We start from the raw sequence: 138,684 nt of genomic DNA, 5'->3' as shown, positions 1-138,684 counted from the left end.
GTGCATGTGAGTGGTGGGTATGGGTAGTATCCTATGAGAATGAGTTGTCTCCCATCATTTTGCTCTGTTTTTTTTTGCCCTTTTTTTTTTGTCTTAACTTTTATTTTGTACCCCATTTTTGTATTTCTGATTATTTATTTCTTCTCATGTATGTGACGTATACAAAGCTGAGAAATGAAAGCAAGATTCGTTAATGGAAGGGCCAGCACACCTCTCTTTTAAAATTATAAAGAGGATTGAAATTGAGAAGCTCGTGGGCCCATCCTCCTACCATTCTATTTCTATGTTCTGGCAGTATACCAAACCCTATCATTCGGATTATGCAGGCTGCTGCTTAATTGAACCTATTTAGTAGAGAGTGTATTGTAGAAGACAACGGATAATTATCGACGACAAATTGTTCATGTGACCGTAGGTAATCGACTATCCAAATATAATTGAAATCGCGTTAAGTGGTCTTTTTTTTTTAATAAGTGGTCTTGATTTATATTTTCAATTACCAAAATCTGTACAAGAAAAGCTCTTTATTTTTTAGGTAGAATTTCTATTTCTTCACAAAAGTCCTTATATTTCAAATCACTTGCCAACGCAATCACCATCCCACCTCTTGAAATTCAATTCATGATAGAAAACAATCCCGTATTGATGCAACAACTAAACGCTTGATGTTTGCCATAAGTACACGTCATTGATCTATATTTTGTGATCGTGCCCCAAAACTATGAGCCACAAATGAATCTGCATAGTAGTCTGCCCATTCTATTAGTTCGAACAACGTTAACGCCAGCAAGTATCGATCTACAATAGTCCAAAATGTTATTATTTCAGAACAAACATTGGTCGGATATTATTTTGAACCCACCCATTATGGAGAAAGGCCACATATAATTTTGTCGCGGAATATTTTGTGACGTTATTTCTTCTTCTTTTTTTTTTCGATAAGTAAATTGTGAGAGATAATTGCTCTCACAATTATAAAGATAGAGTATTAAAGGTTACTTTTCACCCCAACAAGTGTGTCTCTTAAGATTCAAATTCGGATTCTCCTTTAAGGGGTTGAGGTTGCTTAGCTCGTGTTTGGTTTTCAAATTGGATAATAATCAAATTCAACTTGATTTTGTGTAATAATTGTAAATGTTGATGAATATATTAGTGTATGAGAATATATATATATATATGTATAGAGAAAGTATATGAAAAAATTATTATTAAAAAATTGATATGTATATATAAATGTGAAAGTAAATGAGAAATTTATTAAAAATAGTACAAAAATATATGAAAGAATTTAATATTAAATTAAAGAAAAAAATAAAAAATTAATGATAGTGTTATTTAATTTTTCGATGTACCCTGATATTCAGAAGTTCAATGAGTTCTGACTAATACAGTCGGGAGATCGAGTATTAAATGTTATTATCCCTTTTAACAAGTGTATTTTTTGAGATTCGAACTTGTGTTATTCTCCTTATGGGAATGAGTTATTTATCACTCAACCAACATTTTTATTGGTAGTGTTGTTTAATTTTATGAAGAATAAAATTGAGTTTGATTGAGTAAAATTACGATCTTAAAATCAAATCAAGTCTTACCATTTTAATGGACAGCTTATTGGTTTCTTTTTCTAAATAGATTTTTTTAATGAAAATCTAGACGTTGGAATTTGGGACCCAGGAGCTGTCAGTACCGTGAGGTCGTTGGGGACCGTAAGGTGATCTTACGAAAGTCGCCATGTGCTTAATGAAACGGTGTCGCTTTCACGAACGGGCATAAAAAAACGGCCGGTTTGCCTTCACAGCTTCACGCATTTTTTTAATGTCCATTTGTTTTTGTGGCTGTGATTCTTCCATTCATTCACTGTTGACAAAGGCAATAATGAATCTTCTCGATAATCATTTTTGCCATTCATGAAAGAAATTGTATTTCGTTCATTTTTTTAATAGTATATTTCGTTAATTTTTAACTTTTAGTAAATTACTAATTACAACTTGCTTTCAGCAATATGATTGAAGTTGATATACTGTTGCTCCATCCATCCCACACATATTAGAAGTGTTTCGTAGCCAAGCAAAAGTTGAACGAAGTTATACTCAGCCTAAAACACCTCGTGGGCTAAATTTTTTTTATCAAGTTATTTTTGAAAATAAGAGTTTTTCTAACATGACTCGAAGTCACAATAACACGTATTAGTACTTTTAATTTAAGTATTTCAACAAGTATCTAGCACTTTCTGCACTCGTGATTAGTACAAATGTTTATTGCTTTTATTAGTATTTTAATTCAATTATCTAGTATTTAGTATAGTTCGTCACAAATAATAACAATACTACATACTTTAACCGAAATACCAAATATTTAAATTGATATACTAAATATGTTATCATGACTCAAAATCATATTAAAACTTTCCTTAAAATAAATATAAGAAAAGCCACACATTGATTCAACTAAATGTTTATTATTTCTCTGTTATTAAAAAAAAAAGATTTTTAATGAAAAGTATAATATGAGACAAATATAAAAATAAAAAAAATTAAATGACAACTCTGGAGAGGATAAGAACAAACAACAATACCTGTCAACATCCCTCTGCTCTTTCCAGAACTGTCCCTCGTTTACCTTTTCTTTTTCTTTTTCCTGCCCCAAGAAATTCTTTCACAATACCGTTACTACTAATTATTATTATTTTATTTATTTATTATTGTCTAATCTAAACCTAAACCCTTTAAATAATTAATCAACTGCAATTTATGGTAAAGCTCCCTCATTTTCTTTTCTTTATAATTGGATAAAAATAATTAAAACAATTTTTTTAAAAAAGGATTCTATAATTCGCAAGGTCGACCCATTTGTCTGATGTGCAGAATTATTACCCTCGAGACTCGCCCTATCTCCCCGTCCCCCCAGCTATATAACCAGCCTTATCTTCTCCACTCTTCTTTCAACTGAGTCTCTGTTTCTCTGTGAAAGTTCAGTCCTTTCGAGAAAGTAGAAGAAGAAGAAGAGGAGAGAAGAGCTAGCATCAATGGAGGGCAAGGAAGAGGATGTTAAGCTCGGAGCAAACAAGTTCCCGGAGAGGCAGCCCATCGGTACGTCCGCCCAGACAGACAAGGACTACAAGGAGCCGCCGCCGGCCCCTCTGTTCGAGCCCGGGGAGCTCAAGTCCTGGTCCTTCTACAGGGCGGGCATCGCCGAGTTTGTCGCCACCTTCTTGTTCCTCTACATCACCGTGTTGACGGTCATGGGGGTGAGCAGCGCCAAGACCAAGTGCACCACCGTGGGCATTCAGGGCATCGCCTGGGCCTTCGGTGGCATGATCTTCGCCCTCGTCTACTGTACCGCCGGCATCTCCGGTAACACTCGCTCTGATACCCTTCGGCTCCCTTATGTGAACTTGTCCTGCCCGTTGTACTGAGTGTTAATTTGTTTGTTTGGGGCAGGTGGGCACATCAACCCGGCGGTGACCTTCGGGCTGTTCTTGGCGAGGAAGCTGTCCCTCACGAGGGCCATCTTCTACATCGTCATGCAGTGCCTGGGAGCGATCTGTGGAGCCGGAGTCGTGAAGGGCTTCCAGGGGAACGGCAGGTACGAGATGTTGGGCGGTGGGGCCAACGTGGTGGCTCAAGGCTACACCAAGGGAGACGGCCTGGGAGCCGAGATCATCGGCACCTTCGTGCTCGTCTACACCGTCTTCTCTGCCACCGATGCCAAGAGGAACGCCCGTGACTCCCACGTCCCCGTAAGTAAAATTGGTTACCATAACACTATCAATCAATCTATGTGTGAAATATTAATCTGTGGAATTGATTTTACTTTGGTGGTTATATGTGTATCATCTATAATAATGATTGGTCTGGTTAAATTGCTGGGCAGATCTTGGCTCCTCTCCCTATCGGGTTCGCCGTGTTCCTGGTCCACTTGGCCACCATCCCGATCACCGGAACCGGCATTAACCCGGCTAGGAGTCTCGGAGCTGCCATCGTCTTCAACAAGCAACACGCATGGGATGACATGGTAATTAAGAATCCATACCCTGATGATTGACAATCTCTCAATTGATGGTTAATCCTTCCATTGACAGTAATCTGTTAATAATTGAACTAAATCTCGGATTTTTTTTTCCTTAAATCGGTGCAGTGGATCTTCTGGGTCGGGCCTTTCATCGGAGCTGCCCTTGCAGCAGTCTACCACCAGATAGTCATCAGGGCCATCCCCTTCAAGGCCAGGCCATGAGCCAACTGTGAAGCCAAATCTTTTCCACTTTTATCTCTTCCCCGTCATGTTTTCTTTTTCAACTTTTGCCTACTTGTTTTTTAATCTGGGGTTGTCAAGAATGGTGAATGATGAACATGTGGTGTAAATTATTATTAAGCTTACTAGTGATGTTGATGATGGATGATGAGTAGTACATTGCATTTCTTGGTAGATCTTGAGTGGACGGCTCCTCTCTCTTCTCTCTCTTCTATAAGTGTCTTTCTCTTTACACTTTACAGTGCTCTGCCCTCCCCTTTTCTCAAAGCTATCTTACCTTACGGTCGCTTCTGCTTTTAATTCTTGTCTGCGAGCGGCAAGACATGTGAGGTCACTATAAAAGAGGTTAGGTACATGTTCCTGTTGGTGCATTTCGCCACCTCAACTGACAGTCAATTGGATTAACTGAAAGTGATCCAAGTTCATCACTCGATCAGATGATTCCCGGACTTAATCGCAATCACTCGAGTTCTCTTGCCGTGTTCCGATCAAGTTCAAATTAGGCAGAGACAAATTCTCCTATCGACGCGGTTTAAGAGCACGAACTACTGTGGACTAGTTCAAGACTCATGGTGCATTTTGGGCTCTGTGGATCATAAGTACCCACTAATGGTTACTTATGGTTTGTTTGATTTTAGAGTTAAAAAGTAGGGTTGAGTTTTGATTTTAATTGAATTATAATGATTGTGTGGTTGAATTATGAGAAAAAAGTATGAAAAAAGTAATTAATAGTTAAGAGAAAGTAATGATTGTGTCATGATTGTGTTGTCAAATTGTTAAAAAAATAATGAATAGTTGAGAGAATTTAATATTAAAAATTGAATTGAGTATAATGGAGTTGTATATGAGTTTATATATGAGCTGACATTTTTGAATTTGAAGAGTTAATTTTTATTGTGTAGTGAGTAGACTTAAAGTTAAAGTTAAAGTAAAAATTTTAAAATCAGATTGTAAAATTAAACGGGGTATCAATCAAGTTTTAGCTGTGGTTATGGACGTTTAACGTTTGAACTCAGGCACCATCACGGTGATGGTTTGGTAACTCCAAGCTCACTCCTATGTAATTTGGAGGCTCTCGAGTCTTGAATATGAATCCCCTAGAGGCATATGTTAGGGGTGAGTTCTTTGGTTTGGGCTTGGAGTCATTTTCGATTTTTGTGAACTTGATTCCTGATGGTGTTATGCTAACAGAGTCAGTGCTTGCGCTGATTGTTTAGTTGGTGTTACGCTGACGGGGGCTAGTTTGCGCTGGTTGTTCAGTTCATTTGATAACGGTTGAACACAATAGTCCGATTATTGTGTAGCGATGGGCGATAATGTTATTATTATTATTGCTGCCCACAATTTTATTCAGCAAAAAAAAAAGAAGAAAAAAACGTTTGAGCTTGGGCAGGATACCCGCACTTTATCTTCGGCCTTACTAGGGCCAGTTAAGAAAAGGTTAATACAAGACCTGCTTAAACAAATTGAATTGATTGTTAAAGATACTGTACAAACGGAATGGTTCTTATAATCATCTATTAGCATGCAGCAAAAGACCCCCTGTTACTAATGTGAGTTCGAGTTCGTCCATGTGGAATGGTGTTTGTTTTCCTTAATTAATATTTCAAATTCGAGTATGGGGAAGATTTACGCTAATTGAAAGAACTTTATTCTTTAATGAGTTCAGTGAGCTCGAACTTAATTTGTCGAAATTAATTATAGTTTTGGAGATGGGGATGCATGCCGAAAAAGATGCTCTTGCTCTTGCAAATCTGCGATAACGCACCTATTAAAACTGAGAGCCTGGTAATGGTAGACCTCCTCTAGGAAACACGAGGGTCGAATAGGTAAATAATGGGCAATGGTGGGCTTCTGAGGCCCAAAACAAATCTCATGGACCGGTCCACACTACAACCTCTCCGGTCCGGTCCATCTCGTTGGTTGCTGTCGGCCGGTGGAGGCAGTGGAGTCCCCCGTGGAATCCATGTCGCCGACCGGATGACAACACCGAAAACAAGCAAACAACGATAGAACCAATCGATCATCGGCTGTTTTCTTCGTTGAGCTCTCCATCAGTCGTCACTGAAGAGTCAAAAGTGATCGGGGATGTGGTTATTCGGGTGGAAGGGGCCGTCCGGGTTCTCCGCTCGCTCGACCGCCGAGGAAGTTACCCATGGAATCGATGCCTCTGGTCTCACCGCCATCGTCACAGGTCCGGAAATTCCTCCCTGGGTCTCTCTGTTTGAGTTACTTTCAATACCGTTAGACTGGAGTCGCTTGCTGTGACCGGAGTCGACTGTCTCCATTGATTGATATTTATCCTTAGGCTGATGGATGGATGTTTGGAAATGGAAGCTAATATTAATCATTAGGTTGTTTAGGCAGCACTGTGACGTGACGAAACTTTCCTGATCATCTCCTTGGTTAGACTTAGAGTAAATTCGTGGAAGTAATCAATAGAAAGAGAATATGTTTTGTTAATGAATGGCATGTCTCCCTTGGAAATGTTACGCTTGTGGTTGATAATCATGGGGAGCTAATTAGGAGTTCACTTAGTAACGTATCTCGGTTTGGAACATTTCGGAAAATGGATATATTTAAATCCCATCAGGCATTGCCCGGTCGCAAATGGGAAACATAAAATATTCAGGAAGTTTCTGTCCATGCATAAGTCTGTGTATTGTTCTTATGTGGAGAATTGCTTCTGGAGAGCGGCCTTTCAGTTGGAGAAAAGTTTAAGGAGCTCAAGAGCTGTTAGTTGCAGTTGTTTGTCCCTTAATAAATATCTTTTTCATCTATTATTTGCTTGTAACATCAGGTGCATCAAGCGGTATTGGGGTGGAGACAACACGGGTTCTCGCGCTACGTGGCGCCCACGTTGTCATGGCTGTGAGGAATATGGAAACTGGTCGGGAAGTCAAGGAGGCTATTTTGAAGGAACTTCCATCAGCTAAACTTGATACTATGCAGTTGGATCTCAGCTCAATGGCATCTGTTAGGAAATTTGCGTCGGATTATGTCTCCTCGGGCCTTGCCCTGAATCTGCTCATGTAAGAAACTCCACTCAACAGATGGCAGACCCTGCTGCTATGCCATGTCAGGTTCTAAGTAGAGGGAAGGAAACATAATGGGATTCTCACAAAAAATTTGGATGATTTCGTATAACGACTCCATGCTGTTTCATTACCGTTCTGTTTTCCTGCTGCGGCTAACATGGTCTTGCAGTTTTTGTTGGCTTGGCTTGAAAATTATTCTTGCTGCAAACGTTTTGCTTGCGAGTACATTGATATTCATCACTTTTGGGTTCTAACATTCGTTCTATTGAAGATCGACAGTAAACTTTTTGTTTTTGCTCTATCTCTTTGTTTTTTTTGGAAGAAATAATGCAGGGGTAATGGCAACTCCATTCATGCTTTCTCAAGACAACATCGAACTACAGTTTGCAACCAACCATTTGGGTATGTTTTTGTCGGGCACATTTATTACCATAATGGATGAGTCCTTTTGCAATTTTTCCTTAGTTACCGCTCATCTTCGCAATATTTATCTTCTGAAAATATGACCTCCAGGTCATTTTCTTCTAACGAATCTTCTGCTGGAGACAATGAGGAAGACATCAGTAGAAAGCAACAGAGAAGGGAGGATTGTTAATTTGTCATCAGAGGCTCACCGTTTTACATATCGTGAAGGCATCCGTTTTGATAAGATCAACAGTGAACCAGAGTAAATATGTAGAGCTTTAATATTTTCTTACGATGGGGATTACTTTACAGCCTTGGGTTAATTTTGATCTATGTTGCTGGAGTTACATGTTAAATGTGTTTTCTCAAGTTTTCCTGTACGTAATTACAGATACAACAGCATACAAGCCTATGGGCAATCAAAGCTTGCAAACATACTGCACGCTAAAGAGCTAGCAAAGCAACTTAAGGTACTCAACATTTATAGCCTCAGAAAATAGCTCCTTTCACTTTCCCTTTTGAATTCTTTAGAATTATTATTATTTTCTGTCTTTTAAATAGGAGGAAGGTGGCCACGTAACTGCCAATTCACTTCATCCTGGATCTATAGCAACCAATCTTCTACGTTACCACAGTTTTATCAATGGTTACCCCTAACCTAACTGCAACATATATGACTTTGTTTCATGCACGTTTTGTTGCCTACATGAAGAGGAACTACACAGAAAAAGAAATTTTTTTTCTACACTAATTTCTTTTTCCACTACTAATGCAGCTCTTGCTAGCTCTATCGGTAAATATGTGCTGAAAAACGTCCCACAGGTAATTTTCTTTTGCTCAGCTTTGGAGAATTTTTTTTTTTGCAATTCTGTCTCGACGTGCAGTGTAAGAGAGAGACCAATAATTTTTTGCCTTTTCCCCTTTGCCTAATATTCAGGAAGTACAGGCTGACTCTCTATGTTTTTACTTTCACCAAGATGTGTATGGGCTCATTTATATCAATTTCGATATGCTTTGTGAATCAGGGAGCAGCAACCACATGCTATGTGGCTCTACATCCGCAAGTTGCAGGGGTAAGTGGCGAGTACTTTTCGGACAGTAATATAGCAAAACCGAGTGCTCTTGCACAGGATTCTGATTTGGCAAAGAAGTTGTGGGATTTCAGCATAAACTTGACCGAGCTCAAGTAGATTGGACTTTTTGCAGTTGTGTTTCGCAGTCTTGCTCTATCTAGAGATTGTGAGGTTACAGAGAAGTGGCAAGAAATTAGAAACACGGTAAAGTGTCAAGCTTGTACTGACTGTGGCTTGTATGGTAAAAGATTTTCGTTGCAGCTGTGGGGAGTTGTGAGAAATGGAAAGGAATGTTGGAGGAAAAAATTGCTAGTCATGATCTCGGCTAAGGGTTTGGTTAATTTGTAGCGCGTGCTTGCACTGGACAACCCTGATTGACACAAAAAATGATCTATCTATCTATCTATCTATCTATCTATTTTTTTGTGCTGAATTTTTCTCATTGCTTTTCTCACCAAAATAGTAAAATTCGACATGTATGTTTCTTTACCACATGTGCTCCTTCCCATTGCGGTTGGGGTTTCAATTTCGGAAGTGATCTTTACCAAATCCCCTAGAAAATCAATCGTTCTTTATGGCTACAAATGGTTCGGCAAATTATCTTAGATCCGTATCACTAAAAAGTTGATGTGATAATGTACGGTCCAATATATATATGTATATATATATTAATTAATTTACCTCAATTGGGAATTTGGGATTACGTGCAAGGAGGTGTTACCACTTACCACCCAACATTCTCTTTTTCTCCGGTTGACTCCATTCCTTTGGCTGCCGCTGACCGTGGTGGGGTCGGTCAAGTCCACCGGCAGAATCATTTTCGATTGCCGAGGACAAACCGAAGTCAAACAAACATAGGGCGGTGTCGGTTATTGTCGGGAGAGTGAAAGGAGAAAGCTTCTCTCAAATCCACTGTGCATTATAGAAAACACGGGAGATGTGGATATTCGGGTGGAAGGGGCAGTCTGGGTTCTCTGCTCGATCAACCGCCGAGGCAGTCACCCGTGGAATCGATGCCTCTGGTCTCACTGCCGTCGTCACAGGTCCGACGATTCCCATCTGGGTGGCTCGGTCTGTTTCAGTTACTCTGATTATTGGTGGACTAGAGTGGCTTGGCGTGATCGGAGTCGACTGTCTCTAATTTCTTTTTAGCTAGTTTTCGGTGGAGCTTAATGGATGTTTGCAAATGGAGGTTGAGATTCATGTGACGGGATGCATCATTTCCAGTCATCTAATCACTTGAATGAGAGTCATGCCAAACCACAATCTCTATGCATCCTCGAACGTTATCTTATGCCATAGTTGCCCCACAGGAATCGGAAGGAAATCCCGTTTTAAGTTACATCCCAAGCTGGTTCTTTTCTTCGTACCGAACATCGCATGAGTGATCCGGTGAAGGGGATGATGATACGATATTTTTGCACACTCAACTGTACGATTTTCTTTTCATGATAAACCTGTTGTGTGCTTAATGAGTTCACTGCACTGAGACTAGTTGAGCCCATTCTTAGCAGCTAACTGAATGTTTATGCCAGATGTAACACAGCTTTCTCTGACTATCGAGGAAAAATGATGTTTTGAATTAGAGGTAGTGACCTTTTCTGTTTATCGGGTAACATTGATGTGTTTTCGTTAACGTCTCCCTGGGATAGTGTAGTGGAGCATGTCCGTTGTGGTTGGTTATCAAGGTGATTAAGTAGGTCTCTTAGCAACCTATTTCAGCTTGGAATTTTCAAAAGATGGATATATTCAAATTTGCATCAGGCATTGCCCCGTTGCAAATGTGAAACAAAGATTTTCTGGTATATGGATTGTCGCAGTTTCTGTCCAAGCTAGCCCATGTGTATAGTTTTCCTGTGGCAAATTGAGCAGCTTTTCAGTTAGACAAAAATTTAAGGAGCTCAATCAAGGTGAGTTGCAATTGTTGATCCCTTATTAAATATCTTATTTATCTGGACAAATTGTTTGTAACTTCTGTTGAGGAGTAAAAATGGGATAAATCCCACATCGGAAAAGAAAAAGAATATCCATGGGTTTATATGGTACTTGGGTACCACCACTTATCAGCTTGAGCTTTTAAGTGGATATGGGCCCGAGCCCGTATAAGCCCAATGGAAATTTAATATGGTATCAGAGACCAGGTTACGCGTAGCGCGCCCACGGGCGTGTGCGCACCCACACCGCGTCAGGCCCAATATGTCCGAGTGCAGCCAAAGTGTGCGCCTTGTGTTAGTCCCCCCTTGCCCGAGCACGGAAGAAGAGCCCGGCTCGAGGTCAATTGTTGAGGGCGGGTGTTTAAGGGCACGTGACAACGTGTAGGCAGAAATAGACCACACGTTGCACGTGAGGGCGGGTGTTGAGGAGTAAAAATGGGATAAATCCCACATCGGAAAAGAAAAAGAATATCCATCCATGGGTTTATATGGTATTGGGTACCACCACTTATCAGCTTGAGCTTTTAAGTGGATATGAGACCGAGCCCGTATAAGCCTAATGGAAATTTAATAACTTCAGGTGCATCAATTTTACGTGGGGCACATGTTGTTATGGCCGTGAGGAATATGGAAGCTGGTCGGGAAGTCGAGAAGGCTATATAGAGGGAACTTCCACCAGCTAAAGTTGATAGTTGATACCATGGAGTTGGTTCTGAGCTCGATGGCATCCGTGAGGAAATTTGCGTCAAATTATGTCTCCTCGGGCCTTCCTCTGAATCTGCTTATGTAAGAAATTCCATTCATGCTTCTATGTCATAGTGGGTTAAAAGGAACTAGTAATAAATCCGTGCTTCCCAGCGAACCATACAATCTTTTCCTAACTCAAATTTTTTGGTGAATTTTACTCAAAATTTTACTTGATATATTTCATAATTTAATTTTTGCTAGAAATATTTCATAATCTCATAATATATATTTAATAATCATATGCGATATTTTAGAATAATCATATATTACAATAAAATGATGACATCACCATTATATCATGTCATGTATTAACTATTATCAAGTATATATACTTGCTAAAAGGTAGTAAATCATTGTTTTGACTAAATTTAAATTCTTTGGAAAATTATTGCGATTTAATAATTTAATTGCACCATTAAAACTTATGGCTTTATTAGATAAATAATTATATTAAGTTTGATTTAAATGTTTATGTGAGAAAATCATATCATAGATAATCTATATATTAATTTGACTTTCTTGAAATTATATATTCTCTACCGTCACTTTTTAATTACATTATTTATTTTTTATCATTTTCTTAAAGTTCCATAAGTGGATTTGATGATAATGTACTGTAAATACTTTATCTTTCATACTTGGAACTCAATAAAAAAATGAGAAAATAAAAAAAAAAGATATCATGAATTTGAAAGGAGTAGGTAGGAGGATTTGATGGGACTCCTTGGTGCTGAAAGGTAAATAGGACAATTTTATTAATACTATAGATAGATTTTTATAGTAAATTATTGAGAGTTATACTTTTACCACCTAGATAAAAAATAAAAAATATTTTTTTAATATTCTCATAGATGATGTGGCTCAATAAGAGAGCTCCTTAGAACTCTCCTTTAGTATAAAGTATAGATAGATGGGAAGGGAGCATAATGGAATAATCACTAAAAATTGGATGGTTCCGTTTATGATTCCATTCCATGTTCTTTCCACTGTTGCCACACATGGACTTGCCCTTTTGTTGCTAGAACTAGAGATCATTCTTGCTGCAGCCTTTTCGTTTGCATTCCATTCTTTTTGACATCGATAACTGTCAATTTTGGGTCTTAACACTTATTTTATTGAAGACCCACGCAGTGAGTTTTTTGTTTTTGCTTTATCTCCTTGATTTCTTTGGAAGAAATAATGCTGGGATAATGGCAACTCCTTTCATGCTTTCTCAAGACGGCATTGAGCTACAGTTTGCAACCAACCATTTGGGTATGTAGTAAGAGCGACACGTTTAACTCATTAGTTTTTTTTTTTTCTTCTTCTTTTGGAGGTTTGGGTATGTTTTCATTTTCCAGGTCATTTTCTTCTAACAAATCTTATGCTGGAGACGATGAAGAAGACATCAAGTGAAAGCAATAGAGAAGGGAGGATTGTTAATTTGTCCTCAGACGGTCACCGTTTTGCATACCGTGAAGGCATCCGTTTTGATAAGGTCAATGATGAATCAGTGTAAGATATGTAACTTCCTCTGATATCCTCTAGCGATGGAGATTATATTACAGCATTGGGTTTCTTGTGATCGATGCATTGGAATTTAAATGTAAATACTGTTTTATCAAGGTTTCCTATGCATTATTACAGATACAACAGCATACAAGCCTATGGGCAATCAAAGCTTGCGAACATCCTTCCTGCTAATGAGCTAGCAAGGCGCCTGAAGGTATTCGACAGTTTTATAGCCACAAAAAACAGTTTCTTTGACTTGCCCTCTGGACTATTATTCGGTTTCTTAAGTTATTGTATTGTTGTTCTTCCATGACTGGAGCTTCAGAAACCTTTATCTTGTTTTGTTTTGTTACTTAAACAGGAGGAAGGAGTCCAAATAACTGCTAATTCAGCTCATCCTGGAGCTATAGCAACCAATCTTTTGCGTTACCATGGTTTTTTGAATGGTTACTCCTATTCTAACCACAAAGTCTTTAGATATATAACTTTGTTTCATGTACTTTTATTCCTTTGCTATACCTGATGAAGAAAGTATTTGTTCGATCCTAATTGTTGTTCCTATTCTAACTTTTCCCTATTAATGCAGCTATTACTAGTTCGCTCGGTAAATATTTTCTCAAAAACATCCCACAGGTAATTTTCTTTTGCTCTCATCTCTAGAGGGATTATTTTGCAATTCTATCTTTGCCATGTTCTGTGATGTAGAACCAATAGACTGCCTTAAAGTAAATTTTTGATGACTTCGTCCACTCCACCGCATTTTCGATGTTTGAATTGTGTATTTCTCTTTGTATTTTCTCGTTTCACCATGCATATTCTAAGTTATTGCTATTTATTCTTGGTATGTTCTAAATATGTACCAGGGAGCATCAACTACGTGCTATGTTGCTTTCCATCCACAAGTCATGGGGGTGAGTGGCAAGTATTTCTTGGACAGCAACATAGTGAAGCCGAGTAGTCCCGCCCAGGATGCTGATTTGCCAAAGAAGCTGTGGGATTTCAGCGAAAACTTGACCGAACTCAAGTAGGTCGAACTTTGGAGTGATGATATATGGTCTTGCTTTATCCGGAGTACGTTCGGGTGATACTGCAAGAAGTGGCGAGAAATTTGAAAGTAAATAACGCGCTTGAAGCTTTTTACTGATTGTGGCTTGCAAATGTAAATGTTATCAATGTTGGGTAGGGAGTCTATCTCAAGAATCCGACTGTTTTTATATTGTGGGGAATAGAAATTCTAAATAAATAATAATGTAGGGATAGTCCCACAACGAGTATCGAATATGAAACATTTTTGTTACGTGGCAAAAAAAGTGTCATTGTGCTACACCCTTTAGATTAACTAGAAAGTAATTTTTTGTTTAAATAGTTAATGAACTATCTCTATTTTTCAGACAAGATATGGATACCAACATAGGATCTGGTATATTATTTTGTCTTTTTCTTTTTGTATTGGATAAATGAAATAAAATATTTTGATTGAGTGATTTTTTTGAATCGGAGAGAATTAATATATCTTCTTGTTATTAGAGTAGATTGAGTACCGAGATGGCGGGAGATTGCATCCGTCAACTGCTATAAATATGTATAAGAATAAATAAAACTTATTATTTTAGAGGTCATAATGAAAATTTATAATTAGTAATTTATATAAATATTAAAAGTCAGGCGACGTACCGAGAAATGTCACGTATAACGCAGCAAGCTTTTCCTTGCGTAACTTTTCGTATGAACACCAATAGCAATGTGGTAAGTGGTACAATTTTGTGATCCCAACTTGAAACCGAAATGACTTTCAATGGAAGACTAAAAGACTAACTTATAATGAATCAATTAAATTGTTACATTAAGTTTATGAGGATCCAAAATTTTGGAATGAAGATCGACTGCATGCATTCATATAAGAAACCATATTTCTTAGGGGGTAAACAACATTTTACAGTCATTGGACACATGAAGTTTCGATTAAACTGTCTCGAACCCTGCCATTTGAGGACTCCAAAGATAGTTTAACATGCAAAATTTAGAAGAAGTCAACATATTATATAATTTCGCAACTTCATTTAGAAAAATAGCTTACTGTTAGTACTTATCACAAAATATGTTATAGAATTATAGTAAAATAAAATAAAATAAAATAAAAATATCCCATCTTAAGAGAAAGAAGCAATAACGAAGTAGATGAAGAGAAAATGCTTGACTTGGAGTATCTAAGGACCAAGGATATACTTGGGCGGATTTTTTTTTTAATGTCCTAACATATTATAACAAATAAAATAGATAAAACTTTAGTTGTTTCGGGAAGACAAGACCTCTATGCACAATAGCAATAAAAAATATTATAGGAAGATATATTAGGTACATAAATCTATTTTTTTAGATATTATACAACAGAAAAAACCTTATTTTTTAGATGTTATTTTTATAACTTATTGCCTATCTAATAAAACATCTCATTATTTTTAGCCCATGTGGCCTTTCGCTAGTTTTGTAAATTATCGCACAATTATGCTCTGACACGTTGGTTTAGTAAATTATAAACAAGAGGAACAACAACCAATTAAACAGAATAATCATCATCACAATACTTTGTTTTTCAAATCAAAATTTTATTCCAGATATCTTTACTCTATTTTTTTCTCAATTCAATAACACAATCATCACTATTTTATTTTTTTTCCAATTAATAATAAATTTTTTCACATACTTTTCTTAATCATTATTACAATTAACTTTTTAATATTAAATTCTCCCAATAATTCATTACTTTTTTTTTATCTTTTTCTCTAATTTTATAATAAATTCTCTAGTATTTTTTCAATAATTATTATAAATAATTTTTTAATAATAAAAAATTTCAATTATTTTATTTTCATTTTTTTAAAAGTGAAATAGAATTAAGTAAAATAATAACTTTATCTGAAACCAAACGCAAACTAGGTAATTAGCTTTGAAATTTGCTTTGTCAGTCTAGTCAAAGGCAAACACATACCCATAATGGTGGGTCCCACGTGAGGGCCGATTTGTATAGATGCTCGCTCAGATCGTGACGTTACTTATGGACTGAAGGCAAAATGATCTGAGCCACTGCTAGCGGATCCAAAATGAGCTGAGCCACTGCCAGAGGAAATCCGGGGCTTGCAGATGCTGGTGGAGTTATACATGGGGAGGATGGGCAATGGATTGGAGGTTTTGCGCACAATGTCGGATTCGCGACTTCAATCATGGCCGAATTATGGGGGGCTCTCATAGGCCTTCAATACGCTTGGGATCTAGGACTTCGGCAGATTATATTGGAGGTGGATTCGGAGGTCGTGAAGCTGATGATCACTCGCCCTTCCCCGACTGTGGCTTCTATCGAGCTCTTAGTGGATGACATTTGGGAGTTACTTGTACGGGATTGGCAAGTGCAAATCTGTCATACATATAGGGAGGGTAATGCGTGTGCGGATTGAATGGGCCGGTCGGCGACTTGTCTCTCACCGGGATCTCATTTCTATGCCCACCCACCAAGTAGCGTTCTGTCGCTCATTCTGGGCGATCTCTCTGGGGCCTCCTTACCCCGTTTATATTTCATGTAATTTTTATTTTCTTATTGGCCGATGACCCCTATTCTACCGAAAAAAAAAAAACCTCACCTTCCATTTGGATTTAGAGAAACGGAAGAGAAGAAAACAAAAGGAAGGCATAAATTTTCCTTCCTTTATTATTATTATTATTTTTTATTCCGTTTCCCTTAATTCAAACCGAAGATCAACGGTCCGGTCTGCACGACAAATTTTCCCAGCCCGGTCAAATCTTTTGGTTGCCGTGGTGGGGCCAGCAGATCCACCAGACCACACCTACTGATGATTGACGACAAACCCAAAGTCAACAACGCGAGACAAGACAGAAGCTGATGATCGTTTGAGCTCTGTTTCGGGTCATAACTGGAGAGTTAAGACACCGAAGTGCTGGGAAGAGTGGTGGAACTCGAAGATGTGGATATTTGGTTGGAAGGGGCCGTCTGGGTTCTCCGCTCGGTCGACCGCCGAGGAAGTCACCCATGGAATCGATGCCTCTGGTATCACCGCTATCGTCACAGGTCCAACAATTCCTTCCCGGGTCTTTTATGATCACAACGCGTTTCGGTCCGTGGATGTGTGGTGTCTGAGTAGACCTACTTGTTTGTGTCCATTGATTGCTAATTTTACGTAAGAGGTAAAAGATCTTTGTCGAGGATGATCCTCGGGTTGTTTTCGCGGCTCCGGAATGCGATGCCTTTGTTTCCCTCATTTCCTTGGTTAGAGCTATGCAACTGGCTTGTCATCTCATGCCAAATGCAGTTTTCACGTGCCGAAGATATATCGGAAAGTGAATGCGATTTTACGTTATATCTGGTGCTATTTCTGTTCATACTAGATGTAGTGACGATACTGCAGTCCCCCACCTTTGATCGCTGCTGTGCCCTCATATCCTTGCAATAAGGAATTGCCATGGTCGGGATGGCAACACGGGTTTAGCAGACCCGACTATAAGAGCAGTGAACCCTAAGGAGGTCCCCATCTTGGCAGAAGTCTCAGTTTTTTGTTAAATTTGATGAGCCTTTGACTGTCATGAGACAATGATGTTTCTGTAGTCAATGGCCCGTCTCAGCTGGAGATTGTACAGGAGGCGTTTTAGTTGGGGTAGAAAGCAGACTCGGAGGGCACTTTCTAATAATTTCGGTAACTCGATATATACAAATGTCATCAATAATTTATCCAAGCGTATTATATATAAAAGAAATCTGCTGCTCTATCCAGTCAGGAGGTTCCTGTCCATGCATTAGCCCCGTGTGTAGTTTTTGTGTGGAAAATTGCTTGTTTATAGCATCCCTTTTATCGAGATAAGTTGCTCGTAATTTCAGGTGCATCAAGTGGTATCGGGATTGAGACAACACGAGTTCTCGCACTACGTGGGGCACACGTCATTATGGCCATGAGGAATATGGGAGCTGGTCGGGAAGTCAAGGAGGCCATAATGAAGGAACTTCCATCTGCTCAAATCGATACTATGGAGTTGGATCTCAGCTCGATGGCATCCGTCAGGAAATTTGCATCAGATTATGTTTCCTCGGGCCTTCCCCTGAATCTCCTTGTGTAAGTATCTCATTCGTTTCATCCAAACAAATAAGAAATCGTTATCTCACTGAACTGACAGCAGATCATGCTGCAATGTATGTCATTTTTGGTTCAAAATAATGGCGAGGAAGCCTGATGAAATAATCACCAAGAATCGGATGATCTCATATTGTGATCCCATTCCATTTCATTTTCTTTCCTCTGTTGCCAACCCAGCTGGCCTTCCATTCTTTTCTTGAAAATCCAGAGTTGATGTTTTTTTCCCACCTATTCTCCGTTTGTTATCTTCGGAAGAAATAATGCAGGGATATTCGGAACTCCTTTCATGCTTTCTCAAGAAGGCATCGAGCTACATATAGCGACAAACCACTCGGGTATGTTTTAAGATTGAGGCATTTAATCCTGCAGGGGTATCGGGAACTCTGGCAAAACTTTTGCATATTTTCCTTAGATGTTGTTCGCTTTCACACTGCAGGTCATTTTCTTCTAACGAATCTTCTGTTGGAGACAATGAAGAGGACATCAAGTCGAAGCAACAAAGAAGGGAGGATTGTTAATTTGACATCGGAGGCCCACCGTTTGGTGTACCATGACGGGATCCGTTTTGATAAGATCAACGATGAATCGGGGTGAAATATATAGCTTCCTTCAATACTCTCTATGGAGATTGATCTTTTGAGTTTGATGAATCCATTTTCTCAAGGTTTCGTCGTCTCACGTTATTGCAGATACAACTTTGTACTGGCCTACGGGCAATCAAAGCTTGCTAACATACTCCACGCTAAGGGGCTAGCGAGGCTCCTGAAGGTACTCAAAACACATTCTTAAACAGCTTCTTTCGCATGCCCTTTTCGTTATTCTTTCATGAGTGGCACTTTCTTATCATAAAATTTGTTCATTCTTTTTGTCAATTAAATAGGAGGAAGAAGTCCAAATAACTGCAAATTCAGTTCATCTGGGAGCTATATCTACCAATATTTTTCGTCATCACAAACTTATCAACGGTGACTCCAATAATAATTTCTAAGCACAAAAATTTTGAATATATAACTTTGTTTCTTGTACTTTTGCTTTTGCGATATAGTAAGTAAGAGAAAATATGCTAGAAAAAAAATATAATTTTTCAACACTAATATTTATTTTCGTTATTTTTTTTTTCCTGTTAATGCAGCTATTGTGTGCTCGATCATTAAATATGTGTTAAAAAAATATTCCGCAGGTAATTTATTTTTTGCTCATAGCTCTAGAGGAAATTTCTCATGATTTTATCTCGTCACGTGATGAAAGGTAAAATCAGTAGGACTACATCACATGACAAGTGATTTATCTTAAGTTTTGAATGCACGCAAGTACGACTTATATATATATGTATATATATATATTTTCTACTTCCGACATGACGTTACTCTTTTACTTTTCACCAAAACATATATGGTCTCATTTGTGTCGATTCTCTATATCTTTTATGGATCAGGGAGCAGCAACTACATGCTATGTGGCTTTACACCCGCGGGTTGCAGGGGTCAGCGGCGAGTATTTTGCGGACAGTAATATCGGGAAGCCGAGTAATCTTGCGCGGGATGCTAATTTGGCAAAGAAGTTGTGGAATTTCAGCATAAACTTGACCGGAATTCAAGTAGATCAGACTCCGGATTTAGGATGACGAGAGAAGTGGCAGAATATTAGGGTTAGGGAGTCGGTAACGTACCTAAAGCTTTGTATTGATTGAAAAGGTGAAACATTTCCAATGTTCACTTTGCACGCACAGATGGTTTCTTCGATCGTTGCAGATAATAAGCCGAAATGTTTTTGGAAATTGCTCAGTATTGCGCAAAAAGCTTGATCACGGGAAAGGTGTTACAGTTTCAAAATCACGGGTGCAGAATATACATTCCTAGAGTACATATGCACTTGTATGTATGGAGATATCAATTCATTACTTCGTCAAATATAGTCCGACTTATTTGCCGATAAAAACATAATATATCTATAAGACGTTTCTAGCGTTACTAGAAAAAGAATCACGTTCATGTGAAGCTGAAGCATAATCATATAATTATACGCAATGAACATTCTTATAAGGTGACGTTGGGACTTTGTTGATTGTTAGATTACATGAAAATTTAGATTACTGGGAAAGTAAGTTCGGAATAGATTACATGGAATGTTATATTATCGTATTTGGTAAGTGTAATATATTTTTGAAAATGTAAAGGGTAATTCTAGATTTTGTGTTTGGAAAGTGAACAGATCATGGAAAATATGTATAATTTTATAAAAATATCCCTATATAATTTGATTACTTATGGAAAAATTCAAGTTTGTTTTAATATTATATTTATTTAGTAACGTAATACACGCAACATATTCGTCCTATTATATAAACTAAAAAAAAGCGAAATTAATTTTTTTTTTTAAAGTTTTGATCTTCCCTGCGTGAGAGAATTGTGGGGAATTATCTTAGTAAATTAAACTATGAGAAAATTTGTCAACAAATTAAAAGAAAGAAAGATGGTGTAGCGCAACTATCTTTATCTACTCCTAGTAACTTAGGGGCTGTTTGAATTCAGAGTTAAAGTTACTTTGATTTTGATTTTGATTTTGATTGTAGAAAATGACAAATGAGATGTGATTATAAATTTCACTTGGGAAACGTGTGTTTTTGTTGTGTAATATGTTGAGTTAAAGTTAAAGTTAAAATTTTTGAATTGAGAAATGTGTATTTTTTTATGTAGTGTGTTTGTTGAGTTAAAATTAAAGTTAAAATTAATTGTTTTTGAATCCAAACGGGGCCTTAAAGATTTTAGATTCGATACTCATGAACTATTATGCTCTTTGATAATTGCACTAAATTCATGAACATCTTGTAACTGAAAAGAAAGAAGGAATTTCCTTATTAAATTATGTGAAAATCTGTCGACAAACTAAAAGAAAGAAAGCAAAAAAAATAAAAATAAAAGTTACCCCTTTCGAGAGGTTAATCTCAGAATGCCACCTTTAACGATGCTGTTCTTAGATTACCCCGTGAAAGTTCGAAAATCTCAAAAGTGAGATTCCCGAGAATTTTCCCATATTAAATCCATGCAAACTGCCTCTAATAGAGAAAATAAATTTATGAATAAAAAAAATTAATTACGTCAAAAATCACCAACATTGCATTTCATTCCTTTATCTTACAGATTTATACATGTGTGTACGAAACATACTAATATATTTCCTATTTTGACTAACCAATATAATCACATGAGAGAATAAAATATAGATAAAAGTAGTCTTCAAAAATTTGGGAGAATCGCGGCAGTTCGTGCATCCTTATCCAGTGGGTTGCGCTTTGTTATGTCAACACTCCCCCGCAAACAAGCCATCGGTAGAGACCAAGGACCGAGTTTGGTACAAATTCCCGAAAATGAATCACGAATTGCAAAGACGATGGAATATATCGCGTGGTAATGGCACCCCAAGCAACCTTCTCTCGAACAAAATGACGGCCGATCTCGACATATGTTCCGTGCAAGCATGGAGGACAGGGGTTCAGAGCCAAGAAAAGAGATGATATATTATCTTAGAAAACAAGTGAAGAGCAAGGCTGAGAAACACCAATATCTTGTAAAATAAAGGAAATGGAAGTGAGTTCTGCCGCCGCCAGAGCTTGAAATTCCGCTTCAGCAGTCGTACGAGCAATTGTAGGCTACTTCTTTGTGCATCAAGAAATACAATATGACCCGAGAAAAGTGCAGGAGCCAGTCGTACTATTGAGCTTGCAACACATCAACATATGCATACAGATGGAGAGAATTTTGAGGCCAGAATATGCAGTCCCAAGTTTAGAGTGCCTTGAACATATCAAAGTATGCGTTTGACTATCTGATAACGTGCATTTGTGGGAGGACGCATATGTTGGCATACAACATTCATAACAAGAGAGATATCGAGCCGACTTATTAGCGTAAGATATCGAGCTGATTTATTAGCATAAGATATTGAAGAGCGCCAACGATACTAGAAAATTATAAAAGAAGAGGCATCTGAATGAAATTATTTTTAGAGTCCTGAATCTCTATTGGGCCGCCCCTACTAGTATGAGGTCCATATGGCAGAACCAAAAACATCAAGAAAAGACACAGTTGACAAGTTTTCGAGAGAATTTCCTGCCTTGCATTTACACTATGTTTGATTAGAAAAAAAATTTTAAGAAAAGAAAGAGGAATGACAGCGAGGGGAAAGGGAGCAAATTTCCTTGTTTGGATAGGCTAATTTAAAGAAAAGGGAGGGAGATACAAAGAAACATAAAGGCTTGTTTACTTTTAGAAAAGTCATTTTTTATTTTTTTTCTCCCTTTTTAAATCTATTTTTCTAAAAAAAATTGAAAAATCATATTTACAAACTCAAAATTTAGAATTTTCAACATTATATTCAATATCTAATAACCATTGGAAACTTTCCAATTAAAAGTTAAAGACATAATTAAAAAGGAAAAGAATAATTGATAAAGAACCTTCTAATTGAAGGGAAGAAAATTGAAAAACCATTAAAAATACTTCTCTAAATTGCTTTGAATTTGAGGAATTAGACAATCTATTTTCCTAAAAAAATTTCATCATTTTAAGTAAGTAAAAACATATTTTATGATTTTCCATTTTTTATGATTTTTTTCTAAAAAGTTGGAAAATTTTCTCAAAATAAACCGGACCTAATCCATTCATTTTCCTTTCCTTTTTAAGTTTTGAATTCCCCAAATTGGGAGGATTTGGAAGGAAATGAAACAACTAAAACATTATGAACTTATAAAAAAAAATGTAACCCAGTGTCGCACGTCTTCGTCTGGTAACCAAACGGTTTCAAGTTCGATACTTAACGCGACTACCCGTGACCCTTTATTAGTTATTATAGAATTTCTATTTTATTGTATTAGGCCCACGGGCCTCCCTTATAACCAAAAAAAAATATTAAAAACTTGAAAAGACTATTTTACCCTCTTTTAATATAAAAAACCTAAGTTAAAAAGGGGCATATTAGTCCATTTATCCAATTAAATTTTCCTTCCCCTTCGTTTCCCTCCTTTATTAGTCTGTCCAAACAACTCCATTAACCTCCCATTCCCTCCCTTCCCTTTCCCTTATAAAGTGACATCCAAACAAAGTCCTCATTCCTTCATTTTATAGAAATATAGAAGCGTGTAAGCGAGAGAATAAGGGTGTGTTTGCTTTCGAAAAAATATTCGACTCAACTCAACTCAACTCTACTTATCCTCAATTCAACATCACAATCATTATTTTTTTTATTTTTAAAATTTTTTTAACCATTCAATTCAATTTTTAATATTAAATTCTCTCAACTATTCATTACTTTTTCACAATTCAACAACACAATAATTACTTAATCATTATTTTCTCTCAATTATTTATTACTTTTTCACACTTTTTCTCATAATTCAACAATACAATCATTACAAACCAATTAAAACCAAAACTCAACTCAACTCAACTCTCAATCCAAACGCACTCTAATATTTCCTATTTTGACTAACACAATCACATGGGAGAATAAATTATACATAAAAGTGATCTTCAAAGATTTGGGAGAATCCTAGTGGCCCCGATTTGTTACATCAATAAGTTGAATATCCATTTATTCTTACTTATAAACATTCTGATTGATTATTATTCATTCAACATTCAATCAATATTTTTTCCTTTCACTTGCCAACCTCAAGGATTGGCCTAACGGTAATGAGGAAGAGCTTCAGTATCCATCTGATTTCATGTTCGAATCATTGAGGCCATTTGCCATGATTTAACGCCTTGTATACCCCATACATAAGGGGTGCTCGGAACTCAGTAGATTAGTAAGACGAATCCTGGACACCTTCAGTCGTTTAAAAAAAAAAAAATTTTCACTTGTACTTTAGAGTTAGTATAGTTTTTTAAGTTTTTTTTATTAGTTTTTTTAATAAGTAAACAGAAAAGAATGGGGTATAGTTGCTTAAGTTATCGCATCATTATTTCCTCCATGATTGGAGATTTAGGAATTTGGTTCAAGAAACTGCCAATTCAGTTCATCCCGGAATTAAAGCGACCAATCTTTTGCTATACCACAGTTTTGGAAATGGTTACTCCTACTCTAATTTAAACATAGTTAGATATGTAACTTTGCTTCATAAACTGTTGATTTGCTATAGCTGAAGAAGAACTTCAAAGACGTGGACATTCGGATGGAAGGGCCTGTTCGGGTTCTCTGCTCGCTCAACTGCCGAGGAAGTCACTGAATGCCTCTGGTCTTACCGCCATCGTCACAGGTTGGAGAGTTCCCTCATTTCCTTAGAGCAATGCAACTCAGCTTTTCACTTGAACGAGAAATACATTCTCTGTACATCCTTGCAAACACCTTAAGCCCATATGCAATTACCACATGCCACACATGCCACATTTGGTAGAGATGAATCGGAAGTGAGTAGCGATATTATGTTATTCCTCGTGATGTTTCTATTCCTGTCCTAGACGTAGCGTTACTGCACTCCCACCTTCAATCACTGGTGGGCCATCGTATCATGGTATGCGTATGTTTTTCAGGGGCATCAAGCGGTATCGGGGTTGAGACGGCACGAGTTCTTACCCTACGTGGGGCCCATGTTATTATGGCCGTGAGGAATACGAAAACTGATCAGGATGTCAAGGAAGCTATATTGAAGGAACTTCCATCTGCTGAAATCAATACGATGGAGTTGGATCTCAGCTCAATGACATCCGTGAGGAAGTTTGCCTCAGATTACGTTTCATTGGGCCTTCCCCTGAATATCCTCATGTACGAAATTCCATTCAACTGAAGTGATAAGCATGAAGGAATCATCACAAAGAATTGGATGATTTCATATTATGATTCCATTCCATTTCGCTCTCTTCCCTCGGCTGCTCAAACATGGCCTTAAAGTTTCTCATTTCTGTTTTTGTTCCAGTCCTAACATTATTTTATTGAAGATGGATGATGAAACTTGAGATTTTGTAAGCGTGAATACTTCTTGCTAGATGATGCTCACTTTACTCGCCCATGAGATGAAAAGTACATGCTATACCCAAATTCTATTAGGAAAAAGCAATGGCATACCTGAATAGATGCACTCTGAGGTAGATGTTTGTCGTCAGCCCCGATTCTGGATCAAAGCCAACAGTACAAATTACATCAGGCACTATTCGCCAAAACATACGAATAGAATACTCAATTATGATGTCTATATCAAACACAGAGGCATTGAACTGTCTTGGTGTAAGACAAGACCGACCTTTGCAAGGAGAGATCGACTGAAAGTTTTGCTGTCCGCATATTGAGCATCGCATAGACAAAATGGGTGGCCAGTTGCTAATTCTCTCTCAGGCAACCTATCAGATCAATAGACTTTGTTAGGACCTGAAAACAATTTGTCACTCCTAAACTCTGAAGAATCAAAAGTTGTTCCCATTACTGATTAAAAGCTACTGTTTCCAATTTCCATGTCCTGCAAGAGGAAAAAAGATGGATAACAGGAAATATTTTTCAGTGTTTTTCATAACCACAAGCAGCCACACTTCCACACACATGGCAAATATGAAATTCAGAAGATTCCAGCAGCTGAGAATGGACGAGAAATTCGACCAAGGTCAGCTTAGAATCAGAATAAAAGGAAGATGAGAAATGGAAGCAAATGTAGGAATCCTTACCTTTGGCCAATGTTGAAGTGGAAGGACATGCAAGAATACTATCCCAAATTATTCAAAATATCTCCCTCTACTTTGCTTCTCTAAACATGCTTGGGATCCACACAATACATTAGAAAAACCAAACATGGGGCAAGTAGGCTGATCAAACATGGCCTACGCCTTCAAATCTGCAGCTTGGGACCTCTCGAATCTATAACATGGTGCGCATATGAATGAGAATTAAATTAAAAACATACTAAAACTAACCAAGACTCAATAAACTAGCTCTAATCATACCCGTAAAATGTTATTGAATAAACCTATTTTCATAGAGTTAACGTTGATCTGACGGTCGGTCCTTGATGAAAAACTATGATATAGTAAGGTTGAGACAAAACTGGTCCCGTGGTTTTTCCCCATGTTGGGGTTTCCATATTAAAAATCCCGGTGTCTCTTGATCTTTTTGAAGAATTTCCCAGATACGAAGAATCCAAACGTTTAGCTCATCATCCTCATTCGAATAATTCTTTGAGGTGCCCTCAAGAAATCAAGCGTTTCGTCAGCGATTGCGATCTCTACAAGTCCAGCGAAGATTTCAATTCCGGCAATCAAATGTTGGCTTTTTTTTTTTTCAAGGATATGGTCCAACATATATACTAATTGTTACATTTTACATGTTATCTTTGTTGTTGGCCCAATTAAGTCATCTACTAAAGTTTAAAATGATGGCCCTTAACTATATCCCGATAAAGTATGGATCGAATATACAAATACTATAAGGTAATTTCTGATTTGATAATGAGCAAAATTAAAAATTGTAGTAACCTCAAGCACTTAAATATAATTGGGGGTTATAGTTCCGAGTCATACGTTAAATAGACGCTCTTCTGAAAGCCTTATTACTCAGACAGAGAAACAACCTACGTCATAACATACTGACTTGGAAGACCACAAAACTGACCTCTTGTTCATCTCTTGCTACCACAATTAATTCAGGGGCGCTTTCAATTATTCAATTGATTCGATGAATTCAAAATGTGAGATTTTTGGGTTTCAGGATTGTAAGATTTCTAACAAGTTAGTGAATGGAGGAAGTAACGAATAATCGATATCGTATAAGTTCATTTAACTAAAAATGAAATGTCAAGTCACGTAGAGCTGACAATTATCAAATGGAGTAATTCGAACAATCGATGATATCTTACAAGGAGTTGAGGATTCTCAAATGTAGCTCTCACGATTCCGATTTTCCACTTTATATGTTACGTATAGATTCATCTTCAAAATTCAACTTGGTAGAGTATTATAAAGAAAAGGTAAAATCCCAAACAAAAAATAAATACATAATATATTAATATTTTTAATGTAATTTTCATATTTTCGACTTGCAGATTCGCTTCCTTAATCTTCTATTTGCGATCTGTTTTCAAATTTCGACTTGGTGAAATATTATTAAAAATAAGGTAAAATCTTTTTGAAATAAGTAAATACATAACATATCAATGTCGGAAAATCATAATACACAAAAAAAAGTACGATAGCTCAATCTTAGTTTACAGGAATAATCTTTTCATTGGACCCAGGAAGTAGATTTATGTAGTTATAAAATTTTACGAATTATAGCTAATGTTTCCGAAGTTAACATATAAACTTTTTTCACCACCGATACTTATAAACTTGACTTCCTCCATAATAAATAGGAATAAAATAATAATTGTTTTACTAATTTACATGTTAATATTCTATAAAAAATTAAATGATTATAGTTTTTATTATAATTAATAAAAATATATAAATATAAAGATAATTTTCATAGAAATAAAGAAAAATATTTAAATCACTCATTGTCATTTTGTTAGTAATAAATAAATTCATAATTTTAAAAAAATTAAGAATTATTCACAATTATATATACCTAAACTTCAGTTAATTAATAAATATTAAGTATTATTGGTAATCTCATAAGAACTCAATTAAGTAAATCTCTAATAAAAGTGATTTGGGTTCAAGGAATTCGAAAGTATTCAAACTTACGAAACTTAAAATGTTATAATAAGCTACAAGTTTATACTAAAGTCAAAAACTTTATAGGCTCTAAATTGATAAATGAAACTATATATATGAATTCCTTAAGAGCTGTTGCTAAATATTCTTTTATCCCTGGTCTGAATTTACTGTATTAAAAAGCTTATATAGAATAAAAAATAATTTTTTTGCATTTAGTGAGTATAAATTTGTTCAATTATTATTTTTATTGAAATTTGATTTGATAGTTGTTGTTTAATAAATTTCATGTAACGCATGGGTCTAATAAACGGATCAAAAGAGTCCTGCTAGCTGTTGGATCAACCCTTGACTCCACGTTGATCCATTGGCCAAGAGAGTCTCATGAACTGCTTATCATTTATGAGTGGTAGAAGAATGAGCTGAACTGATGCGACTGCACGCAAAACAAATATTATGATGAGGTTCAAGTGCAATCTTTCCGGTCCGGTCCGGCTGGCCCCTTCCTCTGGCTGCCATGGCGGGTGTCTTGCTACGCTCACATGTTCGGTCTGTGGCGTGTTTGAAAATTTATCTTTTTAGCTATTCCCATTGGAAATGATTCTTGAAATGGTGAAATTAACTATTTTGATCGCCAATGGAGTCGGCAGAGTATTGCTTGTATGCATCGATTGTTAATTCTTTAATGTTTTCATCCTTACGTAATTGCATATATGACTTTATACAAACTTACGGGCTATCAAAGATTGCAAGCATACTTTCACCCCACAAAGCTAGCCAGGTGGCTTAAGGTATTTGAAAATAATGAGCAGCTTCTTTCACTTTACCTTTCGAGTCAATATCGCGTTTCTTTAAGTTATATCATCATCATTTCTTCCATGACTGGAACTTGAGAAATTTCGTTCATCTTTATTATTTAATTAGGAGGAAGGAGTCCAAGTATCTGCCAATTAATTTCATCCCGGAGCTATACCTCTAACCAAATTTTTCGCGTTATCAAGTTCTTTTAAATGGTTACTCCTACTCGAAGCACGACATAGTTGGATATGTAATTTTGTTTCATGTACTGTCTTTTGCAATACCTGAAAAAGGGAGTCGAAGATGTGGATATTCAAATGGAAGAGCCCGTCCGGGTTCTCTGCTCGCTCAACCGCCGAGGAAGTCACCCATGGAATCGATGCCTCTGGTCTCACCGCCATCGTCACAGGTCTGACAATTCCCTTGTTTCCTATGACAGAGTAAGACAACTGAAATTATCACTTGAACGAAAGAAATACATTCTCTAAACATCCTTGCAATCATCTTAGGCCCATATTCAGTTATCGCTTGCCATATTTCGTGCGGAAGATGAATCAGAAGTGAAAGCAATTTTATATTTTCTTTCCTCAGTTAACTCCAATCCCGACCTTGATTGCTGCTGGTCCTCATCCCCTTATAGTATAATTTTATTTGGCGAATTGCTTTCTATATAGCAGCTCTTTTCAGTTAAATATATATTTTGAACTGAATAGCTGTGAATTGAAATTTCATTCATCCCCAAATACAATGTTTTTTATCCGGAAAAAGCCACTCGTAATTTCAGGTGCATCGAGTGGTATTGGGGTTGAGACGGCACGGGTTCTCGCGCTGCGTGGGGCCCACGTCATTATGGCCGTGAGGAATATGGAAGCTGGTCGGCAAGTCAAGGAGGCTATACTGAAGGAACTTCCATCTGCTAAAATCGATACTATGGAGCTGGATCTCAGCTCGATGGCATCGGTGAGGAAGTTTTCGTCACATTATGTTTCCTCTGGTCTTCCCCTGAATGTCCTCATGTAAGAAATTCCATTCAATCGAACTGATAGCCTGCTATATGTATTTCACCATTTGGTTCAGTTAACATTCCTTAATTGAAGATCCAGGCTGATTTTCCTAGCTATTTTCACCGTTTGGTTTCTTCGGAAGAAATAATGCAGGGATAGCAGGAACTCCTTTCACGCTTTCTGGAGACGGCATCGAGCTACAGTTTGCAACCAACCATTTGGGTATGTCTTGAGATGGACAACTTTTACTCCATGATCATGGGCAAGCTTCTCTGCAAATTTTCCTTGGTTGTTAATTTTCATTTTCACCCTGCAGGTCATTTTCTTCTAACAAATCTTCTGCTGGAGACAATGAAGACGACATCAAGGCAAAGCAATAGAGAAGGGAGGATTATTAATGTGTCATCTTTGGGTCACCGTTTTGCTTACAGTGAACTCACCCGTTTTGACAGGATCAACGATAAATCCAAGTAAAATATATAACTTATGATTTTATACTGTATTACAGCGTAGACTGTGAAATATATAATTTTCTTACTCAATTACAGATACAACGCCGGACTAGCCTATGTGCGATCAAAGCTTGCAAACACACTTCATGCTAATGAGCTAGCAAGGCGCCTGAAGGTCCCGAACATTTTTATAGCCGTTGAAAACAGCTTCTTTCACTTGCCCTTTAGAGTTAGTGTTTGTTAGTTCTTTTGTCATTTAAACAGGAGGAAGGAGTCCAAATAACTGCCAATTCAGTTCATCCCGGAGTTATAGCAACCAATATTGCGCGTCACAGCAAAATTTTCAATGGTGTGCCTTTTCTAATTTCCCACCAAAAAAAAAAAAGTTGAATGTATAACTTTGTTCATATACTATGCTCTTGCTATATATTCAGAGGAGTGTTTAATACTATTTATTTTCTTTTTCCCCACATTTCCCTCTTAATGCAGCCATTCTTCACTGGATCCTTAAGTATGTGTTCAAAAGCGTCCCACAGGTAGTTTTCTTTTACCCTTATCTCAACAGTAAAATTTTCACGATTCCATCTCGCGCTGTTGGTAAAAGGGACAATCAATAGGGCTAATATAGGAAATTGCATTTCGCCTTAAAGTTTTGCCGGAATGCAAGTATGAGAATTCTTTTTCCCTATTTTAAGATCACCAGTAGTGTCGATTGAAATACCAAACAGGACAATTGTTGAATTGCCACTAATTTAAAAAGTGGTAATCTATCTTGTGGCAATGTGGATTACGAGCAATTTAATCACAAGCAATTACCAAACGCCGCCTTAATATCTTTTATGGATCAGGGAGCAGCAACTACGTGCTACGTGGCTTTACATCCACAGGTGACGGGGGTCAGCGGCGAGTATTTCGCAGATAGTAATACAGCGAAGATGGGTAATCTTGCCCGGGATGCTGATTTGGCAAAGAAGTTGTGGGATTTCAGCATAAACTTGACGACCGAACTCAAGTAGATCAGACTTCAGAGTTGGGATCTCTGGTCTTGCCTTAATTAGCGTTTGTGATATGATAATGCCATAAATAGCAAGAAATCAGGAAGTCAGCAACGTGCGTGAAGCTTTTACTGATTGTGGCTTTGCAAAATGTAATCGTTTTCGATGCGGGAAATCTTTATCTTAAGATGTTCATCCCGCCCTGAAGGAGTTGTTTCTTTATCTGTTACGACCAATCCAGTCATGTTTTGTATTGTGTGAAATAAAGTGAAAAGAAATATTATAACCGAAAGAAAAAATGAAAATTTATTGAGATGCTCTAATCCTTCCCTGTAAAATTCGATCACAGAAAAGGCGCTCGTTACTGTTTCATTTTCACAGGTATCTACGTCTAGCCCATGAAGACTAGGCGCATTGAGCCTATATTTCAAGACGAGAGGGCCCTGCTAGCCATTAGATCAACACTTTTGACTCGACCGTCGAAATAATATTTCATGAACCGCTCATGACATGAACAACAGAATCATGAGTTGAACCGCTATGGGTTGCCCAAAGCGAATCTCGTGGACTGGTCGACCCAATGGTCCTTTCGGTCGGGCCGGCCCATACGTCTGGCTGCCGGTGGTGGCCCCAGCGGATCAACCAGACAAGGGACTCCTTGTCTCTGTCCCCCGAGAAGAGTGATGACAAAAGCAGAAGTGGACGCAAGACAGAAGAGACAAAACTGCTGGCTCCTCTGGTAATTGTTGAGCTCTCGGTTGGGTCATATCCCTGAAGAGTGAAGAGTCAAGAATCGCTCGGGAGAGTAAAGGGAGGAAGCTTCTCTCAAATCCACTGTGCATGAGAAAACTCGGGAGATGTGGATATTCTGGTGGAAGGGGCCATCTGGGTTCTGTGCTCGCTCAAATGCCGAGGAGTCACCCATGGAATCGATGCCTCCGGTCTCACTACCATCGTCACAGGTTTGAAGATCCATGCCTGGGTCTCTCTCTTTTGCAGCTATGATCACACGTTCCCTCGTGTTCCCGTAGATATCTGATGTTTGAATAGATTCTTGAAATAATGCCACTGGAGTAGACAAGATTATAGATATTTCGGACATGGAAGTCGAGGATAGAGTCCTCTGGATCTTTTCAAGCCATCGTGATGTGACCCTTCCCTCATTTCGTTGGTTAGAGCTAAGCAACTGAACTTATCTCCCTGAGCGAAAATGCAATACGTACTCTGTTGTCTAAACATCCCTGCAATCATCTTAGGCCAAATGCAGTTATCATAGCCACATGGGGCACAAACGATTTGGAAGTGACTGTGAATTTATGTTATATACAGTGATGTTTCTATTGCTTTGTACTATACGTAGTGTTACTGCGATCCTGACTTTGATTGCTGGTGGACCTTTATATCCTTGTCTGACTGTTATTGGTAGTTGAATAATGATAAGATATAAACTTGTAGAATTCATTTTTATATTTTCGATGTGAAACTTATTTCATCCTTAATTCTCAACACCCACCCCTCACGTGGCATCGTGTAGTCCATCACGTGCCACGTACCTCTAAATATCCACATTCAATAACTGACCACGAACTGGACATCATCTTCCGTGCTCGAGCGAGAGGAGACAAACCAAACTAACCACGAGTTCCACACTCGGGCTTGACTTAATATAAGGCGCATTCTTGGCTGCCTCGAAACTGGACTTAGCCACACTTGGGCCAACACGGACGCATTTTCGGCTACCCTCACAAATAGACCTTAAACTTGGCGTGGTGTAAGTCCACACATATGCGCTTGGAAGCATAACCTGCTTTGATATCATGTAAAATATTCAACTTGGGCCTACATGGACTTGAGCTCATATGCAACCTAAAAGTCTAAGTTAATAGGTTGCAGGACCCAAGCCTTATATAAGATTGTGGTTTCTTTCTCAATTTTTCTGTGTAGGACAACATATCTCAACACCCTCCCTCGCGTGGCAACGTGTGGACCAGTATGAACCACATGCCCTTAAACACTCGTCTTCAACAACTGACCACAGGTCGGACATCATCTTTCATGCTCTGGCGGGGAGGACAAATACCAAACTAACCTTAAGCTCCACACTTGGGCCTAACTAGAGGTGCACTTTTATCTATTTTGGAACTGGATTGGGCCACCTTCGGGCCTAACTAACATGAGGCGCAATTTTGGCTGCCTCGAAACTGAATTTGGCGTGGTGTGAGCCCACACGTGCGCGTGAAAGTGTAATCCGCTTTGATACCATATAAAAATTCCACTTGTCTTATAAGCTATGGGTTGGAAATGGGTTCGATAGCTTATAGGCTCAGTGAAATTTTACATAGTATCAGAGCAGGTTATACTTCTGCGGGCCCAGGTGGGCTTACACCATGTCAGGTCTAATGTCTCTTTGTGCTTGGTCTGTGTGTGGCTAGATCTAGTTTTGAGGTAGTCTAAAGTGCGCGTTATGTTAGTCAGGCCTGAGTGTGGAATGCGTGGTAATTAGTTTGGTTTGTCCCCCCTCACCCGAGCACAAAAGAGAATATTTGGCTCATGATCAGTTGTTGAGAGAGGGTGTTTAGTTGTACGTAGCATGTGTTGGACCACACGTTGCCACGTGATGGCGGATGTTGAGAGTGATTGTCCCAAGCGGAAAAATTAAAGAGAAATCAATGGGATTATATAGGAGATTGGATACCACAACCTATCAGTTTGAACTTTTGGGTTGAAAATGGGCCCAATCGCTTATAAACTTGTAGAATTCCTCTCATACAAGATGATTCAGTGCACTTGACTATAAGATTAATGAGTTCATTATATATATGCTAATGAGAGTTGAATCTTAGCAAAAAATACGACGTATTTGTCAAATGTACGGAGGCTTTGTTGACTGTCATCAGAAACCGATGTTTTGGTAATCAATGGCACGCCCTCTCATAAGAGTTGAGACTGAATGCTCATAGAGCTTTCATTTGACTGCAAGAACAATTACATTTTGGCATGCTAGGGCAAGTTAATGGAAACTACTCTAAGCTATGAAACTTTGCTAAACTAAGAGAGAAATCGGTAAAATTCCTTGCCTGACTATTGTACAATAAATATACAATAACTACAATCGAAGTTAATTCCCGGTATCTCGTAATACTCCCCCTCAAGTTGAAGCATGAGAATCTAGAATACCCAACTTGCCAAGGATAAAACGAAACTGGTCTCGTCCCAATGCCTTGATGAAGATGTCCGCAAGCTGCAGATTAGTCGAAACATGCGAAGTGGCAATAGTGTGGGACTTAATGTGTTCGCGAACAAAATTACAGTCTATCTCAATGTGTTCTATGTGTTCGTGAAACACTGAATTAGCCGCAATGTGAAATGCAGCCTGATTATCACAGAAGATCAGGGTAGGTTGGGTAAACTTCACTCCAAGACAGGCAAGAAGACCATGTAGCCAAATAATCTCAATCACAACAGCAGCCATTGCCTTATATTCAGCTTCAGCAGAAGATCGAGAAACAATAGTCTGCTTCTTCATTTTTTAAGAAATCGAACCGCCGCCCAATGTAATAAAGTATCCAGTGACAGAATGACGAGTTATCAGGCAGCTTGCCCAATCAGAATTGGAATAAGCAACAAGATCCAAATTATCCGGCTGAAGAAAGATACCCTAACCTGGAGATTGTTTTAGGAATCGAAGCACTCGCACGGTAGCATCCCAATGAGGCTGACGAGCATGTTGCATGAACTGAGTCAATATGTTGACAGAATAACTAATCTCCAGTCTAGTAATGGTGAGGAAGATTAGACGGCCCACTAAACGACTATATCTGCTTGGATCCTCAAGAGGGTCACCTGAGTCTGAAGAGAGACCGTGATTATGTTCCATCGGGAATGGAGAAGGCCGCAATCCAAGCATCCCAAACTCAGTGAGAATATCCAATACATACCTCAGTTGATTAAGAAATAGCCCAGAGCCTATCCAAGCAACCTCTATGCTCAGGAAGTAACGAAGTGGTCCTAGATCTTTAATGCGGAAGCACTAATCAAGATATCGCTTGAAGGATGCACACTGCGCAGAATTGTTTCCATCAACTAAGAGATCATTCACATAAACAAGAACTGCCAAAATATCACTACCGCGTGCAAATGTGAACGAGGAATGGTCTACATTGGACTATCGAAATCCATATATGCATAAAGCAAATACCAATTTTGTGAATGATGAAGGCCATGGAGGGACTTGCGAAGCCGGCAAACGGGCCTAGTTAGCTTAGAAGAAAAACCCAGTGGCAGCTTTATGTAAATTTCTTCGTCTAAATCACCATGCAAGAACGCATTTTGAATGTCCATGTAATGAATTTCCCAGCCTCTTGCCGTAACAACAGTCAGTAAACAATGCACGTTGACGAGTTTTGCTACTAGAGCAAAAGTTTCATGGAAATCAATACCTTCAACCTGTGTAAAACGCTTTGCAACAAGACGAGCCTTATACCTGTCGACACTGCCATCAGCTTTCCTCTTGATCTTGTACACCCGCTTATAGTCAATTGAGTGCTTCCCTGGAGGTAAAGACTCAAGGGTCCAGGGGTGATTAAGTTCCGGGGCTCGAATATCCTCGGCCATGGCCTCACTCTATTTGGGATCATGAACCGCCTTCCTGTAAGAACGAGGCTCCACTCTTGAATCCAATGCAGCTACATATGACAAAAATTGATCAGAAGCACCAGTATAATTGATAAATTGCTCAATAGGATACCGCATACTTGAGGAGTCCGTGGAGATAGGTGGAGTAAAAGAGGGGATAAACTGCAGTATGTGAGACAACAAAATCCTTGAAGTGATGAGGCATTTTCGTTTGACGATCTGAACGTCGTGGAATAAAATTCGTAGTCTGATCATGATTCCTCGAAGTGGACGGTGGCTGTGATGTAGCGCGTCGACGATAAACCTTATCAAATCGAGCACCAGATGTCGGCCTCGGGTCTGTGGTCTCAAGTGGGTCAGACCCGATCTGATGCCCCACGGTGGGTGCCAAGTCTGTAGTCTCGGGCTGAGACAACGTGGGTTGATCCATGTCGGGCTGACGTACTTCGGGAACAGAATTTGGCTCCTCTTCATTATTCGAATTTGGCTGTAAATTCAAGGGCCTGGAAAACTCCCCTTGAGGCTGTTTTATCTGTGCCTCCCAAAGTAGTCATCAGTTTCAAATTAATTAGATATATGGCTATTGGCACGCATTCTCCCTAGAATCTAACCGGAAGTGAAGCCTGAAACATTTAGAGCATGAGCAATATTGAGGATGTGCATGTGTTTGAGCTCAACCCGCCCATTCTGTTGCAGCATACCAGTACACAAAGTTTGATGGATTATTCCGTTTTGGAAGAAATAATTGTGCAAGTCTCGAGACAAGAACTCAAGTCCAGTGTCACTTCGTATTACTTTGATCGTGCGATTAAACTGATTCTTTATTAGAGCGCAAAATCCTTTTATATGACGTTGTGCCTCCGATTTCTCCTTTAACATGTAAGTCCATATAGCTCATCAACAATCGTCAAAAAATAGTGAGCACCCGAAAGAGACTTGATCTTGTATGCTCCACACAAGTCACAGTGAATTAAGTCAAACGGCAAAGCGGTTTTATTCAGACTTAGCGTGAAACGCAAGCGCGTCTGCTTAGCCCGAAGATATACATCGCATTCTTTATTGTCCTTAACATCAAGACCAAAAATAATACCATTATATTTAATACGACATGCAGGGTGCCCAAATCGCCTATGCCAGATGTCTGCTAAATCGGTAAAAATTGCTGGACAAGCCAACACCTAGGACGCCACTCGCCGCAAATAGTAGACCCTCCCTTGGAGCTCACCCACTCCAAGCGTTCTCCTCGTAGTCCGATCCTGGATCAAGCAAATATCTGATGAGAAAATCACATTGCAATCCATATCGGCCGATAATTGAGCTACCGAAATTAGATTGCAGGTAAACTCGAGCACTAGTAGAACTCAAGAAAGAACGAATGAATTCCCAATTTTGACTTTTCCCTATCGGTCAGCCCGTGATATTTTTCCATCTGCAGCAAAAATTGGAAATTTCCCAATCAGAGGCCGAGAGTCAACGAAGAATTCGGAATTCCCAGTCTATGTGTCGCGACGCTCCTGTGTCGATAATCCACTCATCACATGCATCCATATCAATTAGATCATTACCATTTAGAGGATCGATTGCACCTTCATCCTTTGCCACCACACTCAGCAATTTCTCGAACTGATCAGTGAGTCGTTGGAGCTGTCCACTCCTATTAGACGGTCCCTCATGAGCAACAAAATCACCATTAATCGAAATTATTAATTTCCTAAGGCATATCCTTTTCATGTGCCTAATTACTCGTAATTTCAGCTGCATCAAGGGTATAGGAGTTGAGACAGCACGAGTCCTCGCACTACGCAGGGCCCACGTCATTATGGCTATGAGGAATGTGGAAGCCGGTCAGGAAGTCAAGAAGGCTCTACTGAAGGAGCTTCCATCTGCTAAAATTGATACTATGGAATCGGACCTCAGCTCAATGGCATCTGTCAGGAAATTTGCCTCGGGTTAGGTTTCCTCAGGCCTTCCCCTCAACATCCTTATGGAAGGAACTCCATTCAACTGATACCAGATCATGCTGTATGTCACTTTTGTTGCAAAGGAATGGGAGGATCATCATGTTTTCCCATTGTGATTCCATTCCATTTCGTTTTCTTCCTCTGTTGTCAAACATGCCATATCTTCTTCACCGGCTGGCGACGAAGTTTTATGAATGGTTACCGCAGGAATAGTTTGACGGATTACTTTGTTTCACGTGGTTTTCTTTTGCTACTCCTGCAAGAGAGAGTATTTCTTCAATACTAACTCTTGTTCTTCTTTTCTTAACATTGCCCTATTAATGCAGCTCTTACTGTCTGGCTCGGAGAGCACGTGCTAAAAGGCATCCCGCGTGTAAGTTTCTTTTGCTGTCATGTCTAGATTAGAGAGATTATCTCGCAATTCTATCTTGCCATGTTGTGCAGGATAGAACCGACTGGACTGTGCCTGTGATTTGCCTTGAGTTTTGCCTTAAAGCAAAGTTCTGATTGGTTCTTCCACTCGTTCGCCTTTTTTCGGGAAGTGAATGTTTGAATTATGTAGTTTTATTTTTTTTTTATTTTTTTTCGGTTCACCACGACATATTCAAAGTTCTTGACATTGATTCCTGGTATGCTTTTATATATCAGGGAGCAGCAACCACTTGCTATGTGGCTTTACATCCTCAAGTCACTGGGGTTATTTGCGAGTTTTTCTCGGGCAGTAACGTAGCAAAGTCGAATACTCTTGCACAAGATGGAGATTTGGCAAAGAAGTCGTGAAATTTCAGCATAAACTTGACCGAACTCAGCTCAGGTATATCGGACTTTGGAGTCGGGATCTATTGGTCTTGCTTTAACCCGATACTGCGAGAGGTTGCAAGAAGTTGCTAACCCTTCCGTGTAAAGCCGATCACGGGGAAGGTGTCATGGTTTCGCTGTCACATTAATTATATCCATTCCTAGCATAATATAAGCTTTGCACTTGGCAAGGAGTGGATTGGAACAAATTGATTTAAATCATAGCATATTTAAAAATTCACAATTTCTTTATTTCTTACTTGTCAAGGCAATAAAATATTTGAACTGGTAACCTGATATATGATACATATTATATTGATGACGTGGAGACATTTGTGACTTAAGAGCTCACCAGTATTTGAATATTAGCCAAATTTTCCACGTCAATTTAGTTAAGGAGATGGAAATTTAAGCAAAAATAGTGGGTCTCACATGGAAATTCCACGGTCCATGTAGTGGAACGGTTCATGAAACCTCTATGATCATAGGACTAGTGTGGCGTCCGCTCCTAGACGCAAATTCAATTGTCATGAGTGCCTCATAAGGGCCTGTTTGGAAAATGAAAGTTATTCAACTCTGTTGACTATCCGACAACTGAAGGGGGAATTTTCCCTTTCTGTGGAACCCAACTGCAGCATATGGGCACGGTCAAATCCGGTTAAACTTTATTTCAGCAAACACACCCATGCGGGACTAGTAACGACTAGTCAAACACACCCATGCGGGACTCATTACTCTTCAAATGTTGCGGCCAGTTTTGTCTTATAGCAAGTTGAACAGAGTAGAGTTAAACATTTTTCATTTTCCAAACACAATCGCTAGTGAGTGGGCCCAAAACAAATCTCACGGTCCGGTTCAGACGACAATCTTTTCGGTCCGGCCGGTCCATTCGCCTGGTTACTGATTTTGCTGCGGTTGGCCATCGTGAAAGCTGAGTGATGATAACAAAACACAGGACCAGAAGAGAGAGACAGTTTGTGTTTGTCCGATGATCGTTGAGCTCCCACTGTCGTCGGTCGTTCCAGTGAAGTGCCGGAGGTGCTTGAAGCTCTCTCTCCAGTCCACTGAGAGATGTGGCTATTGGGGTGGAAGGGGCCGTCCGGGTTCTCCGCTCGGTCAACCGCCGAGGAAGTCACCCATGGAATCGATGCCTCTGGTCTCACCGCCATTGTCACTGGTCTCTCTCTCTCTCTCTCTCTCTCTCTCTCTCTCTCTCTCTCTCTCTCCTCTGCTCGTATGTTCGGTTTGCCGATGTCTGGTGTTTGAATAACATCCTTTTAGCCATTGGGAATTAGAACAGAACATTATTGCTATCCTCCTAGGCCAAATGCAGTTGTCATAGCCCACATTTGGTACAGATGAACTGGAAGCGATTTGCCATCTTCTATTCCTTTGTACTAGACGGGGCGTTCCGGCAATCCGTCCCTCATATCCTTGTCTTAAGGATTACCGATAATTGGATTTGGTATGATAAGATGGTTTAGCAGTTCCAACTATAAGATTAATGAATTCACTGTTCTTATGCTAATGAGGGCCGGATCTTAGCAAAAACCCCAATGTTTTTGTCGAATGTAATGAGCCTTTGTGTGACGTTATTGTGATCAATGGCCCGTTTCCGTCAGAAATTGTACCAGAGGCATTTTGGTTGTGGTTAAAAAGCAAATTCGGAGGTCACTTTGCAACAAATTTTGGGTTGGAAATTCTGGAAAATCGATATATCTAGCCTCATCGGGAATTCTTCGATTGCACATTGGGGTATATAAGATCTTCTGGTCTATAAATTCAGGAGGCTTCTGTCCATGGATAAGCCCATGTATAGAATTTGCCTGAGTTCGATGTATTGAAGGAACTCAATGACCGTGAATTGTAATTCTTAATTCCCTAATACAGATCATTTTCATCCGGACAAATCACTCATAATTTCAGGTGCATCAAGCGGCATCGGGGCCGAGACGGCCCGAGTTCTCGCATTACATGGGACCCATGTCATTATGGCCGTCAGGAATATGGAAGCTGGTTGGGAAGTCAAGGAGGCTATACTGAAGGAACTTCCATCTGCTAAAATTGATACTATGGAGTTGGATCTCAGCTCGATGGCATCCGTCAGGCAATTTGCATCAGAATATGTATCCTTGGGCCTTCCCTTGAGTATCCTTATGTAAGAAATTCCATTCAACTGATAGCAGATCATGCTGCTTAAATATGTCACTTTTGCTTCAAAGGAATGCGAAGGATGGATATATGGAATCATCACAAAAAATTGGATGATTTCGAATTATGAGTTCATTCCATTTTGTTTTCTTCTGTTGCCAAACATGGCCTTACAGTTTTTCTTTCCCATGTTAGGATTGAAGATTATTCTTGCAGCAAATTTTATTGAAGATCCAGAGTGATTTTTACCCCCTGTTTTACCATTTATTTTCCCTGGAAGAAATAATGCAGGGATGTGGGGAACTCCTTTCATGCTTTCTCAAGACGGTATCGAGCTACTGTTTGCAACCAACCATTTGGGTATGTTTAAAGAGAGTAACGATCATGGGCAAGTTTGTTTGCAAACTTTCCTTGGTTATCGTTAATTTTCACACTGACGATCTTCTTGAAAATATGAACTGCAGGTCATTTTCTTCTCACGGATCTTCTGCTGGAGACAATGAAGAACACATCAAGAGAAAGCAATAGAGAAGGGAGGATTGTTAATTTGTCATCGGTGGGTCACCGTCTCGCTTATCGTGAAGGCATCCGTTTTGATAAGATCAACAATGAATCAGAGTAAGATATACAACTTCATTCAAAATTACCGGCCCAGGTTTCTTATGATCAGATCATCTATATTTTTCGAGTTAAATGTGAAATTATTTTTCTCAAGGTTTCGTCTTTCATGATCACAGATACAACATCATGCTAGCCTATGCACAATCAAAGCTTGCGAACATACTTCACAGTAATGAGCTATCAAGGCGCCTAAAGGTACCCGACATTTACAAACAGCTTCTTTCACTTGCCTCTCTGAGTTAGTATTCGGTTCTTAAGTGATCGTATCATTACCCATTCTTCCATGATTGGAGCTTCAAAAATTTCATATCTTTTTTGTCATTTAAACAGGAGGAAGGGGTCCAAATAACTGCCAATTCAGTTCATCCCGGAATTATAATTACCAATATTGGGCGTTATCGCGTTTCCTTTGTTTCATGTAATTTACTTTTTCTGTATATGAAGAGGAACTATGCCAGAAAAAAAAATACATATATTAAAAAAAAAAAATATATATATATATATATATATATATATATATATGTTCAATACTAATTCTTTTCTTTTTCTTTTTCCTTTTCCTTTTTCCTATTAATGCAGCTATTGTTAGCTCGATCCTTAAATATGTACTCAAAAACATCCAGCAGGTAATTTTCTTTTGCTCTCAGCTCTTCCGTGGTTCTGTCTCGCTGTCTGGTTTAAGGAAGAACCAATAGAATTGCATCAGACGAAGATATGACTTGTGCTTTGCCTTAAGTTTCGCTTGATTATTCTTGAATGCGAGTGCAAGTTAGGAAGTACGAATTAAATTTTTATTTTCTGCTTTCAACATGACATATATAGTTTATCCTCTTTTCCTTTTCACCAAGACATATGCGGGGCTCACTTATAACGATCCCGTGATATTCTTTTATTTACTGATCAGGGAGCAGCAACTACGTGTTATGTGGCTTTACATCCTCAAGTCACAGGGGTGACCGGAGAGTATTTTGCAGACAGTAATATAGTGAAACCGAGTAATCTTGCCCGAAATGCTGATATGGCAAAGAAGTTGTGGGATTTCAGCACAAACTTGATCGAACCCAAGTAAATCGGGCTTCTTGACCTAGGATCTATGGCCTTGCTGCAACCAGAGTTGCTGAGATAACGAGAGATGTGGCAAGAAATTGGGAAGTCGGTAACCTACCTAAAACTTGTATTGATCGTGGCAATGTAGAGTTGAATGTTTTCAATGTCGAGGAGTCTTTATCGTAAGTTGTTCATGTCGCCTGGACAATCGTTTCTTTAACCATTGCGACCAAGCTGAAATATTGTCAGAAATCGCTAATCCTTACCACGAAAAGCTTTATCACGGAGAAGGCATCATGATTTCACGGGTACAGTGTATTCATTTCAATCATATTTGTACACATGTATATATATGGAGATTTATATTCAATACTATAATTATATGCTGACTTATTTGCCCATAACAACTTATATGATGGAACTATAGTACAACTAGACAGATGATTCATCTTATGCCTATATTGACAAAATTAGACAAAAGCCAAACTTTCCCTCCCATGTTGGATTAAGGAAAAAGAAGTCAATTAAGCAAATCCGTTAACCACTTCAACCACCGGACTATGGTTCCCGTTGACGACGCCATTTTTAACGTGCGACTGATCCTTCTGTAAGCTTGCTACAATAGACCTCAAGTCCCTCGGGTGCACGTGAACCCTGAGACCATACTTCATGAACAGTGTCAGTGACATCTTCTGCTCCACCCGGTGCCCCGGTGCAACCATGAGCCGGTGCTGCAGCAGTACTGCCGCCGCCACGGACTTCATCTGCAGGTACGCCAAGTCCTTCCCCAGGCATATCCTTGGTCCCGCATTGAATGCAAGGAACCGGTAGGAGTCCTTCACCTCATACTTCATGCAGTCGGGGGAGAGCCACCGCTCAGGCTTGAACTCGAGGCAGTCATCCCCCCAGATGAATGGCATGCGGCCGACAGAGTAGATGGAATAGGTGATATTTGAGCCAGCGGACACGAAGTCCCCGCTCGGTAGGACATCATCTGCGATCACGTGCTTCGAGTCCTGGGGCACTGATGGATACAGCCTCAGCGTCTCGGACAGTGCCGCTTTGAGGTAGTTCAGCCGGTCGACTTCTTCGAACACCAGCGGGTCCTCCACCCACTTGGTGGTGTCACTGCCACGTGTCTGCATTAGGACGGCACCGATCTCGAGGAGGATCTTCTCTTCCACTCGGGGGTTTTGGCTGACTAACCAGAAAAACCAGCTCATCGCGACGGATGACGTGTCGCGTCCTGCTAGGATGAAATTGAGTGCAACATGCTGGAGGAATCTGTCTGAGTAGGACTCCTTTTTCTTCATGAATCTCGACAACAGGTCATCGTGGAGGTTGCCACCCTGCTGACTCAGCAGCTCTTGCTTTCGCGTATTGATGATGTCGGACAAGTAGCTGTCAATGTGGTTGAGGCTTCGGCTCAGGCTGACCTCCATCCCAAGCCTCAGCCATTTCTTTAGCTTCCATATGATCTCCGGCAAGATGAACCGCTGCAATGTGGCCTCCGTGGCTCGGTCGAATGCTGTGGCGAAGCCGTTCTCAGGGAGCCCCTGGGACAACGTCTGCGGGTCCCTACCAAAAGCCAGCCCACATATGTTATCGAATGTCAGCCGAAGCAATAGGTCCTGGAGGTCCACGGTCGTGCCCTCAAGCTGAGCTATCTTGAGGATCGGACAGAACCGGTTCTTAATGGCCCGACTCACCCACCTAGCCATGGCCTGGCGGAGAGTCCTGGTGGTGAATTCCAACGCGGCAGTCTTGCGTTGGAACACCCAAGTCTCGCCATCCGAGTTGAAGATCCCATCCCCAAGCAGGTCATGGAACACCCCCTGCCACGTTGGCCCCTTTGGGTAGTTATCGAACCGGGCCTTCAGAATATGTTCCAGGTTCTTCGGGTCACAAGTGACCGTCACAAGCCCCTGCTTCCGGGCGAGGAAAGGGATCGGGGAGATGCAGGTCTGGTAGGTGCCGCCGCACGCGCGGAGGTTCTCTGCGATCCACTCATGCATGCGGTTCGAGTTCCTGATGAGCCCGGGCAGGCTGCCGACTAAGGGCCATACACGGGGACCGCTCAGCGACCTAGTGATGAACTTGAACCAGAGCAAGTAGGCCGCAGCGGCCGATAGGAGCATAAAGGCGGTCGATAGCTCCATGTGATTGGTGGGTCCCACGGTCTTTCAATGCGCCGTGTCACACAGGATAATAAGCAACCAACTTACTTCCTTGCTGTACTGGTGTTTGTCGGGAAAAACAGCAATATTGATCGACCGAAAACAATGACAACAACAATGTAGAGGTCCGTTGTCGTTCGAATGAAGCCGTAAACCGGAGATGAACAATTCACGGGCACAAAAATGAGACAAAACCGAATTGGATGTGATCTTGGATGAGAAAAAAAGCAACTGGGAGTTATAATCTCGGAGGTCTAATGGGAAAGAAAACTCGTAAGCGCCCGGGCAACGTGAAGAAGAAGAAGAAGATGATGATGATGATGATGAAGAAGAGGAAGAAGGTAGAGGAAGGAGGGGGGAAGGAGAAGGTTGTGACTGAGAGGAGAAGATAAGCAAGTGGAAGAGATTTATAGAGAGAAGAAGGGCAATGACTTGGTAAAATTATTTGATGCATTCAAGGAAACAGTAATCCAGTACAATATTCAGAGAACATGTTCATATATATATGGGTGTATGTTGCACTTTCGGTACGTGTTTTATGCAGTGTGAGGTTGTACCGGAGCTAATCGAGATAACTTTATTGAATAAGTCAAAATCTTCTTCTTCTTTTTTTTACCCTTTTTTTTCCCTGTAAAACGTATCACCAATTTATCCGTTGAAACTTATTTTTGCTGGAGTATCGATATGTTTTGGCATGGTAAAACTTTCGATGAAGTTTTAAACCCTTACAACTGCTTGTAAAATTCACTCATTAATGGCTCATGCAGTTTGTCCAGTGCCTTAAGTTTCGGGATTGAATAACTCGAGCCTTTCGTTATCCCAATTGTCAAAAGTTTGCTTTTTCCGGTGTGAGGACTTATTAGAGAGGAGGGCAGCTTACAAAAACGGCAGACTTAAATGCCAACAATGGTCGTTGAGAGCATTAAGGTTGGAAGAAGATGTAAAGGAAGAAAACCCCCAACAACAAAAGATTGCCGGGTCTGCAACCCAATTAAGGATTGATGTAATAGTGATAATGGAGTTAATTAAAGCTTCTCTCTTTCGTGTGTGTGGTGTGTCTGAACTGAATGAATTTTGAGTCAATTTCCCTCCAAATTAGATCATGAAGAAGAATATCTAAGAAGAAGAAGAAGTAGTCTTCTTATGATTCCATGGAGGAAAGGTTTTAGCTCTCACCTATATTTGCGGGAAAGTGCTACCCTCACCTTAAATTCTCAGCATTTAATGATGAACAAGAAAGTAACTGGGATTAGTTGAGGATTATATATGCGGCTATGTGCTACTTAATTCATGTCTTTGAGTACATGACCAAGAATAATGTTTAGGAAAAAGAAAATTATGGTGGTGAGAAATAATTCAATCTTCCTTTTGACAAATTTCAAATAATAATGTAAAGGACGAGATATATATATATATATACATAGAGAGAAATAATACATGTAGGTGCTAATAAGGCATTTCATATGCAGCTTGGCTTTATTTGATTTTCAAATAAAAAATTTTGTTCTATCAAACTCAATTCTATTTTTTCCTCAACACTGCAATTATTATTATTTTATATTTTTATCCATTTAATAATAATATTTCACTCATACTTTTTCTAATCATTTTTATAATCAATCTTTTAATAATAAATTTTCCATCTACTTTTATATATATATATATATATATATATATATATATTTTACACATTCATATATTTATCAACACTTACAATCATTACACAAAATCAAGTTAATCTTCTTTGTGATTGTGTAGTATTAGGTATTACTCTCTCGCATGGTCTGGATACTTAAAAATACTTTCTTATTGACTCGAGCGGCTGAAAGGAATATATATGGTGAGTAAGGTACGAGTGTATTTAATAGCTCAAACAGTTTTGATAATCAAGCTACTTGTATATATAGTTTAAATGGGGGGAGATAAAATCAGGAAACAATAATATCATTTAGGAACATCTTATATTTAATCTAATATTACCATATGTATATTTTTTTTTAAAATAAAAGCATTTTATGGTAATATAGAATGATGAGTGACTCATAAAAAAGCGCACAATATATATAGCTAGTGATCTTGACAAAGAGAGAACGGTCTCGTCTCATGGCTTAGAGTCGAAGATTTATGGTGCGTTTGGTTTTAAAGTTAAAGTAACTTTGATTTTGATTGTGAAAAAAGACAAAATGTTGTGAGTGTGTCGAGTTAAAGTTAAAGTTAAAGTTTTCGACTTGAAAAATGCGTATTTTTTGTTGTGTAGTGGGTTAAGTTAAAGTTAAAGTTAAAATTTTTGTTATTTTATTCCTGAAAACAAACGGGCTTTAACATCCCTATAGGCCCTTCCATATATAACTAACTGGATGTTACGTTGCAGTCGTAATTTGTCATCGGAGAGCACATTTATTGTTGACGGCACCCCATTGTCCAGAACGGCGTTTGTTTTTGTCAATTTTTTCCTTCATGTGACTGGTTACCTCTTTGGTTCGGATCACCACTTAGTCGGCCTTTTTATATATATATATATATGTACCATTTCCACATTCCCGTCTTAACAAGTTAACTTTTTTTTTTTCGCTGAATTTCTTAACAAGTTAACTTACCAATCCAATTGCAGATTAGGATTTAACCCCATATATATATATATTGAAGACCTGATAATCAATAGAACTGAAAGCAGATAAAGAGCTCAATTTAGTATAAGCTTTTAATAGCAATGGAGAAATTTCACTTTTCATGAGTAGTGATAATTTATGAGACGATGTAATGGATCCGGTATCTGCATAAGGTTTTGTGCAATGTACTGTAATGTCGGGTCGAGTTTTTGCCGTAATACCGGTCTTTCTCATGCTAGTGGAGTTGGGAGTGAATTGAAGCCCTATCTTCAGGTTGCGCGGAAGAAAGGAAACGATTGATGCGATCTTGACCTCCTTTCGAAGATGCAATCACTCGGGCAAAAGGATAGATTTTCATTTTGAAAATAAAATCATAAAATATGAAGAATGATAATTATTGAGTACGGACCACATGGGGAAAAAATGAAAACCGGGGTAAAATTGAATCATTTATTGGCCTAAAAAAATAGATGACGGCTCCATTGTCAAATTTCCATCCGCCTCACAAATAGTTGCGTTTACGTTCATATCTAATATCCATTAGAGAGTTCCAGCCAAAGGTCCCTTAGATAGTCACATTCATATTCAATCCAAAAATTTAAATTATTTCACCAAAAAAAAAAAAGCTTCAATTGATATATAGTAGAACTTAATTTATAGAGGTAATTACCCAAAAACAAATCGAAATTCTTCAATTTTAGATTGTCCAATTTACGATCACAAAGATCCGTTGTAGTCTAGTTGGTTAGGATACTCGGCTCTCACCCGAGAGACCCGGGTTCAAGTCCCGGCAACGGAAATTTATTTTTTCGCATTTTTGTTTTTAGAAATAACATGTACTTTGTCCTCCTAATTATAATTTATAAATCCAACTCAACCTGCACATATAACATACATTTGCTAAATTTGTAGGTTTATAGGACCATCCTATGAAATATATATCATATTTGCAGACGTATGCATAAACTAGTTGCAGAATACAATTACCATACGGAGAAGATTATGAAACATCACGAGGTGTTCGGATAAATAGTTAATGCGTCTCGATCTAACTTTTAATACATTTGAATCGACGATCTATTAGACTATTTACCTAGGAAAAAAAAGAAGAAGAAAAATCACATTGATTACGCAAGTTTCTGGTAAAAAGATGTAAAAAATTAAGCTCTTTCATTTATTAATAATCCAGTCACCCCATTCGCTTGATAAAGATATATGTTATTGATATGGAAAGCCCTTACAAGATAATGACTAGACATAGGCAGGATCGTGAGAAATCAGCACCTACCAGCATAGGAGCTTTTCATGGCATGGTCCGAGAATATCCAAGAGATGCAATGGAGTTAGTCGTCTAGGATAACGCCTCCACGGGCAAGATTTGGTTCATTATTGTTATTGCTATCCAAGAAGCATCAAAATGACAATTAACAAAACTGAACATCAACATCTTAACTATAAATAAATAATAAATAATAAATAATGTCCATATAGGTAAACATTAAAAGGGTCCACCTAATACGAATTGATTAAATATAAGTCCCAACAGTTTGGTGGGTTTATTTATATCACAACCAAGAAAAACATGCCATGGATCAATAATGCACAGTGCTGCCCTGCCCCAGTGCAATTTCTACCCTAAATTAATATGCTTTTGCTTGCCTTGTTGCTGTGTATGTGTGTCTCTTGTTCGTCCAGTTCATTCTCCGTTGAAAATAGCTGGACTACCACCATGTCACACATGCATTTGTTCCACGATGTCCGGATTTTATTAATTCTTTCTCATCCAAATCATGTTATTCGATGCAAATATTGGTCGTACCATGCAACTCCTACCGACTTGAACTCTCAGTAGATCAATTCGGCTTTCCGTGCTACTGTCATTAAACTCTAGGCAGATTAGTATGACATTCTGTGCTACTATCGATACTATTGCAGGAGAATCATCACAAACCATGCAAGAATCGTAGAACATTGACTTCAAATTACAACTATTGGTTTTACAATCTGCTCTTGGACTAGGATTTGCATTTCATGGTCCAAATTGGTCTTGTTTTGAACTTTCGAGTCCCTGCTATGAGGGATCCCCATATAAATCACCCGCGAAACCGATCGAACCCATAAACAGCAAACTTCAACCTGAAGATGATTTCAAATGTCGTGACATTCTGAAAACCAAACGAGGAGTTGCAGATCTTCTTACCTTCTTTTATTCTGATCGCCTCTCAAAGCTTTCCATAGTAATAAACAGATGTAATAGTTTAACAAATCGCCAATAACGTTCGCGTCAAATAACAAACTAATCCTTTGCAAACAGCTTATGTACAAGAATCAACCCGTGTTTCTTTCTCACCGGGTTGAAGCAGGTTGCAATCTCCTGCTATCTCGTACAATGACACTCGAGACCTAGTAAAAACAATGAATTCTACTTCTTTATCGACCGAAAAGAGTACCCTATGTTGCCTCAAGCAAATGTGAGCGGAAATCATTATCTACTAACAGTACTCTCCCAGACCTCGACGAACTGCAAGTCTTTCCGGGTAACAAACATCTTGTTCCCGAAAGCTAAGCTTGTAATCTTAGCACCTCCCATGTCCTTCGCTCTTCCCACCAAGTTCTTCCTAAACACTCTGCCCTGCAACCCGTTTTCGCTCCTATCCGAAGAAGACCCCATCACGGCCACCTCCGACCACAGCTCTATGTCCCCTCCTCTACTGCAAAAGACTTGACTCCCGTGGCCCTCGATTCTACACCCCAAGCCTTCCTTCTTCCCGCTCGCTGATCTCTTCCCTTCCCCAAGACATACCCATGAGCTCTCAGTCCCCAGGCTCCTCAAGTCCATGTATGAGACTTCACCTGAGTCCACGCCCACCTTGAAGATCGCAGAGAGGCGGTCCGAGAAGGTCACGTCCGAGAAGCAATCGGCTCTCTCTTTCACCTCCCAAACTGCACTCCCTGACCTTACATCCCACAGTCTGATGTTGCCCGTCATCCCCAAGGGCCCACGGTGAGACCCGGAAGCCATTAACAGGTTCACACCCGGAACCCACCTCAGCTTCGTGGCTGGGACAGCTGACTCGATCTCGGCACCGTAAATCTCAAAGTGGGCAATCTCAGTAACTGGCCTCAAGCTCTGCTGATCATATACCATTATGCAATTCGAGTTTCGCCTACTCGACTCGAAGCTAGTGAACAAGTGATCACCAGACGAGCCAATCGCCTGAACCGTTGAGGCGGACTTCGTCGCGTTTTCCCAGTTCAGGGAAGCTCTCACAGCCCCCTTCTGGAGCTCGAGAATCTGCAGCCCCGGAAAATCGGTCGCACCAGCAGCGACTATTCTCGGGGAGATCTCCAGCAGTGAATCGATGGCCGGGAATTGGGTCAAGATAGTCGACTTCTTCCTCAATGACCAATCGAAAGAGGTGATTTTGCTGCCGTGCACAACGTGAAGGGACCCGGATGGAGCGGCAGCGATCGTGGAGGGAAGATCCCGGCCGTTCAGCTCCAAAATCCGCGACTTCTCGAGGTTGAAGGCATCGAACTGGGAGGGATTGGAGAGGGAATTGACCAGGAAGGACTCGACCCCATAGAACTCGGACTCGGAGATCAGGTCCCGGAGGTCAAAGCTCTTGGCTTTGGAGGGCAAGTTGCCGGTCCTGAGGAGGGAGAGGAGGACGGAGAACAGCTCGGGGTCCCGGTCGATGAAACGGTGGGCGAGCTGAGATGGGTCTGAGCCGGCGAGCTCGGAGAGGAGGGAATCGGGGCCGGCGAGGGCCAAGGTTTGCTTGGTCGTCTGGAACATCTGGCCGCCGACGTCGATAGTGACGATGTTTGACTCCGTCTTCGACCGCTGAAACCTAGTTGAACCACCCGACATGGCTGGAGCAGGAACAGAGCTTGCGAGAGACGGCATAACTTCGATCTCAGACGAATCGACAGCCCGAAGAAACGGAACTTGCAGGGGATTAAGGGGTGGGAAGGAGATGATAAAGGAGGTTCCTTTGAAGAAGGGGAAGGTGGGGGGGAGAGCTCTGGTTCTGTGGTCAACCCAGCAAGAGAAATTGTTTGACCACAGTTTTAGGTAGGAAGGAAGGAAGAAGAGAGTGGAAAGACGGTCAAACTCGGTCGGCCAAAGATGGGTGAAGCCGGCCAAATTCCACCGGAATTTTGTGGGCGTTTAGTCCCCCTTCTTCTTCTTCTGGATGATTTCTGATTGTAAATTAGGGTTTTTTATTTATAATTTGATAATTTGTCGTTTGATCTGACACCACAATTTCGATTTGTTAACGGCAAATTGGCATGTAATCAATTTGTTAGCTTTCTAGAAACAGGCTATAATTAGATTAACCACTTCGTTTCTAGAAGCTTGACAGCCAAAAGTGCAAAAACGCAAAGCCCTTCTCTTTTTTTTTTTTTTTTTGGATTTCATGTTTAAATCTAATTTAATCAAGATTAATTTCAGTTCAGATTGATCAATTTAAGGGCACCTCTATATTATTAAGAACGTTTTACATTATCATCTCCTCAACTGGCTCATGCATCTATACTACATGTCGAGGACAAAAAGACAACACTGAATATACACAGCAGGAGATACTACAAAAGGCTTCCATATTTCACAAAACTTGCCGGGATGTAGGCAGACGTCGGTGGTCGGGCTCCGGTTCCTCCTCCATCAATGGATTTTCTTTTCCTGACCCAGCAGACATATTGCTGCCGGCTGATTTAGTTGGGCAGTAACTGCTGCAATTGATCAGTGACTGCCTCTTTGGGTTGCTGAGAGAGCCGGAAAGTGTGTGACACATCACAGCTCAGTCGCGAGAGCTGCTCCCCGTGTAATACTGCTCCTTCGCTGGTTTTGTTCGTCTTAGTCCATCTCTTTCCATTAATGACTCTCAGGTAGCCTGCAACAAGATCACACGAAAATTAGAACCAGAAGACCAAAATCAGCGTACCGACTCCTGATATCATGGGCAGAGATCATTTATCTTCCGCTTTTATCGAAAGCCAGAAAATTGTTAGATGGAGGCCTTCAGGCATACTGATTAAACCAACTGGAAGTTGGTCCATATATGCTGCCCGCCTGATGGTTGATAGTTGATTTCATATCAACCTCAGAAATCATATACTCGTATGAAACAAACGTGATTAAAAAAAAAAAAAAAGCCTTCACAAAGAATAGCAAGATTTTCATAAGCAAATGTACTGACCTCCATGGAAATTCGCTCGTGTCTATTCCAGCTTGATGCAGCTCATCCACATACTGCAGAGCTTCTCGACATTCTTCTCTATCATCAAAAAACTCATTTTTGTCACCCTCAATCTGATAAGTTTCATGGCCTTTCCCAGCAACCACCTATAAGTAAATAAGCACCAAGCACAGGAGTTACTGATGGTTCTTGAAGAAATATATTCAGGTTATAAACAAAGATCGCGTATCTCCTCATGTCATGTATGAGCACACTGAATATCAAAGGGTAAAATCATTGGAAGGGTTCGAGAAACTTACGACCATATCGCCTTCCTCACCCATAGCAACAGCACAACGGACAGCTACTCGCCTGATGTCATGCAGAAAGAGCCTATGACCATTTGGAAGTGGAGGGTAGTAATCGTTCTCTCCATATTTCAAGTAATCCTGCATCGTCCATCCTACTCCAGCAAGCATGTCGTCGAGAATGTCCACTGGCAACAAATTAAACACCTCATAGTTAGCGCTGAGTTCCAATATCTATATAGGGTAAATTATTGTTTGCGCTAAGACCACAAACTTGTCCGCATTCAGATCCAACAGAAACTTGACATGCATGGCTCTTTTGCAACTTAACATTGCACCGGACCATGATGTCACGTTTCTATTGGATCTGAGCACCTATTCATTCTCCAAACAGAAACCAGTAATTTCGCAGCAGCAGCACAGATTGGAGATGAGCATACGCACATGGATCTTCACTCTTCGGGTTGTCAGATGTCAAAATCGTCACATCGCTCTTATCAGTTGCAATCTTCGTCATCATAGGTCTTTTCCCTCTGTCGCTCTCACCAGCACAACCCACAACTTTCACAATGCACAAGAGAGAGATGGCAACATGAGCAAGAAGCAAACAAAGATCATTTCCCATTAGAAGCACAAGGTAGTAGGAAAACAAGCAAGCCAAAGCTACTTGGGAGCAGTGGTGGACAGGGTACCCAGGTTCAAAGAGATAGTTGCCCTCCCAAATCAGAATATTTCTATGTACTAGCTTATATTTGTTGTAAATTCTCCATTCTTTCCTCCTAATCTCAAGAATTCAATTCCCCATGAGACATTTGTGCTCGATAGATCACTACTTCACACATTGTAACTCAACTTTCTGAGCTCATGTGAGCTATTTAGTTGAGCAAATCAGAGCTCGAGATCAGTAATGCTCAACCCGAGAATCTCCCAAGCCTACTCGATCTTCTCCATTATTATTCAATAGATTTAAGCCCTAATATGTTCCGAAAGTGCAAGGTTTTTAACGCTCATAATTGAGCTCAGCCACATTATGTAAACATCAAGTTAAAAATAAAAATCAATTAAACCAAAGGCTTGACTTTATGGATAATCACTTCACGCTCAAGTCTATTGACTATGACTTCAAGCCAGTCAAGCTCAAGTCTATTGACTATGACTTCAAGCCAAGCCAAGCTCAAGTCTATTGACTATGACTTCAAGCCAAGTCCAGCTCAAGTCTATTCTATTGACTAGGGGTTTGAGCCAAACTCGAACATTAAAATGGTAATTGTACTCAACCCATGCTTTCAGCATAAACTTTGTAATTCAAGCCAAGTCCAGCTTGAGCGTCAAACAACACAGCTTAGGTCATTTGGATTGCAAACCAGATTGGAAGTAGATGTAAGAGCAGTATGCAAGACAAGCATACATACCAGTGATAATCCTCCTCGCGCCAAGTTCTCTCACAGAATCTAGGAGTCTAGACAGGGCATCAGGAGTGTGAGCATAATCTACAATTACTCCGAAAGCCTGTTCCTCATCTATCAACTCACACCTCCCAGGAACAGCATCCACTTCCTCAATACCTCGTACAATGTCCTCTAAGGGGGCCCCAACTGCAATCCCAACAGCAACAGCTGCAAGAATGTTATATATGTTATGCCTGCCGAGCAACCCTGATGAGATCTCCAAGATACCCTGGGGCGTGTGAACCAAAACCTGAGTCTCGAACAGGGAGAGTTCAAACTTCAAAGGATAAACATCAGCATTCTTATTCTCCATCCCAAAGGTGACAACAGGCACGTCTGAGTTCCCCTGCGCAATGAAGAAAGGAGCATTTGGGTCATCTATGTTCACAATCTTCCGGTGCCGCTCAGGGTCCACCATCCTTGAGAACAATTTGGCCTTGGCCTCCTTGTACTCCTCCTCAGATCCGTGAAAGTCCAAGTGGTCCCGTGTCAAGTTCGTAAAGACTGCAATATCAAAATCGACCTCGTCACACCTCCCCAGGGCCAGTCCATGGGAAGAAGCCTCCATAACCACTGCTTCGGTACCATTATGAAGCATCTTGGCCATCAAATTCTGGACCAGAACAGCATCAGGGGTTGTGTTCGGGGACTCCAATTTATTATCCCCGTGAACATAATAAGCTACCGTGCTTAACATCCCCGTCCTCAGTCCCATTGCTTCGTACATCCCTTTAACCAAGTAAGCAGTTGTAGTTTTCCCATTAGTCCCTGTTATCCCAATTACAGACATATTCCTCGATGGTTGCCTATAAAAGGAAGCGGCCAAGGAGGCTAACACGGCACTTGTGTCTTCTACGATCACAAGTGCCTTACAACCCAAAGTCTCCTCTATGTCAATCTCCTTACTCGCCACAACGGCTACAGCTCCTCTCTTATCAGCCTCACTCAAGAACAAGTGCCCATCTGTTTTCCTCCCTACACAGCAAACAAATAGATCCCCCGAACTGACTAGTCGTGAGTCGTGCTGAATCCCCGTGATCTCAACCTCTAAATTGCCGAAAACAGAGATGGGGACAACCTTGCTCTCGTCTAGCAGCTCAGCCAGGGTCATTTTAAACTTGGGTTCTACTATTCTAGCCCGCGCTTTCCCATAAATGTCAAAGTCTAAATCGAAGGAAGGATCCGAGACAGACCCACGGTTGGCCTTGCCCGAATCACTCACCTCGTCATCAAATGTTCTTGAACCATCGTCCTCCTCGCCTTCACCAGCAGAGACGACTCTTAGACCCTGCAGTTCTTGAATCTCCTCCAAGTCGACTACCTCTTCCGGCTCCAATTCTTCAACACATTCAAAAATGCAAAATTCAACGTACTGTTAGACTAATTTCTCCTTCAAAATGCAAATTCAACAAAATAATGAGCATTATAGTAAATCCACCTTCCGCGTCCAGCACTTTCTCTTTCTTGGTGTTGGGCGCCAAGAGCCCCTGCTTCACGAACTCCCTCCTCTTCAAGGCAATGGCTTTGTCAATTTCCCCGAACAGGTCGTCGCCGGAGTCATCCTGAGCGGCAGCTCCTTGGCTATCGGGGGCGTCCTCCACGTCGGCAATGGCGGAGAGGAACGTGGACTGGTGCTTCTTGAAGTCCTCCTCCTGGAGCTTGCGGGCGCGGGCGGCCTGGCGGTGGATCTGCTGGAACTTGGAGACCCCGTGGACGGAGTCCTCCGGGGCCTCCGGCGGGTCGTCCTCCGCGGGGCTCGGGTAGGACTGGGCAGCTGCTGTCGTGACGGGACGGAGGGACAGGGGCGGAGGAGAGAGAAGCGGGTGAGGCTTGGCAGAGAGATGCTGCTGAGATCTTAGTGAGAGAAAGCTTCCCGTTCGGAAGTTGGGTAGAGAGAGAGATAAGAGTGACATCTCTGCACATCGAGAGAGAGAGAGAGAGAGAGGGTTTAGAGAGGTTGAAGGGATAGGGGTTTGGAAGTTGGAGGGAGAAGGAGAAGCCCCGGTTTTCGGGTTAGGATCCGGATATGCATCGGGTCGACCCGGTAACGTTCAGGTTTTGCAAATTCCCCCCTGTACTCTGAGTCATTCAAAAATAGGTCTTATTACTTTGATCTTTTGCGAGTACACCCGCCATCTCACCGGATGTGAGAGATTGACCCCATCCAAGGTCCAGTCCTAGAAAGTAGAAATTCTTCACAAGATACGTTATTATGTTAGTGCCCGGAAGATCTACAACATACACCCGGGAGGTTACCACAGAATTTTCGACGGTACCCACGTTAACTCAATGAAAAGGTTCAAAACATGTCGCGATCAATGTGCTCTATGAATAATAGTTTAATAAGGGACAATAATTCGCATGCAAGTTCGTACGGTCGCAATAATATTGAAAAGAGTGAGAGTAGCTGGACCCAATATGGGACATGTTCTCTCAGCAGTGTTCTGATTTTTCATATATGATGGGACCTTATCAAGAAGATGTTGGAATCCAATCATCATCAATAGATTAAAAGTTATTGATCATTGATCAGACAAAACATTGAAAAGTTGCCTTTATTAATATGAATTATTTGACTGAATCTTTGGTTTGAAGAGCAGTTGAGTTTCTTCTATTTGATGAATCAGTCTCATGAATTAGGTGAGGTGAGGTGAGGTGACAAAGTTCCATAATGTAGAAAACAAAACGAGCTTGAATTTAATCCTGAGGTGCAAGACAGCCTCAAATGAATTTTTAGGTAATGCCATTTCAATTAAACTGATGTGAAAAATCACTGATAAAAATTACAAAAAACAAAGATATGACCCACTAAAAAAAAAAAAGTGGTTCGCGGGTCTTTATTTTGCTTTAAGTGCAAATTAAAATTTCTTCATCGTATCATCGTGAAAAAGGAATTTTAAAATTTTATCCGAGCTTCGAAATTATTCACGGCTGAACAAAAGTGCAGTATATGTATGCAAGAACGCATCTATTTCCAAGTAGTTTTTCGCACTTTCTTCGGATATTCTATACAATATTAAGCTACATTTTCTCAACGGCAAAAGAAAGTTGCTAAATTCTCAGTTAGGTACAAAAGCATTATGCCTTGATAATTTAAGAATCCAGTGCAGTGATGTTACAATTCAGAACATTGCACTGCGGTCTCAATTCGGATCTTAGCTTATCAGAGGAACACGCGGTGCTGTTCATTACATCGAATGGCCGGTCTCAAATACACCAGGAAATCCAGCTACCCCTGCATACGTGGAAATCTCAACGTTGTCTCCAAGCAAATCTCTGCAGTGCTTGCCTGATTGTTTGAGCCGATGGACTAGCTGATCCCACAAACTGCCATCAGTTCATAAGAACAAATGATCAAATTCTGTTGCACCAGAACTCATCATAGATTTTCACAGATTTTCATTTATTTTGCTTTTCTCGGACTTCTTACCTTAGACCTCATTGCTAGCGAGAGAATCCCATCAGCAGTGGAAGTCTGAACCGAGTGAGAATCTAAACGAAGATTGCTTGCTGCATTTATAACCTCAAGTAGGAGCCCTTCCCTCCATTTGCACTTCATCTCGATCACAACTTCCTTATCCTCGACAGTTACAATCAAGTTCTCGGTGCAATTGATCTCAGTTCCAGTCTCATCCATCTCCTGAGCCTTCCTCTTGCTTACCGATGGCCTCTTACTTACTGAATGCCTCTTACCGATCCCGAGCTTGTTCTCACCGTAATTATCACATGTCCTCTCACTCGTGTCTTGGGGTAGTTTTCTTCTGTGGTTCTCTTCTGATACTGTGCACTCCAGTTCTTCGACCCTCCTCACGAGTTGCTTCAAGTACTCAATCGTGTCATCTAGGACAGATACCTTATCGAACTGCAGAAAAAGCCAATAGTTACATGGGGCGCATCCAGTTCTTGGAAACTGAGAGGTCTTTCAGTTTTCAAGTGTTTTGGTTCTTGAAAAATGAGGAAGGCGAGAGCTATGTTAGGATTATAAACCAAGTTGTAAAATGCAAATACTTCTTTTCCTATATATGCAATACAACTAACAAAAAAATCACCGGAAAACTAAGAAGAAAGCTCAAGAACCAAGGGAGCAGCATCCATTAAATATTGAATGCCGCAAGCGGATCTATCTCAAGAAGTTAAATTGTGTTCAAGAAATCAATAACATTCTACTACCATCAAGCTTTCAAGCAGTTGACATGCAATGCTGCAATTACAGCAGACAGAATTTCTTATGGAGTACCTTGTTAACGGAAGGGACTATCGATTTTAGAGTCCCAAACTGCTCATGTATCCTTTCCCTTCGTCTTCTCTCAGCTAAGACATGGTTTTGGCCTATTTCATCAGCTTCAGGTCTACAAACTCCATTCTTCATGCAGCTACTTTCCATTTGATATTCGCGTAAGCCCTCATCATGCATATGAGGAACTTCGAAAAGAATACTTTTCAACAGTCTCTGGTTAGTTCCAGAGCTCAGTTTGCCGGAATTTGCAGATCCTCCTTTCTTCCATGTCCGAAAACTCGATTCCCTCTTACCCTTTGGTAAACTGGGCCCAAAGATAAGTTCCTTGGAAGTTTTCAGGAGACTCGAGAGAATGCTTTGATAGTGGAAATCATCATCTCGAACGTCCACACCCAGCCGATCATGATTACCCCCCTTTCTCTCATCCTCTTGGAGCGGATATTCAATTACATTTCCTGGATCGATGAGACTTTGCGATACACAATCGCTGGAATTTACAGAGTGTTGCAAACAGTTACTGAAATCATCATCCATGAACTGCCAACTATGTACTTGAGAAGCTGCCCCATTTATCCCTTCGACCATTTGTGATTCATCGGGGAGTTGATGAGCCTCAAACGCATTTGAACTCGAGGTTGGAGATACCATTTCGAGCTCTCCAGCAATCGGAATCATTCTGGTCTCAAAATTATCATGATGGAATTTCATGGAATATTTCCAATGTGGAGTCTCCAATAAGGAAGCCTTGACATGTTGAATGGGAGCAGGGTTCTCAGGAACCTTCAAAAGAAATCAAGCCGCACATAATTGATTGATAATGTTCCCAAGATACTCATCAAAGATTAGGAAACGTTGCAATGAAGGAACATACCATGTCGGTCACTCCCAACTCAACCACACCACCGAAAAATGGGAAGCACACCACAGTCTGAATTTTTAAGGAAGCAAAATTAGTAAATCATAAAGACGTAGGAGTTTAACTAATTCGAGGAGATGCACAGTGAGACTTGAGACTTTGTAAGCGGGAATACTTCTTGCTAGACAACGCTAACTTTACTTGCATGTGAGATGAAAAGTACATGATATACCAAAGCAATGGCATACCTGAATAGATGCACTCTGAGGTAGATGTTCATCGTCATCCCGATTATGGATCAAAGCCAACAGTACAAATTACATTAGGCAATAAACTCGCCAAAACAAACGAATCCAAAACTTAATTATGATCTGCATTTTAAACACAGAAAGCTTCGAACTGTATTAGTGTAAGACAAGATTGACCTTTGCAAGGAGAGATCGACTGAAAGTTTTGCTGTCCGCGTATGGAGCATCGCATAGCCAAATGGGTTGGCCAGTTGCTAATGTTCTCCCAGGCAACCTGTCAGATCAATAGACTTTGTAAGGAGCTGAAAATAATTTCACTCCTAAACTCATAAAAATCAAAAGCTGTTCTCTACTATTGATTAAGTACTTCTGTTTCTGATTTCTATATCTTACAAGAAGAAAAAGAACGGATAACAGGAAAATTGTTTCCGAGTTTTTCATAACCACAAACTTGGCAAAAAATTTCAGAAGAGTCAGTTGCTGAGAATGGACGAGAAAATCAATCAAGGTCTGCGAGAATCACAATAAACTGAAAATAGAAATGGAAGCAAATGTAGAAATCCTTACCCTTGGCCAATGTCGAAATGGAAGGACATGCAGACTAAGTAATACCACTCGGTATCAGTAAGATCTTCGGGGGAAAGCGCTGCTGAAGGCCTTCTGATCTGGCCACTCGACTCACCAGCAGATAGTGATTCGTAGAGTTCTCTTAGCTGCTCACTCCTCTGTAGTCCCAACTCGTCCGCGTTAAATTCCACTGCTTGGACTGTTTTTCGAGTTTTAATGTCCCCATTGTAGTATCCATCGCCCCATTCCAACATCCTACAGTTTGCATCAGCAGAATAATACATGTCAATTAGAACACTTGACTCACATTTAGTACTGAAAAAACATAAGTTTTATCGTGTGGAGAGGTTGCATTTTCTGTCAGATTATATCAACAAATCATTTTATTTTCCAGCTCATGTTTACAAGAATATGCATTTGCCATTTTCTTCTAAGTTTCATTACTTTGCACATTCCGACTAATCCTTGGTGAAAAACCTGGAGAAAACGATGGATTGTTCATAGAAATTTATTTCTGTTGTTTGGAAATCAACGACAAAACAATAAAACCAGATCACAGGAAAATGACACTGTAGATGTGGGCCAGACAAGTTTTGTTCCTTTTGTCTAGTTTTATCTCGAATCCAAAGAAAAAATTTACGGAAATATCAAATGCTAGAGCGAATTTCATCTTTTTACTCGGAAAACTTCCTCTCAGAAAGCTGAATTTATTGCTGATAAGAGACGCTAAATGCTAAAAAACGACAAAAAGGCCAAAACCAAAGATGCCCAAGAAAATAAAAACCTACAAAAGTTACAGCCCGTATGATTTTTGTTGCCATCTTCATTCTACTGGTATGGGTGAAAATGTCACAGAAACACACAAGACGGGATGCATCAATGTCAACCTAAACTGCAGAAGCAGCAGAATGAACCAGAAGAAACCAAGAGAGAGATGTTAATGGGGTATATATTTAATGAAGCTTTCTGATTCTATCCTGAACACGTGCTAAGTCATGAAGCTCTTAATTACATTATTATTCCACAGAAACACAAGCAGGCTTAGTTGCTAAAACTAAGGACAAAAGACAAAAGGGTGTTCCCAATTTATGGTATCTTTATGTTTGTACGTTTTTGCAAGAACATCACATCTCACCAATTTGATTATACAATTCTAAAAATCTGAGAGAGAGAGAGAGAGAGAGAGAGAGGTGGTTACCCAGGTTGTGAGGGTGAAATTGACCAGAAGATACCATAGCTCCATTGGATGCTCCTCACTGCAATAGCAAGCTGCTGTTTCAGGTTCTCTGGCACTCCATTTCCACGGTTCGCGGTTCCACTCTCCATTAGAGAAGTGCCAACTAAGTCTCCTTTTTCCTGTTGAAGAACCTCTACACCAATCAACAAGCAGAACAGAGCAGAGGATTATGTAAGCTTTCCTCTTTTCTCCAGCTGCTGTCTGATCCAATATCGCATATTTCACGGGAAGAGAAAAGGTGCAAACTTGCAGTAGGAAATCATGACAACCCACAAAACTATTGCAATGGAGTCTCGACTTTTGGGTAGTGGGTAAAAGGCCAGACAAGTAGAAGTGGAGCTTGGAATCACACTGTGCTCATCAATTTCAGAGCAAGAAGGAAAAGGTAGGATCTTTTGGATTTGTTGAAAGTAATGACAACACACTCCTTCCGTATGATGGCCAGATAAGAGCAGCACTAAACTACACTAGCTAAGCTAGCTGTTCCTCCAGCTTTTGGAGCTCTCTTAAACCTGGAAGATGAACCAAAGCTTAAGTCCGAATCAAAGATCTGTCTTTTCTCTACCCCAGAGAACTTTAGACAGTCGGCCCTACAGGAATAAGACCAAAAGGAAGACACCCACTTTAGCTATGTTCCATCATTTCGCAGTCTAACCCAATCCCCTCCCCATATAAACAAAGATTAAAGAAAGTGATAATTCAGCTCAAAGATCAGCTCCTTAATGCAAAAGCAGAGGCTCAGTGGAATGAAGTCGGTTGTGACCACTCCAAGGAGGAGGCTTTTTCAGTAATGGCGGCTCATAGCTCCACGACGCTCAAGGTCTGATCGCAAGAACCAACCGGACACGGCCAGCGATGAAAAGGTTAAATGATTAAAAGGGTAGTGAGAAAGAAGTCTCGTTTCTTCCTCCTCAGCGTGCTTGCTCTGCAGTGTTCATGGCGATTTGAGTTGAGAAAGACGAGAGAGAGAGAGAGAGAGAGAGAGAGAGAGAGGACGAGGTACAAAGGGAACAGTTGGTCACATGACAATATAAAGAGATAAAGAGAGAGAGAGTGCGAAGGAATGGCACGGTCATCTGTTATTGGCACGGTGGGATTTGGTAAGGAAGCAGAAATTTAATAAAGAAGAAGAAGCCAAGAACAATAATTTCATGACTATTGATATCGATCAGTACTATTTTGTTATACTTTTTTTTTCTTTTTTTCAATTAAAGTCTTTTGCATTGTTCAATCGCATGGCTCTGCATGTCCCCTTGACCATATCAGCACTGTATTTTCACACAGTGCATGAGAATTGAGGGAACACTGCTCATCGAGTCCACTCCCACGTCTGCTATCAACATTCCAGCCCAGCCGACTATCAGTATCACTTCCCGATCCCGTCTCTCGTGTGTACGTCTTGTATTCGTATGGCTATGCACTCATAAACCTGACTCAATTCATAACAGTGGCAGCGCCGCTTTCTTATGAACTTTGTACGGTATAGTCATGAAATTATTGTTCTTGGCTTCTTATTGATCGTTGGATAATAAATAGATTATCAATAATTTCAATCAAATGTTCGAAAAAGTGACTGCACTATAAAATTTTTCATTGAGATTTCATATATCAAAGTGATGTGAACTAAAAAAAAAAATGTATATATCATCCTACTCTCTCTCTCTACGAAGTCTCTCTCCTTATGCGCCTCTAAAGGAAAATCCTAACCAAAACCCCTTCACCGGCGCGTCCGGCTTCAGCCAGGCATGTCGGGTGTCACCTCCACCGAAATTGGAAAGCTGGGATCCCATTTTATCTTCCGATTATCTCCGTTCCTAGTGGTCCTTCTTTTTTCTCCCTTTCCTCTATTCTTTCTCTTCTATCGGAGGGGCATGGGGCTGCTTAGTGCCGCCTAGGTTCCTCTTCGATTGGTCCGCGAGTCACGACCCTCTATCGTTCAGCAAACACGGTGTGTATCAAGGTCACGATCCTCGGTGTCATATCTTGCACGGCGTGAGTCACGACGCCCCTTAAACAGTGTGGGCCTCAATCTCCACTCGTGGGTCTCGATAGTGGCTCATTATTCCCGATGACCTCCATCCCGATCTTTAGGCGGTGGCTGTGCTGGTAGACAGCTCATAGGTCGTAGCGGCCCTACTCCTCCTCTTTTTCGTTTCTAGCTCCCCAAAGGCGGTACGTCGAGGTGTCTCCCGATGGAGCAGCCTCTCCGCTCCTTGCCGTGGTCACGCCTCCTCCACCACCGCTCTAGATCTGGAAGCGAGCAGGCTAACCAACCCTGAATCATCATGTTGAAGCAACCTTTCTAGATTAGACATGCCCAACCCAATCTGATTTTTTAGCACCCGACCCGACTGTCATATGCTTTGTCTAGACTTGGAATATATTCCCGACCTGACTGCTATTTCCTCGACCCACCTATCATAATCTCCCCTAGATGGCGGCTTCTATTTTGCGGACTATCGCCATCCCGTGATGGAGTCCTCGCCCTCCACTACAAATGATCATACTCCCCGCTCAATTGATCTTGCCAAACCGCCTGCAATTGGCCTTTCGTGGCTTCAATCTTTTTTTGTCGACTCTACAAGTTTCGGCTCCCCGACAACAATCAATAGTATGAACCGATCAAGGAAGCTTGGTACTTTGGTTTGATAGTCTAGCTAATTTTGATTAGTTAGATCGTCACTAGTTTGAACCGATTAAAAAAACCTCACTAAATTGGTTTGAATGTTTAAGAATTAGGCTGCTTAGGAATTGGTTGATAGAATTGATCTGGGAGTTTAATCTGTGAAGGGTTCCTGTGCCCGGTACTGGTCTAAGACTCTTCTTAGCTCTGCTTCTCTATATAGTAGTTTCTACACGGACTGCGACATTCTCTATTTTTTTATTTTCATTGGTGTTTATATAGAATTTATGGAGGTTGTGAATATTTGCAGCATTTGGATGGATTTCTGCAATTATATCTAGATTCAATTGTTATACTTTATTTGCATATTATATTTATTTGCAGTAATTTAGATGGACTTGTTGTATTTACTATCTCCGTAATGTATCTTCTTAGATATTTTCTCATTGTACCTATTTTTGTGATCAATAGACATTTATTGACTCTTCGAGAAGAAAAAATATGCATATATCTGCGCACACGTTTCTACAACTCTATGTGAACATAGGGACTATACGTATGGATTTCACAAAGCAGTGGAAACATTCATATCATAACCAAAACACGGCCCAAAAACACGCTAAAATGAGCACTTCCCTTACTTTAATTTACGCACGCGCCTTAAAAAATCATTAGGCCCCACTTTCAATTCCCACCTAGAGCTCAAGGACCGTTCGAATCAGCTCCCTTCGGCTGGTTTTGACTTCGAGGACCGTTCTCTTCTCTCCTGTAATCGTATTTCAATCCCCATTCCCATCCGAAGAATTTGAAAAGGGGGATCGTACCTCTGGTATTATATATCTTAAACACGGGATACCAGATAACTAATAGAAGACAAATAACATGATTCTTCCCCATATCTTACCAATTAAAATTTAGTTTTATCAATCAAAAAGGGTGTAGCGCAGTGACCAAGCATTTATCTTGTAATTCAAAGGTCCCAAATTTGATATTAAGGTGGAACTACCATTGCCACTTTATTAAATATTTAGGATTTCTATTTTATTATATTAGAATTATAGACCTCCATTGTAACAAAAAATTTAGTTTTATTAATTATAAAAACAATATAAAATCATATATATATATATAGAAATTTTTTTTGGTGTGTATCCTGGTATTTAGAAGCTCATTCAGCCCTGACTAATTTAATTCGAGCCGAATCGCTTCACTAAGAGGTAAAGCTATCTCGGTGTGGATTTTTTTCGTTCACAATACTCGAATTCGAGAACCTAGTTAACGAGAATAAACGCTGAACCATTTCGACCAACTCATATTGGTAAATGATTTATGAATTTTAGTGCATGTATATCTATTATCTATTAATCATAGTAAACACGAGACAAAAGCTTCTTCCGGTAGCTAGTGTCCTGTACAATTGGCATAAAAAATAACTGGAAATCCTGCATTTTTTTTTCGCCCAGGTAGAGGTAGCTTAGCTGCTTTTTATATTAATGTAGTTTTTAGGATTTAATTTATTCCAATTCACAAAAATAAAAAATAAAATGCGTGAACATATCATTTTATATGTGAACCAAGGGATCGATGGATTAGACACGGATCTCTTACGCAATCTTGCATATATTTTTCTTTTTTATTAGCAAATTTTTCTTCATAATTTCTCTTGACTTTACTGATTCATCATCTCATTATCCACTACGCAAATATATCACGCGGTCTTTCTCGAAATCCTTGATCCAGTCCATAGTGTGAACTTCATCAAGTAATGGTTAGACCACTAACCAATTTCCTTTTCCAGGAAGATGGAGAAAGGGAATGAGAACTTGAAATCGGGATAGTTTGGGGCATTTAATGCTTGAAAATGGGATAGCTCAAGTGAAGCCAATCGTGGAGAGGTGTGTTGTGATCCTCGAAAATTAGGGCAGGGTGGTCCTCGAGAAGGAAGAAGGAATAATGTGGAGTGGTCCTTAATAAATGACAAAATAGTTACAATTGGCAAGACAAATTAAAAAAGTTTCTATATTTATATAGTAAAACACATATCGCTACATAAAACAAAAGTTCAAAAATATATCAAGTTGCTTGCATGTTAATGCACTTGAATGTCAGTACTACCAGTGCCGGTCCAAGCTATAGGCGGGTAAAGCCTGTGCTTGAGACCCCCGGTCTACCAAACCCTTTATATCAGTCTGTTTATAGCTTCAATTTTTTGCCCAGGCCTATATACATATGACTCATGGTCTCAAATATATTTGATAAAAGGGTTTCTCTATTCTATGCCCTTAATATTACCAAATTAAAACAGTATCTCATTAATGCAACGATTGTTATTTATTAGTGTCTAATATAACCTTAAAATTCTCTTACCTAATAAATCACGTATAATATTAAACTCATACCTTTTACTAAATAAGAATCATTGCATTAATGAGATAGGATTTTAGGGTTTAACGTTTAGGGTGTTGGGTTTAGGATTTAAAGGTTTAGCGTTTCAAGGTTTTAGGGTTTACGGTTTCAGGATTTAGGGTTTCGGGGTTTAGTGTTTTAGGGTTTAGGATTTTAGGGTTTAGGGTTTTAGGGTTTCGGGTTTTAGTGTTTTAGGGTTTAAAGTTTTAGGGTTATATGGTTTTGCAATCGTAATTTGTTATTTTACCATCGGATTTATTTGATAGGAGATGTGAATTTAATGTTATGAGATTTATTTGGTAAGATAGGATTAAGGGCATATTAGGTGCTATAAAATTAAAATAATTGCATTGATGAGATACTGTTTTAATATGGTAATATTGATTGGCTTATCATGTGCCCTTAGGGCATAGAGTAGACAAATCCTTGATAAAATATGACATTCATAGTTCACACGACGCATATAATAAATCAAACCCCTATTAATTAGCTAACAACACAATTTATCTCACACTTTTCAATAACTGCTTATTTATTTCCTTAATCTCTCTCAATTACTTCCTAATGACTCTTCTAACTTACATATTGGTGTTTTAGAAAGATTACACAATTAGTTGTTTTCCAAATAAATAATCAATCCAACAATGGTCAAGTTAATAAATATTAACAGTAAACTAAACTTATTCATTTTGTACGTCCAAATTAATTTACTCAATTCTAATTGGTCCAGATTTTCAATTTTTCATTCAATTAATTCGTCCAATGTCCATACTATTTTTCAATAACTCTCCAAAATCCAACGACTACTTTAATATCATTGGAAAAACAAATTTTGTTCCTTTATTTTTACTCTAATTTTCTGAATTGTTATGGGCATAAAAAGGTTAGAAGAAATTGATTATAAAAATTTAATTAGTAATTTTGCATCTGAATTGGAGAAAAAGTAATTTTGGATCTCAAAAAGTTCAAATAATATTTTTTTTTCATAAAAGCTTATATTAATTTCATTAAATAAATAAAAGGCTCCTTCCTATGGTTACTGTTTAGGTCCCAATTTCTCTTGGGCCGCAATTACCATCCCTGCCACCGTGTCTATTCAGCTGAAAAGTTCGGTAGAAACGATCGGCAAGAACAACATTACTCATTAGGTCTAGGTGGAGGTCTAACTGTACTCTAAATGAAACATGAGGCTAATGGGCATTTCGTTATACGTACACATAAGTTCGGTTCCCATATCATAATAAATTATGGGATGAATATATATATCAGGCAAAAAAAAAAGGTATTGAATGAATAGGACAATGATCTCGATGATAAAGTGTTGTGTCCGGGTGAGAGTACTATATATGAGTTATTGCGATAATCAAATAAGATAGCGAATATTTTTGTTCCTAGTAAATAATATGAATATTTAACTTTTCCACCCGAAAAAGAAAAAGACGTACTTCAACTCTATCTTCATATCTTTGGCCAAAAAAAATTATATATTCATTCCCCCTATTATTTATTTATTTATTTAGTATTTTGGCTTAGCGTGGCCTAGGAGTAGGATTACTATGGCTACAACAATATTGTATAAAATGAAGCCCTAATATGTAAGAAAAACGAATACCTATATGACAAAATAATGAAGTGCAATGGCCAAGATTCATGTAGAGAGTAGTGCTGGCTCTAGGGTTTTATAGCACTCGCGTGCATGGATCCTTGCTTTGGCTGCCTAGCTAGTTTTGGGGGGCTCTTTTGGAAAAATAGTATTATCTTTTGGGGTGAGAATTTGCAACGTAATTAGCCGTTTATTCCAAAAAGATTATAAAAACGTACCAGCTTGTTCGGATCGTCGGGAGAAAGGGTTACGGAGAATTACTATATAAAATTGTACAATAACCTTCTATAACCCATCCTTCCGTACGTAATCCTCTTCCTCCTCGAAAATATGCCTCTCCATTAAGCCTCGAGAGGCCGTGTATTTATCAAAATCTTCTTTAATTTGGCTTGTCTTATCTACATTTTTTTTAAAATGTGAATGGTATCCGAAAACTTAATAAAGCCCCGACTAATACAATCGAGCCAGGTTGACCCACTAAAGGATAAAACTCTCACAGTGTGAATTTTCTGCATTCATAAGAACTCGAACCCGAGATCTTACTTAAGCTTACCAAGCACCGAACAGCTTGAACTAACTCACGTTGTTCTTAGCAGATGACCCCAATTTAGGTTTAATAGTACATCCCAATAGAGGACGACCATACTTGTTCAATTTATCTCTCTCAACTTGGATACCATGAGGTGGGCCTTGCAAATTTTTAACATATGCAGTAGGGATTATCGCGACCGGGCGGTCTTCGTAATAGAAGAGACATTTGACGATAAGCCTTTGCTTGTTTGGAGGGATCATCATAAATGATTAAAGTGTGTCATTCATGGTACATAAAAAACCTAAATGGTTTCAATTTCAACCAATTTGTAGTTGATAGTCAAGGTCGTGTAATAAATACTTGGGCTGATATTCTTAACCGCGCTAACCTTGGTATGGAAGTTATGCATGAACGTAATGCTCATAACTTCCCTCTAGACCTAGCTGCTGTCGAAGCTCCATCTACAAATGGATAAGATAAGACTTTGATCTTAGTCTAAGTGTATATATACGAGTTTTTGATTTGAAAGTAAAGGAGCAATAATCAACATAGTATGTCATTTGCAACATATGATGAGCACAACATATATTCTGTGTAAGGATCTCACCATGAGGACCCTCATCATAATTAGATCAATTCTCGCACTTGGCCCTTTCCAGAATCGACGAACGTTTCATTATAGCTAGCCACATTAATAATTTTAGTCGTGTACACGTAAAAATGTAGGATATGAACGCATTTTATTTGATTTGTAGCTTTTTCTGGATAAGTGGCGCAATTTTCATTGAACCAAAAATTTATACAAGAGTTCATTCATCCAAAATATAAACTCAGATAACACCATAACACTGTAACCCTAAACTTTGAGCTATAGAAGATCTAGACAACTTAAACTGTACATTTGAAATTAATAATAATTTCATCTTCAAAAGCTCAATGGCACGGAGCGTCGAATCCGCTATGCTTGTTGATTTCTTTTCAAATATTCTCGAGTTTATTTCTTTCCATATAACGTAGATGTATATGGTTCAAAGGAGTCTTTGTGCAGTAGCATTACGTGACATGCCCTTCAAGTTTGAAAACTATTGAAGTTCAAGTTCCCAATTTGTTGGTTGTCCTACTTGACCCACTTGGCATAATAAGCTACACCAGATCCCCCAGTAATCCTGCACCCAAAGAACATATGATCCCTAATTTCTTCGTAGCCGCTACAAAACTCACATTGAGGAGTTGGAGTGGACAATCCACATTTAAGTATTCGATCCTTAATACTTAGCCTGTTAAGAACAGCTAACCAAGTAAAGAAATAAGCCTTGGGTAGGTGACCAGCAAACCACACCGCTTTTCGCCATGTAACCTCAGAACCTTTACTTTAGAGACTTTCCCATGTACTTGTTATTGTATAGGTTCCAGATTTATGTGGGACCCAAATAACACGGTCCGTGAATATTGGGGGTATAGTGCTTGACAAGCGCTTTATTTCCTCAGATTGAGGATCAATGCTCCTTGGCCATTGCCAAACACCATTCTTCAGGACACGACAAACCGACTCATGACTCTTTATACTAGGAAAGCATTGCAGATCCCGAGTACAATATATGACTAAAGGTCCCATAGGTAGCCAGCAATCGTGCTAAAAACTTATAGTTGACCCATCCCCACAACATTCTCAAACAAAGGCCTAACAAGAGGTCTAAGTTGAAGGATCTTCCTCCAATAACCAGGTACAATCCGCAGGAACTTTTAACGTTCAAAAACATCTTCTCTTGATTAGGTAAAGCTTCAACCAAGCGACCCACAATGAACCTGCATTAGTCAAAATAATCCATATACTCCTCAAAACACAAGCTTTATTCCATTCTTCTATATTTCGGATGCCTAAGCCCCCTTCTCCTTTAGGCACATAAACTTCATTCTAGCTCATTTTGCCCCCACCTTTGTGCTAATCTATACCCTTTCAAATAAATGATCTGCACTTTTAATGAACTAAACGAATAACATTTTCTGGCAAGATAAAGTGAGCATATCAATAAGAAATCATACTAAATAGAACTGAATTTAGAATATTTTATTTGTAGCTTATGCTGTTCATATTTAGAAAGACAAGGTGGAAGGGACGTGCAATGTTTAATGTTTTATTCTATGTCCTTATGCACATTTGAGTATGTACCAAACAGAGGCTCTTTTGGCAAAGAGTCTTTCTTTTCGTGTATCATACAGAACACTTACGTCCGACCTGAGAAAATACATCCATGATTTATGTATTTTACAGGACTTTTTCTGCCTTGTCGAAAGAAATTCAATAGCATGATGAGAACATTCCTTTCTTTTCAAATCATTTCATGCATGCAGATCCCAACATATGTTAAAATATACGGTTGTTTTTCCCTGCTATACATTATTCGGTCGGTCCCAACTTCATCTTCGGTAATTATTGATGGAGAGAAAACGAAGAATGGGCATGAAATTTTGAATTTTGAATGAAGTATAGAAACATAGAAATGTGGCTAATCTCGTCTGGTCGATTCAACAGCAATTTACAATTTCCTCCAACACAAGTTTCTTAATTTTCTATTTCTTCCTAATTAATTAAGGTTGATGTTCTTCTTTTCTTGATTTTGTTAATAATTTCGGCAGTCATTTTCAGTACTATGTAATAACCGGTCCTTCGCATGACACGTACATCTATTGACAAATCTTTAGTGAAAATAGCGCATATGAATCTCGATCTACAAATTTAAAGCTAATACGTATCGTAATTAAGTAAGAAAACTGATCTTTGAAAACGCAAAATAACCAGTGGGAGTTGTCACTAGTAATGCATTAAAAAATATACGTCGCATTGGATACATATGCAACTGGCGACATGGCTCGATTTGATTTTCCCGGCCGGAACAACCAAGACAAATAATTAATCATTAGTGATAACTATTAGTCGCTTTCAAATTAATGAGCGTGCCAACAAGAGGAAAGCAGATCACGTCGACCACGCTGTGAATTCCAGCTGCTGCATTAATTATTAAAATATAATATAATTGAAAACAAAAAAAATCGCAGTTAGTTGAGAGGTTTGTTCTCTAGATTCGTGAACTATCTATGATCGGATGCAATTGAGAAATTGGGCAGATACAGATTTTTTTACCACTAGCGATACAATTAGTAAATTGCATTTCGAATTTTGCCATCAATGCAAATATTTCACCTCCTAGCTTGGATCACACTGATATTTGAACATGCATTAGTTTCGGGAATAGATTAAGAATATACTTTGATCACCAACGGGGGTTGGTTTAATTAGCAATTCGCTGTTTATTTCCTTTAAACAAGATCTCATATTCAAATGTTGTGAATGAAAAAAAATTCTCGATTGGAAGAATATTACTCTTTAGTAGGTCGACCCGATTTGAATTGAATTAATGTGAGACCAATTAGACTTTTGAATATTAGAGTAAGAAAGAGAAAAAATGCATCATGACCTCGCCGAGGAAAAAAATAAAACTCATGGTTGCCGCTCAGAAAGTGAATGATAAATTAATTAAGAAGATATGGGTTTGACAAACAATGGCCTGACATAATCAAAATTATAGTTGAATAAAAGGTAATTAATGATTCGTGTTGAAAAAAAGTATATTAAATTTGACCTATCAAAAGAAAAATAGTATATTAAATTTGATTTCGCAGGTTTTCTTTTATTAAGTTCAGAGTGTACCATGCATCAGCATTGCCTGTCTAGATGTGTATACATGTCAATATATGCTTGCAAGGGCGGCCAAATTTTCTCTCCTTCCGTTTGACTTCAAATTGATGCATACTATGCTCTGCCCTTTAATTAATTTGTGGTTAGTATAAATATGCCAAAATAGAAGATCGAAAAATTAGTTTTCAGAAGGGAAACTTTATTACTTGCGGTGTAAAGATTCGAGAATTAATAAAAATATTTCATGACCACAATCAAGCTGATTTTATTACAATAAGAACTATCTGAAAACACGTGCGTTACCCGGACGGTTGATAAGGAATTTAATGATAGAAATATTGAAATATCAAAACTTATTCGTAAGTTAATTAAAACTAGAATAAATATTTTATTAAAATAATCAATATCGAAAAAATTAATTTTGAAAAAGAAATTAGTTTAAAAAATTCATTCTACGAATTAAATTCAACCGAAGAATAAGAATAAATAAATAAAACTATTGAAAGTTAATGAAGAAAATATTTCTATTAAATTATGAAATAAGAATAAACAAGAAATATTCACGATATATAAATAAAAAAAGTTTTACCGTTACAGAAACGACGTTCATAATAGAACTCAAATATAGATCCTGTCAAAACGATCAATATCGAAACGTCAATATTGAATAAAGTTGATTCAACAAATCAAAATTCAATCAAGGAAAAGAAAATTTTGGAGAAGATTATTAAAACAATCAAATATCAAAACAATTAGTTTGAAGTTTGCATTAAAAAATTCTATCTATATGAATCAAATTCAACCCTGAAAAAGAACAATTTGGAGAAGAAAGTAGAAAATAGATTTGGAATTATATATAGAATATTTTTATCCTTTAACCGATACTCAACTAGGTAGAGGACTATATATATATATATATATAGAGGTTGAATTGTCACAAAACGATAATTATATATTTAATATATTTAATCTATATATACTAATCATTGTAATCTATATGTATTCAATTGAAGCGGCATATGTATATATATGCCATCTATATATATTTTGTTCCGGCAACTATATCTTTTATATTATATATATTATATATAGCAATGCAAATTATTGCAATGCCCTTATTATGCTATATTCTATTATAATTTAAATATTAAGGAATGTATATATATAAAATCTATATATTTGATTACATATTTTGTCCCACTGTATGTATTTCGTATGTCTAATGTCATATTTTGAACTCTTATATGTATTTCGTTGTGCCTTATATATAAAATTTATATATTTACTACATAATTAATCAATTAAATTTCCTTAATAAGAATATAAAAATTTCATTAGTATAAGTGATTTCCTTATATAATAATTTTCTTAATGTAAATTGATGACGTCCCAACGTGAGAAAGTTCCGTTCTTTATTTTTGATAATGTGACGGTGTGAGAATACGACTTGTGCTTTATTTTCATATATATAGATATAGATTAATCTCAAACAATAAGGTAAAAAGTAACTTATGATTTTTCATTGAAAAAAATAATTAGTTTTATATATTGGAAATATCTTGCGACCAAATTAAGTTGACGCTAGAACATCATTTCTTTTGACGTGCACCACTAGTATCCAGAAATCTCAATAAGTCTCGATTAATTCAAATTCAAATTAATTTCTGAAATTAATTAATTTATAATTACTATAAGGCTGGATTCACATTTTTTTTAACAAAAAAGAATTACTCACGTTTTGCACATACGGCAGACACTATAACTAGAAGCCAATGTATACGTTAGGGATTTTTTTCAACTTTCATATGAAAATGACCTATCGTTTCATTTCATATTTTGTCCCTAATGAATTGTAACCTGTTTCAATTTGAACAAGACAACAACAATGTCATCAGTATAATATTCTTGGTGTTTGTGTCATCAATGGGAACATATCAGTTGGAACGTAACTTGGAAGTGCCAATATGAGGAACAGTACATCAATGCTATGGCGTTGTTATATCCGGTTGTGCATATTCATACTAGTAATCCGAATAAAAAGTATACCTATGCATGAAAATTCCCTGCCAATAAACCATTTATTTTACAGAGATGAGAGGGGCACTACTGCGAATGAATCATGGTTTGGAAGATTTAATGCAAATACGATATCCTGTGTTATGGCCCAGTTAGCATATATTGCTCCTTGGACTTGCCACATACATTAACTATGGATGATAAAACCTCAAAGCATCATCATGAATTTTCTGCAAATATCATTCACTTACTCTCTCATCTCGTGCAAAAGTTCTGCCATGCCCATCAAGCTCCCGGTGATAACACGACCATCTGAAATGTGTCAATAATCTCATGTACGTGCTTTTGTCGATTGAGTCATAGTACACCTATAATCATGCAAATATTAATTTTCATTGTATTCATATAATTCCTCTTTCGGTACAAATTCTTCGCCTTTTCATCTTAAAATCGTTCAACATATATGGACGACCAAAGTAAATTTAATTAACATGTGGCCTTAATTTTCTGTGCCGATCCGATACTCTGTCCTCAGTCCTCGGAATAGTAAAAACAGATTCAGACGCTTCCATATGCGTCGAGCAGATCGATAACATGAAAACGTACCCGAGCCTTAATATACACAAGACGGATCAAAATAAATACATTGAGAGAGGAACCACCAATTCGAACCGTCCCTTCTGAAACTACCGACGAAGTACGTATCACGTTGGGAATTAATTTTTAAAATTTTATACTGTGTTAATTGCGACTAATTAGAAACTTAACCCTTTGGCAAATTATGTTTAATTAGTCACGTGCTATGAATTACGACTGGTGATGGAATGGAACCGCGCTATATTTGCACAAAATCTGGCACATGTCGGAGTGCTAGACATGGATTTGGCTATGTACACAGAATTTGTTCAATATATATATATATAAATATATGCACGGGATTTCAATAGATACCTTCTATATTAAAATAAATGCAACTCGCGGTACATGCTGTATTTATAATTAATTAAGATGTGACATTAATGAAATTAAAAAAATATATTTGAAAAGTAGAGAGAAAATAACAGGAGTGTAAGATGGGAGATTGTGAGCTTGGGGGGGTTGTGTGTGTATAGTTTTGGAATGGACGGAGATATTGCGGAAATATATATGCTATTGGGTAACCATTATTATTTTTTTTTAATAAAAAGCTAATTTCAAAACAAGGAATTTGTAACATGGCCAAGCAACTGAAGAACTCACGGACCACTTATTTTTTTAATGTGCTTTTTTGGGAAGCAGGTTTGGAGATCTGTTCTTCAATTTTGGTGGTTTCTTTCCATATATATCAGTAGGGGACTGGGATGCCGCGCTAAATTAGGTTGTGCGACATTTTCAGTGATATGCAAGCTGGCCTCGGATGCTCATATTTATTGCGATTGGCAAATCTGAGAAGTCATTGGGATATTTCCCCCCTCAACAGAAGGGAACTTGGCTTCAATCAAAAGAGCAATGAACTACGGGCTTCTTCGGGATAAGAGGAAGCATCGTATCGCAAAGTCTGAGCAGCGAAAACCGATCTTACTGAGATGGGGTTTTACCCATTTGCTATGATATTTAGCCGTTGGGATTATTCCGTATTACTCTTGTTTGTATGAGTAATTGGCTATTTCGGTGGGAATTGGGCGTTTGGTTTCAGAGTTAAAATAACTTTGATTTTGATTTTGATTTTGATTGTGAAAAAGGACAAATGAGATTGTATTATAAATTTGACTTGGAAAATGTGTATTTTTGTTGTGTAAAGGGTAAAGTTAAAATTAAAATCATAATTCTAAAATCATTTTCACAAACCAAACAAGCCTAAATTTCTGGTAGGAGTTGGGGATATAGACTGTTAGCAGCCTTTGCTTGTATATGCCTTTTGGTAGTTGTTTCAATGAGTTATTAATAAAGAACATGACTGACTCATAAAAAAAAACAAGTAAGTAAAAGTTTATCTTTTAAGTTTTTATCTTTTCTCATTTGAAAAGAAAAAAAAAGCTCATCGACCTACTAGGGATAAAAAAGAGAAAATAAATGATACGAAAAATTTCGTTTTTACATACTAAACTCAATATCTCATGGTTATGAATTAAAAATAAGTATCATTGAATCTATTATAGTTTCTCCTTTTTAAATTTGTGACGACGAGTATTTACTTTTTGAATTTGTAACCCTAGCTAAAAGTAATAAAGCATATGGAAAAGGAAAATCTAGTTATAGAGAAAAGCTCATTCGCTGTAAGGAGAAGATTTCCATTATCCGACACGATAAGTCACCGAGAAAATTGAAATTTTTGAATTAGCTGATTTATTAACACACAAGCACACATTTTTACAATAAGACAACTTTATCGATTTTTTTCCTTCATTTAAGAGAAAAAGAAGAACATATAAGTTGGTGGTCTCAAAGTAGATATTAAGACGGAGAAAAGCTTCAAAAACCTCGCATTTTTTCAAGCAAAGTGTATATATAAATCAGAGCGTGAATAATCAAAACCTCAATAATCATCGCCTCGTGCGAACTAATTTTCCCTTCTATGCCATGAAGCTCTCGGCCCACGTGGCTTGGCATCTCCAGCTTAGCCAGCTTGAAATGGGTGGGACCCACGCTTTTGCTTGGCCTTTTTGATACACTGGTGGAGCCCACGTTGGAAGGAGAGGAGAGTATTATTAAGTACCCCCTAATCGTCAAACCGCACACTCGACGACGGCGGCGGCGGCGCCTGAATCTTCGAAGAGTTGTTTCCTCCCTTCCGCTACGTGTCACCACTCAAGCCGTCGATTAGTATGACCAACTGCCATTGTGAAAGAAATTTCCATGGAGATTCGAGCTATAGACGCTCCTCAAACAATATGTTGCAATTCAATTGGACGAGTTTCTGTTTTCGTGGTATCCCATGATTTTCGGATCTTCAAAAATCCAATTCGAAACGGTTTGCCACATTACCGGGTAAAATTCTTTAAATTAAATTTTTTTCATTTTCAATTTTAGAATCCAACATATTATTTAAGAACAACATATTATTTAAGAACAATAATTATCGAATCGCCGTGATATCCACATTTTTCACTTTCCATCGTAGGCCATCATTACCCTCCTCCCTACACGGTCTCTATGCTATGATATTGTGTAATTTAATTTCTTCTCGGGCTTCAGCCCCCTTTCCACCGAAAAAACATGTCGAATCGCTTCCCAACTATTGTTGGTAATTGTAGGGGTTTTTAACTATCACGAAATTAGCAAATTTGTTTTCTAAATAATTGACGATGGTAATTAATCAACAACAGTAAAATTATATCATATATTTGACATCTGCGTGGTCCCGAACAAGAGAAGCAAGGAGAAAAATGATTTTGTCATAAGATTCGTGCGGGTTAATTAGACCGGCACACAGATATCTAGACCGAAAGGGTCGTGACTCTTGTTGAATCAATCACAATCAATTAGAAGTCGATTGTGTGTTCGACACCTTAACTATATTATGTTTATAAGAAACCGAGGCAATTCAAAGCATGTGATGTGGATTGGCACATCAATTACGTTGAATCCTAGTGAAAGAATTTGACTCTCTCTTAACTAAGCCAAATGCAATGGAACACGAGTGTCCCGATCAAATCAATTGACCCTAAATGCAGACTTTATCAAGATCTTATTCCTGTCGAAATTTTTGTACATTTCTTGCATAAGTGTCATTATGATACAAAAATGATAGGAAATTTTTACATTCCTAAGGCCGGCCGGTCGGAAAGGCTCCGGGACCGTCCGATGGGCCCACTGTGGCCACCGGCGCCATCCTATCAATCTCCCTCATTATATATTTTTATTTTTGTTATAAGGGGCATGCCATACGATGCTGGAGGGGGCACGACACGGCGGCCTTCCAGCACCGGAGAAATTCCGCGTTCCGCAGTCTAAATAATATATTCCAGTGGTCCATCCATATTCAATGGACGTGAGAGATTGCGGGCTCATTTAATAGAGATGGCCTCAAATTCAGAGATCTTAAGTTAGGGCTTCATTAGTAATGCCCACTCCATTTACCCAGACATACGTACGTAATATTTCTCAATTTTCCAGAAATATAATAAGTTGAAGAAACTTAGAGATACGCGCACTTTATGAGCGAAACGACAAGTGTTTAATTGGGGCAGTTGGTCCTTTTTTTTTCTTTTCCTTTTTTAATATTATCCATTTGCTCACTCATTATGGTAATTAATTTTATCATGTTACGTCTATCTTCGTAATTATATTTATTTGATTATTTTGGTCACCTAACACTCCTCTTGCATTTCACGTGTAATAATACCTTCTTGGGCTCTAAATTGAACTTGTCGCTAGATTACCTTGTTTTGTATTAGTATTTGCACTGTGTCCGATTGTCGGAATTCAAAATCGTGACTTATATGTTACTTTTAAGACAATTCATATTTATGTTCGGGGAAAGAAACAGTAGGGTCGGCTTTTTAGCGTGCAGTCTTCCTTGTCATACTACCATAATGATGAGGTTAAAGCAATGGTGTTGTTGACGATGATAATGTAAATATGAGAGTTGATGCCAGTAAACTTGCGAGAAAGGACACGAGGCAGATTGTCCGATTTCCTTCTTTGATACTTTAGTAAGCTTTCCGACCCGGAAAGGAACAATCAAAAGGTTGGTTAGGCTGACAGTGCAGGGTGTATTATATACGAGGCTTTTGTGTCTGTCCAGTGTAACAAGGTTTACGTAGATAACGAATAAACATGTGTAGGCTCGGGTTATTGGGCTTAGATTGTGGTTTTGCCAATTCTTGTGCCATAACCCAATAGCAGCCCGAGGCCGAGTTCAGGTTTGATCATCTCCTGGGCCCCATGGAATGGCTTGGGGTCGATACTGTCACATAATATCTCGAGTATACCCACGATCGATTTCATGGCTTCGAAAAACCCAAGGCAGTCGAGTCTACCTCGTCGAGCGATGAATGATTCATGTTCGACACTGCTCGAACTTTTGCAGGCAGAAACAAGCAGAACGACGTTGCGAATACGAAGATGATGTTACTCATACAGTTATACTCCGACTCGGTCACATTACACTGCATGCCCTTGCCCGCTTTCCGGTTAATATGGCATGCACTCTTCCGCTAGATAAGGACCGTAGGACGAATCACAACCATTGATTGTTACGAGTTGCGTGTGGGGCCCACAATATCATCAGTAGTCGACACCAGTCAAAGCGGCAGGACGGCCCAATACGAGAGGCCTTTGGGCCTTCGCCACTTGCTGGCAAATGCCATTCGCATTTTCAAAAGCCGGCGAAAGCTACAAGGCGGGAACCCAACTCCAAAACTCGCGGGGCCCGCCATTTTCTTTTTTTTCCATTTATTAATAAAATTCAATTTTTTTTAAAAAAAGTAATAATATCCAAAACTTTTTTTAAAAAAAAAAAAATCCAATTGGTTTTTTCTTTACTTCTTCTTTTCTTCCTCACTCTTTTCCTTTGTCTCTCTGTTTCTGAAAACTCGGACGCTGTTAGCGGTTCAAAACTTCATTTTTAAGCAGCAGAACGGAAACAGGGAAGAAGCCGAAGGAGACGAAGATAGCCAGCCATTGCCGTTCGCCGATCGAGCTCGGGTTCCGTACTCCAATCCCCTTTCCCGCAGCTGAGGAGGATTTAGCTCTCCTGTTCCATTGCGAGGACCCGCTCCGCCCGATCTCGGGAGATTCCACTTTCGCCCTCCGGATCTCTCGTTCTCCCGCCCCGATGCCTCCTCAGGTTCGCATTTAGCTCCCCATAGTCACGTTATGCTTTGCTCTGGCGGGGGGAGACACGGTTTCCGCGGATCTGTTGTTGTATTATCATTTCCCGGGCGGCAGCTTTTGGTTTCTTCGGTGATTGACAGTCTTAATTCGTAGTTGGTTGGGGAAGAAAAAGCGAGAAAAATGTGAATGTGGATGGAATTTCGGTACTTTCCAGCTTATTTGGTTTAGCTAAGGTAGAGATTTGATCTCGTTGATTGAGGCGAAAGCTTGAATTAGGTGTAGCTTGAGCAGGAGGCGATGGAAAATCTTTGCTTGAAGATTAGTTTATCTACTGTTTGTGTTGACTCTAGTTGGAGCCAATATTACCTTCTAAGCTTTGGGTTGCTGTTCGTATACCTCCATGTTTCTCTTTGTATTGGCTACGAGGCCAAAGGGCAAGTAAATAATATCACACGATGCTGATAGATTAGCTTGCAGTAATGAAGACCCGGTTGCTAAAAATATCTGGAATTGAAGTATACAGGCTGTTTTGCTCATGTTATATCTATCCCAGCTGGGAAATAATTTGAAAGTGTGTGGAGATATGCTGATGCGCGCAGCTTGGCATTACTGATCTTTTACATATTTTTCTTTTGGATGGAAATATCTTTTCTAAGCCAATTTGTACTTTTGCAGCGGTCCATCCACTTTGTTGAGGGGTGAAATTTCTTTGGAAAATTCCCACCATGAGCTTCCATAGAGACGAAAGGTCAGGCACAAATGGGGGATTTCCCACCTCAAATGGAACCCATGAGGGAGGCGTCGACCGTACAGATAGTTTTGACAACAATTTAGAAGGTAATGATGCAATTTTTCAAAGTTTGTATGTGGACCGATCAATGTATATATTAACTGCACCCTACTCGACTATTCTATTTGTTCCAAGGCTTCTGGCCTGACACTTTTGGTGCTAATTTGATTTTATTTTCAGAGTCCTTAGCAGGTTCAGGACCTGATTCTGGAAAGAAGTTTCATGAAGTTTTCCAATTAAAGCATGGACTATATGCTGATCAAGCGGGTGCAAATATCATTGAATTGGTCAAATCGAGTGGTTTAGATGTATGTTCTTTAATTGCTATCAATTTTCCCTTTCTTGATATTGCTTCTTTTGTAGGTCAAATCTCTTGTTGATACTGTAGTAATTTCTTTTCCTCTGTGCTCGCGATTCTTTTGCAGAATGCTCCGACTCATTCACTTTTTGGTGTAGTAAACCGGATTTTGGATGAGAGCATGGATAGAAAGAATGGCGACATTTCCAATGTAAGGGATATCCTAGCATGAGAACATGCTAAACTAGTAATTGCATTGTAACTACCTAATTAGTGCATCTACTCTTCTCATTATGATCCAGTATATATTTTGATTGTACTTGTTCGCATCTATAACTGATGTCTTGATATTTTTTCAGCATATTGCCTTCATATTGAGGGAAGTCCTCCAAATAATTGAGCAGCGGATGTCCGTTCAAGTGGAGAACTTCAGAAATGTAGGTTCATTTTACTCTATATCTCCATAATATATTTGTACTATAGTTGTTTGACTATGCTTATGGTTTGCCTGCAGCAAAGCAATCTTTACAGAGCTCGGGAAGAGAAGTTCAATTCAAGAATCAAAGTGCTTGAAACACTTGCAAAGGGGACTAGTGAAGAGAATGAGGTAATCCAAGTGTCCAAGTACTATTCTTGTTTATCTTTTCCATGTAGTTATGAGAATTGGCTATTGATGAAGCTTATAATTTTTGTTACCTTAGATTTCCGTGAGGAACCTGCAGCAAATAAAGGTACCAAACTCTCTTCTGTTGCTCTATGATCATCTCCAAGAAAATTGGCAAATGTATCTGATTTTATAAAAAAAGGAGTTTGCGGCCAAAGTCCATGAAGAATCCTCAAGTTTTGTTTCCTTTGCATTGATTGATGGATTTCTTGAGGTTTGCCTTATCGTTATTTTTTCTCTTTTGTGATTTGGTCTTAATTCTTCTTGATGCAGAGTGAGAAGATAAGAATTGAAGAAAAGAGGAAACTTGGGGAATTAAATATTCTCAAAATGCGGAAAGAGAAGGATGATGCATATGCTGAAGTTTCAAGTTTTAAGCAGGAATTTGAGATGACTAAATCAATATATGAAAAACATTGCATGCAAATAGAAGAGGAGACTAGGGAAGCCAAACTTCAGTTAGAAAAGGAGTTGAAGGAACTTGAATGTGAACTGGATGGTTCTCGAAAAAAGGTTGCTCAACTTGAGGAGTTTTCTGAATCTAAATATCGGAGATGGAAAAAGAAGGAAATCAAATACCAGCGCTTTGTTGACTTTCAGTTTGGAGCTCTACAGGTGCTTTACTCGTCTTGCTATTATTTTAATAATAAGTTGATGATAGTAACCTGACAAATATATTATATTTCTAGGACCTAAGGGCAGCTTCTGTTTTGATGAAAAATGAAGTTTTGAAAACAAGGAGGAGGCATGCTGAGGAACTGAACTATCTGGGTACTATAGAGCTTCTCATATCCTAATTTACCACAGCTACATTTATAACTTTTTTGTGGCCTGCAGCATATTATTCTTCTGACGAGTTTCTAATGAGATGTTGTGTCTATGGGATTAGGAGGGAAGCTGAAGGGACTTGTAGATGCTGCTCAAAATTACCATGCAGTTCTTGCAGAGAACAGGAGATTGTACAATGAGGTTCAGGATTTGAAAGGTATATGCTCTCAAAATGACCTCATTACTTCTTTTTGTTTACATTTTTATTTATATTTCCTTTCATGCACAGGAAATATTAGAGTATACTGCAGAATTAGGCCATTCCTCCCAGGTCAGAGTATGAAGCAGACTACGATAGAGTATATTGGTGAAAACGGGGAGCTGGTGGTTGCAAATCCCACAAAAAATGGAAAAGAGAACCACAGGCTCTTTAAGTTTAATAAGGTTTTTGGCCCAGCTGCCACTCAAGGTCTCTTCTAATATTGACAATTGATATTCAATGGCTTTATTGTTAATTATGTGTATCCAGTTTCATGAATCAGTTTTAATGGGAACCAATTGCGAACTATATGGTCTGATTGCAGAGGACGTCTTTCTGGACACTCAACCATTAATTCGCTCAGTGTTGGATGGATATAATGTGTGCATCTTTGCCTATGGTCAAACTGGTTCGGGGAAGACATATACGATGGTAAGTATATTTCTTTTTTATCATGCTTGCACAAAATCTTGGATAGCTTTCTCATACTTAACATTACTTGTTATGCCTGCAGAGTGGACCTAGTGTGATGTCACAAGAGGACTGGGGTGTCAATTATCGAGCACTGAATGACCTATTCCAAATTGCTCAAAGCAGGGGTGGTTCTATTATCTATGAAGTTGCCGTCCAAATGGTTGAAATTTACAATGAGCAAGTTCGCGATTTGCTCTCAACCGATGGCCCCCAAAAAAGATATCCTTTTAGCTGTTTTAGTACTTCAAGTTTAATTGCTTGTGCTTGAGCTTCCAAGGGCAATTATTTTCTCAGATCTATCTTGTTTATTATGTATTTGTCTTGGTTATTCTTCTATGACCATCATGCTTTCTTTAGAGTTGCATGCTTCTCTTGCTGTTTATAGTTTGTATCAGAAGCATGTGTTTCCTTTAACTTGCACACACTTGGGATTTGGAGTACAGCTCAACCGAATGGGTTAGCTGTTCCTGAAGCAAGCATGCACAGTGTGAAGACAACTGCAGATGTCTTAGAACTGATGCATATTGGCTTGACTAATCGAGCTGTAGGTGCCACTGCATTAAATGAAAGAAGCAGCAGATCCCATAGGTTGCTTCTGACTTCCCTGTTATAATTCCAGGCAGTACTGTATGCATTAACATTTACATGAGATGGTTTCTTCTTCTTGATTTATGCAGTGTTTTAACTGTTCATGTCCGAGGCACTGATTTGGAGACCAATGCTGTGTTACGCGGTAATCTTCATTTGATTGATCTTGCTGGAAGTGAACGGGTGGATCGTTCGGAAGCAACTGGAGACAGGCTTCGAGAGGCACAGCATATAAATAAATCACTTTCAGCTCTTGGAGATGTTATCTTTGCTCTAGCTCAAAAGAATTCACACGTACCATATAGAAACAGCAAACTGACCCAAGTTCTTCAAAGTTCTTTAGGTACTTACAATGCCGGGCATAATACATTGTAGTTTGGTTTTCTCAGCACAAGGAAATGGTGCACTGGCAAAATATGAATAATCTGCATCTTATTCCCTTTGAGACCTGTTAACCATAGTTTTCTGTTTTCTATTGTCTATGCTTCAGGCGGTCAAGCAAAGACTCTCATGTTTGTGCAGCTTAATCCTGATGTTGATTCTTATTCAGAAACGATAAGTACCTTGAAATTTGCTGAGAGGGTGTCTGGTGTTGAATTGGGTGCTGCTCGGAGCAACAAAGAGGGAAGAGAAGTTAGAGAACTCATGGAACAGGTTCTTTTTATAGTTGAATCAAGTTTTTAAAGGTTTTTTAATTTGGGTCTGAAAATTAGGATTCATATGAGCCTTTTACTCAGAAAGCTGGAATGTATTGTTTAGCATTAATTAGTATATCCCGATATCCACTTGATTTTGCAGGTTGCATCCCTCAAGGACACAATTGCTAAGAAAGATGGGGAGATTGAGCGTCTGCTGTCTGTCAAGCCTAGTGCAAATGGTGACAGACGTGCAAATGGTGACAGGCGTCTAACGAGTTCCCTTAGATATGGGTCTTCATCCCCTAGGAGACATTCAATTGGGACACCTCAACAACCCCAAAGAATTGCAGGTAGCAGAATCTCGGGAATGAGTGACAAGGCAGCTTCTGATGGAGACAACTGTTCAGAATACAGTGACAAACATTCGGAAGCTGGATCACAGCAATCAGTTGATGAACCGAAGCATCAAAGGGAGTTGTTTTATCTTCCATCTAAGCTTTCTTCCAAGGATATCGGCCCAAGTGTAGATGATGATGTGGAGCTTCTGGGCTTGGGCGATGGAGATTCTGAGGAGAGACTGAGTGATATATCTGATGGTGGGCTTTCAATGGGCACGGAAACTGATGGATCTGTCTCCAGCATTGTGGAATACACTCTATTTCCTGAAACTACAAAACCACCCGAGAAATCTGAGAACTCAGAGAAGTAAGTCATTTCACTTCGACATCTACTGCATAACCGTTTGCTTCTTTATGATCTGATCGGTCAGTGTCATAATAATCTTCCACACTTTGATCGAATGCTCTGCAGATCGATTCCTCCATCGAAACTTCCGAAGCCGCCCCAACAGAAGCTGCTGCTACAGCAGACAAAAACATCCCGACTGACTAGAAGCGCTCCCAAGATCTCATCAAGTAGGTTCCTTTGTTTATTTCAACTTTTCCTTTACCTTTCTGGAACTATCTTTCCGCATCAGTCTGCATCGCTTATTCTCTTACATGACCTGCAGGTGCTAGGAAAACTGTAGCAGGCAGCTCCTCTTCGGTCAAGCCCACCAAACGGTGGCAGTAAATAATGCAGCGGTTAGATGACTTTAAAAAAACCTTTTAGGGTATTTAGACGTTAACCCCAATTCTGTGATGCTCCTTCCTCTATCCTTTGTATTGGAAGAGGAAAGTGGAAGCATTTCTCGTCTGTAATGTAATTTGTGTAGCGTCATCGGGTATTACTTGCTGGGTTCTAACCTAGGCAATTTGCAGTACTCTGTGCGCTGATTTGGTGTATTATTGAGCACGAGAAGCTCGTCGATACTCTTGGCAGTTCACGGATTTGTAATGAATTAGAGAAGCTACCCTTTCATATTTGCTGGGCCTGATCCGAACCCGAAAAGACAACGGATCAATGAAGTTAAGTGAATTTGGCAAAGGGAGAACACAATGAAGGGCGCCAATCAGCTTAAGGACGTGTTTCTTCTCTAACAGATGATAGGAACAGCTCATATCCTTTTACCATTCAATATGATTATTTAATCCCATGTCTCTGAAGAGCTGCGGAGTTGATGTTATCTAAACGAAATTGCTTGCCGCATTGATAGTCATTTACGAGTTAACACGAGATGGATTGTATATGATTTATGGTAGTAATCGTTGCATAAAATGGCCAGTCTGTGACAAGATAAGACGCCCGCCCAAGTGAAATTGGTAGCCTTCAGGGGAATTAAAAAAACAAAGTAAAGCAGATAAAAATTTAAGTATATCTACATCTCAACAAATTGTCTGGGTGGTGTAGTTGGTTATCACGCTAGTCTCACACACTAGAGGTCCCCGGTTCGAACCCGGGCTCAGACATATGTGTTTTATTTTCTTTTTTTAGGTCAAATATGCTTTTGCAAATCCTAGACATCATGGAGAACACCACCACCATTGGATCCAAATCCTATTGTTTTGTCTTTGTTTTATTCCGGGATGTTGTCTATAGGGTGTGAGTTGAAAACCCAAAACTTGAGAGCCCACTGAAATTCGGGCAGGTTACACCCTCATTAGTGATTCTCGGGTCAACTATCGAACCGATGCGACAAACCTGAAGGGACCTCGACCGACCCCCACCTTTTTTTTTCTTCTTTTTTTTTTAACTTTTTAAAAAGGTTCAAAACCTTAAATCGTGATTGAGATGTGTCAAAATTGTGAGACTTGTAGTGGATTATTGAAAGACTGGAAATGTTAGTTTCGATTTATTTGAGATTTGATAAATTTTGTGGAAGAAAATTTGTGTTTGTTTGTTTTGTTTTAATTGGGTTAATCAGGGATCTGACCCAAAATTGAAGAACCCGAACACAAGAAAGAGAAGTCATCAATCTGAGATGTCAATATTTAAAGAGTAGCATAACCATACGAACATGGGTTGTTCAAACGGTTCGGCACTTATCCCGCTTAAGTAAGGTCTCGGGTTTGAGTCTTTGTAAATACATAAAATTCACGTTATGAGAGTTTTACCATCAGTAGACTGATCCGGTTCAACTGAATTTGTCGGGACCCAATTAGACTTTCGGATACCAAGGTTCACATAAATAAAATAAAATAAAGAACAGCATAACTATAGAATAAACTCAACAATCTGAGAGTGGACGGAACAACGAGCTCGTGCAGGTATATGATATCCGCGTTGGAGAGCATTCCACTTTACTAGCCAGGAGACTTGTCCAACGATGAAGTTCTACTGCATACAACTGAAACCCGAAACTAAGATTGTTGCTGGACGAGGAAGGATGGCGATGTTTATCCGTCTACTGATCGGCGTTCGATTGGTTCACAAGTACATAAGAGCATGCTTACTTTCGGCTTGTTGAGTATTTGCAGGAGGTTCAAGTTGTCCGACCTCTCGCATGAATCGTTAAGGATTCCGAATTGCATTATCCCTTTCGAAGGGAGATATGCTACGGTTTATGACTTATGAGCCTACTGGGTCTAGCGGTCTCCTCCATTTCTTCTTGTCAGCATGAACCCTATTCGAGTTTGCTTTCCAAATTGCATGCTTGCAAAGGGATTATCTTAGAATAACCCATCGCATACTAATCATTTTTGGTAAGATCTTATACTAATCATAGTTCTAAGTAGAATATGGCAACTTCTGTAACAACAGTTACTGCTAAAGAAAGGATAACTTATGATGAGTCGTGATTGTGTCGAGGGGCAATAATTTTGTACCTATAGCCGATTCACATGCTCAAGAAGTACCAAATTGATTACACGATCCGAATACATTGAACCGACAATGAGATTTGGACTTAGACCAAACCGGTATTGATTTCATTATTTCACTTATTTAACTTTGTAAAGGCAAGGAGGTAAAAAAATGTATCTAAATATGATGAGTCAGATTTAGGGACTGACGCAGGATTTAGATCGAGGAGGGGTTTGGTCCTTGAAAAATAATAGAAATATAAACTTTCGAATTTAAGGGGCAATATACAAATTACATTAGAACATCGAAATTTTAGAGAGGCGATTGTCCTCTCAGTTCCTTCTATTTATTCTTGATCAGATTGAGATGTAGATTTTTCAAAAATTGAACTCGAAACTCTCATCCCGTCCCACTGGCACTGTCCCACTAACCAGAGCAAGACAAAAACGCACGCTCGTACACAGAAGAAAAAATAATTAACAATTAATTAATTAATTAATTAGTTATAATTAGTAATCATACAACAAATTACCATAAATAAATAAAAAACAAAAAAGAAGAAGAAAAATTAAAAAGAGAAAGTGGGTAACTTTCCAGTCCCTTTTTTGACCAAATCGAGAACGAGGAATCAAAAACAATCACTCCCCTCATTATTCAGCTTCAGCTTTATTCTTCCCTTCCCTTCCCTTCCCTTTCCTTTTCTTCTCCCACAAACCAAACCCCTCTCCTCTCTCTCTCTCTCTGCATATACTTTGCGCTGCCTTTTTGGCTCAGGTCCTCCCTGGGTCCAATCCCTGATCAGAGTAAGGAAAGGTGAAAACTTTCTAGAAATTGCAGGACCCTTTGCTCTGTTGACTTGGCACCCCCGGTGGACTTTGAACAGGTCTTTCTTTTCGGGGTACTTCCACTTTCTGTCTTGACTGCTGAGATAAGTTCAGGGACGAAAAGGGGGCGTAATACCATCTGGGTTCCTCGAGTTTCTTGATTTGGGCAGCTCATTTCTGCATTGATTGATTTGTGATTGGAACACTGCTGCTGTTGCAGGTCGGTTTGGTTTTCTTGTTTCTCATAGTGCTAAAGAGGACAGGTGTGAAATCTTAAGCTGGGTTTGACGAGCTCGTAGCGTGTGTTTTGTATTGAGAGGCATTGGTGAATTACCGAGAAATATCGAGCGAACGGGATTTCGCTTTTTGGGTTTGATTGGTGAAGTTCTGTTTGTGGGATGGGCTGCGGGTGCTCCAAGTTCTCGCGGTGTTGTTGGGGTGCTGAGCAGGAGAGACCAGTTGCTGAGGCCCGTGACGGTGGTAAGTCGAATGAATATTCTTTTTGCTGTTCGCATATGAAATAGCGAGTGATGCTAACATATCTGTTTTTCTTGTTTCAAGTAGAAAATGATGAGGAATCCGAAGTGGAGACTCTGCCCCAATTTCAGGAATTCACCTATGAGCAGATTAGGATGGCCACTTCTGGATTTTCTGTGGAGAACATTGTTTCCGAGCACGGTGAGAAGGCTCCCAATGTTGTCTATAAAGGGAAATTAGATAATCAAAGGCGAATTGCTGTCAAGCGGTTTAACAGGTCTGCTTGGCCGGATGCCCGCCAGTTCCTCGTAAGTCTATTTTCAAAGCTGAGACTCTCTTGCGGTGCTTTTCTAGTGAGAGGAACTCATGATTCTGTTGTTTATTTCATTGTTTTTAGAGCATGTGGTGATGACTTCCCGATGGGGAGAACATTATGCGATTTTTATTCTCTGTCTAGTACAAGTTTACGTTATTAATTTGAGCAGAATAAAATATTTTTCATGTTGAGTATGTTTACAATTTATATTCCTAATGTCCTTTTCATGCATGCTGGGCTTTGGGTTATAACTTTTGGGTTCTCATTCTTAGGAAGAAGCAAGAGCTGTTGGGCAGCTCCGGAATCATAGGCTGGTAAATTTACTAGGGTGTTGCTGTGAAGGAGATGAGAGATTGCTCGTTGCAGAGTATATGCCCAACGATACATTGGCAAAGCACCTGTTCCATTGTAAGTCAACTTACTTTATATACCAAAGTTGATATCGGAAGTCAAAGCCTTACCTAACCATAAACTGGATGCTAAGAAACTTCTCTGCTACCTACTCTGATACTGCTTCTTAGTGAGATCTTTTGTTTCGTCCTCATTTGCTCTTGTTTTGCCTTTTTTGATCAACTTGTATATTTGCTAAATATTGATACTGAGCTATGTCTTTGCTTAGGGGAAACACAACCAATGAAATGGGCGATGCGATTAAGAGTGGCATTGCATCTCGCGGAAGCTCTAGAATATTGTACAAGAAAAGGGCGTGCCCTTTATCATGATCTCAATGCTTATAGAATTGTTTTTGATGAAGTAAGTTAACTATCGGTTTCTATCTCATGACCAAAAAAAAATTTTTTTGCTGATTGTTGTTCTTCTGCCATAATGTGATTCAGGAGGGAAACCCTAGACTTTCATGCTTTGGTCTGATGAAGAACAGCAGAGATGGAAAAAGTTACAGCACTAACCTTGCATTTACTCCTCCTGAGTATTTAAGAACAGGTGCTCCTTTTTTTTTTTTTGGCCGGTAGAAACAAGTGCTCTAGTTTCCTTCATTTGATATTTTCCTGATTGCCTACATCATGGAGTGTTGGGGACAATCCATTGGAATCATTTTTGTCATTTCATTGTTTGTCTCCTAGTGCCTCCTAGGAATCAATTAGCATTTTGTCTAATTGAGTGCTGCAGTTAAAGAACTTATAACAAGCCAAAAGTTGTCACAGTCCATAACTAAAGTAGTTGGGCCTCTGAGCACTATCTGACTTCAAATTAAAAGAGATACAGGGTAATGCCAAGTGGCAGTCATCATTCAGATGAAAGACTAGCAATTTTTGTTGATGAAGCTGGATATTTGTAATTCTTATTATGGGAAGACAGAATGACTAACATTTACATGCACGGGATTCCTTAAATTTTAAACTCCTGATAATCTGTTGATTTGGCCTTGTCCCAGGAATGTACTCACTCCTTTCATGTTACTTTTAAGAAGATTACAGATGTTTAATGTTGCCGATGTCCTGCTTTCATCAGAGATTCCTTGATCTATGGATACTAAACGTTATTTATAATGTTCTTTCTGTATATTTTGTAGGACGAGTAACAGCTGAGAGTGTCACTTATAGCTTTGGCACCCTGTTGTTAGACCTCCTAAGTGGGAAACATATTCCTCCAAGCCGTGTAAGTTCCTTTCTTGAGAAATGCTCAATTGATAAAGCGCATGAAATGCAATATCCTCCTGCTGTTCTTTCATAATTCTTGGGGAGGATCATTATTAAATTGCGTTTGCAGGAAATATATCATAGCTACCTTGCTAAGAATAAGGCTGTTAAAGAAAATAGAACACTTTTTACCTCATGATCATATCATAACTTGAAAAGTATGTTTGTCTTGAAGTATATGCTCTTTTTTGGTTGTAGCATGTCCCTTTATATTTTTGACATTGCATTTTCGCACATTATTGATTTCTTATCTTTACTTTTGTCAGGCGCTGGATCTAATACGGGATAGAAATCTTCAGATGCTCACTGATTCTTGTTTGGAAGGTCAATTTTCGAATGATGATGGTACAGAACTTGTTCGTTTGGCTTCGCGGTGTTTGCAATATGAACCTCGAGAGCGTCCCAACCCAAGGTCCCTAGTTGCAGCTCTACTTCCTCTCCAAAAGGACACTGAGGTGGTTCTTGAGCATGTCATGTGTAAATCTTTATGATGGGATGTCTTAAAATTATATGTTATGTCATGTGCAAATGCGTGATTTTGTGGTAAGCAGCCTTATTTCATTTGTCGGGCAGGTCCCTTCTCATGTACTGATGGGCATCCAAAGCAGTACTGCTGCCATTTCTCTATCTCCGCTGGGTGAAGCCTGTGTAAGAAAGGATTTGACTGCCATTCATGAGGTTTTGGAGAAGCTTGGGTATAAAGATGATGAGGGTGCTGCTACCGAGGTAACTGATTTATGTTTTTGATTTATTTGTCTATTTGTGTTTGTCAGGACAACAAACCCTACTGTGAGGTTTCTGGTGCAGATAATGACTTAATTTTACTTCTGTCCTTCAAGCTTCATGAAACGATTCTTTTCTCCCCACCGCCCCACTAATTCATGAATGCAATAGAGTAGATACTTTAGGCATTATTTCATATTATATATTTTCTCATGAATGCAAAATATCTTCCATGTCATACCAGCTTGATCCCATTATAAAATGCCTTAGTATTCTTTTTCGTTTTCTCTGTTTGTTTGCAGCTTTCATTTCAGATGTGGACCAACCAAATGCAAGAGACACTGAACTCGAAGAAGAAGGGTGATGTTGCTTTTCGGCATAAAGATTTCAGAGCTGCCATTGATTGCTACACTCAGGTTATAATATCTCCCTCCCTTTTATCAATGTCTTTATTAACTAATTACCCTTCTTCATTGAACCATTTTCATGTTCGTATACCCTACATATGTAGTTATCACTGTTCCTGATCATCGCAATGGACCGAAATGCATTTGAACGATAGCAATCTGGAATGAACTGCCTGATGTGGATAAATTGGATTATCTGTCAATAGTTTTTTACAGAATTTCAGATTTTCATTAATATAATTTAAAGAGGCTGTTGAGTTCATGAAACCGTGCCTCAATCAGCTTGATGACCCATCCAGTTCTTATTCATATTCTTCGGGGACCATAAGGGGAAATTCTAATGCAGATCGAGTCTAACAAACTTTTCTGGATCCAGCCAACTGCAAATGTTGATTGATGTCTCAGAATGATCGAAGTTGGAATCATGACCTTCTATTGTTATGTCTTTGATCATATGTTTACCGATCTTCGGGCTGACTATTCTTTTTTGCAGTTTATATTGGTTGGAACAATGGTTTCACCAACGGTTTATGCACGCCGAAGCCTGTCGTATCTCATGAGTGACATGCCCGAGGAAGCTTTGAATGATGCCCTACAGGCTCAAGTAATATCGCCTGTCTGGCACATCGCTTCCTATTTACAAGCTGTGGCTCTCTTCGCCCTTGGAAAGGAGAATGAGGCACAGTTAGCACTCAAAGAAGGTTCTGTCCTTGAAAGCCGAAAGAATGGAAGATCTTTGATGACAAGACCTTCGCCAAATTAACCCCCTAATCATTCTTGGGCAATGCTCTTCCTTTCCGGCGGGGAATGAATTCTTTTCGACAGTGGAAGCAACAAACGTTGAATTTCGGTAAATTTGCTAGGGGCTTAGTAGATATTGAGTGAAATCCTTTTCCTGCTCATAGCAGCAGACGAGGTTCAGTTCGATCGAGTGGCGGAGGCAGTAGAGCAGCATCTTCATTCTGATTGATGACAATTTTGCCCTCGTGTGCTATTCGGTGAGCGGAAATGATCATAGGGACTGAGTGGATTTGTTTAGCATAATTAGAAAGGCAGTACTGGAAATCAGGATTGAGAGGATGAGTAAGGGGATTGTTGCCATATGCTTGTACAGCTCCTGCTGCAGAAAAACTGGATTTGCTGTTTCAGGCCATCTTTAGGTTTCCGTTCACTGCCAATAAATTGATTCCTTTTTCCATTGGTTTGACTTTTGATAAGAACAAATGACCTGAAAAATCACAAGCTTTCTCAATTTTTTGCTCGACCTACCAGATTTTTTTTTTATCCATAAAATCATATGTCTTCATTTAAGTTTCATATCTACCATATCGTCTAATTCCGTCAAGTTTTCCATCTTCGAAGTTAAACTTTTCTTATGAAAAATGGCGCAAAATTTTCACGATGGGACTATTTGCAAAAGGGATCAGATGGAAAACTCTTTTTTTCGAACAAAATCGTTATTTGTCGTCCCTCCCCATTCTTACTTTACGGGGATGGTTAGTAGACCCGGTAAATGACTATTATTTCATCATCTGAGTAGATCTTTTGAAAGCTTGCTTTATATATTGCATGAAATCCCATATTGGACCATGCGCGATGTTGCATCAGTCCATCGCGGACCGAAGACGCAATTCAGCTTGAGACTTGCATATAAAGTAACTGCCAAAAGGGTGGTTAGGAATACTCGAGACGAGGTCTGTTGACAGATTCCTCTTGGACTTCTATAAGATCCCAGAATCGATGTAATTACCTTGTTTTTAATTGAAGTATTACCTGTTGTTTGATAAAATAACTGTTTGGTTCCAGCGGGTTTTGATTTTGTTACCAATGGAGGAGGTTTTCCATTAGTACACTTAGCCATATTTCAATGTCTCATACTTGTGTTAAAGGCATTCTTAGAATCAGGCCAATCTCCAATCTCTGATGCTTGCCAAGCCAAACTAAGCCGAGACGGGGTTCAAATAATTCTTCTCCTCTGAGGCAGCTATATCCAGACGAACTCTTTCGGGTTTCTAGCCTTCCCCAGTAGTACATGCGAGCATGCCTAGCAATGTATCTCAGTGACAGCCACATCTCTAAGATTCTTTAAACTGTGTTCATGCCCGCCTGCCATCTTGTCACTCTTGTCAAAAGTTTTGACACTTTTTGTTGAATAGCCAGCCATGAGAGGCTTAAAAGAGAGGATTCTGTTCACTTATGGGTCGGTCGAGGTTTGATTAAATGAGAGGATAGAAGCGCGACGATGCGTGAACATGATGGGCGAGCCCTGCAATCGATGTTTTTCTCAAACCCAATATCTTTATGTTAGCCAAATTGAACATGAAAGCAACGGGGGCATAAAAAAATATACACATCAAATTTTTCCTTGTGGAGTTGTCCCCAAACTGAGAACAATTTTGCCCAAATTTATGATAACAAATTGGGGTAAAGTTTCATTTTGGAGTATACTTTTTGTTCCCTTGCCTATGAAGAAGAGGAGCAATTAGTAATAGGATTGTAACTTCATAGGATCAGGGTAGTCTTTCCACATGATATGCCAAGTCAAATCTTTTTTGCCACGTGGCAGCGCCACCTCATCGGTAGACAGAAAACTTGACGGAATTAGACGGTATTATAGATATAGATATAGATGCAAAAAGTATATGATTTTGTGGATAAAAAGTAAAGTTTATATCCACCGAAAAAAAACGTGAAGTGTATAGCGTCTCTGATAAAAATGCGAAATTCCATAATTATTCATGTCATTTACCCTTTTATAATGTATCAGCTGTGGACTCTCATCGATTGCACCCGACTTTCCTTTCCCTGAAATGTGAAAAGAGAAGACTGGACAGAAACACGTCTCGATTAAATAAAACAGCACACTGAGGCATTGATCCTGCAGCAACTTCGATTGCAAAGGCGAATGTTTTCGAAGTTCAAAGGGTTCGATTGATATGAGATTGCAGGGTCTCCGCACCCACCGGCGGTGACACCACACCATTGGATCAAATTTGCCGGGAGGCTGAAAAGGAAAGGACACACCTTGAAAGGCTGCTTTGCTAAGCTAACTGCAAATCAGGTAAGAAGACACAGAAATTGATCAAAATCTTCGCCCGCTTTCACATGAACAATGGGATTTTCAAGTTAGCAATGTTCCTATTGTGTTCACAGCTCTCGGCAATTTTCTTGAGGCTGTTCCAATTGTTTCTCCTCCTCTTGCTAGAAGTAGCAGTGACGCTTGATTCGGCACCTCGACTTTCAGCTTCTGCCACTTTCTTAGATCCTGAGCGATTTCTCTTCCTCCTCTTTGAATCCAACAACTTAGTTGATGGAGTCACAGGACTTTCCACCTCTCCCTTCACTACTGGTGAACCGATCTCTGTCCTACTGATCTCATCAACAGCACCAATCTCCAATCCTGAGTTGCAAGGCATCTGGACGGTAGATTTCAAAGGTTTTGGCTTTGGCTGAGCTGTGCTTTTGGGAGGATACAAATCCTTCATATGTCCTTTTGGGGTCCCTCGTTTCAGATTCCTATGCAAACAAAAATGGCAGGTGTAGACCACATTGTTCTGGGGGGGAGTCCTAGGTTTCTTGCACCGGCGCCGTGCCGATGCTCTGTTCTTCTCCAAACGGATTGTGCAGCTATACCCTGGTTGAAGAATCGTTTCACATCTGCAGAGCAACACATGATCAATCAAGGCCTACAACAACTGAGGCCTAGATTAGGCAGCGAGCCACCAAAAATAAAGCATACTTTTGACACATGAGTATCAATTCATTCGCGGCTTGTTACTCAGTTGCAGATCGATTCAAACTAAGAGGAGACGATTTGTCTTCATGTTCTATCATCAACCAAAGGATATCTACTGAAACTATAACATGCCCATACCCTCACAGAGCCATTACATGGTTCTTGTCAGATACTTCACTCTTTGAAACCGAAACTGGCCATACTGATAAAGCAACACGAGCAAGATCAAAACTTTACAACAAACACAGGAATCCGACAAGTGGGTAAATCTTCACTTCAGCTAACGATTCATTAAACACAAGAAAGCTACAAAATTTGTCACTTTCAGTCTGTAGCAATTCGGTTAATGGCAAACATGAAAGAAAGGGAAAGCGCTAACCTCTGACAGGAGAATAGAGAAGGATCAGGAGGCTCCCCCGAGGACTCCCCCACGGCGGCCAAACGCCGGCCGAAGAATGCCCCCAGAGAGGGGACGGAGCCCTCCCCTGCAGCCCAGACGGCCAGCTTCCGCAAGTGCTGAAGCTTCAGTACGGACTTGGTGTGTTCGGCGGCGCCGCTCTTGGTGGCGGTCGGTTTAAGGCCGGTGGCCTCTTCCCTCAGTGAGACTGGAGCTCCGGTCGGCCCTCTGTTCTGGTTCCCCCGTTTCTTTGCCATTGTTAAGCTTCTGTTGCTCGGCTTCCTGCTCTCTTTCAGGGCTTTCTTCGAACAGTTCGCGGGCAGGGGTTTCAATTGCTATCAATTTCGCACCGACATAGAAGAACTTCCCGTGAAAGAATCTAGACAACAGCGGACTGCGGCGGCATACAGGAAAAAAGGGGGAACTTTCCAATGGCTGAAGATCCAACACTGAACCGACTTCACCGTAAAAGCAATGGCGGATTGTCTAGCTATGGGTTGAAGACGGAGACGCCGGTGGAGGGATTATCTCTCTTGGCGTTGGCCGAGTGAAAAAACGGCGTTTCGTTGAGAAAGACATCAAACGAAGCGATTCGTCGAACCTAAGAGGAAAAAAACCGTAAAAGAAAGAAATGACTAATTAAAAATAAAAGAAAATCGAAAAATAAATAATAGGGCCCAACCGGGATCGAACCGGTGACCTCTTGATCTGCAGTCAAATGCTCTACCACTGAGCTATGGACCCCGCTTGGCTGGCTCTTACTCCTAAGTTTTCGAGACATTCATTTAATTCTCACAGTGACAATAATTATTTTAAGCTCGTCCTGCATCGCATTATTTGCCCTTTATTTAGACATTCCGAGGTCCCTTTAAATCAGCATCCAGTGACAATTTTGTGAAGCTGATAGATCGGAAAGGATTCACGCGAATACATTATTGTCATCGATAATGTGATCTTTGAGACATTACAACGAAGAGGGCCGAAAGTGTGCATCAATCGAGCATAAAACATAGCTTTAGCAATATATGTATACACATTTTCACCAAAAATACAAATCTCACCCAATTTATAAGAATAAACCCAACAAGAAAAGCATTCCAAATAATCATTTCCCATGAGAGCGCAAAGCTCCCAGCTTATGACCAAACCTCAATATCAAACGTTTTTTACATACATCACATGATCATCGCCCGCAAACACATGGCAATTACTCCTCTTCCGCATCCTCATCGTAGTCCTCTTCTTCGTCGGCTGCAGCGTCCTGGTACTGCTGGTACTCGGACACGAGGTCGTTCATGTTGCTCTCGGCCTCGGTGAACTCCATCTCGTCCATCCCTTCCCCGGTGTACCAGTGCAAGAAAGCCTTCCTCCGGAACATGACCGTGAACTGCTCACTCACGCGCCTGAACATCTCCTGGATCGAGGTCGAGTTCCCGACGAATGTCGAGGACATGGTCAGCCCCTTGGGGGCCACGCTGCACACGCTCGACTTCACGTTGTTGGGGATCCATTCCACAAAGTAGGAGGAGTTCTTGTTCTGGACATTGAGCATCTGCTCGTCCACCTCCTTGGTGCTCATTGTGCGGCCCCGGAACATGGCTGAGGCCGTCAGGTAGCGCCCGTGCCTCGGGTCTGCAGCGCACATCATGTTCTTGGCATCCCACATTTGCTGGGTCAGCTCAGGAATTGTCAGGGCCCGGTACTGCTGGGAACCGCGGGAGGTCAGGGGTGCGAACCCGACCATAAAGAAGTGGAGGCGGGGGAAGGGGATGAGGTTCACGGCGAGTTTCCGCAGGTCGGAGTTGAGCTGCCCCGGGAAGCGGAGGCAGCACGTGACCCCGCTCATGGTCGTCGAGATCAAGTGGTTGAGGTCACCAACTGCAAGACCAATGGATCGGATGTGAATTTATTTAGGCTAATACAAAAGGAGTGTATAAACTAATTAAGTTCGTTGTAGATCCGATTCTAATTCGGTTTATACAGACTACACTTACAACTGGGATTGACGAGCTTGAGGGTGCGGAAGCAGATGTCGTAGAGCGCCTCGTTGTCGAGGACCATGCACTCATCAGCATTCTCGACGAGCTGGTGGACAGAGAGAGTGGCATTATAGGGCTCCACCACCGTGTCGGAGACCTTCGGGGATGGGAAGACGGAGAAGGTCATCATCATCCGGTCCGGATACTCTTCTCTTATCTTCGATATCAGCAGAGTCCCCATTCCAGAACCCGTCCCGCCTCCCAGCGAGTGGCATATCTGGAACCCTGCAAGTATATTCAACCATCGTTCATCGAGAATTCAATTGATTAATCAGATATCAGTTGTGGTCATGAAAGAGGAATCATATACTGATCAAACTGGTAGACTAGTACCTTGCAAGCAGTCACAATTCTCAGCCTCCTTACGCACAACGTCGAGAACAGAATCGATCAGCTCGGCGCCTTCAGTGTAATGCCCTTTGGCCCAGTTGTTCCCTGCCCCGTTCTGCCCAAACACGAAGTTGTCTGGCCGGAATATCCTCCCGAATGGTCCAGTACGCAGGCTATCCATCGTTCCAGGCTCGAGGTCCATGAGGACTGCCCTGGGGACGTACCTGCCGCCACTCGCCTCGTTGTAGTAGACGTTCACCCTTTCAAGCTGGACGGGAGAGTCCCCGACATAATTCCCTGAGGCATTGATTCCGTGCTCGTCGCACACGACCTCCCAGAACTTGCCGCCGATCTGGTTCCCGCATTGGCCGGCCTGAACATGGAGGATCTCTCTCATCTTGCCGGGTTTTGAGGGAACCTAAGCCTCGGGATATATATTTTCCTGCGAAGGAAGGAACTGATGAAGAGAGAGAGTGGACAAGGAGGAGTAGTACTGAGGTTTTTGTAGGGGAGCTTGTGACACAATTATCCTTTTATCTTTTTCTCAATTAAAATTTATGCTAAATTTTGAGAGTTGAAATTTCTTTTATTATAAAAGAAATTCACGAACCTAATCAAGGATAGAAGTAGGGGAAATTAAGGGATACGAGCATCTTAGTGATGAAAATTGAATTCGGGAAGGTTTATCAAAACAGTAAGAAAATATCAGAACGTCATGTGCATAGAAAGGGACCTATAGGGGCAAGAAAATGTAAGATATGGAGAGAGTCCCTCCAGTGAGAACCGAATTCAAGACCTCTTGATCCCATATCGACGACGATGTCTGTACGCAGCAGCCATTTCTCAATATTTTTCAATTTTAACCCTGCAACATAAAAAGGATTAGGAATTCTCTGTCATATGGTAAGAATTTCATCTAGGTTTAAACTGTTGCTAAAATCATGAGGTACGAAAGTTCTCGATTTTGAGTCGATGACGTTGCGACTGTATTAGGTCCCTTTCTCTTTGGTAATAATTTTTTGGATGAAAGTTTAATGAGGGGGTTGTGGAGTGATGAGTAGAAGAGGAGGAGGAGATGTCAAATTCTAACCAAGAAGGTGTGAGCTGGATATGGATAGGAACAGGGATGCATAGTTAGTTCGACTGGACAAAAAATTAAGAATTGAGGTTGGGTACCGACAATCAAAATATTATCTTCTCACCCACATATCTCATCTGTCATTTTTGGATCTTCCACCCAGCAAAAGTTCAGAGACAGATGGAGAGAAACATCTCATTAGTTTTCCCAATTTTCCTCTCATCTCTCTATCCTATTTCTTGAGGAAAAACAGGACTACATGGATCGGATTAACTTTTTATTTCATGTTGATCGGATTAATTCTCGAGGAAAAACGGGACTACGTGTGGCAAGAGTGACATACGTTGCGAAATATGTGATTAATTATCGCCACTGGAACGATCAACTGCATTCATATGGCCTTCCGGGTCACTTGATGAGCGAGATGTTTTCACCTATGAACATAGAGACTGTTGCTCCTAGTCAAGATTCAAGTCGAGGAAGATAAATTGGTTACACGACCTTAGCAATAATAGTGAGTGTATATATATATGTTAGAAACATGGATCAACCATGTAATGAATAGCTCAGCATTGAAAAATTTTAAGAGGTTTGGTTCGATTATAATTGTTAGAAACTTTCCTTGTTTTTTTATTTCTCGTTCTCTATCATTCTACTAGGCACATGGATATACTTTATAACCGAAAAGATATTCTAGCATGTTAGGGAGATTCAATTATTGGGAAGGCAGGGGCATGAGGGATTTCCCTGTCATAACACCTCTCGTCCCTTGCGCAATTGGTATGGGAATCCAATGACACTCCATCTGAATCTTGAATTATTGGCATTAATATATATACAAGATATATAAATAATGCTAGTGCATAATAGATGAAAGAGAAAGGGCGCATGCATTATGAGATAAAGCCATAATATTCATATACAAATGACGACCAAATGTGCTTGTAATTCGGATGCCTCGAATTTCATGGCATCTGTTGCTATCCCGTAAGAATCTATCTTCTAAATCGTGAACCCGTATCATTCTCCCACAACCGGGACGAGGCAGTAGATTAATTATGTCGTCGATCGTAAGTTGATAACTCAATGGAATTAGTGATTTCCATTAGATAGGATATATGAACACACACAGTGGAAAATATCTCTTTTCGGTCAGCAAATATATTCTTGTTGGACAATCAATTTCAATATTAATTTAAAGAAGGCCCAATTGGATTGGTGAGATCAATCACACAGTAGAAGAGGTTATCTATCACAGCTACGAGCAAATTAATGTGTTAGGAAGTCCCCTCTTAGATCTGCTTCCCACCTTTTCAACCTTTAATTAGATGCAGATGATCCCACACATAATCCGTTGGGCCCCGATCGAAAAACCGGATCTTCATGGAGAGAAATAAATGAACCGGTGTTCGGAGTTCATGGCAACTCATCGTGGCGTAGGAAACATTTTGTAGCAGCCAAAATCTCTACGCTATGAAGGACTGGTACATGGATAGATTCTGAATACCATAGAATAAAAGCCGGTAAAATCCGAATGTGACTTTGGACATAAGATAGATTGTATATAACTTAGAGCTAAGACGATCGCTGCACTTTCTCATACAAGAGATGGAATCAGTAGCGAGTTTCAGCAAATTGTAATATAACATCAGAAGGAAGTTTGATCGATGGAGGTGACACGGAGATCTCCATGCTGGGGATTTTGACATCGTAAACTTTATTTCATGACCATCACTAAGTGAAGAATCCTGAAATGGTGTCTTCAAACTAGTCTTTGGTGACTATTGCATTCATTTTGAATTATATGAACCTGATCCAAGGAGTTCGATTTCATCGTACAGGAGGCCTACCAGAGGTGAGAAAATGAGTTTGGCTTGCCACCTTAAAGCTTCATCATTGTCGACCATATCTGCTTACAACTAGATGGCACCGAGATGTTTGCCGACATAGACAAAGACAGAGTTCTTACCCAAAACGCTGGCAGAGCATATAACCTCTTCCAAGGCACTGCATCAGCACCTCTCATCTCCAAGTACGTCTTTAGTATTACCTGAGAGAAATTTGCAATAGTGGTAAGGAGGAGTTTAAGTATTAACCCGATCCCGGGTTCAAAATCCTTTGGAGCCACCAGAGCTCCTTTGACGTGATTATCCGTTTCGTGCACCGCCGGGGTTCATGGAACCTCAGGGATTAGTCGAGCGAAGCCCGGACACCCCAGGTTAGCCTAAAAAGAGAGAGAGAGAGAGAGAGAGAGAGAGAAATTTGCAATATCTCAGCATGCAGTAACAAAGAAGAAGAACGATAAGTTCATGTCATAACCTGAGGAAATATTGTTCTCAAATCATTCCCCCAATTGCTGAGGGTCGGCAATTCACCTGGAATGATGGGAGGTTTCCCGGTCATGAAATCCCGAAACACAGAACAATTATAATCAGAAGACAGATGATTGATGATAGAGTAACACATGACAGCATAAACTAGTGAGGGACAATATAAGAAGAACGATTGAATTTATAAATGATAAAGGATAGGTGAAAATCCGGAATGACATCCGAGCACAGTCTATACACTTCTTCCGATACACAAAGAACATTGGGACGTCCAGAATATCATATCCAGTCCGCAAGAACCGAACCAACTTTAGGCATGTAAGTCCATATGCTCTCGTATCTCCCCTGTGTGCCGAATGCTTTGTCATATGCTCCGATCTACTACGTACTATGAGAAGCAAATGCTAACACCGGAGTAGGAATTAAATATGTCATCCAAAAAGATGAAACCTGTTTTCGTATGTGGCTTGTGCATAATTCATCTCAAGCTACTTTTTCCTCTTGTCGAGCATGGACTTGACGGATTTCCTGTATGTAATTTATTAACCCATATACTCAATTCTATATTGTATCATTATGAACAATAGAGTAAGTTCCATTCCTACCTATTAGTGCTATATCTTCACACCCCATTTTGGCTGATCTGCAATCTCCTTTACCTGTGTTAGATAAAAAGAAGATGGTCAACTTCAAGCGTCTACGTCAATTCCTATCGAAGAGTTGCTTACAAGATTAAAGCAGCACAATCTCAAAATCTTTTATGATGGTGACAAGAAGATCGTAGGGTAGACAGTGGTGGTAACATTAGAATAAAGTTTTATCGCAGCCTCATGAAGGGTTTGAACAAGTACTTAAATCGAATGCCGTAACATTAAAAACGTAAGGAAATGCAGTCTAACTGGACCGTGCAATCATTTTGTCCAGAGAGAGGCACAGATAGCATGCTCATTTCATTCACCTGATGAAGGTAAGAATTAATTTCAGCACAAGTTTGATGCAGATTTTCAAGAGGTGCTCCACTCATCTCAAGCTGACCACCGGCCTCGAATAAGATACTTTTCTTCCCCAGACCAGCAATAATGATTTTGGATTAACTTAAACCAAGCAGAACTTTACGCTAGAAACAGATGCATCCGCTTAAGATAATCTTAACCTCAAACTTAAGAGTAATACTATCATACGTTCATATATATATATATATATATATATATTCACGTACGTAATACCAGTTTGAGTCTGATAATTTTGTCACCGTCCATTACCTTTTCCCAATCTTAGCTCTTGGCTGTACCATTGTGCAACTCAGCTATCTGATCGTATTTGATAGGACATAAAGTATCGATCTCAAAACTGGACTTCTCAATTCTCATGCTCTGTTCCTATTCTGCCAAATGAACATGATGCAATGGTCATCTGTGAGGTGTTGTACACCTGGAACGCAAGAATCACTTAAGTAAAACCCGAGGAAAACGTTGCATATAGATATTATAGGTAGCTATAGCAAGATACAAATAGATTTGACTCGTAAATGTGCCTAGTGAATAGCAAACAAAGATTACCTCCATTTTTCTTTTGGCTTGCATCCCGAGGCAAGATACCGTATTAGGTCTTCCTTGGCCAAGGATCGTACTGGTGCTAGGAAGGCCGGCAGCAACCATTACTTCACTTCCCCTGTTACAGCCTACCGTTGATGCACTTCCGATATGCATAGACAGTGGCATCTTTGCAAGACAAAGGAGGAAGTAAAATTCATTTGTAATCAATCTAAACTTTGATATCTCATTGAGGACACGGGTTGATGGACTTATTAGTGACATGGCTTCCTGTCTCGTTTCGGCTTTAAACCTAATAAAAGAAGGTAAACAAATCATGAATCATTTAAATGATATACATTGTTAAGCATGTCTATCAGCCCTGCAGATGTATTGGATATTCACTTGATTAAATCACGAGCCCAGATTGAACCAAACATCTTTGATAACTGCACATTCACCAATAAGCTTTGACATGGCATATTAGATCAAAACTGTTGGCTTGACTCTCAATCGTCTTAAAAGTAGTACATGGTTTCCGATTTTGTTTTTCCACGATTGGATTTTTAACGGTACTCAACACTTAGGATTGCCTCAGAATCTGCATTCTAAAACATAAAATTGTACTAATAGCAGAAGATCCTTGAGAGGTAGGCCTGATCTTGCAAGACTCTGTGTATAGAGTCAAGAAGGTCTAGTTTATTTATCGGTACACGATCCTCTATGGAAGAGTAACACCACCCAGAATTGCTCTTAAGTGAGAATTTGTGTGACCTACCATGCTATTAGGCCTAGCTCAGTTTTCCACTCACAACAATTATGGTTTGGGCGTTACACTTCCAAACTGGACGAGTGATACTCGCAATCATCAACATATAAATAGATGCACACCGCCACCTCCCCTTTTTGCCCAGATCCCCAACTATATTCCTTAGGGTCCGTAGTAATAAACTGGGCCTTCTAGGATAGAAATAAGTGAAGAAGGGTTCTCAGCTTGCCCCAGTCCCATCAAGGTGCACAAAATCTTTTCATAGATGAGCAAAACTACATATACAGATTGATGTATAATGCCATAGAACAGAAGCCGGTACTGACTGAATGAGACTTTGAACATCATGCAAGACCGCGTCATTTGGGAGTTCGAAGACTGTACATAACACGGGAAGAAAGTTTGATCAATGAAGGTTACACGAGGACCTTGATGCCATGTGATTTGACTTCACGAACTTTATTTCTTGACATCACGAACTGAAAACAAGCTGCTAGATGGCGTAATTCTTCAACCAGGAACTGCAAATCTTTGGGCAAATGATAAACCTGAAAGTTTTGACAGTATAGGAACCTTCAGAACAGTAGCTCCTGAAAAACAGGGTCGACGGATACGCCCCACTTTCCATTGGACAACTCCAAGAGCTTCTCTGCCGGGGGTCACGCCTGAGACCACAATAGTAACCAATAATCGATGGGTTAAACTATCGGCATAGCATGGAGAGGTTCATCTGTACATGAACGGAGAAAGTCATATATCAGCCACTCCAAGCATTCCGTTCCATTCACTTCCATTTCTCGGTACCTGTTCTAACCAAGTCAACCACCGCATTCAAGAACCCTGTTTCCTTAAGCCCTCCTCTCCAAGCCATCCAATAGAAAACGATATGCAACATTAACAAAAGGTAGCAATTAACCGAGTGATCAACATTAATGTGGCTCTTATACCTTTGCAACCCTTTTGTCACATATATTTCATAAATATAATGAAATACTATAAGTTATTTTTTCGGCTGATATTTTATAAATTTCATTTACAAATTTATTACTTGCTAATTTTACATTTTTATGATATTAATTACTATATTTTAAAATAGAACTTTCAAATTTCGTTATAATTATAGATGGCATGAAATATACAATTGTAGGGAAGAATAGTTTTGTACTTAATATATATCGAATAATAGTTATTGGCGACAAAGTATTTATTGGTGGAATATAGAACAAAATATTAAAGAATGCAAGGGATGAAGGAATATTTCGAAACGAATTCGAAAAATAATGCCACAATCGAATGCTAAAAGACAAAATTATTAAAATATAATATCCTTCTATTTTCATTTTTTTAACGCATATATAGACGTCGTTCTCTACTTTTCACTTTGGAAATGTGCCTTACATTATTATTTACTAATTTTACATTTTATAATATTAGTTAATAGTCAATATCTTATAAGTTGAATTTTCAAATTTTATAGTAATTATAGATGGTATGAAATATATAATAGTACTGAAGAATAGTTTTAATACTTATTATATATCAAATGATGGTTATTGGTGATAGAAAATTATTTGGTGGAATATATAACAAATTTTGCAATCAAATATTAAAGCATGCAAGGGATAGAGGAATATTTCGAAATAGGAACTCAAAAAATAATACCATGAGCTAATATACACAAAATTAAAATATTATATTCTTTTTTTTTGTGCATAATTCATTCAATCTACAACAATTTCATTTGTCTTCTATTTTTGGGTAATTCGTACAATTTCATCTGTCTTCACAAAACAAATAGGTTTGCTTAGTTTCGCAATACATAAGCCACTAGAAATTATCATTTACTAGCTATATCACTCATTCGCTACGTGAAATTATTATTCATGAAAAAAAATATTTTATTATATAAATAAGACTTTAAAAATAGAAATTAATTTGTGATTGTAAAATTAACTCCTGTATAAATTTTAAATTAAAGATTAAAAATTTTGAAGTCATCGTATTAAGTTAGCTTTATTAAATAATTTATTTACATTAAAAACAATACTATATTCACTTAAAATAACATTAATTTATATATTTTATAAATAAAATTTTACAATCAAAATTAAGGTAATTAGTTAAAAAAAATTACAATTTTTTACATTGAAATTGTAGAAGGTATTTCGTTTTTTTCTTATTTTATTTCTTTTATACATCTATTATCCCATGCATTGTGCAATTTATTTAAAGTTTTTATTAATGCATTTTATTGAAAAATAAATATATTGTAATATTTCTATTTTTTCAGTAACATCTTGTCTTTTTTATTAATAATATTTTTACTTAATTTTAAATGTAATTTTTTCATGTGAAGCAATATACCTATCGTGGAAGATACCAAATTCGAGGAATTTAGACCAAGAAGAGAGAAGAAATAACACTATATATACGTGGTAAAACTCTCAAGGCGAGAGAAACATCCATCGACAAAGCAGGGAGATTCCACTGTATTAATAAATCGAAGATTACACACTCGAGATCGCGCTTGTATTTTTCAACCCCGTTACAATACCCAACCTGAAAATAGCCTCGCAATTCTCACAACTCTCTCACTCTATGAACCTTAGAGATTCACCACCCTCTCACCCTATGAACCCTAGAGACTCCAAGAGAATAAACCCGAGAATTCCCTAGAAAATTACTCGTGATTCCTACACAACGTGTTGTCTTGATACAAGACCTTAAATACAATAGATTCTCAATATCTGAAAGATATCCTAATATAATCTTAGGATATTTCCCCTTTGAAATATTCTAAAAAAATTCTAGAATTATCTCTAACATCTCTAAAGATAATTTTTCTATTTAAATATCTAAGAAATACAACGAAATCTCTACAAAATGGGAAATATAATCTAAGGATAATCTCGGATCTCGCCCCTTCCTTTTTTATCCAATCTCATTACTACTTCTAGTTTTCGCATTTTTGGAATCTTCACTGACTACGAGACATACTCAACAGTATCTCAACAAAGTTCATACTAACTCGTCGTAGCGCACTATAATTTCTCCTTTGTATAGCTAGGTAACCGAAATGTGATGGAAGAAGTACGCATGCTCATGTATAGGTGCAGAATATTCACATAACAGAAATCCCTACGTACCAACTGAAGAAGGCTTCAGTTAATACATGATGTTCGTGCCAATTCGATTAATGGAGGTTACACGAGGATCTACGTGCCAAGTGATGCCGACAATCACAAACTTTCATTTGTTGGGGACTGAAAGCCCTGAGTCACAAGACGGCATGATGCTGCAACCAGAAACCGTAGAGGCAGTGACCAAATGATAAACCTGATGAGGGTTGATACTTGATAGTATAATAAAAACCTTCAGGATAATAGCTCCTCAGAAACAGGATCAACGGATTGTCTCCACTTCCCACGCGCCGTACAACTCCTGCAGATCCTCAGACGGGGTCCGTGTATGCATGGAACGAAAAGTTGTGAGCCACTCCAAGCATTCCATTCCATTCACTTTCATTTCTCCCTAGTACCTGTTCTAACCACTTCAGCCACCGGATTGAGGATTCTCGTTTCCTTGAACCCTCTTCTCTCCAAGCCAGCCCGTGTAGAAAACAATATGCAGCATTAACAATTGACGGATAGGTAGTGATGCGAATTGACAGTACTGGGAGCTAGCTAGTACCTTTGCAAACTTGATGCAATCATCAGCGAGACGCTCGCTCAAGCGCCCATCCCGAAATGGCGTCAAGCTTCAAACCACTCCTTGGTACCTATTTGCATGCGTTGATGTTGAACTAATAATATGAGCATCCCGACACTTTGAGAAATGAAAATCTCTACAAAACCCGTGGAGTTATGGCCTTCTTTCGGGCAAAGGAATGTAATTACGAGAAAAGGCCATATCCTTCCCAGAGCAGAATGAGCATAAGTTGTGAAACAAATACCAATCAGGAAACATCCTATCCATTATTCCCTTCGTTTTGTCTCCATGAACTCCAGTCTCAATTACACGAACGGAATCGACTTTGTGTTTAGACACCAGCTTTTTAACTTCCTGGAGTTTGGGAGGCCTATTGAAGCCTCTCACATTCCATGTAATTAGGATGTTACTATGAGCCTTATAGTTAATTGTTCTAGCTTATTGCCTAACTAATTAAGGAGGTGAACAAACAATGGTTTTATCTGAAGACTTCATGTATGATCGTGAAGATAAGAACGACATGATGATCTGAGTCCCACGACTTCTTATGGACATACACATGTATCATCCGAAGATTTAATTTCTACTTTCCGGGTGAACATTCCCAATTATTCGACTCTCCCTTGTGATGACAGATAATGAAATGCTGAGGGGAATAATCTAACAATAGTTACACATGCATGAAATACAAATTTTCTTCGACAATAGAAGTAGACCGCAAGGTGCGCTTCTTTTCCCCATTCGGGCTTATCAACCACGAGGTGGGTTTTGCACTTCCAAGAAGGCCTGGCGAGATATGCCCGGACATAGGCGTAAAACCCAGTCCTACATCATATTTATTTATTTGGGATAGTGAGGGAGGCCGAAGCCTTTACACGAAAGTAGAAATAAAGGACTAAGGAATACAGACGCAAGATATGGAAGTCCCAACACAATCACCCGCAAGAAGGAACGCGATGCCCACAAGATGAACGCGATAGAACTGCAAACCCACAAGAAGAGTCGCAGCCCTTCTCGTTAGTCCACACAAAAATTTCCTTCACGATATCATATTTAATTTTTAGGTTAATTGCATCGATGTCCAAAAAATTTCATGAATATTTTAGGTTGGTCCAAAATATTTATTTTTGTAACTTGTTGGTACAAAAAGTTTTAAAACCGTTTCAATGTAGTACATTCCGTCAATTGCCCCAACGCCGTTAACATTTTACTGACATGTCGCATCCTATGTGTCACTTTTGTTACGTAGAACCAATCATAGTGCGCCACGTCATTTAAAAGGACATAAAATCTAAAAAAGTCCAATAAAAATACAGAAAATTTTAAAAAAAAATACAGAAAAATACTAAAAATATAGAAAGGCTTGTTCCAATCATAGTGCATTAAACTGGTTGAACTCGTATCCAATCCAAAGGCTTGTTCCTTTCAATCAATGGGAAGAGTGGCATAGGAGATTTACCGGTCAAAGACAAATCACTTCCCCCATCTCTATAAGTAAGGGTAAAACGTGTTTATTATTGTCAAAGTATTGTGCAACAAGCAAGGGAATGGGATTGCTCTCCCCTCTCTATCTTGAATCATTGGCATAAATACACGAGAAGAATACGATGGCAGTACATAACACCGGTATGATAAGAACTTGCATTCTAAAACGTAAATACCGTACCGGTGGCTAATCGGACAAGATTTAGACCCTATCCCCTGAGACTCCAGAGAATATTTATCAGTCCGTGATCCAATGGAATTAACTAATAATTCGCTGGTCGGTAAAATAGTCAGAAAGGTGAGATGTCACTGATTTTCTTGTCGTACAATCAATTTCAATTTTATCATACCATATGTTGAAGGACCAATGCATAGCTGAGATCAATCACAGAGTGAGGTGTTTGGTAAGTCCCCTGTAACATCTACCACCCACCCTCACCTCATTGCGCTCAAATTCGCACCGGTAACCCATTGGGAAGATAAATCAGAGCCCCGTGGGAAGTAATAAATAATCCGGGATTCTAGGTTTCGATACAAAACCTTTTGTAGGTTAATAAAAATCTCAATCTTTTGAAGGATACATGTACAGATGCAGAATGCCACATAGAAAGAAGTCGGTACCAACCGATGAGACATCAAACATCGAGCACTTTGACCCAATTCATCACAAATAAAGATCCGAGGTGATCAATGCTTTATGATATGGATGTCTAGGGAGACTTTTCACATTCAAGAAACCAAATCATTTGCGAGTTCGAGCAGACTGTATATAACATGGGAAGAAGGTTTGATCAATGGAGGTTACGCGAGAATCTTCATGCCAAGGGATTTTTTACATCACAAGCTTTATTTCGTGATACCATAAACTGAAAACGAGCCACTAGATGGCATAATGCAGAGGCTGTGGTAGAAGATGAAACTCGAAGTGTTAACAGTCTAAGAACCTTCAGTATAGTAGCTCCTGGAAAACAGGACCCACAGATTGGCCCCACTTCCCATTGTACATCTCCAAGAGCTTCTCCGCCGGGGTCACACCTGAGACACACACAGTGACAAATAATCAATAGGGTAAACTAATTGCATCTGATTATGCATGGAATCGATCATTATCAGCTACTAGAAGCAAGTTGACCCGTTACAAGCAGTTTGTCCCAAATCAAATTGAGTATGGTATCAGTTTCTATGCACTTAAGAATAACATGACATGATGCAAACAAAACACCTGAAGATTGTTGTTTTTAACATATGTAAAGTGCAGAGATAGAAAATATATATACATATATATATATATATATTATTTTTTTTTTGGAATAAAGGTAGATAGGCTTTATGACTCAGAATGAGACTCGTACAAAGATGGAACTATCTCCAATCTATTCACTTCCATTTCTCCCTACCGGTTCTAACGACGTCAGCCACTGCATTCAGGAACCCTGTCTCCTTGAACCCTCTTCTGTCCAAGCCATCCTGTAGAAACAGTATGTATGCATTAAAAATTTCATAGGTAACAACTACTGACTGAATATAATATAGCTCCTATACCTTTGCTAACTTGATGACATCTTCAGCAAGATGCCTCACATACCCATCCCGGAATGGTGTCTTCAAACCAGTCTTTGGTACCTATTGACATTGATATTGAATTTACATGACCATCCTTATGCTTTAAGAAATGAAAATCTATACAAAATCCACAAGTATGGCCTTCTATTTGGCAAGGGAATGTGATTGTGATAATTACACACCCAAAGTCAAAGACCCACTTATGTGCTATTGGCACCCCAAAAAAATTTACCTTCCATTTAGCAAGAAAATGTAACTATATAATAGTTATGCCAATATGATGAAGGCCAAGTCTCATTTTGGTGTTATATGCACCATGCAAACTTAAGTATATTAAGCCGCCAGTGAACCCAGTTTTCATTCCAGATTTTCAGATTGCATACCAGATTTCTAGAAAGCAAAGCATGACTGAGCAAATACATACATCCTTCCTTGCATAATAAATGCAGTGTCCATTTTAGAAAGGAAACTTACGGAAAAATATGTAGGAGAGGATCTTCAATTACCTTATTTCTCAACATCTGTCTTTCTTGAGGAGTCCAATCTGCTGTCATGTCCAAGACATTCTGCAGCGAAACTTCATCATACAGGAGACCTACCTGACATCAGAAAGAATATTTGGCTTAGTACTGCTGGAAAGTAAGCAGTAGCAGAAGCTAGACATTCATCATGTTAACTACTGCTGAAAGTAAGCAATGGAAGCTAAACATTCATCGTGTTGAGGGCCATAAGGAGTGAAAATTTGTAAGAAAGCTAGCATTTAGGAATCACACAAGGTAACAAAAACATAATCCAGCAAATATGAACTATGGGTTATGTCCAGAGTACTCTTAAGAGGAAGTTCATTTGCAGCAAGGTTCTGGCAATTGGCATCAATAACATCACGAACAATAAGTCCAAGGGTTACAAATAGATATCCTGGTGAAATCTTCACGTCAATCATGTCTGCTTATAGACTAGATGGCAACATGAGCCAATGACAAATAAAAAATGATCACTGTGAAATATGTATTAAAATTTCAATGCACATAGGTAGACAAATAGAGAGTGCTGACCCAAAATGCAGGCAGGGCACATAACCTCCTCCAAGGCCCTCCATCAGCGCCTCTCATCTCCAAGTACCTTTTTAGTCTTACCTGAAAGAGATGTATACATGATATTCAGCATGCAATAACACTAGAAGAAGAGAGAACGAGGTGGAAAATAATAAATTCGCGTCATAACCTCAGGAAATATTGTTGTCAGATGATTCTCCCAATCATTGAGGGTCGGCAATTCACCTGGAATTGAGGGAAGTTTCCCGGCCATGAAATCCTGCAGCACAATGATGAATTTATATTTGAATCTTAGTAGACAGGTCCAAACAGATGATAAGTAAAACATCAGAATAAAAATTGTTAAGGGACAGAAAAAGAAGAATGCATTGAATTACTAGACGATAAAGGATAGGTGAAAACCCGAAATGACATCCCACTGCAGTCTACATACTTCTTCTCCCGATACACAAAGTACATTGGGACGTCCAGAGCATAATCAACATATTGCTCAAATCTGAAAAAAAAACAAAATTAACAAAAAACTAAAAATCCCATGTAGGAGACATCTTGAAAAAGCAGAAAGAAAGAAAATCAGGTCTTCTGATGAAAGAGCAGTTTTTCAAAAAAAACTGTAAGTGCACTGCATATGCACAAGTAGTCTCAGTTCTTCATTCTTCTTATCTTCTCTATTTCAATACTTTCTTTCTATTCATTTGATATATTTACTATATTAATACCCGAAGACCCCCTTTCATCTCACTTTCAGTTTCCATCGCCATAATTGATATGAATTTTTGTTAATTAAAGACCATAGATTATGGACATAATAGTAAATATGACCAACCAACTACCCACCGTCTCCTTTCTTCTCCTGATTTCAACCTACAAATACTTTGCCCATTTTACATTTTATTTTTAAATTACTTACCCATTAAAACTATATATCTTCTGTGTAACATGGTGCATGATCTAGTATTCACTAAACGTTCCGCCTATTCAATCTTAAAATAATTTCTTTTTATTATTTAGTGCTAAAATAAGTATTGACTATTTGTGTGCTTGAGATGATGGTAATGCATTCATCTCCACGAATATGGTGTCTTTTTACACATGCAAACAGGACAAAGATTGTCATGCATCTCTTTCTTCATGAATCCAATCCAAGTACAGAAAAACTGATAGGGGGCTACTTAAAACACTTACCCAAAAGACTCGTCAAAGACAAATGGAAGCATGCCAGTGCGATTATTATCAGTATCCGTCCAGATATGGCTGTAAAAGAAGGGCAGATTCAAAACCCTGAACCAACAATCAATAATTAAAGAAGGTATTAGTACATGGAAGCTCTTTCTGACCTCCGCATACTGAGATAACCATTTGGCTTTCCTTCCGTGAAAGGTGAATTTGCAAATAGAGCTGTTGCTATCTGTTTATTTGCTTCAGTGATCAGAGACAATATACTGAACAAAGTTCATTTTTTGGGTAAAGAAATTGGCTAAAGTTCATGAAAGAGAAACAAGAGGCTTGTAAGCATCTCACAGGCTGCAAAGCAAGACCAGCACGAAATTTCCTAATCATGTCAGCTTCAGAACTGAAGTCCAGATTAACCTACAGAGAGATTGATGCTTTAGCAGAAGAAGAACCATCTAATCCAATAAGAAAAGTAACCAAAATTAAACTCTACTTGAATGAGCGGCCTACACAATCAAGAAGCTATCTCACCTGAACCGTGCATGTCCGGAACATCATATCCAGTCCAAGAGAACCAACTTTAGGCATGTAATTCCTCATGATCTCATATCTTCCCTGAGCCAAATGCTTTGTCATATGCTACTGATAGAAGGGATAAATGCTAATGCCAAAACAGGATTAAAAAAGGGCCAAAGATAACACATTACCAAAAAGGTGATTAGTCGATAATGATGCTGACAGATAATTCATCTGAAGTTACTTTCCTCTAGTTAGATTTCATGTATCTTACATACAGAATCAGTTTAGTATCACCTAATCATGAAAAATAGAATATGTTCCATCCATACCTTAGGCATTATTGGTATTTCTTTCAGCCCCCACTTTGGTTGAAATCCAATTCCTAAGAAACCAATCCCCATCTCTTCTGCAACTGCCTTTACCTATATCAAATGAAGAAAACAAAATTCCTACTGCTAAGAGATAGGCTGTACAATAAAATAAATTGCATCTAAACCAGCAACCCAAAGCGATTGAACAAATATCAAAAATCATAACTATGGAAAGTAGCGGTAGCGATAGAATAGTAATATTTGGTGCAGCCTAAAGGGATTAAACAAGTATTTGATTGAATACAAAACCCTTATAGCATTTCCAACATGAGGAGATGCACACTAACTGGACCCTACAATCATTTGTCCAAGAGAGCACAGCCTACTCATTTCATTGACCTGATAAAGGTGTGAATTAACTTCAGCGCAAGTTTGATGAAGAGTTTCAAGAGGTGCCCCACTCAGCTCAAACTGACCACCAGGCTCAAGAGAGATACTTTGCTTTCCCTGGCCAACAATAGAACTCTGGGATTAGCTAAATAAAACAGAACCTTTGGCAAGAGAACAGATACCCTCAAGTAGAAAATCTTAACCCTGAATATAATAATAATAGTAACAATAACCTATAATACCTGTTTAAGTCCGATGATGCTATCACCTTCCATTACTTTTTCCCAATCAAACCTCTCAGCTATTCCATTGAGCAACTCAGCTATCTGATCATATTTCATAGGACGTAATGTCTCAATCTCAAAACCAAACTTCTCATGCTCTGTTCCTATTCTGCAAAATAGAAACAATCACATGTTGAGTCGGAGGTGTGAGCAGTGGTGTCTTTGGAAACCAAGAATCACTTAAGAAAAGACAAGGAACCATCCCCCGTCCCCACTCCCCCGTTCTTTCAATCTTTTGGATGATGGCAAAAACATCCTTGACCAGATAGATCGCATGGGTATGTACAGCTAATCAATGAGGAAGCAAGAAACAAATAGATTGAGTATAAGTGACTTGTGAATAGCAAACAATACCTCCATTTTTCTTTCGGCTTGCATCCCGAGGCAAGATATCCTATCAAGTCCTCCTTGGTCAAGGGTTCTGCAGCTACTACCACATCCTCTGTAGGAGGGCTGGCAGCAAATATTAATCGACTTCCCCTCTTACAGCCAAGTGATGCATTTCCAGCATGCAGAGACAGCAGAGTCTTTGCAGGACTTGAGGAGGAAGCAAAATTAAGAAAATCTAGCCTCATTTTGGCCATCTCCCCATGCTTTGGCACGCCAAAGTTCATACTGTAATCTGATCTAAACTTCGCTATCTCATCGCAGACATGGGATGATGGACTTGCATGAGAAATCAGTGCCATGGATGATTCCCTGTTCTTGAAGCCTAATTATACATTAACATAAAGGAAAGTGAATCATTCAACATTATACATTATGCATGTCTATCAGCCCTAAAGACATAGGATATTAAATTGATTACAGCCACCTAAAGATCAAAACAAACTACTTCGACAACGTCAATATTCATTTAGGATTTTCCCATCGACAACAACAACGGTCCTTGCATACAATCACAAACGGGGGTACCTCGAAGCGCATGCCTCATTGATTTTTTCAACCAAAAATGATATGTAGCATTCTTCTACAGGCCAACTTCCAGGTGCGGAACATGGCGCACATATACAAGCAACAAGGAAGACATTTGATTTTAAACATCAAATTCGAAAATTCAATGTTTTGCTATCCTCACCATACTTTATATGTAACGAAAAGGTTTTTAGAATCAAACCAAGAGGCTACTGCCCTCAAGCATGACTACCTTTCTATATCAAAAACGTGCATTTCCAAACAGCAAGTGCACTTTCAGGTCAGTTTAATCGTTCTTCCGAAACAATTTATCGATTCTGTCCTCCTCCCTTCAGAGCCATTCCGAAAATTCTATCCGAACCCACATCATTTCATTCTCATGAGAGTCTCTGCTCTCTACGGAAAACCCGAGTTACCAAAAAAGATCGACACAGCATTCACAAGGCGAAACTCAACCCAATTCATGAGAAATCAGCAACGGAAACGAATCATGCAGCTGCATTCAAGCGAGCAATCAACAGAACTGATATCATGCGGCAAGCTTCGATTGTTTGAACTCGGAAGCAGATTATATTACAGAAAAGGATCGCTTCATGGATTCAGAATTCACCTTATCTCCCCGGGCGAATTCCAATCCCCTAGGGTTTGACAGAGATTTGAGAAGGCCTGAGCGAGCGAGAGAGAGAGAGAGAGAGAGGAACTTGCTCGGAAGAAGAATCAGTTCCTGCTCGGTTGCTCAAAAATGGCACCTTATAAATAAGATTCTTGCCTTTTCTTTTTATTTTTGAATTAAGTTTTCCCAAATTTCGAGGCTGCCGATAGAAACTGGGAGGCGGGGAGTTAAATTAAGGTGCGGTCACCGCTTTTCTCTTTCCGTGGGGTCCCCGTCACAGAGAAGCCACGTCATCACGGAGGGCTCAGAGAGAGAGCACATGCGCCGGTGGGCCACCCCGCACTTGATGATCTGCAGTGCCGTCTTTAAATTTTGATCCGTCCTTATGAGGCAGTGACTTGCTTTTGTCAAGGGAATTAATTAATCGATGAATCAACCAGGCCATTTTAATAATACATACAGAAGATTTGGTATCTGGCAGACATTTTTTATAATTTCTAATGGCATGATTAGATTCTCGTACTTATTTTGTATTCCACATTCAATTCTTTGCTAATTAAGAGAATACCAAAAACAAAACAAAAATAGCAATGGTGGTCTTATGTTGTTCATACCCGACCAAAATAAAGCCAATTAAATGGCACCTAAGGCCCACCGGTGCGAATAGAATTCATTATTTTTTATCTCGAGTTAGCGTCTTGCATCACTAAATAAGACCCAACAACTAGATTTTTGAGGAAAGAAAACTCTAAATGGTATCGCAATATTAGAAGTGACTTTTCCAAGTAAAAGACAAAAAAGAGGCAATCAGATTGATCAAGGAAGCAACGTGAGAACAATAATGACCCAAAGAGAAAGAATCTGCAAGGACGAACACTCGCCGGTGACAGAGATCTGCTGAAGTACGATGAATGAGTCCATGAATTCGAGATGAGGTGGGAGAGAGAGAGAGAGAGAGAGAATTAGGAATGGGGTTTCTCTGTTTTGGGTCCGGAGTTTGGGTTTCAAGCGGCGAGCTACAGACGACGGTGTATAAAGCAGCCTACTCCCATTGTCTTTCCTTTCATTAGTTTAAACATTAGAAAAAAGAAACGTATATTAATGAGGAGTAGTGACGCCAGGGATGGATTTAAGGGGCGCCTTGACTCGAGAAATTTTTCAAATTTTTCATTAGATTTTGTTGAGTTTATGACTTTTATAATAAAATTATCGTATTTTGCCTCCTTTGACTATATGATATGAAGTTCTTCTAAATTTTGCTCCCCTTGGACAAAATCCCTAGATTCATGAAGTGAGTGATACGTGGTTGCTTGTACTAGGATATGCCAGTAGATGGTGTTGCAGCTACTAGACAAGTTCGCTAGGGCATGGCCCGATCGGATACCTTCAATATTCTTCTTTTTTTTCCCTATGATTTTAATTTTTTTCAACCTTTTATTCTTTTTATAATTTTTAAAATTAATGGAAAATAAATGAGACCAATTCATCCAATTGTATAGTGAATCGTAGCGTGAATTAACAGAAAATTTTACATAAAATTTGGTTAGATTCTAAGTAAATTTCAAAGTTGGTACTTTGTTTACAAAAATCACTTTGGCTATAAACAGAATTGAAGGCAAAGTACGTGCTTTTTTTCGGAATTTGTTCTAAAATATTTTAATATTAAGTTCTTTGTTTTGGGGGAAAAAAAAAGGTGATTCCCGTTGGACTCAAGGAGGAGGAAGGAGAAGGAGAAAGAAAACTGAAAAAGACCCAAGAAAAAGAAAAAAGGTAAGGGTGGATAGTTATCCTTTTAAATTTATAATTATATCTTTTACTTGATAATTTTTATATAAACTGAAGCATATGTAGTATGAATCTTTCGAGAAATTAAAAATTATATCTCTAACTTAATGATCCATTTATATAATTTTTAGATTTTCCTTGATGGTATAGATTTGCTGGGAGTTACTGGCTGTGGCTGACGTATGTGATGATGCACTCTATAGTCAACGTGAGTCAATTCCTTGATCCATTACAAAATATAAAGTCTAAACAAATGTTCCGTAAAATCCTGGAACTCAACTCGAATCTTACATGACACATCCATAATGGATATAAAATAAATTAATTAATTCGATTGCAATTTCTTAGAAAGTAATATTTGATGGTGGCTTCTGAAGGATTAGTGCATCCAATCGGGATCGATTAGACCGGTCCACAATGTTCGAAAAAGGCGATCATCTGATACGAACGAGTGCAGCACGTCATCCGAAATACATAAGCCAGGCTAGATGGAAACCACGACCTACATAGATACAGTACTAGCGATTAAGTCAATAATGGCGCCCGAATGTTCTCAAATTCAAGTTCTCTGTGACCAAATGTTCGATGCAAGTGGAGATATATTTGGAGGCAAGAATACATTCAGTTATAGACGGTTGGATAATGCCCAAAATCAAATTGCTCAACTCGTGAGCAGCACAGTGCCCGGCTGCGGCCGCCCCGCTTCGTGTCCCAGTGGATAGAACAGATGCCACGCCCACGGGTCATGATGTCATTTCACCAACCACCGCCAACATCAAAGTTTGTATCCTCTGCCTTTCCTAATTATTAGTTTATTCATTCATTTGTTTATTTAATTATGAAGTTCGACAAAACTTTAATGTTGCATAGTCTTTTACCATATGAGCCAACCAGATCCTCGTTGATCTTGACAAGTTAAAAGCTCGATTGATTGAAGCAAATTTGATCGGCCTTGAAGGGCCCAACTCTTGACCTTTCTTGGAATGCAAGGTTTGTGAAGTTTGACATCCGCATATGGGCTTTCTTCAAGCCCATCATAATTAGATAGTCCACAGTCCACGTCTTTTTCTTCGTTTCCATTTTGCAGGAAGAGGTGACCACGAATGCATGAAAGTACTGATTCTTAATAATGTCTATTGAAGCTAAGACATCGCTGTTCGGGTGGCCGAATTACTTCACGAGCTTCGCAAGGTTACCCTCGAGCTGTTCAGGCCACTCGTGTATTGCAGTCGACATGCAAATTGGAATTTGGTCGCATGCCGCTCATCATGTGACCATGTGAATAAGGATGGAGTAATAAAGTTAGGAGTCTGATTTCAGTCTTCAGCACACCAACTCGTATTCCTAAACATGCGAGGGAGCTCCTCAGCTCGCATTCACTTCGAAGTCGAATATGCAGGAGCACATTGAACCAAGACCAACCAACACGTAGCAACCATACAAGAAAGTAGAAACCTTATTTTTCACCTCCACCATAGCAAAGAGAACATGGTTCATTCAAGGATTACAACCAATACTCTTCCATGGACACCGGATCAGATTGTCTGTTGAGGAAGAAAACATTCACTTCTCATATCACACACCCCCACTGCACAGCGTAGGGATAGCAGTGTCATCAGAGAAGCCGCTGCCGAGAGACGAACCGATTATGAAAAGCTATGTCACATATTACAGAAGATTAGGTACATCGTAACAATTAAGGCAGTCCAATGCAGACAGCCTTGTTTCTTTTTCTTTTTCTTTTGTAATGTTTTTCATTGTTCCACCTTTGCCATAACAAGGTGGATACATCATTTGCTGTGACCAAGAATTGAAAGGAAACCACATTGCATCCATACATATGATATACTACATTAACTTCTGTACAACATCTTCTTCAAACTACCAGAACCCATCATCGACCGCTGCCATGGACCTCATACCTGGGTCTTCGTCTTCTTCCAACTCCATCTCAACCTCTGGCTCCCCTGACCCAAACTCCGCTGATTCGATATCGGCCAGGTTCTTCAGATCAACAATTGAGAGCTCATCCAATTGCCTAACCACCAGATCAGCAGCCCCCAGCTCATACACAGGGTGCTTGCTTGCCACAGCCACACACTTCATCCTCGCGTCATGGGCAGCCTCGACTGTCTGATTTGAGTTCCCAAACACGATGCACCTCTCAGGTATAAACTTCAGGAGCTGCGCCGCGTATATGTACATCTCAGGATCGGGCCTTCCCCTGTGTACATCTTCCGCAGCCACTATCGCAGTGAAGCAGCCTTCGATCCCAGTGGCCCCGATTGCATTCTCGAGTGACTTTCTTGAGCTCGGAGAGACCAAAGCCATCGGGATTTTGTAGTGCATCAGCACGTTTACAAACTCCCGTGACCCATCTCGGAGCCTGTAGATTCCACCCTGCAATGCTTGGTGGATCTCCTCTTTCCTTGAAGCTAACCTCCTCGTCTCCGTTGGGTCCCGTGACCAGCAGAGGACCTCAGAGATGGCCTGCTCATTCTTCATCCCCTCAATTCTTCGAAGGACAAAGGCAGGAGGAGGGGACTTCCCCTCCTCTTGAGAGAGAGCAAGCCAAGCTTGCTTCTCAAGTTCAGGATTGTCCTCAATAATGACTCCTTCCCACTCAAGTATTGCTCCTAACCACCCACACCCCATCCTTTCTTGCCGCAGCAGAGGGTTGTGCAAGGAGGGATTGTCAGCTCGGTTGGGCGGGGGCCATAACCCAGGCTTCCTATCAACATCCGTTTCCACGTGGTAGTTCAAACCCCGTGGGATCCTCTCCTCTTCCTTGAACGAGTATGCCTCCTTGGTCAGCTCCATCGCGAGGGCCTTAATCGGTGAAACTGAGGACACATTCGCCCTCAATCTCAGCACAGGAGGAGGTGAAGCAATCATCAGCCTCCGTCCGGTGAATTCTTGCACTGGGATGAGGCAAGTTACACGGCACTTCCTTCGGAGTGAGACATCTTTAGTAGGAAGTACCCTGCACAGAGGCCCACACCCAAGGAGAGAAGTGGTCGTAATCGACTGAACCATTCTGACTTCACGAAACAACCTCAACCCAGTTCACCAGATACAGCAACAGATGCTCTGTTCTTGCAGGATCGAAGACAAACTACGACAAAGTCTACACCTTTAAACCCTAACAACGAGAGATTCAGTACTAATTGCAATATCCCTCAGAATCCTAATTCACCAAATCCCTATATCAGAAGATAATCCAGCAGACATCAATGTTTCCGCAATGAACTATCCTCGATCACCGCTAAGAGTTCGAGGATAACAAGGCCTCCCGAATAGTAATAAACCCCACTTTACAATCAGATAACCTTAATAATCACAATTCACAAGCTCAACCGCTAATTCACGAACCCAGAACACGGCACCTAGGAACTTACTAAAGACGACAGAGGAGAAGTCAACCGACACAGTATTTACACCGACAACCCTTCAAATTCCAGAGGATTAAGCGTCCCGTTGGGCCTTCAATCGAGCGAATTACGCACTGAAACCCCTTCGCAGACGCAGAAAACTAGATAATTACGGGACCAAGCTCGTGATACTATACGTATAGCTGTTATATGTACATACAAAGTAGAAGAGGAGGGGCAGGTAGGCGAAGAAGAAGAACCTGGGAGGACAGCAACCAGCAGACGGTCGGTCGATGGTAGAGAGAGAGAGAGAGAGAGAGAGAGAGAGAGGGTGGAGAGAGAAGGGAGGAGGAAGATTCTTTGAGAAGGAAGAATGGAGGATGGATGAATGAACGTTTCCCAATTTTGGGATCGCAGAGGAGAGGGGGGAGAAAGATTTATTATTATTTGTGGTTTATAATTCAACCGGGGCTTTGTGTTTGGTGCAAAAAAAAAATCCGAATTTAGGACAAGAAATAAAAAAACAAAACCTCGATAAATAAAAGGAAAGAAATCAAACAAATTATATTTTTACTTTTTTTCTTTAAATTTTCTCACATACTTTTCTAAATTATTTTTATTTTCATATTCTCAAATTAAATTAAATCAATTTAAATCAAACTTAAATTCGTTACGAAACGTTATGTTCATTTCTTGTCCAAAATTCGGTTTTTCAATTCTCAAATTCAAATTCCTTTTGAGTTATAAATTGCAGACACTCAATATCATTTTTATATCAACACATTTTTACTTGAACATTGATATATTCTTTTTGTAACCCACAATAATTACAATAGCAATAATTAATAAATATTTATTATTGTTATTATTGAAATATATATTTATTGTTTTTAGATTTTATTATCCCATGCAACAGTTAACAACAAAGTCTCGGCAAATAAACAGAAAGGGGAAAAAAGGCAAAAGTATACTGGATTTTTATTTGTTTGAACGTGAAAAGAAATTCTAGAAAAACTCAATTCATAATCCCTTATTTTTTCTGGGTTTTTTTTTTATCAATTATCGTTATTGTTCTGTTAATCGTGTAAAATGCCAAAAATGTGATAATTATGAAAAGGGATATATCAATGTTTACATAGTTGTCATGGAGATACGTTATTTTGAATATTTACTAATGCGAGACTATTGTTTTGTATCAATTTTATCGATTTTGCAAACTTAACAGCGAGATGGAACAATATGAATATTTCATAAAATAATCGCAAAATAATAAAAACTACTATTGTCATGTTAGAGTTGAAAAAATTTGTCAAAATATCAAAGTTGACGGCTAGGAGGCTCACGAGGAGTCATCCCAGCAAATGGCAAAGTTCACTGAAGACAATGGACTAATCATAGACATCGACAGAGATCAGGAGGCGGTTGGAGGTGCGAGCCACCTCGATTCCTTAAAGACCTAGATCCAAAAAAGGTGTGCCGCAGCGAGGCCATATTTAGGCTCACACACCGATGATGAGGCTTGGTTGGACCACTGACTAGGCTCCAACGAACGAATTGTATTGTTTAGCGCGATTAGGGCATATTGAAATTACTATTGTTTAGCACGATTAGGGCGTATTGAAGTTACTATTGTAAGAATGGCGCATTTCATAGAAATATTGTAAATTCTATTTCACGGGTACCCTTTTTTTTTGCTCAATTCGATTTTATTCATCATAAATGACAGATATCTCTCCAAAATTTTAATTTAATCTTTTTTATCGGATTAACAGTTTCTTAGATTCAAAGAAAATGTTCCATTCCGATTTCTCCATCTTAATCAACTCAATCATTTTTCTGCTCTAATAAGCCACTCTGACCATGTGGAAGATCTCTCCTTGGAAAATGGCTGACTTTCTCCAATCCACATTTTTGTACTGTTCTCGGATTTTCGACACATCAAGCATATTTTTAATATTTGATTTATGATTAAGCAAAAACCAAAACGTATTCTTTATGCAGAAAAACATATTTTCCATTTTTTTTTTTATTTTTCGTTGAAAACTCGAAAACCGCCCCAAATTTCCGTATTGCCGGGCCCAATTTAAGCCAAAGCCCCCCAGCACACAAAAGTAAAAGTCATTGATTGCGTCCAAAGTTAGCTACCGGTCGCGGTAAGAGGTCGACGCTGCACGCACACTGTGCCCGCCGCTTTACTATAGTTCATGAACCCGAACGCCGACCCTATTATAACTTCAAATACAAGAGACAACATCTCAAATTTCAAATTCAATAACTATGTCTTGTATGCAATATGATCTAAAAATAAGTGTAAACGGTTTACGTTATTATTTATAGAATTTCAAAAACCGAGATCGCAGACTCCCAGTAGAAGTGTAGTATCATAAATTCAATCGTAAACGTTTTATCATTAAAAAAAAAAAGTTCAAATTTTTGGTGTTGCGTTCGGGCGAGCGATCGGACTGCTAATTTGTCCGACCGGTGCGACGAATTCAACGAGTAGATAACCGTTCATGTCAGAGTAAGGACATGAATAAGTCCAGACAGGAGTGGGGCCCGCCGGAGTTTCAATGGCTTGCGCCGGGATTCTTCCTGTTGTCGGTATCCGCGAGAAGGGAGAAGGAAGCTCGAGATTCTTCTCTTTCTACGAAGCAAATCCCATGAACGAGGGAAGGCCATGTCGGATGGAGATTCATCGGCAATCATCCATATTTGGACACACCCAAACACTCCCGTAACCCCGTTACGTGTCCAATTCGGGAACTCGCAAATCCATCACGCGAGGGAAAAATATCATCTCCACGCCGACTAACGTGTTTCGGACTCGATTCGGGTTTAATTCGCGTCGAGATGCTTGTAATGAAAATTCATGAAAAATGTTGAAATATATAGACTGTTTCAAACGCTAAATTAGATAGAACATGAAGCACAATATCTAAGTACTATCATTAAAAGTTCCTACTAATCAAATGAAAGACCTGTCAGTTATTGCGCTAAATAGTTATCAGAAAAATCGGTATACTTCTCAGTCAAAATTCAAAGAGCATTCATGGGCGGTTAGAAAGCTGCTAGAAAAGTATATATCATAAATTTAAATGATCACGTGTTCAAATATATAACAACCATTAAAAAAAAAATTATACTGGTGGTTCAAAAAATTTTACAAATATTTCAATATGATATAAAAAGTTTTTTTTGTTACTTGATGGTACAAAATATTTCAAAGTTGTTTCAGTATAGTACAAACTGCTATCTCGCTAGTGATGCCGTCAAACCGACGCTGATGATGCAAAATCATAAATAAAAAGGGAAAAAAATTATACTTTTTTTTCCCTCGATGAACATTTTGATATTTGAAAATCAAACGGGATTCAACTAATCGAATTGATTCATTAAAAGATAAAACTTTTACAACATATATTTTTCTCAATTAACATTGACTCAATGAATTCATATTGGTTTCAGGACATTTATTTATCTCAAGGGAAATGGGGGAGAGGATGGGCCGGGCCGACTAAATGGTCTCTTTTTGGGTTCAATTTTTGAGATATGAAAATTTCAGTGGGTCGTTTGTTCCTATGCCCTTTAGCATGCACTAGCATTCAGAAGAAAATGACCATGCAAAACAGTTTTGACCTGGGCCTTTACCTGCACTTCGTAACCTGAAAAAATAGTCCGTTTTATTTTCTCTCAATAATTTTGCTCCTAAACATTGCCACCTCTTATATAGGTCAGGTTAAAAATAAAAAAAAAAAAGAATTTCGCATTATATTACTGATACGATAATTTTTTGGGACTTGAATGCACTTGTTTGGAAATGCTTATTTACGAATGATAAAATTAGCACCGGTCGGACAAATTAGTAGTCCGATTGCTCGCCCGAACGCAACACCAAAAATTTGACCTTTTTTTATGATAAAACGTTTACGATTGAATTTATGATACTACACTTCTACTGGAAGTCTGCGATCTCGGTTTTTGAAATTCTATAAATAATAACGTAAACTGTTTATACTTATTTTTAGTTCCGTTGTATTTTCTTTCAATAATTTTGCTCCTAAACATTTTCACCTCCTATATAGGTAAGGTAAAGGGGAAAAAAAAAGAATTTTCACATTATATTACTGATACGATAAGTTTTTGGGACTTGAATGCACTTGTTTGGAAATGCTTATTTACAAATGATAGCTGCCCATCTCCGAGCACGAACCGAGTGATAAATCGACTTGGATTTGTTCACAACCAGTTGGTGTTTTTTTTAATTGTCAGATTTACATTAACATGTCACAAAATCTAATTAATATGTCTGACTGTGGTCGTCCAACTGGCTCAACTTATGGGTTTTCTTCTGCTTAGAAATGCCGAAAGATATATAATGACATGCATGGTTGATTTTAACTTCGTCCTTTACTCATCATTATTAGCATTTTAACATATAATCCGTACACACCTTCTTTTATTTCTATTCGTTCGTATTATGTTTCTGGATTATTTGTTTCCGTTTATTTATGGAAATTAATGAAAAGAAAAACTAACCGCATAATGGGCTGGTATGACATAGTTATAGAGGTAATCGGGTGCCAGCAGCCCACCGGCTGAGATAGCTGGACGCTTCAAAGGCCGCTAGATACCAATTATGGCATTGGTAGCAGGCAAATTAGAATGTGTTTGGATTTTGAGTTGAGTTGAGTTTTGGTTTTAATTGATTTGTAATAATTATATTGTTGAATTATTAGAAAAAGTACGAAAATATAATGAATAGTTAAGATAAAATAATAATTAAGTAATGATTGTGTTATTGAATTATGAGAAAAAGTGTGAAAAAGTAATGAATAATTGAGATAAAGTATTGATTAAGTAATAATTGTGTTATTGAATTGAAAATAGGTCGAGTTGAGTTAAAAAATATTCAAAATCCAAACACACCCAATTAAAAACTCTCTTTATATTTAGTTTTCACTTAGCAATGGGTTGATTTAGTTAATTCGACGTTTGATCCCTTTAAATAAAATTTTAAAATTTCGGATTTGAGTCTTGCATATGCTGAATGGACAAAATCTAGTATTGAATGAGCCGCACCCTATAGTTGATGGACCCGATTTGGATCTGGATTAGTTGGGCTTGTTCCCCTCAAACGCTACAAACATAAATTGCACAGAAAGGCATGTCAGTATTCGCTCAATGTGAACATCAGGGAGGACGTTGATGTTCAAAATTGAGATGGAAGATATATTAAATCCGATTATTGTCTACCATTGAAAATTATTGACCACCTTAAAAATAGTGTGACATAAGGGATTACATATCCGCTTGTTGAGAAAGATAAATTCTTTTGTTAGGAAATAAATTAAACAGTGGTTACAAAGCTTCGGACCAACTGTCACATGTAGTTTCTATGAAGTCTCTAATGATCATGCAATTTTGTCTGCAAGAAGCCACGGCAATATTTGTGTTCATGATTCCAATAACACAAGCAATAAGCTTCCCAACTTCTCGATGTCAACTGAACTAACCAAAAATCAACCAGCAGTAAGAAAAGTTGGCCCGATCTTTCGGAAAAGATTTGTGTAACGAGAGACATCTGTTTCTTCTTCCCCCTCTTTTTCTAAGCAACCTCATAGCTTTTTACGATTTTAAACCAGCCATATTGAAGAAATACACATTCTGAAACTATTTCGAAACTTTCTTCTTAAATGCTGAGTTTCTTTTTCTTTTTTTTTTTCGGTAGGCGTGCTTTTTTTTTTAATCTTTTTGATAAGTTCTGTTTGACTTTTGAAATTTGAACAGATATTATCTTTTATTAACTACTAATTTTACTAACTTCACACTGATTATTGTTATTTATACATATTAAAATATATATTATATAAAACAAATTATTTATACATTGGATTTGGCCCCTATCGATCCATCGAATAAAAAAAACTAAAAAGTAGCACATCTTTGGCTCAACAAGAGAGAGAAATTAAGTATAAAATAGTTATATGGGAGGGATTAATCTTTGATTGAAACTCTCTTTTAATCCTTATCAAATGTTTGTTATCAATTGGAAAATGTACAGCATATATATATATATATTTAAAAAGCATGTGCTGCATTATACCTATAGAATTTTCATTAGTTTTTTTTTTTGCATGTATGAGAAATTGATTTTAAGTAATTGCTCACACAAAATAGGTGGTATAAAACATTGTTCGATCTTTTACACAATATAATAAAATTTTTAAAACATGAGTTTTTTTTTAAGACTCAAAATGTGAAAAATGAAGAGGAATATATAGATATATATCTATATTACTTATATTGGAAAAGGTTTTATAACATCATCTTTTCAATACTGCCCATTAAAAAATAACATAGTTTCTTAATATGTAAGATTCTAAGAATCAAAATCAAGAGAATTTAATAACAACGGTCCCATGCTGTGAAAATCTGCTTCGACTAAGGCATATAACAACTGGCCCTAGGGCTGTTCAAAAGAACCAGAAAATCGAACCGAACTGACCCGTTTAGAATCGTATCACTAGAATCAATTCTCTTTCAATTCAGTTTTCCTTGGCATGAACGGTTCAATTCCTTGCTTGTAGCTCCAAGCCCATTAGCTTTGATTAATCGAACCAAACCGTGTAGGTAAAAAAATCACACACAAATTATCATCATTTTCCTTTGTCTCTTTCTTCAGTAACACGCATGACACACTCAGATTCTCACTTAGACTCTTTCTCTGACTCTCAGAACTAAAGAATCGAAGAGCTCGTTGAGTCATCAACACGGCCCTAACCTAATCCCCTGAATGAAGCTCACTGACAACCTGATGTTAGCGATTGACAGGTGCTAAAGGTTCTAGACCTCCATGAGAGACGACGAAACCAAGAGGTTGGACAATCCAAACCCTAGCCATAATTGATTGAAAGCTTCCAACGACCTCAGCAGGCTCACGTTCAACCCTACCCTTCACCGGCGACATGACAGTTGCGAGAGGTGACAACACGAGACTTTTGCAGTAATCCTCGTCCGTTTTCTCTCTCCACCGCTCTCTCTTTCTCTCTCTTTGTCTACTGATATTATTGGGCGAGTGGAAGGAAGGGAAGGATAGGAGACTCTGGCTTTGCAAGTCGTGTATTTATGACTACTGTTGCAAAGGGATATAGAGAAGGGGGAGACGAGGAAGATGGGAGCACTAAGCAGTGGAAGGGAGTGGAGCAGGATCTGGGTGTGGGGGCGGTGGGCTTGTATTTGGGTTGAAAGCGAATAGAAGAATAATTTGTGAAAGCGGTTATCTAGTCAACCGAACCAAAAGAACCGGTTCTATTTGGTCTCGAAGGCCTTCAAATGGTTCGTTTCCAGTTCGACATAGTTCGGTTTGTTTTTCAAACCGAACCGCACCATGAACGGCCCTAACTGGCCCTAGTTCCCAACAAGTTGATATATGACATTATTTTTGCGGTGAAGTTCAAACTCCATTTGCCCAAGAAACTAGCTTCTCCCCCGATCTCACCTGTTGTGACAAACACTAGGCGTGTTTGAGCCTCGGTTCAATCACAGGCATGTCACATCTCCTTATTAGTAACTTTATGCGAAAGAATATGTCGTTCCATTAGACCATTTGGAACACTAAAGGCCAAGCCCATAATGAGTTCTGCCTTCGATGACCAAGCAAAGAAAGTGGCTCTAGGGAGGATGGAATCATCAGCAGAATATATTACGTTTCATGGTATCTGACTAAGACTTTCCACTACTTTAGCTAGGGGGGTTAAGCACGGGGTAGTTGCCTTCATGGCAGGCTAGTCCTCATGAGTTCTATTGGACTGTTGCTGCATGACAAGTTATATGGCATGATCTTATGTTAAACACATGATGAAGGGAAACTTTATTAATAAAATGGAAAAGAAAGAGAACTATGATGTTACTCATAATAAGCTAATGAATTTTTTTGCATTAATAAAGGGATTATAATAAGCTTTGTATAATATGGACCAGTGTTGGCCCTACGGTAATGCTAGTAAAGCCACCGTCTTGGGCCCCCAAAATGTTTAGGCCCCGATTAAGGAATATTACAATCACTATATATATATATATATATATATATATATATGTATGTATATATGTAATTAACTTTTTGGCTGAATTATATATATGTAATCATTGATCTTACACATTAAATGAAAGCCCAGGTGTAATCATTGCTCTTACACAGTAAATTAAAGCCCAGATTTAATTCCATACAAGTTAATATATGCGCGTTCGCGATAATATTTCAGCACATATACTATAAATATAATAAATACAAAAAAAAAATCTATGTAGAGTAGATATGTCAATATAAATAGTGAATGAGATAAAAAAAGTAAATTATAACAACAAATACTTACTGCAGTGTTACAGTAATGCGAATTGTAATACCTATAGAGAGAAATCGTTTATGACATAAAGGGGTTGGAAAAAATTATTAGAAAGATTGTGCATGCGAAATGGAATATATCATCTATTTATAGAATATTTAGTGCATTAAACTTGAAAAGATATCTCGCATCTCGAGGAATCTACGAAATTATCAAAAAAAACTTTTAATTTTTCAATAAAACTCATAATTATATATAAATGCATATAATTAATATGGACAAATAGAAAAGTTCCTTGAATATTGTATAAATAAAATACAATAACAATTCATATAACTGAAAATAAAAGGTCTACTTACATGGAGTTGCGAATTTTACGATTGGCCTTGCATGGTACAACCGCATCTTGCACCTCAACTTCTATATATTATAATCAATGAACTTACATGCCAAAAACAATTCCTCATAAATCCAATTTTTCCTTATTTGAATTGATTAGTTAACGTGGCCTAGTCTCTAATTTTTTTTTCTTTTCTCTATGAGCCTTCATGATTTATTGCACCTTTCTCCCATAATTTCTAATTATTCTTCTAGTTAACTACCAGTAGGTTCAATTCAATCAAATTTCCTCATCCTATTTATTCTGTCTAAAGTTTTCATCCTTTGTAGTGTTCAATTGAAGTTATTTTTTCCTTCTAGTCATCCTTTTATTTTTTCCCTAGACCGCCTAACATTCCTCTTTTTCTTTCTCTTAAGTTTCAATTTTTTTAAAGTAGTTTTCCATAGAATTTTTTCTCTTTATTTTTTTGGTTGATGCAAGCAATAGAGAGAAAATTTTATATTTTTTGTTGAGAATGATTAACATAATTAAATTATACTGAAAAAATATTAGATTGCATTAAAAATGAAATTATTAACTTTACATTTCAAAAGTAAAAAAAAATCATATACTAATTTTAATAAATAAAATAAAAGGTCTCATATTATAGTTTTGCTTTAGGCCACGAGCTTTCTGGGGCCGTCAGTGTAAATAGTATAGCAGCCCCATTTGGTTTCGGAAATTTTTTAACTATACTCCATTTAACTCAACTTATTTTCAATTCAACAACACAATTATTACTTTTTCTTTTTTCTTTAATTTTTTTAATAATTTAATTCAATTTTTAATACTAAATTCTTTCAACTATTTATTACTTTTTATACAATTTAACAACACAATAGTTATTTTCTCTCAACTATTCATTACTTTTTAACATTTTTTCTCATAATTCAACAACACAATCATTACAAACCAATTAAAATAAAAATTTAATGCTAAAACCAAACACAACATCCTTGGTAAGAGTAGTTTTGAGTTTGATATCTCAACATCCATAAAGTAGTACGGGCATGTTACTTGTAAATTTTTTGTCTCTCAATTTATATTCACTCTCAATATATATATACATATGAATATGAAAATATATATATTAATTAAATATTTAACTATACGGATACAATCTTCTTTATATGTGCTATCAGATGGAATATGATTTATTAGTTTGAAATTAATTTATATGTTTATAAAAAAATCCACGCTTGGAGAAGTTTACCTCTTAGTGATACGATCCAACTCGACTAGAATAGTCTGGATTAGTCGGGGCTCAATTAAGCATTTGGATATCAGGGTTCACACCGAAAAAAATTAAATTATATGTTTCATTAAGTAGATTATTTCTTAGCTTATATGTAAGATATGCAACCATCTTTTATTACGAAGGAGACTCATGGTCTAGTACAATGAATAGAAATCCTGATAACTAATAAATAAACAAAGGTAGTCCCGCCACGAGAATCAAATATGTAACATTTTGGTTAATAGGTGAGGGCATGCGCCGCTGCACCATGCACTCTTTCTCTAAAGTTAAATTTATTAATTTTATAATGAGGTAAAATAATATATTATGTTTACACTTTTAATCTTATTAATATTCCTATAATTTTTTAAAAAAGCTGAACCGTGTGATATGGATGTGTCACGGCAAACTTTTTTAGACTCTCAACTTGGAGTTGATTGTCATTTTGGCTGCTCGTTAGATTTATTTCTTCATCGAAAAATTAGATAATTTTTTATATATTAATTTTCTTACTTCCCCACACTTTTCTATTAGTTTTCTTGCCACAGTGAAACTCATTTAAGATTTTCTTGTCAAAGTTGTCTAGGATAATCAATAAAAGTCTGCCTGAGACAAATTTTTCGATTACAAAGAAAATCTGTCGATATAGTAAAATGAAGTGAAAAGTTAAATAAATATGCACATATAATTTCTAATGATAATCTAACGTAGAATTTCTTTAAATATTAGACAAGGGGTATACCATTCACTGTAACTCTTGTTTAAGGCACATGAATGTTATTTTTTCCATCTGTGGAGAAGAAAACCGATCTGGTAGCCGCCTCTGGCGGATCCCTGATCAAGAATGAAAGTACTCCAGCCGACCTTTCATAGGTTTACCGCGAAAAGGTCGATTGAAAGTCAACGTGACTTTTGCCGGCAATCTGACCGTCCGTTTCGCAACTTACCCGCTAGATCACTGCCACGTGCGGTCCAACACCTCATGGCGTGGTGTTCTACCTTCTACGTCATAGATCTCCACCTAATAAAAGTGTACATGTAATTCCACTAGGTATCAAAATAGTGACATCTAAATCAACAAGTGAGGACGTGCATCACGACACCATTAGGTATCCTAGATGTGTCTTTTTCCAGCAACAAGCCCAAAAAAGATTGCTAGAAAAGTCGCGATTCGATTTTGCACTCTAAGGTTTTGCTTGACACACTTCAACACCTGAACTTTTGGGACACAATTGCAAGTCTGCATTTTGATGTCTGCATGTCATTGATCAATCCTAAACATTTTTGTTTCATTCGAATTGGCGCTAGATTTTAGTTTCTCTAGTTGCTCCCACGGTTAGAGATCTATTAATCAAAATGAAGAATTTGTATTTTCGATAAAACATATGTAAAAATATCAGACATCTTATTTGTGAGTATATAGAATGAGAGTTATAACTCCATTTTATTTGAGTTTGGATAAAGCTGCTCCAGCCATTAGTCTCGGGTTCGATTGTTAATACCTGTGTTTGAACCACCAAAGACGCCACGCAGTCGTCAAACATCTATTCAATGGATTTGAACTATAGCCCCAAGCTTTCGAACTTCGAGGTGTTAAAATGATAAAATCATAGTGCGATCGTTTCAATGGCTCAAACCTACCAAGACATTATTAAAAGCGATGATTTTTTAGTAGTTTATGCATCAATGTATAATATATAAAGGCTGAAACGCGAGACAAGAAAATCATTCGTCTAACTTTTAGCTCTCTAAATTTTCTCGAATTTTCTATTAACCCTCTACTCTCTAAATTTTCACAATTTCCAGTTATTTTTAATTTTAGGAAAATCATGATGAATTATATTATTAATTATCTTATTGTAATTCGCACTTACATTGCTCTCCACTACATGAACATCAAATAAAATTATCAGGAGACTTCTTTAATTAATGTATTCACGCATTCTCATACATGGAGCTTTACCCAACCAGATCATCGCGCTTTATATATATCAAGTGTCCTAATAGTCTCTTTATGTACTTGTCCCTCTGGACTATCTCTGCCTCCACCATGATCGACCCTCTATTTCTCCATTTCAATCTTTATTGTCTTCAAACTTTATAATATGAATATTAATTAATTTATATATATCTAAGGTTCAGACATAAAGTGAGTACGAAAGATAAAATAAAAATTAAGAAAAAAGTCAAAGTAAAAGAATAAAAATATAAAATGAAAATAGCAGGGAAAATAAAAGAATTAGAAATATGTTAAAAGCAAAAATCAGTCGAAATTTTCAAAAATAAAGTTTGAAGGTTAAAAGATTAAGAATAAAATGCATGGTAATTAAAAAATAGGAGAATTCAGAAAAAATTCAAGTAAAATAGAAAAATCTAGAAATTCTTAAAGAAAGAATAAAATTCATAAGAAAATTTAAAACAAAATAAAATTAAGGGAAAAATACATGCAGCCTTCTAAACTGTGGGCTTTGGGAACGCTTGACCCTAAACTGAATTAGGGAAGACCTAAGATTATTGCTTGAATAAGGGTAGTATTACATTACATCACCCTATTTCTCAGTGGCTGTAAATAGTTTGTTAGCCAAGTTATTTTCAGGGAAAAATATTGCGTAGACAAGGTGATCCCGTCCCATGGCTGTCCATGTCGTAAAGATTCTTCGCTATCGTCCCGTGGGCTTATATGCTCCAAGTTATTGTACTAAAAGGCAAGGTAACCTAGGCTCAAACGCAGCTGCATGCGCTCTTCAAATAGCCCGTGCTGTTGCGTGCGATAACACCGTAAAACAACCCTCCCTCTCACTCTAATAAATATTTCTCTCTCTTGTAAGAAAAGGAAGAAAGATTAAAACAATTGAAATATCTTTTATAATTTCGACGCTAACAATTAAAACTTCCTACTTTATTTGGTTTTTGAATAATTATCCAACTTTGCTCAATTCAATTTTATTCTTTTACTAATATTATTTATAAAATATATAAATTAATGGTTTTTTAGATGAAGAAGTAGTATTTTTTGTCTAAGTAAAGTATTTAACAAAATTCGTCTAATATGATAAATTTAGATTTTTTGTTCACTGTTAATTTAAATATTATTAGAGAATGTTGCCGACAACTGTTTTACGAACTCCGAGTGGTGAAATGGAAACTCGGGAACATCAGAAGGGAGGCCAATCAACAAATGATGGCGGGAAACAAAACTTTTAACTCAATGGTAATATTCCTAATATTGATTCGCAACAAAACCATCATTATCTCATCTATTTTGTTGACAATGAAAACTGAGAAGCCCAAATACTTGTCTTCTTTTTTTCTTCGTCATAATTGGTTTTGGTATATGACAACAACATGCCAGGGAATGCTACTATCATTGGGTTGGAGCATAAAACCCGAGAAATGGGTTTCAGGCGGTCCTCTCATATCATTCCAGCGGAGCTGCTGATAAGTCGCGGCTCCGCTCGAGGAGGAAGCTCGGTCATTCTCGAAAGTTTCAGGCATGGAAACCATCTTACCCCATTGCCCTTGCATTGGGGATGACACGCATAAATTGAACTCCTTATAGATGCTGTTCCACTCTAGAAATTAATTGTCATTGCTCTTCAAATTTCTTGGAGGTGTGAACAGACCAGTTGGAAGATCTGAAATCAAGAGCTCTCCTAATCTGTTTCCTTGAGGATTTCTCCCCCACTTTTTGCTTGTGATTTATTTTTGGGGATAAACAAGAGCGACAGAAAGAGAAGGAAGAGAGAAGAAAGGAATGAGGAAATGGGAGACAAGGGAAGGGATTAAAGAAAAACACAACCCCACTTAGCAATGGGAGAAAATGAGAGACCTTTTGGGTTTTGGATGGAAAATGTCAGATGAATGCGAAGTGAATTTTTCAAAGGTATCCCTTTATTATAAGACTAGGTTATTGAATCTGTGCGTTGTATGGATTTTATAAAGAAAATTTCATTATAAGAATTTAAATATGAAAACATCAATTGTTATCATTTTATACTTTATATTAGTGTATAAAAAAATATAAACTTCGATAAGAGTATATTTCAAACCCACGCTAAATAATATTAATTAAAGAGTTTGAGTAAATAATTCATGCAAAATACTTCATATACATAATCACAATCATCAATTTATTTTATAGAAAAATAATTTTAAAATCCTAAAAATTTAAAATTCTTAGCTCTAATTAATTAAAGAATACTAATAATAAAATCTAAAATTTTTTAAATTTAGTACTAAGTTGATTTTTATTCTCAATTACATTTCATGTATTAAGTTTCGTGAGTTTGAAAAATTTTAGATAAAATGGATTCGCAATGAGATTTCTTGATTGAACTCTTATAAAGCTAACAGTGATTTTTAAAATTTAATTTAAATTTTAAATAATTCTCAATTTCCTTAAAATTATGAATAATTATTTACTAATGAAATCCTTAAAATCATGTATATTTAAATGCTTATAAAATAACGATAAGTGATTAATATATTTCTTTGGATATACTTATTTCTTTATTGACAATAATAATAATTATTTAATTTCTATATTGCATATTAATTTATTAAGACATTTTACTATTAGATATGTTTATTCATTTATTTGCAATAATAATAATTAGTTAATTTCTATTATTGCAAATTAATTTTATTAAGACATTTACCATTCTACCTCGATTTATTAGAGTGGATACAACTTTTATATATACTAGGTTTTTTGACCCGCGCGTAGCATGAGACTTTTATTACAAATATAACTGAATTTATCTAATTTATACTATACTTTTTTTAGTTAAATTTCAAAAAATTCTTAAACACGATTTTTTTTCTATAGTAAATAACATCTAATAAGTATATCCAAATATTTTAAGGAATTTATGATTAATTAATATATTACTACTATATTGAAGAAGCAAAGTAGTAGTGTAACTTTTTCAAAATTATTATTTTTTCAAAATTTGGTCAAAAATCAGTAAACATAAGTTTTGACGATAATTTTGTAGTTATAATATTTATTCATAAGTTTTAAGGATATATTAAAGTATTTCATGTCCAAATATTTTTGCATATATAAATTAAAAAATATTTATAAACTGTTGATTTATATGCATTTACTGATTTAATCCTATTTAACCGAAGTTATATATATATATATATTTATTTACAATTATGGCACTATTTATTACACTGTTTTCAAGTTTATATATTACATAGATAGATTGTCCCGCGCAATACAACATGTTATCACATTATGAGAATCTCTATTCATAACTTTCTCCTTGGCCACTATAAAAATTACTATAGTGGCCAAATATATTTTTAAAATTTCAATCTTATTAAAAATATAAAAGAATTAACAACATTTAAAAAGAGATGGAAGAATCTTGAGAGGGAGAGGGTTGTCGGAGCCTCGCCAGTGGTGGTGGCCACCGCTCCCCATCGAGGTCGTTGACACCGCCTCCCCTAGAACCGAGGGATCCCAGTTGCTAGCAACGTCAAAGGAGGAGGGGTGGTCGCCCGCGAATGCTCTGTTAGTCCCCTTCCTCCTTCTGATCCTTCTCCCTATTCATTTTTTTTTGGTGCATTTTCTTAATCTAATTAATTAATTAATTTTTATATATTTATTAAATTTTAGATATTTTTTGGATATAATAATGATTTTGTAACGAAAAATTGGATGATAAGACCAAAACGAAGAAAAATATGGAACGTTAAGGACAAGGTTGAACGAAAACAAAGGGTTAGGACGAAAATGGAAAAAGCAATGTAAGGTTGAGGACCAAAAATGGCTTAAAAAAAGAAACTGGAATATAAATAGTAATTTGTAAAGTTGAAGGTCTAAATTGAGTCGGAGGTAAAATGACGGGTTAAAAAATTAATTTATCTGAAAATAACTTCCTCGCCTCCATCTTCTTTCCTAGTCTTCCCACAGGACTCTGGCCTCGCTTCAACACCGCCTCGAAACTGAGACATCTCCCTGAAGCTCAAGTTCCCTTCTGCAGAAGGAAGGTACGCTTTTGAAACCCTAGACCTCACCTCATTTCACTGACTGATTGAAGCGTCAGAACTGCAAAGGAGCTGCTTTCGGCACTTACACACGATAGGCTTATCCATGGCAGTTGAGTTTTAGTTGTTAGGTGATTTGAGTGCTGCTGTTGGAGTTCAATGGGAAAAGGGAAACCTAGGGCTGTGGAGAAAGGCGTGTTGAGGCAAAACCTCGGAGCATTATCGTCTTCCGGTGTAAATATACCATCTGGGCCTGTCTATTACCCTACAGAAGAGGATTTCAAGGACCCTTTAGAATTCATATGCAAGATCAGACCCGAAGCCGAGCCTTATGGTATTTGCCGAATCGTCCCGCCGAGCAGCTGGAAACCTCCCTTTGTGTTGGACCTGAATTCGTTCACGTTCCCCACGAAATCGCAGGCCATTCATCAGCTGCAGGCTCGTCCTGCTTCTTGTGATTCGAAGACTTTCGAGTTGGAATACAATAGTTTTCTAGAGGAACATTGCGGTAAGAAGGTTAGGAAAAGGGTGGTTTTTGAAGGCGAGGACTTGGACCTCTGCAAGTTGTTTAATGCGGTGAAGCGATACGGAGGATTCGATAAGGTGGTAAAGAAGAAGAAATGGGGGGAGGTTTTCCGTATTCTAAGGCCCAATGTAAAAGCTTCGGAGTGTGCAAAGCATGTGTTGTCTCAGTTGTACCGTGAGCATTTGTATGACTATGAGACTTATAATAACCGACTACATAAAGGTAAGGGTAAGAGCTGTAAGAAGAGGTATCTAGGAGAACGGAAGAGTGAAAACCAGAGAGAGTCGTGTGGTTCGAAAAAGAGGCGGAGGAATAATGCTGGTGAGAAAGTTAGGGTTTGTGAGGCAGAGGAGGAGGAGGATGAGGGGGTCGGTCAAATTTGTGAACAATGTAAGAGTGGATTGCATGGGGACGTGATGCTCTTGTGTGACAGATGTAATAAAGGTTGGCACATTTATTGTCTTTCACCTCCACTGAAGCAAGTTCCACCTGGGAACTGGTATTGCTTTGGTTGCTTAAACTCTAACAAGGATAGCTTCGGTTTCATTCCTGGAAAGCAATTATCATTGGAAGCCTTCAGGCGTGTGGCTGATCGGGCCAAGAAAAAGTGGTTTGGGTCTGGACCCATTTCTAGGGTACAAGTAGAGAAAAAGTTTTGGCAAATTGTAGAGGGATCAGTTGGAGCGGTTGAGGTAATGTATGGGAGTGATGTGGATACTTCAGTGTATGGGAGTGGTTTTCCGCGTACTTTTGACCAGAGACCTGAGTCGATTGAGCCTACTGTATGGGATGAATATTGCTCCAGTCCTTGGAATCTTAATAACTTGCCTAAGTTGGAAGGGTCAATGCTTCGAAAGGTTCATCACAATATTGCTGGTGTTATGGTCCCTTGGCTGTATGTAGGCATGCTGTTCTCAGCCTTTTGCTGGCATTATGAAGATCACTGTTTCTATTCAATGAACTATCTTCACTGGTATGTATTTCATCTCACCAGTATAGTTACTATTCTTTTTTCTTTTTGTTTTTCTTCTTTGTCATGGTATGTATATCCACTGGTATATGAAATTGCCAA

General features: G+C 38.7%; 16 protein-coding genes, 1 long non-coding RNA gene, 3 other non-coding genes and 1 pseudogene across 31 annotated transcripts in view; 11 read left to right on the top strand and 10 right to left on the bottom strand.

Moving 5' to 3' along the window:
• The first annotated feature begins 2,903 nt into the window (after positions 1-2,903).
• On the top strand, positions 2,904-4,425 carry LOC116200613 (aquaporin PIP1-3). The gene is made up of 4 exons (XM_031531447.1): positions 2,904-3,353; positions 3,441-3,739; positions 3,874-4,014; positions 4,138-4,425. Exons 1-4 carry the CDS (start codon positions 3,026-3,028, stop codon positions 4,231-4,233), a joined length of 864 nt encoding a protein of 287 aa, XP_031387307.1. The 5' UTR covers positions 2,904-3,025; the 3' UTR covers positions 4,234-4,425.
• A 1,756-nt stretch (positions 4,426-6,181) lies between these two features.
• Positions 6,182-9,192, top strand: LOC116200594 (short-chain dehydrogenase TIC 32, chloroplastic-like). Its single transcript, XM_031531429.1, has 8 exons — positions 6,182-6,445; positions 7,052-7,283; positions 7,612-7,691; positions 7,803-7,956; positions 8,086-8,164; positions 8,256-8,340; positions 8,470-8,516; positions 8,720-9,192. Exons 1-8 carry the CDS (start codon positions 6,340-6,342, stop codon positions 8,882-8,884), a joined length of 948 nt encoding a protein of 315 aa, XP_031387289.1. The 5' UTR covers positions 6,182-6,339; the 3' UTR covers positions 8,885-9,192.
• A 137-nt stretch (positions 9,193-9,329) lies between these two features.
• On the top strand, positions 9,330-14,405 carry LOC116200602 (annotated as a pseudogene).
• A 2,404-nt stretch (positions 14,406-16,809) lies between these two features.
• LOC116194239 (short-chain dehydrogenase TIC 32, chloroplastic-like) lies at positions 16,810-19,909 on the top strand. 6 transcript variants are annotated; one of them, XM_031523033.1, is made up of 8 exons: positions 16,810-17,020; positions 17,825-18,056; positions 18,333-18,412; positions 18,514-18,667; positions 18,767-18,845; positions 18,958-19,042; positions 19,258-19,325; positions 19,513-19,909. In XM_031523033.1, exons 1-7 carry the CDS (start codon positions 16,915-16,917, stop codon positions 19,299-19,301), a joined length of 780 nt encoding a protein of 259 aa, XP_031378893.1. In that variant the 5' UTR covers positions 16,810-16,914; the 3' UTR covers positions 19,302-19,325; positions 19,513-19,909. The 6 variants fall into 6 exon arrangements, with proteins under 6 accessions (XP_031378893.1, XP_031378902.1, XP_031378870.1 ...); XM_031523042.1 differs by lacking the exon at positions 19,258-19,325 and adding an exon at positions 19,210-19,246 and having other exon boundaries at positions 19,503-19,909; XM_031523010.1 differs by lacking the exon at positions 19,258-19,325 and adding an exon at positions 19,210-19,257.
• Positions 19,910-28,577: 8,668 nt separating this feature from the next.
• On the top strand, positions 28,578-31,284 carry LOC116212708 (short-chain dehydrogenase TIC 32, chloroplastic-like). The gene is made up of 8 exons (XM_031547360.1): positions 28,578-28,919; positions 29,295-29,526; positions 29,657-29,736; positions 29,831-29,984; positions 30,063-30,141; positions 30,231-30,315; positions 30,456-30,502; positions 30,815-31,284. Exons 1-8 carry the CDS (start codon positions 28,814-28,816, stop codon positions 30,980-30,982), a joined length of 951 nt encoding a protein of 316 aa, XP_031403220.1. The 5' UTR covers positions 28,578-28,813; the 3' UTR covers positions 30,983-31,284.
• Positions 31,285-39,295: 8,011 nt separating this feature from the next.
• LOC116212694 (short-chain dehydrogenase TIC 32, chloroplastic-like) lies at positions 39,296-42,457 on the top strand. 2 transcript variants are annotated; one of them, XM_031547340.1, is made up of 8 exons: positions 39,296-39,532; positions 40,282-40,513; positions 40,787-40,866; positions 40,971-41,124; positions 41,244-41,322; positions 41,458-41,545; positions 41,707-41,753; positions 42,032-42,457. In XM_031547340.1, the coding sequence occupies exons 1-8, from the start codon at positions 39,427-39,429 to the stop codon at positions 42,194-42,196; spliced, it is 951 nt and encodes a 316-aa protein (XP_031403200.1). In that variant the 5' UTR covers positions 39,296-39,426; the 3' UTR covers positions 42,197-42,457. The 2 variants fall into 2 exon arrangements, with proteins under 2 accessions (XP_031403200.1, XP_031403208.1); XM_031547348.1 differs by lacking the exon at positions 41,458-41,545.
• Positions 42,458-42,492: 35 nt separating this feature from the next.
• LOC116212683 (cytochrome P450 86A22) lies at positions 42,493-44,802 on the bottom strand. Its single transcript, XM_031547329.1, has one exon. It carries the CDS (start codon positions 44,331-44,333, stop codon positions 42,699-42,701), a length of 1,635 nt encoding a protein of 544 aa, XP_031403189.1. The 5' UTR covers positions 44,334-44,802; the 3' UTR covers positions 42,493-42,698.
• A 2,884-nt stretch (positions 44,803-47,686) lies between these two features.
• TRNAE-CUC lies at positions 47,687-47,759 on the top strand. The gene has a single exon. It is a non-coding gene; the product is annotated as a tRNA-Glu (tRNA).
• Positions 47,760-49,211: 1,452 nt separating this feature from the next.
• On the bottom strand, positions 49,212-51,288 carry LOC116198861 (BTB/POZ domain-containing protein At5g41330). Its single transcript, XM_031529117.1, has one exon. It carries the CDS (start codon positions 50,868-50,870, stop codon positions 49,446-49,448), a length of 1,425 nt encoding a protein of 474 aa, XP_031384977.1. The 5' UTR covers positions 50,871-51,288; the 3' UTR covers positions 49,212-49,445.
• Positions 51,289-51,425: 137 nt separating this feature from the next.
• Positions 51,426-55,870, bottom strand: LOC116198850 (UDP-N-acetylmuramoyl-L-alanyl-D-glutamate--2,6-diaminopimelate ligase MurE homolog, chloroplastic). Its single transcript, XM_031529106.1, has 6 exons — positions 55,341-55,870; positions 53,867-55,240; positions 52,899-53,015; positions 52,467-52,642; positions 52,168-52,313; positions 51,426-51,861 (listed from the first exon to the last, which is right to left on the bottom strand). Exons 1-6 carry the CDS (start codon positions 55,813-55,815, stop codon positions 51,843-51,845), a joined length of 2,307 nt encoding a protein of 768 aa, XP_031384966.1. The 5' UTR covers positions 55,816-55,870; the 3' UTR covers positions 51,426-51,842.
• A 983-nt stretch (positions 55,871-56,853) lies between these two features.
• LOC116192450 (transcription factor GLABRA 3) lies at positions 56,854-62,109 on the bottom strand. 2 transcript variants are annotated; one of them, XM_031521003.1, is made up of 8 exons: positions 61,009-62,109; positions 59,811-60,065; positions 59,421-59,517; positions 59,244-59,258; positions 59,011-59,067; positions 58,140-58,919; positions 57,333-57,764; positions 56,854-57,229 (listed from the first exon to the last, which is right to left on the bottom strand). In XM_031521003.1, the coding sequence occupies exons 1-8, from the start codon at positions 61,134-61,136 to the stop codon at positions 57,155-57,157; spliced, it is 1,839 nt and encodes a 612-aa protein (XP_031376863.1). In that variant the 5' UTR covers positions 61,137-62,109; the 3' UTR covers positions 56,854-57,154. The 2 variants fall into 2 exon arrangements, with proteins under 2 accessions (XP_031376863.1, XP_031376864.1); XM_031521004.1 differs by lacking the exon at positions 61,009-62,109 and adding an exon at positions 60,599-60,616.
• A 17,304-nt stretch (positions 62,110-79,413) lies between these two features.
• Positions 79,414-85,585, top strand: LOC116192180 (kinesin-like protein KIN-14J). The gene is made up of 19 exons (XM_031520648.1): positions 79,414-79,694; positions 80,357-80,518; positions 80,652-80,779; positions 80,897-80,980; positions 81,129-81,206; positions 81,284-81,376; positions 81,471-81,500; positions 81,707-82,048; positions 82,123-82,204; positions 82,323-82,418; positions 82,491-82,670; positions 82,786-82,892; positions 82,975-83,153; positions 83,358-83,522; positions 83,612-83,865; positions 84,013-84,176; positions 84,321-84,865; positions 84,971-85,074; positions 85,170-85,585. The coding sequence occupies exons 2-19, from the start codon at positions 80,407-80,409 to the stop codon at positions 85,229-85,231; spliced, it is 2,805 nt and encodes a 934-aa protein (XP_031376508.1). The 5' UTR covers positions 79,414-79,694; positions 80,357-80,406; the 3' UTR covers positions 85,232-85,585.
• A 348-nt stretch (positions 85,586-85,933) lies between these two features.
• TRNAV-CAC lies at positions 85,934-86,007 on the top strand. Its single transcript has one exon. It is a non-coding gene; the product is annotated as a tRNA-Val (tRNA).
• A 1,995-nt stretch (positions 86,008-88,002) lies between these two features.
• Positions 88,003-92,943, top strand: LOC116192908 (serine/threonine-protein kinase BSK7-like). 4 transcript variants are annotated; one of them, XM_031521609.1, is made up of 11 exons: positions 88,003-88,223; positions 88,385-88,644; positions 88,726-88,949; positions 89,230-89,365; positions 89,577-89,710; positions 89,794-89,899; positions 90,489-90,574; positions 90,882-91,070; positions 91,189-91,341; positions 91,641-91,754; positions 92,239-92,943. In XM_031521609.1, exons 2-11 carry the CDS (start codon positions 88,563-88,565, stop codon positions 92,506-92,508), a joined length of 1,494 nt encoding a protein of 497 aa, XP_031377469.1. In that variant the 5' UTR covers positions 88,003-88,223; positions 88,385-88,562; the 3' UTR covers positions 92,509-92,943. The 4 variants fall into 4 exon arrangements, with proteins under 4 accessions (XP_031377469.1, XP_031377468.1, XP_031377471.1 ...); XM_031521608.1 differs by having other exon boundaries at positions 88,003-88,238; XM_031521611.1 differs by having other exon boundaries at positions 88,004-88,223; positions 88,729-88,949.
• A 1,629-nt stretch (positions 92,944-94,572) lies between these two features.
• Positions 94,573-96,486, bottom strand: LOC116192910. The gene is made up of 2 exons (XM_031521614.1): positions 95,861-96,486; positions 94,573-95,402 (listed from the first exon to the last, which is right to left on the bottom strand). Exons 1-2 carry the CDS (start codon positions 96,133-96,135, stop codon positions 94,847-94,849), a joined length of 831 nt encoding a protein of 276 aa, XP_031377474.1. The 5' UTR covers positions 96,136-96,486; the 3' UTR covers positions 94,573-94,846.
• A 64-nt stretch (positions 96,487-96,550) lies between these two features.
• TRNAC-GCA lies at positions 96,551-96,622 on the bottom strand. The gene has a single exon. It is a non-coding gene; the product is annotated as a tRNA-Cys (tRNA).
• A 232-nt stretch (positions 96,623-96,854) lies between these two features.
• LOC116192909 (tubulin beta chain-like) lies at positions 96,855-98,748 on the bottom strand. The gene is made up of 3 exons (XM_031521612.1): positions 98,251-98,748; positions 97,873-98,142; positions 96,855-97,756 (listed from the first exon to the last, which is right to left on the bottom strand). Exons 1-3 carry the CDS (start codon positions 98,642-98,644, stop codon positions 97,086-97,088), a joined length of 1,335 nt encoding a protein of 444 aa, XP_031377472.1. The 5' UTR covers positions 98,645-98,748; the 3' UTR covers positions 96,855-97,085.
• A 2,072-nt stretch (positions 98,749-100,820) lies between these two features.
• Positions 100,821-104,749, bottom strand: LOC116199465. Of its 2 annotated transcripts, none has more exons than XR_004155539.1 (4): positions 103,215-104,749; positions 102,918-103,086; positions 101,645-102,314; positions 100,821-101,375 (listed from the first exon to the last, which is right to left on the bottom strand). It is a non-coding gene; the product is annotated as an uncharacterized LOC116199465 (long non-coding RNA). The 2 variants fall into 2 exon arrangements; XR_004155540.1 differs by having other exon boundaries at positions 102,918-103,039.
• Positions 104,750-109,809: 5,060 nt separating this feature from the next.
• Positions 109,810-116,140, bottom strand: LOC116187795 (glutamate--cysteine ligase, chloroplastic). The gene is made up of 16 exons (XM_031516738.1): positions 115,970-116,140; positions 114,799-115,156; positions 114,403-114,553; positions 114,170-114,277; positions 113,789-113,881; positions 113,472-113,555; positions 113,289-113,357; positions 113,105-113,175; positions 112,953-113,021; positions 112,170-112,263; positions 111,937-112,026; positions 111,768-111,848; positions 111,219-111,311; positions 110,692-110,772; positions 110,547-110,616; positions 109,810-110,184 (listed from the first exon to the last, which is right to left on the bottom strand). Exons 2-16 carry the CDS (start codon positions 115,131-115,133, stop codon positions 110,096-110,098), a joined length of 1,578 nt encoding a protein of 525 aa, XP_031372598.1. The 5' UTR covers positions 115,134-115,156; positions 115,970-116,140; the 3' UTR covers positions 109,810-110,095.
• Positions 116,141-119,403: 3,263 nt separating this feature from the next.
• LOC116188959 (5-amino-6-(5-phospho-D-ribitylamino)uracil phosphatase, chloroplastic) lies at positions 119,404-121,557 on the bottom strand. Its single transcript, XM_031518414.1, has one exon. It carries the CDS (start codon positions 120,791-120,793, stop codon positions 119,639-119,641), a length of 1,155 nt encoding a protein of 384 aa, XP_031374274.1. The 5' UTR covers positions 120,794-121,557; the 3' UTR covers positions 119,404-119,638.
• Positions 121,558-137,002: 15,445 nt separating this feature from the next.
• LOC116195915 (lysine-specific demethylase 5B) overlaps positions 137,003-138,684 on the top strand; it is a 14,297-nt gene continuing 12,615 nt past the window's right edge. Inside the window, exon 1 of the mRNA XM_031525345.1 lies at positions 137,003-138,585. Within this exon, the coding sequence (XP_031381205.1) occupies positions 137,246-138,585 (1,340 nt within the window). The 5' untranslated portion in view covers positions 137,003-137,245. The remainder of the gene's footprint in view (positions 138,586-138,684) is intronic.

Source organism: Punica granatum, chromosome 1, assembly GCF_007655135.1.
Source record: "Punica granatum isolate Tunisia-2019 chromosome 1, ASM765513v2, whole genome shotgun sequence".
Lineage (NCBI taxonomy): Eukaryota > Viridiplantae > Streptophyta > Magnoliopsida > Myrtales > Lythraceae > Punica > Punica granatum.
The sequence above is the reverse complement of the archived record's forward strand: the minus strand, read 5'-3'. Positions and strand labels throughout refer to the sequence as shown.

What these genes read in the sequence shown, in the direction of transcription:
- LOC116200613 (XM_031531447.1), top strand. Translation starts at nt 3,026, where the DNA reads ATGGAGGGCAAGGAAGAGGATGTTAAGCTCGGAGCAAACAAGTTCCCG. An exon ending in CTGTACCGCCGGCATCTCCG is followed by an intron (nt 3,354 to 3,440) that starts GTAACACTCGCT and finishes TGTTTGGGGCAG; the next exon opens with GTGGGCACATCAACCCGGCG. An exon ending in CCCGTGACTCCCACGTCCCC is followed by an intron (nt 3,740 to 3,873) that starts GTAAGTAAAATT and finishes ATTGCTGGGCAG; the next exon opens with ATCTTGGCTCCTCTCCCTAT.
- LOC116200594 (XM_031531429.1), top strand. Translation starts at nt 6,340, where the DNA reads ATGTGGTTATTCGGGTGGAAGGGGCCGTCCGGGTTCTCCGCTCGCTCG. An exon ending in GTTTGCAACCAACCATTTGG is followed by an intron (nt 7,692 to 7,802) that starts GTATGTTTTTGT and finishes TATGACCTCCAG; the next exon opens with GTCATTTTCTTCTAACGAAT. An exon ending in AGCTAGCAAAGCAACTTAAG is followed by an intron (nt 8,165 to 8,255) that starts GTACTCAACATT and finishes TCTTTTAAATAG; the next exon opens with GAGGAAGGTGGCCACGTAAC.
- LOC116194239 (XM_031523042.1), top strand. Translation starts at nt 16,915, where the DNA reads ATGTGGATATTTGGTTGGAAGGGGCCGTCTGGGTTCTCCGCTCGGTCG. An exon ending in CTTCCCCTGAATCTCCTTGT is followed by an intron (nt 18,057 to 18,332) that starts GTAAGTATCTCA and finishes TATCTTCGGAAG; the next exon opens with AAATAATGCAGGGATATTCG. An exon ending in TATAGCGACAAACCACTCGG is followed by an intron (nt 18,413 to 18,513) that starts GTATGTTTTAAG and finishes TTCACACTGCAG; the next exon opens with GTCATTTTCTTCTAACGAAT.
- LOC116212708 (XM_031547360.1), top strand. Translation starts at nt 28,814, where the DNA reads ATGTGGATATTCAAATGGAAGAGCCCGTCCGGGTTCTCTGCTCGCTCA. An exon ending in CTTCCCCTGAATGTCCTCAT is followed by an intron (nt 29,527 to 29,656) that starts GTAAGAAATTCC and finishes TTTCTTCGGAAG; the next exon opens with AAATAATGCAGGGATAGCAG. An exon ending in TGTTCAAAAGCGTCCCACAG is followed by an intron (nt 30,503 to 30,814) that starts GTAGTTTTCTTT and finishes TTTATGGATCAG; the next exon opens with GGAGCAGCAACTACGTGCTA.
- LOC116212694 (XM_031547340.1), top strand. Translation starts at nt 39,427, where the DNA reads ATGTGGCTATTGGGGTGGAAGGGGCCGTCCGGGTTCTCCGCTCGGTCA. An exon ending in TCTCACCGCCATTGTCACTG is followed by an intron (nt 39,533 to 40,281) that starts GTCTCTCTCTCT and finishes TCATAATTTCAG; the next exon opens with GTGCATCAAGCGGCATCGGG. An exon ending in GTTTGCAACCAACCATTTGG is followed by an intron (nt 40,867 to 40,970) that starts GTATGTTTAAAG and finishes TATGAACTGCAG; the next exon opens with GTCATTTTCTTCTCACGGAT.
- LOC116212683 (XM_031547329.1), bottom strand. Translation starts at nt 44,333, where the DNA reads ATGGAGCTATCGACCGCCTTTATGCTCCTATCGGCCGCTGCGGCCTAC.
- LOC116198861 (XM_031529117.1), bottom strand. Translation starts at nt 50,870, where the DNA reads ATGCCGTCTCTCGCAAGCTCTGTTCCTGCTCCAGCCATGTCGGGTGGT.
- LOC116198850 (XM_031529106.1), bottom strand. Translation starts at nt 55,815, where the DNA reads ATGTCACTCTTATCTCTCTCTCTACCCAACTTCCGAACGGGAAGCTTT. An exon ending in GAAAGTGCTGGACGCGGAAG is followed by an intron (nt 55,241 to 55,340) that starts GTGGATTTACTA and finishes AATGTGTTGAAG; the next exon opens with AATTGGAGCCGGAAGAGGTA. An exon ending in GTGAGGAAGGCGATATGGTC is followed by an intron (nt 52,314 to 52,466) that starts GTAAGTTTCTCG and finishes ATTTACTTATAG; the next exon opens with GTGGTTGCTGGGAAAGGCCA.
- LOC116192450 (XM_031521003.1), bottom strand. Translation starts at nt 61,136, where the DNA reads ATGGAGAGTGGAACCGCGAACCGTGGAAATGGAGTGCCAGAGAACCTG. An exon ending in CATTTCGACATTGGCCAAGG is followed by an intron (nt 59,518 to 59,810) that starts GTAAGGATTTCT and finishes TTGATCTGACAG; the next exon opens with GTTGCCTGGGAGAACATTAG. An exon ending in CGCTAGCAATGAGGTCTAAG is followed by an intron (nt 57,230 to 57,332) that starts GTAAGAAGTCCG and finishes AACTGATGGCAG; the next exon opens with TTTGTGGGATCAGCTAGTCC.
- LOC116192180 (XM_031520648.1), top strand. Translation starts at nt 80,407, where the DNA reads ATGAGCTTCCATAGAGACGAAAGGTCAGGCACAAATGGGGGATTTCCC. An exon ending in AAGTGGAGAACTTCAGAAAT is followed by an intron (nt 81,207 to 81,283) that starts GTAGGTTCATTT and finishes GTTTGCCTGCAG; the next exon opens with CAAAGCAATCTTTACAGAGC. An exon ending in TGAGGAACTGAACTATCTGG is followed by an intron (nt 82,205 to 82,322) that starts GTACTATAGAGC and finishes CTATGGGATTAG; the next exon opens with GAGGGAAGCTGAAGGGACTT.
- LOC116192908 (XM_031521609.1), top strand. Translation starts at nt 88,563, where the DNA reads ATGGGCTGCGGGTGCTCCAAGTTCTCGCGGTGTTGTTGGGGTGCTGAG. An exon ending in TGCTGAGGCCCGTGACGGTG is followed by an intron (nt 88,645 to 88,725) that starts GTAAGTCGAATG and finishes TCTTGTTTCAAG; the next exon opens with TAGAAAATGATGAGGAATCC. An exon ending in CGGATGCCCGCCAGTTCCTC is followed by an intron (nt 88,950 to 89,229) that starts GTAAGTCTATTT and finishes TCTCATTCTTAG; the next exon opens with GAAGAAGCAAGAGCTGTTGG.
- LOC116192910 (XM_031521614.1), bottom strand. Translation starts at nt 96,135, where the DNA reads ATGGCAAAGAAACGGGGGAACCAGAACAGAGGGCCGACCGGAGCTCCA. An exon ending in TCTCTATTCTCCTGTCAGAG is followed by an intron (nt 95,403 to 95,860) that starts GTTAGCGCTTTC and finishes GTTGCTCTGCAG; the next exon opens with ATGTGAAACGATTCTTCAAC.
- LOC116192909 (XM_031521612.1), bottom strand. Translation starts at nt 98,644, where the DNA reads ATGAGAGAGATCCTCCATGTTCAGGCCGGCCAATGCGGGAACCAGATC. An exon ending in GAATTGTGACTGCTTGCAAG is followed by an intron (nt 98,143 to 98,250) that starts GTACTAGTCTAC and finishes ATATACTTGCAG; the next exon opens with GGTTCCAGATATGCCACTCG. An exon ending in CAAGCTCGTCAATCCCAGTT is followed by an intron (nt 97,757 to 97,872) that starts GTAAGTGTAGTC and finishes TTGGTCTTGCAG; the next exon opens with TTGGTGACCTCAACCACTTG.
- LOC116187795 (XM_031516738.1), bottom strand. Translation starts at nt 115,133, where the DNA reads ATGGCACTGATTTCTCATGCAAGTCCATCATCCCATGTCTGCGATGAG. An exon ending in GCAGTGGGATGTCATTTCGG is followed by an intron (nt 112,027 to 112,169) that starts GTTTTCACCTAT and finishes ATTGTGCTGCAG; the next exon opens with GATTTCATGGCCGGGAAACT. An exon ending in GGCTGACGTCGTTAGAACCG is followed by an intron (nt 110,185 to 110,546) that starts GTAGGGAGAAAT and finishes TGTGTGTCTCAG; the next exon opens with GTGTGACCCCGGCGGAGAAG.
- LOC116188959 (XM_031518414.1), bottom strand. Translation starts at nt 120,793, where the DNA reads ATGGTTCAGTCGATTACGACCACTTCTCTCCTTGGGTGTGGGCCTCTG.